Below are 144,179 nucleotides of genomic sequence, written 5' to 3'. Positions count from 1 at the left end.
AAAAAAAATTAAACAGAACACTTCTCTCAGTCTGAAAATAAGAAAAAAAGGTATCCTTTTTTCCCAGATGATTTGATATAAATAAATGTTTTCTACTCTATTCTTGTTAAATAGGAAATCAGAACATGGTTAATACATTACTTTTTAAAAAATAAGTTACACAGATGAATAAAAATAATTTCTTCATAACTAGACTTTCTTTTTAACTGATCTACTCAATGGCAATAAAAGTAGCAGAAACTGGCTGATGATTCTTCAGTAGTCCTGGGAATTCTGCATTTCATATTTCAGCTGACAGGACAGAAGACAATAACTTCATGTGTTATCTCTCTATTAGATATCAAAAATTTTAACAATAATTTTATGACAAATTAGTTCTCAGAACCATTAGCTTTATAATTACAAATGGGGTAGGTGTATGGCTTAGTGATTATTTTAGACAAAGCATCAGCCTGTATTTCAGATATTTATAAGCTTTGTAATGAACATTTTCTGAAGAACTTTTTAATGAACTTTAATGCATTTGAAGAGCAGGGGCTTCACTGCATTTCACGGCATGTGGTGAAATCCCTGTAGTTCCTAGGATAAACAGACAAATACATGAACAGAATTCAATTGTTTAACTGTACAATCCCTCGTACCTCTGAATTTCCAAGGGCTGGTCCATACTTCTGTCATTGTCTGTAGCTGGGTGTGACTTGGGTGGGATTCCCAGAGTGAAATGAGGAATTGCTCCTAAAAGATTATTTCCACAAGTTTTTTTAGAATATATCTACTACCAATTTCCACCGTTATTTTCAGTGCCTTTATGGAGGAAAATCTGAGTTTATTCCTCACGTTGCTCTCCGCAGGTTCCTTCCCGCTATTTCCAACCCTTTGGGTTCGGCCCCCGGAGCTGCGTGGGGAAGTTCATCGCCATGGTCATGATGAAGGCAATCCTAGTGACTCTTCTGAGGCGCTGCAGAGTGCAGACTATGAAAGGAAGAGGCCTGAACAACATCCAGAAAAACAATGACTTATCCATGCACCCCATAGAAAGGCAGCCTCTGCTGGAGATGGTTTTTACACCCAGAAGAAATGCAAACGAGAATCAGGGTGATAGAATGGATCAGCACTAAAGTTACAGGATTTTCTCAACCACTAAGAAATATTCATCATTCCTAGTTAAATACAGAAACTAAAACGTTTTGTTGCCCCTAAATGACCTCAGGTGACACCTTGTTCTGCCTGTGCAGCAGAACCAGAGGCCACAATTGGAAAGACTGAAAGTACTGTGAAAGTACTGAATAATTTTGTGTAGATGATGGCATGCTCTACAATTCCTGATTACTTTTTAAACCCATAGAGTTTAGACAAATTTATGCCTTCCCTTTCAAACACTGCCAGTTCAGAGGTTTGAGGGTCAACAAATGAACATACCTGATGTGTGTTTAATTCCCTTTTCCTCTGCCTCCCTGAAGATGGACCTAGCAATATTTGACCACAGCAAAAGCTCTAATTATCTGTTTTCAAGACAGCTGAATTAATAATATTAGCTCATTTCAAGACCAAGAAACAGTTTAAAGTATTTAAAATGCCTATAATTTGTAAAGAAATGTTTGAACAAGAAGTCATTCAAACACTTTTCTTTACCATGTTTTCCTGTCCTGTTAAACAGATACCAAATATTTACAGTGTCACATAGATTTTACCAATAGCAGCAATTTGCAGAGTACTAGGTAATAATGGTAGTTGAGATAACTGTTCAAGGTTTTTAAAACCCAGTCTCTTGCCGCAGGGGATCTGTAAATAACTTAATAAAAGCCATGTGAGAATGAGGGAATGAGCACCAAACATTGCCACCAGCATTTCATGGGTGGGGTGACTTTCAGCCCCACCTCCTCACCTGTCTGACTATAGAAATTTCCCACTCCCCTCAGCCTGAATGAAGAAGGTCAAATTCCCTCTAAGCTGCTTAAGATGTGCCGAGTCCTTTTTTTGACCTGGTTTTAGTTGCTCAGTTCTACTTCAGAGAGTAAAAGCCCAGGTTCCCACAGCACAGCAGGAGACAGTGTCCCTCCCTAATGATCCAAATAACTCCTGGTGCTCTTGTAAAAGAGCTCTGGGCTGTGTCCTGCCCTCCAGCATCTTGCTCCATGCCCACTGATGTAGAGAGGTTCTGAGCTCTCACAAGAGGCAGATATAAGGAACTCTGGGTAAGTGCCCAGAGTTTAGTAGTGACAAAGGAGAGAAGTTCTGAACTAACAAGCAGATTGCTAGAAAATGCTTTTCAAGATGTTTTGCATTCACAGGTTTTTATTTTAACTATGAACCAGGCTGGGGTTTATACTTAATCCTTAACAGGAAAAAGGGAAAACTACTCAACCTTTTTGTTCAGAATTGACCCATCTTGAAATTTGTACAGTCTGGACATTGATATCTTTACTAGCCTAATGAGGAGTTGCCAACTTGGTCAAGAAGAAAAAGATCTTCCTGGCTAAATGACAACATTCCTTTTTCCATTTTTATTAAGCTTGAGTTTTTCATACTGTGTAACACAAAGAAAGGGATTTTCCATATGAAGTGCCTTGATTAAGACAACCCAACCAATGTACAATAGGCTTTATATTAACCTTTTCCTTCCAAGTAATTTAAACCATAATAGAAGACAAGAAAAAAAAAAAAAAGACAAAAAGGAGAAAAACTGTCTTTACTTTGAAAATATAATTAAAATTGATTAATTTATCTATTCTTCCGACCAATGATCTCAGGCACAAGTCCAGCAGGAAAAGATCTAACCAGTAGCACAGAAAAACTGCAAAAACCCAACAAATAATCATGTGCCCCACCCAAAGGTAATGAATTAGACGGGGAATGGTGACAAAGAAGAGGAGCTGCATATTTAGGGTAATTCTCAAAACAACATACAAATTTTGTACAGTAATTTTAAAAAAATCAAACTTGAGAGCATTCATTAAAGAATTTATTGCAGCTAGGTTACTTTTAAAACTTTCTCCATAACATTTGCATTATACCAAAAATTACAACAGTGAAGTGCAATCCTGTACCACCTGTACATACAGACAAAACTGGGCAGTTGGAGACACAAAGAAATAGGATTTAATGGTAAGACTCAATGGTCTTTTCCAAATTAAAAGGTTCTATGTTTTCTAGGACTTCTGGTTTTTAGCTCATGAAGTGACACAGTGGTATGAATCTGTGGAATATCTAATGTAACTTCTGTCTACATTCTTTGTACCCTTTAAACCAGGAAATGGATAAGCAGAAGAAAAAACAACAATCAAATGCAATGATGTTTAAAACCATTTTACTCATTCTGTATCATAAAATATTTCAGGGTACTTCAGTGGGCATGTATTTCTTATTTGCATAAGAAGTCTGAATAGAAATCCACTGAAGGCTTTTTTCTTGGGAATAAACTACTATTTTATACACAGGATACATATCTTTGCTTATTTCACACAAAAAACCAATTTTGTAGTGATAATTTACTGTCTGATTTTCCCACTTAATAATTATAGGCCTCGTCCAAGTAAAATTTTTCACAAGCTTGAAATTAATAAATTATCATTCAAATTTTGAAGTAATTTTATGAAATCAAATAGATGAAAAATGCATGCTGCTCTGATTTCTTGAATGTATTCTATATTGTTGAATTTGTAGGCTGGAACTTCAGAAACATGATTACTATAATTATTCTATGGACAAAATAAAGCAGTATAGTTTTTTACTTTTTGTCAGCAAGGCAACAGAGTTATTTCCCACTGTGTTTGAAGTACAATCTTTCTGGTATGTTTTGAACATTGCATTTCTGGTCCTCTGGTTCCTACAGTATTTTGTTTGGTCCACATTTGGACAGCAGAGCTGTAATTAAGATGAGCTCTCAGCTCATCTGAGTCCTGTTCTCCCTGACTTTATTATGGCTGTTCCTCAGTGGTCTATTTGCATGAATATTTGCACTTCAAGGTCCATTTCCCCATCCCATAATCTCACACGTGCTTGAGAGCTGCACTGGGGAGGCAGAGTTTCAGAACTTGCCGTGTGGGTATGAACAGATTCAGCCTTTCACTGTAAGGACAGAGCTCTGATTTTAAACAGTTTTCTCACCAGGTACTGTACAAATTCAAGTGGATTTTTAAACCACATCAAGTCCACAGTCATCAGGTGACCGTTCCATGAATGTTCAGTGCATTGACACACAACAAACCTAGCTGTGTTTTGGACTTCACTGTGATTATGGGCTGCTCACAGCACATGGATGTGGATGTTGTCAGCAAATAAAACAAACATCAAATAAAAGTTGTATACAAAAGAGTTTAAAGTCATGTTTCATCATGTTTTCCCAATCTGAGAGTCACAAGATAGTATTAAAATGTATGAGTGTGTCTGCATGCATGAACAGATCAATGTACCAGATACAAAGATGAAATCTACAATGTTCTAAAAATCAAAACTCCCCCTGATTTTAGACACTATATTATTGCCAAGATATTTTTCATGATAGTAAGAAAACATAATTAAGATAATTTAAATTGATACAAGACTACTTTCCTAGGAATGCACTTTATCAAAGCTTTAAAAGAAGGGAGAAGAGGTAGGCTTTGGTGGTTCTTAAGATAACAGATATTTGTTAATAAAACCAAAAAAGTTGGCTTAATGATACAAATAATGGACTCAGCTATCAGTGAGAAAAGTATCCAAAGTAATAAAAAAATGTAACAAATAAGATAATTAAACTGACTATACAGTTCAAAGTAAAAATTTCATCCCATTTTCTACTCATAAAAAGACAGCATGACAAACTCAATTTGTATCCAATGCCTAATTTCTTTCACTGTCAAATTAAAAGCTTTCAGAATGATAAACATCTGGCTGAGTGACAGGGAACTGGAAGGTAGTAAATGGCACACTAAAAAAACAAAACTCTTTAACATTGCTAAGCAACTAGATTTTTCAGACAGTGACCTGATCTTGAGATGAAAATATTTATCCTAGAATAAAAATATCTAGGATATTTTATTTGAATTTATAATATTTACCTAGGATAAATAAAAATATTTATCCTAGTTTCACAAGCTGTATTAGTAATTTTTAAACATTAATAAACAATTCTCATTTTATAGCTTGTTCACTTTCTGTATTCCCCAATACAATCCAATGTTAGAGCCTCAGAATTGAATCTAATATTCCATTAAATTCAATTCTAACCTCAGAAGAAAATTCCACTTGACAGTTTCCAGTAGAAAGGGATACAGTGCTGTTTGATAGAGGAAAATAGTTCAGAATTTAAACCAAATCTGCTGGAAATAAATTTGTAATTTAAAACTGGAATTTGCTCCTGACATAGAATTTTAAACAGGCTGTTACCCAGGACTTAAGGGGTTAAGACAACAATCTGAATAGCTGATGTGTCGAGTCCTACCTACAGTTACTGTAAGCCTTAAAATTTAGGATATCTATTTATGAAAGTGCTGGCTTTGCATGCTGTTATAATTGTGCCTTTTTCAAACACAGATTTTTAATTTTACAGTTTAGGCAAGCAGTGGATTCCCACAGCCACTCTCCTGCAGCACTCCTGTAAAGCCCTGCTGCTGCCATGGGCTGAGATGATGTTACCCCTGCAGGTTTTGCTGCTGCCTCTTTATGTGCAGGGAGCTTTGCTCAGGTGCAAGCCCAGCCGAGGAGCTCGCAGGAGCCTCTCGGGGCCCAGCAGATGGCGAATTTCTCCTGCCACAAGCACAGCCCAAGCTTGGCCAAGTCCCTGCTGATGGACCAGAGCTGAGAGCCAAGAGACTCCCAGCCTCACTCAGTTATTAAACACTGCTTGAGGAAAACGTGCAATCATTCAAAGTGTGAGCACGGAGAGAAAACCAGCCCAGGAACAGAATTTATTAGCAATAAATCACTCTGCTTATTTCTTATTCCAATTACCACTGGCATAGAACATTTTCCAGTATCACCTTTTGCTAAAAGAATTCCCCCATTCTAGTCGAATCTTTATGTATCATTTGGCATCAAGATCAGCAGAACCTTAGTTGGTAGGGCTTAAAATTACTTCTGATAAGCTGTAAAGCTCTGCTGGCATTTTAAGTAGAATTAAATAATTAATTTGATGTATAGATAGCAATCTGATGTATAGATACCAACACATTCTCTCAATACAATATCTTAATACAATATTTTCCCAGTTGCTGGCTTAATTTAATGTAGTGCCTCTATGGCATTATTCCATAGTAGAACAGCAATCACAGAAAACATTCTGGTCTTTGAAGTTAGATTTTTATGAGTAATGCAGGGCCCAACACTTCATGGAGCCTCACCACACTTATACAGAAGGTACCGACTTATCAGCCCAAGAATTGAGCAGGTTTTCATAATAAGTCTTTATTCTTTAATTAATTGCTGGTCCAAATCAGGTCAGATGCAAAAGAGGGTGTACTTGGCACAATGTGCACAACTCTATTAAACAACCTGATTAGAGCTCAAACACCTCCCACTGGATTTCAATCATTTAATTCTTCTTTAATTTCAGGAGGACTGATTACCACTTCACTCAATGCCTTATAAACTTACCCTTACTTTGTAATGATATGTAGATGGAGTTGAATTTCATTCTCCATTTAACAATCATTGAAATATTCTTGGCAAGTAATTATAGATCAAAATAACTATATTCAGAAACTGCCTCTTCTTATACCTATATGCTTATTTGTATTTATATTCATCCTTTTTTAATTCCAACAAATATTGGAAGATATTTTTCCGTGTTAAACAATAGTTCAAGCGAGACATGAGAAGAGTATAAATCAATATTATTATAATATTAAGTATAGTGCTAACTGCATTAAGAAAATTGCCACTTACTGCCATTTCAGAAAGCACATAATTAAATTTGCAAAAGAACTCAGTCCAGCTACTGAATGAATTCTGAGGCAGCTGCAAATGGATCCTTTTCTGTTTCAAATGTTTTCAAATGGAATAGCACCAGCCCAGATGTATACAAATGAAACTGTATGCATGGTCTTTCTTCTAATGTTAACAACAATGCAAAGATAAATTCATTCTATGGAAGTGCATTGTATTATTTCACCTAAAGACCTGAAAGCATGTTATGAGTATCAATTAAATATTCACAATGATGCTGATTTGATAAACTCCTGCCTCAAGGAGAGGTTACATTAAAAAAACAATGTAACTGTGTAGCTCTGTACCTAATTACTTGTGGCCCCTTCACTCAGACAAGGTTTGGTCAAAACCCCAAGACATGGGGACATGGATTCACTTTGTGCCACAATCTGGTTTTGTGCATGCAAAACGTGTTCATATTCTGAATTGCCTTGGAGAAAAAAAAGCACTCATATCTGAATTGTTTTCAAATCCAATTCCAGTAGATAGAACAAAAACCTTTTTAACTCTTGGATATTTAACTCCAGGTTACATTCAGTAACAAATGCTCACAGGTTCTTACAGTAGCCAGACATTTGTATTAACTTCTGTATAAAAGTTAAAACACATATCTAGGAAAATTAAAGATTTAATTAACACCTCTTGAGAGCCATTTCTAAAAGTACCATTTGACCGCAAGTATTTTGTAACCCTTCAGTATAATTTGGGGTTTTGCTGTTACAGAATATGCAGAAATGGATGTGCCTTAACTATGCAAGAGTGTAAAGCATATGGTTTCCTGATTACTTTAACATGAGGAGAAATAATTGCCTTCCCCTTCTGCTGGGTTATTAAAAGACCTTTTACACACCACATCTTTTTTGTGTAACCTGGTATGGAAATGGAGGAACAAGGGTTATTTCGCCTACTACATGCACAGATACATGTAGAAATCAAAGAATAACCTGTACCTTGCTAATCCTATTTACTCAAAAATAAGGATTTTGTGTGCTCTCATCCCAAAAGTTTTTGTACTTAATATACTAAAAAGAGGAAGGGAAGAAAAATTTTAAACTATTTTCAGTCCCAGTTTTCTAAAACATGCAGCAATATAAAATCACTGTATCTGAGGAAAAAAAACGCATGCTCCCAATTTATTAGATGTGATGGAGCTTTCTTACAAAGACACAAATTTTGTGCTCACAGCACATAAACAAAAGTAAGCTCAAGAAATAAATTGGACTTTCCTAATCCTGGTTGCACAGAACTCTCTTCCTATTCACCAAACAAAACCTTTTTGTCTTCCTCCCAGCCCTTGGGGAATCGTGTACCAGGGAGAGAAATGCCTTTGTAAACCACAAACCACAAAGATTGAAATAGGATCACTGGATCTAAACCACACAAGCTCTTGAGCAAAAGCCATTGCTCCTATTGAGAACAAGCTGGATGAACACTTGAACTCTGAAGATGACAGAGCACCATGTGGATGAAATATAGACATCAAGAGTCATGCTTAGACAATACACTTGCCAAAAAATTTCCAGTTTAATTAACTCTCGGGAGTAAAAATATCAGTTAATAAATCTGGACTGTGAAGTCAAGTCTATTGTGCTTTCAAAATTAAATGTACAAAAGAAGCTACATCCAGACTTTTTAAAATTATTTAGGGAATAAATTGCCCCCAATACCTCTTTAGAATTAAATATCTTTTGAATACAAACAACAAGAATGAAAGATTCATTACAAACTGGCTTAAATTCTTTTCCAGGTGTTATACATTAATAGCAATATATTTTTGCCAAGAGGGCATATAATTTTTGGGCCTAGAGCAATGACTCACAGAAATAATTATCTTTTATTAGACTGTTGCTTGTGTACAAGATAAAGAATGGTAAGCAACAGAGCTGTCCATCACAACTATTCTGTCAGGCTGTTATTAAAGAATGTCAAAGGACTGATGGTTATGGGGGTGATTATATCAAGTACATGCATGCATATAAAAAGTTGAGCACTTTAAATTGATCCATTGGCAAAACCCCATCGCTGGTCAGAATGCCCAACAAAAACTTTTTTTAAAAAAAAACCCATTCAATTTTGCATAAAAACATTAGTAAAGAAATTAAAAAGTCTCATAACATGTATTAAAAGATGCAATATTTTTGCCTCACATAAGGCAGATTATCTAAGACATCTTGGCTGTATCTAATTCTTAAAAAAAGTAAAAGGCAACACAAAAGCCTAAACAGACTTTATCCTGTTCCCATTTTAACCAAAGAGATTTTGTCAGTACCTTTATTAAGGATATGCTACATTTACTCTTTTGCAGCAAGGCCTTTTGTTCTCAGTCAACTCTGCTGCAATATTTTCTCCCCATATCCATGACAGAGAAGGACACCATTCTACAGACCTCTTCTTCACACCAGTGAAGTGCCTTTTTGATATTTTTATGGAATTCAAGTCAAATGCAGCTCTCTACTCATTTCCTCTAATTCTGCAGTTTTCAGTCTTCAAAAGAAGATACTGAAAAAACTATAACTGTACCTGAACCAAGGAAGGCCTTACTCATGCAAACCCCAAAACTTTAATTCAAGCACTTAATCATAACTAATCATGTGGTTTATTCATCACCATTTTTCTAACTTTAAAATTTTGACTTGATATCCAGAGTTGTGTAAATAAGAAAGGTCCCCCTCACAAGCCAGCCCAATCTCAATAAAGCTTTAATAATATGCTTTGGAAAGAATATTGTTTTATTCTAAAATTTTAACACCTTCACCATGCCTGTCAATAGTATAAAACAAAGCAGAAATGCTGTCTTAAACAAATGAGACTGATTCTTCAGCAGTCCAATGTGATGGAACCAAGCAGTGGCATAAATTTTTTGCTATGAAAAAGTCTTATAGGAGTGTCCTTGCCTTTCTACATGAAAGTGTGAAGTTCTCTGTCTTCCATACCTCCAATCTCAGAAACCAGGACCTTTGCCTATTTAACACATATGGACACACACAAATCTGAGATCTCTAGCTGGACATGATGTATTATTTAGCTTTGTTCAGGTCAGGCAGACAGGCCTGGCTTTCAGCAGCACTAGGAAATCTTGTGTTCTCTCTCTCTCCTCTTATCCAAGTTCTCCCTTTTGCTGCTCAGACATTCCAGTTCTTAGGTATTCTATGGGATAAGTACAGATCTCATTGTCATCAGGCACTCACACACATTGTATCACCACAACAACTGGGAAAGGCTATTTTATCAAATTAAAGACAGATTTTATTAATCCTACTGAAGTTATGTCCAAGAAAAAACACCCTTCTGACTGCCTGGTTCTGGTCTGCCTCTTCATGAGTTTTCACAAACTACTCCTTCCTCCTGCTTTTTAACAAACCTGATGTTTGACAGCTCAAAAGTCTTCTGTCTCACATCAAACCTCAGATAATTGTCCCACCACTGCAGCATGTGAGATAAATTATATTTTGCATAGATCTCAGGTGGGGTTTGCTCAAACTGGATGTAAAATTCTATACAAACCAGTCAAATAGACCAGTTAAATGCACAAAACTGATTGATTAGACTACAGGAAATCTCCCTGAAACTCTCTCCAAGAGTTTCTATCACCTGTCCACGTATTTCTGTTGTGACATTGAAGTGTTTTGCCCTGCAGTCAAAGAAAGTTTCAATAATGGGGAATGTGTTTCTCCCAGGGAAATTTGCTAAAGTGCTGAAAAGGTAAAATTTGAAACTTCCTTGAGACAATGCTGACATAGCTCCACAATTTCTGCATGACTGTAGTAAATTGTCAAACTGAAAGCACTGAAGTACTCAGGATGATTACATGCTGGAGAAAGTCTAATTAATACAACTGCTGTAAAAGAGTATTTCATCTTTTGATAACTGAACTTTATCAGAAATGGAAAAACAGGCATAGAATTAAATTGATTGATTAAATTGATCTATTGCTTTCTGGAAGAAAACTAACAATAGCTAATTCTTGGCACTCACAGAAAGAATCAATTTTTGTCAGACTGCAGAGTAAAACTCTAAAAAACCTTGCTAAAAGACAAATATTTCTAAAATATATTAAAAATTATAATAAATTAAAAATTTATCTCCACCTTAAGTTTGACAAGTCGAACCTGAAATCATTTATCTAAACACCTTAAATTTCCAAGCTTTTTGAATTCAAACAACCTCATATGACATGATGGTTCAGGAAAAGACCAAAGTAACAATGTTCTAGAACTGGGATAAAATTTCATGCCTTTTATAGACAGAATTTATGCAATTAAGAGTTAAGCTTCAGAGATTAAAAGTGAGTTTAATTCATTGGTATTTATGCAAAGAAAACAGATAAACAAATTAAATTCTGCTACAGGATAAAAATGAATGCACTGACTGAGCTTTCTTTATCAGTTTCTATTTTTATTGTGTTCCTATTTTCCTCTTTGTTCAATAATGAAGGGGAGGAGTTGTAAGTATCCAAGCTTGAGCCCCTATATGCAGAACAAAGTTTCCATTGCTGCGCATTATCAAGCTGGGTGTTAATTTCTTCCAATTTTATTTCAACTTTGCCATGGGACATCTGTTCTTGTGTGCTGCGTTATATTATTAACACTTTCTACACCCTGTAACAAGAGCTTGGACAACAATTTTGAAAGGATGATCCTGCTTTAACTTAAGAATTCTCAAATGTGCCTTTTAAAAATTAAAATGCCAGCACAGCTCTCTCATTATGGTAACAGCTGAGCATCTATTTCCAAGTTGAGGATGTAAGGAGAAACCAGATGTGGTGTGATATGTACTGCATGACAAACTTATTACTTAAAGTTCCGTGCCATATCGTGCAAAGAAGAGATATTTTCTACTGCTAAGTCCAGAATTTGTGAACAATTAAGATCCAAATCACTCCAGTTTCTTTTTAAGAGTGAAAACCCAACTGCAGCACACTTTTCTACAGCAGAATCAGACCCATTTGTTATCAATTTTTAGTGGAAGGAAGATTTCCCAAGGGGGAAAAAAATCATCCAGGTTCCTTTTCCACTCCATCCTAAATGAATTTCAGTTTATATACGCAAGACTAAGCTCAAATTTGTCTGAATCTTCAAAATTAACAGTGTAAAGACATTATGATAAAAAGGATAAAAAAAGTTTTAATCCATCATACAGCATTAGGTTAGAGTTGGATGTCAATTTTTAATAAAGTCACTTTTTATCAAAATGTCATTTGCCTAAACTGAGCAACCTCAGGACTGCAGCATTACTTGAGAAAAGGGAAACAGAAATCCCAAAACACTGTTTATTTAAAGCTGTTCTCTCTGTTGGCAAAGGTTTGTCTTCAGCCTAATGAGTATTGCTATGTAGGTTTCATAGCTGAAAAAAGAACAGTGTGAAGATATTTCCAGACCAACATGGGATCTAAGACTTAAATCTGGGATAAAAAAAAAAAAAAAAAACAAAAAAAAAAAAAAAAAAAAAAAAAACTTGGAAGATTTGGACCAGATTCCTAAATTTAATGGTAAAATTATCAATTATTTTCAATAATGAGATCTGGAATAATTGCATGGCAGCTGAAACCCAAAGCTGTATGCCACTTCAAATAGGTTTACGGTTTATTATTAATGCATCACTTGAACCATGGTTAATGGACATGGGCAGGATAGAAAATAAAGGTCCTGGCTTCCAAACCAGCTTTCTTTGGATTACTCAGATGCACAGCTTCTGTGTCAGCTTGCTTGTGCAGTGAAAGAAAGAATATATGCACCAAAAACCCATCCATATGCTTTGTCCATGTTACAGGAATCAGTATCTGGATTTCTGCAGGAAAGGATGTACAATGCCTGACACACGAGCCAAGGTTGGCTTGGTTATTGCTCAAAATAAATCACTACCTAATTACACTTTGCCAAACAGCACACACAGCTTTCTTGTGGCACACACCCAGCAAGCATTCCTTACTGTAATACTTACAATATTGACAACACGACAAGAGTCTAACTATTTAATTAACTTTATCAGTGAACATTTCTGTGTTGTTTCTTAGTGAAGGAGTTTGGTTTTAGTGTTTTCCACTTAAAAGTTTGGGAAGTTTTAGAAGACTTTTTAATGCTAAAAACAAAACCAAAAAAATCCCTACTGCTGCAAGATAAATACACCTTGCAAAGAGTTAACATTTCCACTCAGAGACCCTCAGCCTGACAAGAAACTTCTCAGATAGATATGCCTTTAACCCTGCTAGCCTGCCAATAATCCAGCTGGGTTATAATGGCAGACACAATGGTAGGGGAGTGACATCCCCACCATAATAAGCAGCTAAAACAGAGACAATTTCATCACAAACCAAAACGAACATTTTGTCAGCTGTTACTCTAATACACAACTGCTGAAAATAGGGTGTCACAAATAATGATAAATATTCATTAGGACATCATTGCAAGGCTGTGAGACACATGGCTCAAGCAGAGCTGCCCTTGCTGGCTTTACAAGTCACTATCCCTTCTCTCGAGATGCTAAACTCTCTTCACTGATGGCCAGCAATGATTTTTCCTAAACATCAGCAGGAAAGACAACTGTTTAGGATTTCATGGCAGACTTTCAGTGCCTCGCAGGAGTGAGCTTCTAAAAGGAAACAAAAGGAGAAGAGAGTCTACAGGCAGATGGCAGGCAGCCGGGGAAAAGTCCTGCTGCGTTGGCTGACCAGCTAAAAAGAAACAGAGGGAGATGGTCCAGCAAACCCATTGTGGAAGAGAAAAGGGGAAAACTTGGGGGGATCACAAACAGCTTGCTTCTGTTACTGGTGCCCCTATTCCCTGAAGTGCAGGGGATCAGAATGAAGGAGAATTTGGCAGAGAATATGTGATACCATACCAACATCCCCTGGCGCAACTTCTTCTTTCCTTTCTGCTCTTGGGACTCCCTAGGCTGCCACAGCTTCCATCAGGTTTTGTATTGAAATGGCTTTAGCCATCCAACAAGTAAGCAGGTAACAAAATAGAGGCATGAGAGAAAGTCTGAGGTTGAACCTGCCCTAAACAAAGGGATTACTGTATCAACAATATTGCATCCATTTGACCAGATGCAACAAGGCTTTTGAGAAGTTCCAGAACAACATCTGCACTCAACATTCATAGGAGAACTGCAACTTCCTTGTATATTTATGTACTTACAGTGCTCCTGGAGCCTCAAAACCTATCCTTAACACATCATTGCATTACATTGAGACTGGCAGGCCTATTTCTATTATGGAACTTTGAGTTTTCATGATGCTAAAAAGAAATGCATTCAACCCCTCCACCCCTTTTCCCCCACTCCTACATATATGTATTTATGCCCTGGCTTTGTAATGATCACCTGATTTCTACATGTCACCACCATCCATAAAGGCTTAAAAGTCACAAATTGAGCAAACCATCGATGTGAAGAGAAGATAGCTGAAATAATTATAACAGGGTCCATCTTTTGAACACAGGTTCTTGCTGTGTAAGAAACACGAAGCATGGAAAGTGCAAGAGCAGTTTTGTGGTGGGAGTGCAGGGTCAGGCTCCCAGCCCAGCTCTGCATTGGCTCCTGGGCACCGCCACCAGCCCCGCTGGCTGAACAAAACCAGTCACCTTTCCCACACCTTATTCAAGGAGATTTTATCACCCAATGGATGACACAAATTACAGGACATAACACTTCTAATGATACAAATTCTCATTTTAAACCAAAACAAACAAAAAAAACCCCAGCACAGTGGAAAGTTGAACAGCTTATTTCATCTCTTTACCAACCATGACCTAAATCACCACCAAAACTTTTTTTCCCTAATTTTTTGCATAAACATTCTTCATTGTATACTAATTGACCACTGCTTATCAAATAGTCTGGCAAGATAACAAAATGAGAATCTGAAATTCATAAAAGGCATATTTATCTTAAAAATCTTTACCCATGAAATCACTTTAGCAGTAACATATAGAGTCCAACAGAGAAGGGGTAGGTGAAATTTCTCCATTAACTCAAGGGGATGACAAAGAAAGGGAGCAAAGAAATGAGGTCAAAAAAAAATCTACATTGCTGCCTGGAATTTTTAATAGTCAAATATCTGAGACATAAAAATCTCAGGATTGTTCCAGGAAATGAACATATTACATTCTTCACTGAGCCCTTGAACCTCACTCATCTAAGTGCACAGGAAAGAGGAGAATTTCTTCATAAATCAGAAATAAGAGAAACAGTGTATAAAGGCTGAGTCATCACAACTAAAACTTCAGCTTCCACCTACATCTCTTACACATGCAGACACACAGAAGATGAACAGCATTGTTTATGAACACTGACACATCTTAATATCAGATGAGTCATAATACAAGGTATTTCAGGATTCATTTTATCATAGCACATTAGAGAGATACAAAAAATGGACTGCTTAAATCCAACCCACATTCACTTTGTCCAGTACTGTGTAAGATTGCCTTTTCATACAGCATTGTTCAATATCAACAGCATCTCATTTTAAACAATTAAAGTCCATTTCTGAAATTGAGGCAGTTATCCCAAAGCAGGTTTGGCTAGTGGTCAGTATGATCCTGGATGCTTTGTAGTGATAACTGTAGATATCCTTGTAGTACTTATATTTATTTTCATTTCTACCCCTTAAATCTATGCATAACTTTAAAAATTTTACAAGTTACATAACCAGTTAACTAAGGATTTCCTCTCCTAACAGTTCCAGTACTTCATACCAAGACTTAACTGCAACTGTACCCCAGGCTGTGGATATTTTACTCAGTCCTCATTTCTATTGTATGATGCTCTGAGATGACAGCAACAGCACAGGATCCTTGCCTCCTTCAGTGCTAAACTTTGCTTATCAGAACTCTTAGACCCCTATAACTCATTAGAACAAAGAATGCTGTCCTTGAGTAAAACCATGAGTAGCCAGGCTGAGTTTTACACCAAGTAAAATATTTTTTTCTCCAGAATGATATCAGCTACTACTATAAGATCCTTCTCTCCAAGTTCTCAGTAGACTTATAACTTCATAGCACCTGGTTGGCTCTAATGAGGCTCTGAATGTTCTCTTTAGGGTTATGTTGTTTCATTTAGTCAGCCTGGTGTTCGCTAGGTGTGATTTATTGTCATTTATTGGGTTCAATCAGGGTTCAAAATGGTGGGAAACTTTCTTCAATCTAAGGAAGGAGCACACTTACTTCAGTACTCTGATGATCCCCTGCAGCATTTCAGTTCACTGACTTTGGGATGATTTTCTGTTCTTCTTCAGGCTCTTTTCTTATAACACCTGCTGCAGCCACTGCTCTGCCCTTGGGCTCTCACAATGAGTCTGCAGTGACTCAGCTGCTCCCTGGGACTCCTGATGGGGAGCTGAGTGGTGTTACACAACCCACCTATGGACACCATCACAAACCTGTTCCTTCACTTGGGCTCTCAGGAGGGAACTGGGCCTTTCAGCCATGCACAGAGAGGGTTTGGAATCTCACATTCCAAAACACCTAGTGCTGTCTCCTCCTCAGGTTTTGCACTATGTGCTGCTCATCTGATCATCCCTCTCCAGCACCCTTCTCACCAACACTCAGTTTCCCTGTCAATCTCCAATCCCTTGTGGTGCTCAGTGCTTCCTGGGAGATGCTGAGCCTCCACTTCCACCTATTTTTCTGAAAATGGGAAATGCCCAGCCTCCCTCATGATTCAATCTTTACTTGGCCTTCTTTTCAAATACCCAGACATCATAATTTTAATATGACAAAAGCCTTGGTAGAAACAGTTGTTATAGTAATGGCTGGGTTATCTTCTTTGGCTCTAAACTGCTTTGAATTCAAGTTCTTCATATATTGTATTTATGGGTACTCTGAGGCCCTCCATGTGTGCAAGAGAAATAATTCACCTGAAAGTGGCCTGGACAGCAAGTTTCTAAGTAATTTCATTCCCTTTAGTGGAACAGTTGTAGGACTACATGTAATCTAATTGCCTATGTTGCATGTTCCCAAGACTACCCATAAAATGCAATTTTATTCCTGGGTTGATGATATTTAGTTATTTATAGATAGGTGGGCAGCAGAGTGCTTTTTGCCATGCTAATAGAGATGGTCATGAAGTAATGCCCACACAGTCAGATGAAGATGATGTTTCCATGCTGTTCCAAAAATCGCATCAAGCTCTACAGAAACCACAAATGAGGATATTAACATTCTGCCATTTGAGCATTCTGATCCATTCGTGGATGTTAGTGAATTGCTCCACAAAATATTGATTCCTGCTTCTCAGAGACCATAATTCCCTTTAGTTCAAAGGGTGCTACACTTCTTAGCAGAAACTCTACCCCAAGACCAATCCAAGCTGCTGCATCACCCTTTCAGTCACAGCTGTAGCACTCCTGGGCCGAAATCCACATGATGGGTTCTGTCATCTTGCCAGTGTGCAGGTACCACTTATGGCTGTAGAGTCACAGTATCAAATGTAAAGAAACATCCAGACCCAGCATGCAGTCAGCTGCAAAACACTGAATGCTTTAACACTTGTCTTGACAATATCCAATTTATTGAAGTTCTACACAAAATGTGCAGCTCTGTGGATTTCAGCATTTGTCTTTTGTGGGAAAGTATGACCTACCTGTACTGATAAATCAGGATGCATAGGCATCATTATTATGTGAATAAATAACAGCTTTCCAAACACAACCTAATTTAAAATGCTAGTGAAGTTGGGTTTTGTAGGTTAAATAAAGCTATACAGAAATAACCACAGCAAGAAAGCATTTTCTAGGATACAGAATCATGTAACAAACAGTATGACTATAAAAAGTGGATGCTAGCATAAAGAACAGGATTAGAGAATTTAATTAAAATAACCGATGCTACCTATAAACATTCTGGAGACAGTACAGTATAGGTCCTCCATGGTTTCCTAGCAACAAAATTTTCTCTTCTTTCTCAGAGTATGGTGAAGTTGTGGAATCCTCCTACACACAATTTGAAATCAGGGATGAAAACAAGGATGACCTATCTTCCAGGCTAGAAGCACAAAACTGCCTCAAAGCATCCTGAAACACAGCTCAGTAAAAGGCACTGCTGGCTCAAGTGTGTTTAATTTGCATATTAGGCAAGGTCAAAGGCTTAAATGTGGCCATAGGGTAATGAGCCCTTCTACTGGAGGGCATAACTCAACAACATGTGAAAACTAAGGAATATGACATATTTTAAAATAACTTCAGTGACCACCAGAAGAATTAAAAATAATTCCCAAAGAAAATGGCAGAAAGGAAAAAGGGTTAGACTGGCAGCTGTCCCCTTGCTTTCCCTAGACAGCATCAGAATAGGAATTAAACAGAAAAAAATCCCCTGGTTTATCCTATATTTCACAGTGATTCCCTTGAGAAAAATTCTTTAACATTTATCTCCCCACTCCCAGAATAGAGAAAGCAAAAATTTATTTCAGCTGATCAGTTTTAGCCTTTCCTATTATTATATCTTACCTGTAATGAAATTGAAAATAGCAAGTAAAATTATTTTAAAGCCCTGATAGTTACTTATAATGCCTAAATTCCTCCTCATAAAAAAAAGAGTGTTACCATTTACACAATAAAATTTCCATGCAGAGATTCCTCAAAAGCAATTTCCCACCAACAGAATTAACAGGTGGGTTTTCAATTTGGAAAGTAGCTTTCATTTATTTAATCACTTAGAAAGCAAGGTTATGAATTCAAGAGTTTGCCAATATACAGGTAATTGCATCTATAATTCAGAGGTATATCTTAAGAGTAATTTAAGACTTATATCTTTCTAAGCACAGGATAAATTTCCATGTCACACAAAGAAATGGTCAACTATCTGTAAGAAAATAAAACCCAATACCACTAAAGTAGTAGAAAACAATGAATTGCACAGCAATCCAATTTAGAGTTTAATACAGAAAGCCTTCTTCTACAGGCAGAATCTTCTAAAACTGAACAGAAAAGTAACAACATCCTCATGGCCAAAAGTGTACATGAACATTTTTGCTGTTCAACTCCCATGGGAGACTTTTTTCTACAAGCTAAGAGGAAACGGGACAAGTTATTACTTTGCTTTTTCACTTTATTTCACTTGGAATTAAAATCTCCTGAGCAGCTTACAAGGCATTGAGATGATAGGAGTGAAACTCGGCCTCAATCTTTAAATGTGGTATTCCAAACATCACAGCATAGGTTCACAGCAGTACCAGGCTGCAGTCTCAGCCTGTGACTGTTCCTCAGCTCTGCTTTAAGAAGTCAGCACCAGAGGCAGAACATAATTCAGCAAGATCAATGGCTAAAAATATGTCATGCTATGGTAGGTATCCAGAACTGATGCTCCCCATCTCTTACAGTTACTTAAAAAGGGAGGGAACAGAAAATACTGAACTCTTCCATATTTATCTTCTCAACACAGGATGTACAAGCCACTACCTACATCATGCGTTACAAAAATCTCAATCTTTGAATGTCTACTGGCCCATGAGAAAGAATTAAAGTAACACTGACATCTCGTTCATCATTTGAACTCTAAATCAAATCAGACTGTTTGCAGATTACAATAGATGTATGATTGCAATGAAAATCTCCTAGCAGTGCACACCAAATGTATATCTGCAATGCATGCTGATTGGCTTCCAAGCTCCAGCAAGAGTCTAAGTTGCCAACATGACAAAATTGTTGACAGAGAATCTACTGACACACATTACTCATGTTCTGGCAATAATGGCACAGGGTAGCTTTCTTCATTAAGTATATACAGATACACCAGAAAGAAATTGGGAAAAAAAGTCTAAAACCTGCTACAGCACATTTCAAGAGTCTGTCAGCCTGTGGGAGATGCTGCTCTGTTTAATGCATTCAGTACAATGGTGCTTGGCATTGTTAGGCTAGAGTGTGAATGCCAGAGGGTCTCATAAACGGTCAGACTGGAAAGGCTCCTTAACAACTACAAAGGATAATAAAAGAAATAATGTAACAAAATATCAAGCAACAAATTTAGAAGTGGTATAACCTAGGGGACAAATTTAAATAAAGATGTAACTTGTGAGGCAAAAATATAACCTTACATTTTTACATTTAGAACTGAGAGGAAGATACAATCCTACACACCTGCCTGGACAGTGTAAAGGAGACAAGTCAAACAAAGATGGTAGAGGAGGTTCTGTCAGATATAACAATGGAGAGAAAATAGACTGTTTTCTATCATAGGTTTAAAGGCTCAGTTTCAAGGAGGAAAGCTTGAGTAGTAAACCAAAGGGAGCTCACCAGCTTTTTATTCAGCAGATATGGATAACTGGATAGTTCAGGTACAGCTCATGGGATTCAGGTGAAAGTCTATGTTTTACATTTGACTTTAAAACACAGCTTCTCAGTACCTCATTTCCCTCTAAAAAAGAAAAATACTACTATCTTGATTCCACAGCAGGCCTTTAAGGATAAATGTAAGACATTGAGGAATGGTAGCTGGGCTACCTAAGCATTTAGAATACAATGAACTTGTATTTGTGTGAACATGCAAGTGTGATTTGCCAATAGAACACTGCAAAAGCATGAGTCCTAAAAGCTGTCATAGGCACATCTCCAGCACTCACACAATGAGTGGGCAGAGGAGAGTTTCAGCTAAGTTCCATATGGAATGAAGATCAAGACCAGATGCAGCTGAAATGTGAATGGAGGAGCTACACAGAGATGAAGCATCATATAACTGGGATTACACAGGCAGCTCCAATGTTACTGGCTCCCTTGCTACATCCTATTGGTAGAGATTTATAGACAAATATATTAACTAACCCTTGAGAAAAAACATTCCAGATTCTAAACAGACCAATCTTTAGGAAGGAATAAACGAAGCAGTTGCAGAGATACAGTCACAGAAATTCAGTTTATAACAATGAATACGTGATTGCACTATTTGTACCAAATGCAAAAAATAAATCACAAAATGCCAGCTTTCTCCGTGTGGAGTTTCATCTAACAGGCATCTAGATAAGTGCATATTTTGCTGTTAATAAACTTTTTGTGCTTTTCTCTGCACCAGTATTGTAAGGGGTGGAAACTATGAAGTTCAGAGCTCTAAGCATATGGAATTTTCCAGGTCACATGTTAGACCAAGTGCGGGACTGCGCTGGGCAGAGAACATTGAGAGGAAAAAAAGCCTGAATTCTAACCATATGCTTTGAAATGAAACAATATGCTCATTCTGTTACAGCTGAAAACTTTTCTAACTGCTTTATGGTTAGCAGCAATAAAAAGAGAAAGTAATCTTGAGGCAGAATTTACTGTGAAGTAGCAAGTAATTACAGCAGAGTAATGAGAATACCCAATGCATATTTGGCAAGCATGACACAATACAATATCAATTGAGTTATACCATTTCCATCTTTATATTTATTAGTGTGGTAATACAAGGATAAAAAACTGTCAGGAATTAAAATAAGTGGGGCTTGGGCCTTTCTTTTAAGTATTCCATGCTAAGACTTCCACCTTTCAGAGGATCATGAAAAAGAACTTTTCCTTCTACTAACTGAACTATGATCAGTAGCAGAGAAGTATAACTATTTAAGACCTTAACATTTAATTCCAATTATAGCTAGGGCTATACACTCAGAAAATAAAAAATCCCACACAGAAAATAGGGTAAGGCAGTGTCTGGAACACACCTTGGAAAGGCATCCACAGCTGCCTTGTATCAGCCCCATACATGGCCCAAAATTCACAGTATAGGCAGCCCCCTTTGCCACTGACAGAGCTGGAAGTGTTCTGCTGGACACATCCCTTCAAAAAACCACCATGTCCCTCTGCTTACCTGATTACAGCCATTGCCATTAAATAGTCAGAATTCATCCAGGTTAGAAATTATTATTAGGTTCTAGAAATTGAAGAGGTCCACAAAATTAATTAAATGTACAAAGTTGCTCTTCCTACTAAACTATGCTCTTATCAGTGAGGTGATTTAGGTTGCTTTTGACAATCATAAATGCAAACAAGAACAATAACAAAAAGAGAATAAGAGATTAAAATCCTTTTAGCTCTCAGATTCTATGCTTGGTGTGGCATCTGGGATTATTTCTGTAATATAATATTGGGACTTTTCTGTTGTTACGTTGTTTCTGTTGCTGTGTTGTTTATATCACGACTGTAGATTCCCCTTCAGTCAAATTTTTCATTGGCTTTTCACAACAGAATCCTAGAATCACTTTGGGTTAGATTTTTCTCCTTACATGATACTAATTTATGAAACTATATTCAGCAGTATTTGGAATGCCATTTTATATTTAATGAAAACATCTACAAACAAAAGTCAGAATTTGTTTTAATGGAATAAAACCCATAAGTATCTTAACAGTATGGGCTTAGGTTATGACAGCAATGTCCCAGATTACTTGAGAACTAACTTGTCACTCCAGAGGCTGAAGGTTTTTATGTCTAAACTGACCATAGCAATGTGTGTATTCCAGGGTCAGAAAGTTTGAGGTCTTTTCTCTCTTCAGGCTCAACCTGATTTGAAGGCAGGGAAGCAACTTTAGAACATAAGCCAAAAGGGGCTTCATTTTTAGTATTGTAGCACTGCACAAGATAAGCCATCACTGGAAAGAATTTGACAGAGCCCTTTGAGTTAAAATAAATACCTTTTTTTTTAATCTGATGTTCTATGTTAAGAAAAAGTCTTCACACTTGTCATGAGTGTCAAACTTGATCCGATGCAATAGATAATTTTCTATATGCAGCCTGAATGCAGCATCCAGACATGCTTTTTTCCAGCAACAAGGGTGTATGGTTTTGGGGAGAGAATTCCAGACGAAAGCTGTGGTCTACAGCTGCAGGCACAAACTGGCTGGAGGCTGCAGTATGCTGCAGGTAAGTGTTGAAGGCCCCAGGTAGCTTTTAGGACGTGACATATCCATAGATCTGTTAGAGCTCCAAGGCCTGTTTTAGGATGGATTTTGGTTCCCAGTTAGAAAAGTAGTTTTTGCTACTACTTTCCTGACATCTTTGTGCTAGAATTCAAATCACATTTGGTCTGTAACAGCAAGAAAAACTAGAAACTAATAAAAGCAAAGATCTGTCTAACCTCAGAGCTGAATAAGTGACTTCAACCCTCTGAATTAAGGGAAGGCTCATGACTGTAGTAGCTTGTAGGACAGAAGTAAAGCTTGCAGAATTTAAGTTACACAATTTTTCACTTCAAAATAATCTAATGACGTGGCCATTTACCAGATATCGCACTGTCTCCCTCAGAAAAACATAATCAGAAAGCAACAGAATTCAGACCTTCATTACTCTTCTGGGCACTAATACCCAACAAGAGCTGGCACTTGCCCATTGGATTCCTCTCTTCTAATTTTTGAGGACGCTTATCATTAAGGAGACAGAACCAGTGAAAAGAGACAAGGCGACTGAAGCTCAGGGGAGATGCTCACAAGAAGAGCGATGGAAAAGACAGGCGGGAGGTGCGACGGCAATGTACAGGACGGTCATTTCGGTATTCTTGCGCTGGGCAGCGCTGTCCCGGGAGCTGCCCGGGGCGGTGCGGGCGGAGGGGCCGCGCATCCCAACTCGTGTAGGACGCGGGGCAGCGCCGCTCCCGGCGCGCCCCCGCAGCGCCCGCCCCCGGCGCGCCCGCCCGCCCCGCCCGCGGCCAATGGCGCTCGGGAGGCGGCGGCGGGACCGGCGCGGCGGCGAGCGCGGGGAAGGCAGCGGGCAGCGCTCCGCCGCTCCGGGCGCTCCTCCTGCCAGCGCCGAGCTGCCCCGGCCCGGCCGGCGCCTGCAGCATGGACTCGGACTCCGCGGAGCTCAGCGAAGGCGAGCTGGTCTCGCCCGCAGGTAAGCGCCGGCTGCGGGGACGGGCGCTGGGTCCGGGGAAGGGGTCGGGTCCCTTCCCGTGCCCTGCTCTCGGCTGCCCGTGAGCTCCGGCAGCGCTGCCGGGCTGAGGGCACAAGCAGCGCCATCCCCGCTCCGCGGCCCCGGCGGGCACCGGCAGAGCCCGGCCCCGGTCCCGCCGCTCCCGCGGGCTCGGGGCTGCGGCCCCGCTCCGCTGCTGCCCGGGGCCGGGAGAGCTGCCCCAAGGCTGTGACGTGACAGCGAGTCAATAGCAGTGCTGGCGCCAGCTGATGCTTCATGCCCAGAGGCTGCGAAGTTTTCGGGGGTTCGCTCGCGGCTATTCCGCTGTCGCGCCGGGACCCCCGCGCCTGCCGCGCGTACAGAAGGGGAGACGCCCCCCGTCCGGGGCGGCCACCCTGAGCCCCCGGGCTGCTGGCCTTTCGTTTTCAAGCCTCAACTTGTCACCAGGAACCGTGCTGTCTGCTTGCTGCATCCCACAGAGTTCTCGGATGAGACAGAACGGGGAAAAAAATTAAAACCCCTCCTGCCCTTTCCAAATCATCGCGTTCTTGTGTTTTACGCGAAACAAATGATGGTAGATGCGCCGTAGTCAAAGGCTATCCTGCGCACATGGTAGAAACGGGGACAACAAACTTGTGTGAAACACACAGAGGTAGGTTCGCTCTACCAGCACAGCACGTGGCCCAGGATGCGCTGTCACCTCACGGCCACACCTCTGGGTGCCCGACCCTTGGGACAGATGTGGTGTCACACTGCCCGCAGCAGAGCGGGCAGCACGGGGATCGCACACAGGTCAGGGGTGTCTCACACTCACTCACACACACACACACACACACACAGAGGACTGACCTGCAGGGGTGTCACACACACGGCTAGCACACGACAGATGCTGGGCTGTCACTGACACCAGGTGCAGAAAGAACCTGTTTGACCTCCAGCTTCCCACAGTGAAAGTCATAGACATCCTTCTCTGAAACCATTTAACTGGCATCAGATGCAAGTGCAATTGGAATGATGCCTGAAATGGTCTCAGTGATCATAATAAATCCAAATAGAAAGTTGCCATGTTATGTTATTAAATCTTTGAGAAAAATCTTTTCACCATTACCAGTCCAGGATTATGTACTTCATGCCAGCTAACACCCCCTGCATCCCCAAAAAGGATTTGAACACCAATGTTCTAACTACAAAGGCAGAAAAGCATATTTTTTGAAATAGTTCATCTGTCCTATTAAGACAGCAGTGATAAACAACAGTAGGAAGTCATAAGATAAATGTGTTTTCTAGTGTCCCAGCAGAACATTTCATAGCATAATCTGAAATCTAATTCAATTTTAAATACTAGTGGTATTTACTCCTGATATTTTGCTTTGTATTTTCTTACTTGAGATCTAGAGAATTAAAGAATACCAGCAACAGGTCACAGAGCTCCTTATATTCACAGAGCTCTGTTCGGCTGAGCTTACTTGCAAAGACCACCAACGGCTATAATTTTTCATCTAAACAAATCATCCAAGCTATGCATGAAGAACAAGTTGCAAACATTACATTTATAGACAAATTCATAAAATAGAGCTCCTGCCAAAAATTTACTCCTGTTCTGGAATGGAATTTCTTTTAAATAAATTTAAAATAGCTATGCTCAAGGATTGCCATAAGTGGTTTTCATGTCATCACTTGCTAGCTGCCAAGAGTTGATGTTCATCAGTCTCCTTTCCTCTTTTCTGTTCCTTCTTTGTTCTATTTAAGTGAAGAAAAATCTGTATTTTGACCATACATGGCAGATGCCTATGCAGTAGAAAAAAATTGGACTAGACAGAAAACTTGGATGTTTTGTCTTACGCAGCTGCATTTTTTTTTCCTGCACTAAAGAATTACATGCTCTTTGTTATGCCCCATCATCTTCTGAAAAAGAGATGTTTTTGCTAGATTTCCTTTGGTCTGGTTTCTGTACTGTGCCATATGCACGGTGCAGCCTCTCTCTGTACGTGGGTGTTCAGTCAGGCTGTCAGTCACTGCTGCAGGCACAGCAGCCGAGGGGCTGCACTCTGGCCTTCAGCCACCACCTCGCTCAGGGACGTGCATACCCCACAGCTCACAGGGCAAGCACAGGGTCTGGGAGGAAAATTTGGGATGGAGTCCTGGTGATGGTTTGACTTTGGACACTCATTTTAGTACAGCTAGAATTTTGCACTGAAATGGACAGCCAGCCCGTGTTTAGCTTGCTCTCCTCGTTACCAGTCTCATACTTCCCTGGCTTCAGCTGGCACAGCTCAGGCTGCCCGCAGCCCCTGCCCAGGCTGCCCAATTGCCTGAGCCCCTGGGATGCAGCTTGCTTTATCTCCAGGCCCCACCACGCTGATGCAGCACAGATGTTGAAAGCACAGCCCATTTCAGGGATTGCATTACTCGTGCAATGCTTTCCCAGCCCTTTGTTCTGTCCCAGTGAGTGGCACCCTTGCCATTCCTGGACTCACACGGGGGTGCAGGAGGCTGCCTAGTGCACCCCCACCATCTGCCATACACACGTGGCTTCCAAGAAGCAGCTGGAATCATGCTCCAAGATCCCAGCAGCCTCATTTGCTTTAATAGCCCACTTAAAACTTGAGTCTCGAAGGAGGCAGAAATATTTTTTCTGTATTTATGCTGAACATGTTGTCACAATAGCATCTTCATAGTTCTTAGGTGGAAACAAAAAGCTCCTTGTATTTGAGCAGCGCAAGATGTTAGCTGTACTTTAAAGCAAACAAACAGCAAAAAAAAAAAACACCACACCTCTAACAACATTCAGCTCTACAGCCTTGGCTCCCACAAGTCTCCCACACCCATCTATTACTGCTTTGCACTTGAGGTGTCTATAGGGTCAAAAAGCTTTGGTTTTCAAAAATGGTTACTCATGAGACAGACTCCTATTAAGAACATTAAACAGGTCTTCATGATTCTGAAAAAAATATGTATTGTGGTGCAAAAGAAGAAAAGTTACATGCTTACTAGCTAGTGAAATTTCTAGTTTTACTGCAGAGGTGATTAGTAATTTTCTTTTTTGTCCTACAGAAGAGCTTTTGAGAACTGAACAGGTAATCTTAAAATAGAACATGGTTCTCATTTTTGAATGTCCACCTATTGAGAGGTTGAGTTTTAAAAAAGCCTTTTCAATAGAGTAATGGTTTCCTTTCCCTCAGCTCTTTCAAAGCCATCCTGCCACATGAAAGAATGATCCTCCATGTCATCTTTCAGAGTAACATTTCACAAAAATTCAGGTCATCACCAACAGAAATGATTTCGCAGTGGGTTTGGAAATTCTGCATACAGGAGAAAAAAGGGCATGAGACCTTCATTTGGTGTGCCTTGTCCTAGGTTCCCTGGCTGAAACAGGCAGGAATTTGGCCATGTAACTTTTATGTGTACTGATTCAAGCCTTTATACAAGCCACCAAGTCACAGCATGGATTTTCATGTTTGTTTTAGTGGAACTGTTACATTACAGTAGTAACATAAGATAACCAGAGGCTAAATTGCCTGTATGGTCTTTGAAGCAATACAGATTATCCTCATGAAGTTTAACATGCTGTGGAGAACAAACTGTTGCTGGTCCCTTCTCTGGGTGTCCTTCCACAGAAGTTGAAAGATGTTTGGCCTAGGAAAGAGCAGCTTGTACTCCAAGTAGAGCTCTAAATTGGTGGTAGGGGTTTTGGTTTTTGGGGTTTTTTTAAGACTTAACAGTGTGAAGCTTTCAACTTTGTATAATGGCAATGATAACAAGATGGTGACCTAATCACCAGGCTTGTATCCATAAGGGCAGTGGGAGCTGATTATGACTTCAGTACCTTTTCAACAGAGCCAAGATCTTACCCTGGAACCCTTAGCACAAAAAATGTTAATGCATTTAAAATTATTTGATAAATTATCTGAGCTTTTCCCTGGGCAATAAATATATACTTGGTAAAAAATCCAACTGATTTAAACATTATTTACTGGTGTAAAACAACCTCTACAGACATGAATCATTTTTCTAGAGTTGTACCATTATTTGATTTGCAATGCTTAGCAAGTAATTTATTCTGCAAATTATTTATCTTGTTATGTGAACTGTCTGTAGTTCTGTGCTATTAATCTTTGAAGCCTGTTACATATTCTAATCACTGTTTTACAGAGTTAAATGCCATTCAAGAGTTAATATATTCTTGTAAATACAAAATGAATTAGAAAGGGTAACAAAGACATTTAGAGAATTATTATTTGAGGCATCAGTAACATGCTTATGTGATGTATAGTGCTAGTAGGCATTGTTTAACCTGTTGCAGTATCATACCATTTGAAAAATATAGCCTTTGCCCCAAGGAATATTTGCATGAAGAAGGAGGGCTTTGGTTTACCAAAGCCTTGTTTTGATTTTATGTAGAATGTTCCAAATCAGATAAACAATAATATTTATTAGATGTCAGACAAGCCAGAAGAAATAGTAGATAACACATTCTAGGCATGAAAACTAGAAAAATAATTTAAAAGCAAATAATTTTTATGAAGTTCTTTCTAGCAACTATCTAATAAAGACTCTCCTTTTGCTTTCTGCTGGACAACAAAGGAAAACAAAGCCAATTAAAAAAAAGATGGACAGACAATAGACATGAGCTAACATGCCTTGGGACTCGTGCACCAAACTGTTACAGGGCATTCTGGATCACACTGCAAACTGAGGCAGCACAGGTCCAGGTCTCTCTGCCAAGAGATGCTTTGGGATGAGCAGGCAGCAGCAGCAGGGGCAAGGATGTAAGCCAAGAGCCTGGTTGGGTGAATTTTTTATTTTAGTGTTCCCTCCAGGAATTACCTGGGCTCCTGATTTGCATACAGACTCCTCATTAGTACAGCAGCTGCCAGTTAGGAAGTCTTGTCCAGCAGGGAAAAAAAAAACAAAGAGTAAAAATTTTAAAGGGAAAAAAATTCTAACCACACTATCAGGATAGTAAAGGCCATAAATAATCCCACTTTTGTCAAATTGACTAGACACCTTGGACAAACAAATATTCACTTGAACAGGTCAATTTGTTCAGGGTTCTGTTCTTAAAATCAAGTGGAAATATGATCTTCATAAAGCACTGGATGGAAGCCCAAGCTCACCTGCTTGTGCAAGATCATGACCAAGCTGTCCCCACACCTGAAATTTTGATGCTGCTAGCAGTCAGTGAGTAGGAAGCCTCCACCCTTTCTAATGTGTAGATATGGACAAGGAATATATGATGGCATGTTAAATTCATAAGTAGGACTATGAAGCAATTGCTGCCACACAGGAATTATTGGCCATTCCTGTCTGCCTTGCCAAAGGTCTGGGATGAGACTGAGTTCTATTTAAAGTGATATTTTGGCAGTAAGGAGTGACCTGTACAAAGCAATGAGCACACTGCCTCGAAAAACTCACATTTCCCCTTTGAAGAAATAAATCTTTTAGCCTTTTCATCTCTTCTACAGCAAAGACTAAAAAGTCATGGTAGGAAGAGTATGTCACCTTATTTGCTGGTAACTGAGCAATCAATCTATAAATCCCAGGTAAAAAGAACAACAGGACAGACAGATGAGAGAGTTTTCCTGAAGACCTGGCCTGTCTGAGAAACCTTTGGTATTTGCATTCTACCTACAGCATCAGCCTTAGGGTGACAAACCCTCCCAGGAAGGCAGGAGAACCCTGTAACTTTCTGAGACCTCACTGCTTTATCTGGTAAACTAAGCAGTACCTGGCTGTGAGCCCAAGCAGTGGTACACAATCCTCTAAACTGTTTATCTATTAATACTCTTCCTGGCTGTTTCAGCCCATGCTAGATAGCTTCCCACTAAATGTCCTGGCATGAGACAGAGGATAACAGTGGCCAGTATGAATTAAACAACATTTGGAGTGTGGGAAAGAATTCAGCCTGTATCCAGATGGCAGCACAATGCATGGACAAAAGGTTCTGTGCTGGTGTATTTACAGACAGGGACCCTGAGGTCGGAGCAGGGTGCAGAGGTTCTTCACTCTTACTGTGGCCCCTAATGCCTGCTCAAGGCTGTCCAGGCTGCTCAAGGACCCTGCTCAGGGCAGCTTCTCTGTGCTGAGACCTGGGTTTGGAGCCTTGCCCAATTAAAAGTGTGTTATTTGCTGTTTGCCTGCAGAAATCTCTTTGCCACTTACGTTACGGGAGGTCATTTCATGGGCTGACAAGTGCAGCTGGAGGAGATTCATGGGAGGTTGAGACTTGCTGCAATAACTACAACTTTATAGCCAAGCCTCAAACATTATCTTGAGAAGCCAAGCTGAGACATGGGCTAGTAGCCAGTGAGTTTTTCTGCTCTTTAAGGCAGACATGTTTAACAAAATAGGCTGAGAAAGAGCAAGAGTCACTTTGATGTCTTTTCAGTGGTCACTAATTCCTCCTTGGTACAGATGCTGGATTATGTCAAGTTTGAGCAGTTGGCTCTGTTCAGCCTTTCTGCAGAGGAACAGACTGACCAGTCCCTCTGTACAGGTGTAGATTTTGGCTGATATCTGTTGATATAACAACACAAAATAGGGCAGGAAGATTATGCCATCTATGAAACACTTCACCATGGAGACATTCTCCTAGGTCTTCTTACTAGTGCTAGTTTAACATGAAAGGCAATCTTCTGAAACACTAAAAGTTAGCATAATACCTCACTTATCACCATCTCATTCCTGGCATTAACTTTGTTTATCCAAGCAGTTTGTGTTGCAGGAAAAACTAAATTCTTTCTCTTTGAAAGAATGTATTAACACTAGCATTGTGCTAGTGCTTCCTTTCCAAATAATTTTCCACTTACTTTTAGAGCCTATAGTTTACATGGTCAAATCACTGACAGATGCAGATCAAATAAATACAAGCTTCTTAGACTTTTTAGACTTTTCAAAGTCAGGGTGTCTTGGGGTTTTTTTTTAAATTAAGATAACCATCTTTCAGATTGTTTTTTCAACAAAAGCTCTGTGCAATACAGTGTTATGCCAGGTGAATATCTGTAGCTTTTGTTTACTTGCATGTAATTTTAGCTTTGTGTTTTTGTGCATCATTTCCCTCTAACTCCCAAAAGTGAGAAGGAAGTAGGATAAAGGTATCAAGAATGACCTTCACGTTCACTTCAAAGCAAGTTATAGTTGGTGCCTCACTATTTTTATACATTAATCATCTCCACTGTTAGGAAGAATGTTTACAAGTAGATACAAAAGTAATCAGTACAGTCATTGTGATGCACAGCTACTTGATTAATTAGAAAGCGATAAAAATTGGTGAGGAAAAATATTGACTGGAATTACAGGTTTAAGAATGGGATAAAAAGTTTAAGGCTAAGTATACGTAAAAATCACTTGCACAAACTTTCTGCAGTGCCAGTGTGTCCCCTTCTTACCCCCTTGGACTAACTAGTGCTCTTTAAATACACCAGGGTCTATATAACGAGAGGAGGCTTCTGTTCAGTGGTTAAAACCTCACCTGTATCAGGAACTAGTTTCTGGTGTATGAATTTAGCCTGACCTCAGCTGAGGTTTCTCTGGCTTCTCTCTTACCTGCATTTGTTTTTAAGAGTCTATTTCTGTACCAGTTCTTAAAGGTCAGATTATCCTGCATAAGAAGGATGTAACACTTTGCATCCTTGGGTCAGATATAGCCCCGAGAGCTCTTGCCTGCACTCCTGTCCATTCCTCTCCCAAAAAACAAAAACCCACAGCCAAACACAAAAGCAACAACAAGAAATGAAAACAACCACCAAAAATCCCCCAGACCTGTACACTCATCCAAAACAGTCACCACTGGCATTTCTCTGTGGAGCACTTCGCCTTACAGAAATCATACAAAACTGATGGAAAGCCAAGAACAGATTGTCTCAGGGACAGATGAATACCAGTGTTTTCCACAACTCCATGATTTAACTTCATCATTTGGATTAAATCAGATGCTGTAGGGCTTAAAGCAGTCCCAGCACTTAGAAGTTAATCAGCTGGCATCTGCTTATCCTCCAGACCTGGATATCTCCTGGAGTTCTGAAGCCAAACTGTGAGCTAGGGCTCATAACTAGTTGCTGTTGTTCACTTCTGCACAACTTTCTCTTTAACTTGTTGATTTTACTGTGTGCTAGGTGCTTGAAAGCCTAGCTGGGGACAGATAGAAAAGAGCCATTTCAGTGTTATGTTGCCACATACTTGTGCTGGTATAAATGGATGTTTCCACTCCCTCAGGAGCAGTGAGGGAGGACAGGCAGGAACTCCTCCTGCTTTGAAAAAAGGCACACGCAGAGGGCAAGGAAGGTCTAAAGTCTCCTTGCACCCTTGCTTTGACTGCCCCTGCACCAAAGAGGCTGAGGCCCTTGCAGGCAGGCAGATTTTGGTTATATTCTCCATCTTCTAACCTCTAGAATACTTTTAAATTCTCTTTTCCTATCTGTCCTCATATCTTAGACTAACAATTTGTGCTCATTCTCCAAATACCCACATCTTTCTAGCACTTAACTGATCTCTCACTACCCTCTGCCCCAGCCAATATGCTGTCCTCCTCAAGCCTCAATTCTTCCAGTATTGATCTGATTTTTCTTCCTTAACTCATATCTTCTCAAATGCTCTTGGGTTTATGATTTCTACAACTGAAAGAAGGGAGTAAATGCTGTTAGGATATATTTCAAGAAAGGGGAAATTGATGGAAGTAAGATACTGACTTGGCATTGTAATTAAAGGTTCTAGAAACAGGAGCTAACCTGCCTCCTCTGGCAAACAAAAAATACAGACAGTGGGCTTGCAAGTGGGATCAGGAAAGTTAATTTGATTTTTAAATACCGAAACACGTCAATGCAATATTTGCCAGAAAGTATCTTCACAGATAACAAGGGCTTCCCAGCTATTTCCGGACTATTTCCATTCCTGAAGAAGCAACTCCTTGAAGAAACAGTATATCCTCATCCCTATAAGTTCAAATCATTGGGCTTGAATAGCAGATCCAGGGGAGAATTTCATCTGTGACCAGACCCAGCAGCTGTGACTGTCACTGATCAAACGAGATCAGAGGAGGACACTGTTTTCTAGTGATATAACTTAACTACAAGGAATAAAGGATACCAGAGGCTTGCTATTTTGCAGAGTATCGTGTTCAGTATTGTGTTGAATCACAGCATGCAGATCTCCCTCACATGAGGTAAGAAATATATATTATTAAAAAGTGAGAATCTACTTTCATTTAAAAAAATATTAGAAGAGAATTCACAGAAATTGCCTCTAGGAAGCAATCAGAAGATTTAAACAGCTGTGAAAAGGCAGTGAAAGCAAAAGATGCTTCCGTAAACTAGACTCATCTTCACCTGGGACAAGAATGTCTGTTTCAATTTTCTTCTGTCAATAAGACAAGGATGAGAGCACAGAAATGCACTGAGGGAGGCTTCAGGGCAAGGGCTGAAGCACAGGAATTGCCAAGTAGGTACAGACCCACCAGAACACCAGCACAGTGCCTACATCCACCCTTCCACTCTGCTACTGACTGGCCTGAGCCAAATCAAACTAAAACTGGATCCATTCTGCCCTTTGGAAGGTCAGCAGCCACCCTGACACTCAGGTTTCATCTTCCATCACTGGGGAAGAGAAACAAGGTTCCCACAAACAGGGTCCCCATTTTCCACCACGGCATCTCTCCCTGGATTGCTGACTGTGTCCCACCCACCTGGCATGTCCTTGGTCAGCAGCAGCTCGTGAGAGAGCAGGAGGGGACACAGCCCTGCCCGGCTGGGAGGGCTCAGCTCTGCCCTGTTGGCCTGGCACAGGGCAGCAGGACAGACCCCACTACAGCATTCTGCAGCCAGAACACCTTGGAGGCTCCCCAGAGCTGTGTGTGCCCTTGCCCACCCATGCCTGCATGATGAGTATCAGCTGCTCCTGCCCTGCTTGGAGCCCTGTGTATTCACCTGGCAGAACCCAGTGAGGGGAGCAGTGCCTTAGCAACAGCCAAGTACTATTAAAGAAGAGACAGGTGACATGTAGGAAGAGAATTTAGGGCAGCGGTGGGGGAGAGATTATTCAGTGTTTTCCATATTTTGGTATAACAGAATTTAATTTCCTTGAAGTTACTGCAGTCAATGACAAGAAGTGTGCACATGAAATACCTCTGGCTGAGCACCGAAATAAAGCATGACTAGACATACAAAATAACCCATGCAGACTGCAAGGGATTTTTTAAAAAATAGTTATATACTTGTCACTGAAGAAGCTTTTCTATATTTATAATTCCTTTTTCCTCATAGCCTCATCCCTCATCTGATGGAATTCAGATAGCATGCATGCCATTATGTTAAACAACCAATTCTGGAATACTTCACTTCTTTCCTCTCTTTTACAGGCATTAAGGCAGTAGTTACACTTCCTAATGGGCATTATTTTAGGGACAGTTAAGGCCTATGCTTAGTCACTTCATCACTGACTAAAATACAAACTCTGCTAGTGCACCACTGAAGATATTGAAAACAAATCTTTAAATAAGTACTTAGCTTGCTTTTAAAGCAATGTGGTTTCTTTACTATGATGAAGTGATAAAAATACATATGAGATCATAAAGCTCACAGTAATTTCGTTGCTGAAGAAGTTTTACATCTATCTACTTGAATTCATTTCGTTTGAAACTTGCCTTGGTCTAGCATTTTTTTGAGTTGAAAATATTTTTTTTTATACAAACAGCATATAACTAAGTTTTTTTATACATATATAAAGTGGACAAAAAAGATTTTCCCTAAGTAAGGAAATGCTATATATAGAAGGAAATCTGAAGACTTTCAAGTCAGACTTCAGGAGGTTTGTTAACACCATCCCCAGGGAGACAGAAAGACAAACAATAAAAAAGCAATTTCCTGCACAGGAACATCCAGAACATCAGAAACACCTAGTAAAGAGAACAGTTTTGTGCAGAGTGGAAGTCATTTATCCTGCTGGTTCATGTTTTTCACTCTACTAATCATCATTCCCTGTTACCATCAATGGGAGGTGCACACATATCAGTAGGTAACACTGAGTTTTAAACATTTTTAATAAATGTCACAACCTGAATAAGCCAGAGAAGGTATAGCCTCCACAACTCCTGAGATGTCTAATGTGGAATAACAGCTCTGGGAAAGAAAGAATGCTACAGGGCATGATTGTGCCATCAGAATTTCAGAGCCACAGAGGACAGAGCAGTCTCTGCTCTCCAGAGCTGCCCCAGGCAGCACCATGGCCAGGAAACTGCATCCCATGGGGACATCGTGCTGCTGCTGAGGGAAAAATCCTGCATGCAGACCTCCTGCAGCTTCTCAGACCTTGAGGGTGGCAGACCTGGATTGTGGTAGGAGTTGGACCAGATGCTCTTACTTGATTTTTTTCCTTCTCTTTTTTCTTTTTAGCAGACACGCCACAAAGGAGTTAATATGATCACAAAAACACAAAATTGGTATTTAAAGTTACTTCTGCTTGGGCTCACAGACACACAGCTTTCACAATGACAAAGGGAACCAGAAGCTTGTCCATAGCAAATAAAAATTAATCTTGGGACAGTGCTGCCTGAGCCGTTGAAAGCGGGGCACTGATTCTGCTGTAGCAGTTATTTAGGTAGAGCAGGCATCACAGAAGAAATGTTAGATGGCTGCACTGAAAGGGTTTAGGAAGTGCAGGATGTGCATGGATGTGTCAGATTTCAACAGATGGATTGCTGATTTGGGGTTTATGTAATGCAGAGCTGTTCTAACAGTACTGAGGGACAGACATGCAGAGTAACAGAGAATGTCAGTATTTAAGAAGCTTTGCCATGTTTTCACATGCTTATTTCTAAAAAAACATGGAAAGAAAATATCCAAATTAGTTTTTCCTTCATAAAAAGAACCTCAAACACATACACAAAAAAAAAAACCAAAACAAGACAAAACAAAACAAAAAAAAACCACAAAAAAAAACCAAAACCAAAATGAAAAGAATCCTTTGTGTGATATCCCAGTTAGGTTTGTGCACTAGTAACACTGTATTCATATTAAACCAATTTAGTATATTGTAAAAGGCATCTGTAATCTGTATAGCTTTCAAAATACACTTTGCAGCTTTAGATTTCTGTTAAATAATATCTTCCTGAATTTCAAAGCAAATAAAATTGGAAATTTAAGGACACTGTAAAGATACTGGGTTAATGTCTTTGTGCAACCTCCCATATGATAACTTTTCAAAATCTGGTGATAAAGTACTGGGCTGTCAGCAGGATCTTAATGACAGCCTTAAGCAAGTTTTTCAGTTGTATCTATTCCTCCTCCCATTCCTGGTCTTGTCTGTTTTTACCTTCACTATTTTTAGGTGAGGAATGTCTTTCATTACACTAGTGCAGTAAGAACCCCAAGATGTTTTATGAAAAGCATGTAATAAATACTAATATTAAAGCAGGGCATGGTCCCTCAGGGTACTTTTATAGGTATATTATCAAAGGGCTTCCTTCCCTACCAGAGGAAAAAAATCTACACTTCTGCAGTTCACACATCTTAAATGTGAAAGATACATAAGCATTCAATAAAGACTTCCAGAAGTTTTTTATGAAAAAGACTGCAGTTTGTACACTACTTTATCTTAACCAGACTTGACGTTTTGTCACATTAAACAGATGACTGAAATTATTTTTTTCAATAAGCAGTGCCACTGCATATCATAAGATAAAGGAATTGCAAGTAAAAGTAGAAAATTCATATTTTTAGCAATTGAGCTAAAGAGAACACATATTTCTCTCCTCCATTTATCCATTTGTTTCTGATTCCAATTCTTTTGCTTTCTGGCATTGAAAGTATGTTTGGAATCAAACTAGATCCCACAATTTGAAGTAAACCTGTGTTACTCTGTTTTGCTTTTCCCTTTAATACATTCTTAGTAAAATGAGGAAAGCCATTCACCCAGAGAGAATTTACCAGGAAGAGTTTGGCAGCATTAACCTGCTGATGACTGCTGGTATAATCTTTGATTCAAGTCTTTGCAGGGAGGGACCAAACACAAAAAAAAAGATCCTGACCAAGTGATTGGACACAGGCTTTCCTGCATGGCCTGCATGCACACACAATGTGCAACACCACATCATCCATGAGAAGCCTGCTGTAAGCCACAGGGACAGGCATTCCCACCTCACACAGAGCCACTACTTCTTTACAGCCCAAGTTTCAGTTCTTGCACATAAAGGGGTTTGTGTGGACTTCACATATATAACCCATCTACACAATAATCTCAGGAGGTGCTTGCTGCCAAGCTCCCTTGTGTGCAGGCCAAGGAATATGGACATTTTCCAGTCCTGTCTGTTAAGACTTCCCTGCAGGAAGCTGGCTTCCTAGGGTGTGAATTTGTGCTTTAAAACCATCTGCCCTACACTGCTTCATCTTGGGCAGTGCCTTAGTGGAAGAAACAATAAGTTCTGCTCAAAGGTCACAGGGTCTGGTAACCTGGCACTAACCCTCAAATTCTACAAAGCCAGATGAAACCTGGCCTGAAATACAACAAACTGCAAAGTCAGCTCCAGCCAAAACACAGCTTTTCATTAATAGAGCTCTGAGAGTCACCTTGGCTGTAGAAACACAGGTTGAAGACTTCCTAGTAAACAGCTATAGTGAATAAGGTTATTTTCATTCTCTCACTTCTCAAGATCAGTTTATTTATCTGGAAATGAAATCATGGCAAGACAACGTTTTCCACAGTCACACATACTGAAAGAATGCTGAAGCCTATTAATACACAGAAGGATCAATGTCTGCTGGAGAGACAAGAGGCACTCAGCAAGTTTGCAGCCAGGGAGATTCAGCCTGACATTAGGAAATCAGAGTTAAAACCACCGAGAAGGAGCATGTGTCTTTAGGAACAGATCAGACAACTATCTCTTCTAGCCTGTTAGCCTTATCTCAGAGAAAGGAATGGATTAGATGATTAATGTAAAGGGTTTTTTATTCAACTCCAGGTTTCTATTGCACTGAAACAATACACAGCAGTTCAAAGCTTTAGCTCAATGATATAAACCATTTTTTATACCAAACCTGACTCACTTTCCACATGAGCAGACAGAATAACCTTTGCCAAAACTCAGTCCTTAACTCCATCTCCTTTTAACACTGATAGTCTTTCAGATAAAGCCTCCAATTGTTCTGGAGGGTATAATTCCTTCACTTAATAGCTGTGTAGATTACCCCATCCTAACATCAGCCAAACAGCCCTTGCCAGCTGTACCTCGTTCAGTGATCAGTTACCTAATGACATTGCAGGTGATTTTTAACACAAACATTGCTTTCCAAGGTGTAAATGCAGACAGTTCAGTTGCAGAGGCTCATAAAGACAGTGGAAAAAACAATTTAAAAAACATACTTGAATGTTCTTATCCTCCAATCTGCAGCAAGCCAAAAAACCATAGTGGCATTAAGCAATGAGATCAGGTGCACTCCTTGTGTGTACCCCATGCTCTCAGATCACTTTCACAATCCATTCTCATCTGCCTGGATTCACCTCAGATTGATTCCTCCCAGCATCACCTCGGGTAGTGCTGACCCTTAATTGCTACAGCAGGCACTGCCCTGGGGGCTGGATTGGCCTCACCTGTCTGGAAGCCAGTGTTCTTGCAGGAGCCAGGTGCAGCCACCTTCTGTGCCAGCTGGCTTTGAAAGCAGAAAGAGCCAGTCCAAATCATCAGCAGATTATACCTGGTGCTCTGTCAGTAACATTTATACTCCCATACCCTATAGCCACTATTGACACCTCATGGCAAACTTCCCTCTCTTAATTAATAGTTAAATGTGTCATCCATAGGTAGATGGAACTTGACTAATGCCTACTAGAAGCACTTTGTGGCTATAAGTTACACCTGGAAATAGAGGAACGTGGATTTTAATTAGAAATACACCATCTACTCCCCGTCTGCAAACTGATTATACATTGGTTTAGAGCTCAACAGTGCAGCGAGGCCAGGAGACAAATGAATACCAAGTTTAGGTGCTGAGGAGCAGACACACTTTCTGTCAAACCAGACAATGTAATTTTATACCTTAAACATCTGGGTTTTTTTATTTTAATCTTGTTATAACACAGCTATATATGGCAGGAAAAAAGGGTCTTACTAAAGTAGACCTGTTCATGCAGTGACCTGAGTTAGACTAAACAGACCATCTGTCTTTGGAATCTGATTTCTAACCAGAAATAAAAAGGAATGTTAGAACCTATGAGTTATAGTTAACCTTAGTTCTTATTTCATAGTGCTCTAACTTTCCCCTGGAAAAATGTAAACAAACTGAAAGAGTGGGGGGAAATAAAATGTTTTCTAAAGTTTTATGGCCTAGAGGGAAGACAATGGGGAAAGTAATTTTTCCTCTCAGGGAGAGGACTGCAAAGGCTCTCTGAGCTGTACAAGAAAAGCACATCAGAGCAAAATCACTAAAGTGCAATGCACAAACAAGACTACTATAACAAAGTGATTTGCATCACGTTCAGCTATGCTGTTGCCAGAAATAAACTTATTAATCCTTGATGATATTAATTTGAATATTAAAGGAGATATACATTCATTGCTCTTCTAGATGAAAATCAAATACCTCAACAGAAAGAAGCTAAAATGTTAATAAAGCCATATTCCCAAGGACCATGTAAACTTACATTACAAGAAAATACCCTTTCTGTGGACTCCTCTTGAGCATGGAGAATGTACTTATTTATACTGATTAATCCAATAGTTTCCTCTTTTTGTTTCAGACCACTGGTTAATATCTCTGCTTTAAAAAAGCAACAAACCAACCAAAAACAAAACACAAAGAAAAACCACACAACCTGAACAAGCAAAAATCCAAACACCGCCAATCTAGCTTTACTTTTAAAGTCAGAGAGTGAAGAGGTGTCCTTTAAACCTGTAGTCAGACAGGCTAGTGGAGGTGTTCCCACACAGAGTGCCAGGGAAATCGACTCCTTGGGTCTTGTAGAACTTTGCCAAATGCCCTGCCAGACCTCACTACGATTGTATGACTAAAGAACGAATGTCAGATTTTTACATTTAGCTTCTTTCAGCAAAAACAATGAAAAACTTACGGAAGTAGTTGAACCCATTCTCAGTTCTGTGAGATAATGAAACAAAATTACAGCAGCCGTGCAGACAACCCCAGGTTCCACCTGTACCTGCTGCCAGAGCAGCAGAAAGGCCCAGACCCCCAGACCCGCCCTGTGTGGAGCTGGGGCTGTGACAAAGCCGCCATCCCTCGCGGAGGGTTTGGCTGCAGGGCCAAGCGCTGTCGGACAGAGCAGCCCTCAGGTGGGACCGGGCTCCTCCACCCAGCGCTCCACGTCCCACGGCACCAAAGCCCAGCCAAACAGCTCCTGGGAACGCTGTGGTACCTGCAAAGCAGCCCCTCACAACAAACAGCCTGGGCAGGCAGACAAGGAGCCAGCAGCACTCAGGAGCTGCACGCTCACCTCGCAAGCTGCGTGTCCCGTGCTCCAGCCTTCCACGGCCACCTTCTCCCGAGGCTTCCCTGCAGGAGTAACCCCGCCCTGCCTGTCCCAGGTGCAGCTGGTCAGTGCATGTGGGAACCCTGGCCTTGCTCTGGGCTCCCATGTGGTGGTGAAATTCCTCCTCCAACCCGTGATTCCAAAGAAAAACTGTGCAGGCTCTTGCTGTTCAGTCTCAAGGCACTTTATTGTTAGTTATCTAAAATATTGTCTTCTCAGGCTGCGGCTGCTTGGTCAGCGGCCCAGGCAGAGGCACACACACACCCTGACATCCTCCCTGTCTGCTGTCTTCTTCTTCTCCCCCTGCCCAGGGCTGCTGCTATCTTTTATATGATATATTACGTATTACATGTTTATAGTTTTCCCCCAATACCTACTACCTATATTACCAAGTGCTTTTCTACTCTAAACCAATCTGTGAGTGGCAACATCACCAAGAACATGGAGGCAAGGAAGAAGAAGGAGGAAGAACAGGATCAGCCCACTTTCCTCCATCTTAGAACTTCTGACCCCCATGTACAAAGTAAAAACCCCCCTGTACAAGTGTTAAAACCCCGCTGTACAATACTAAAAAAATTTCCCCTCTGTTTTGTAACTGCTTTTACTATGCTATCTAACCTTTTGTGACTGCTTGTTCCACCTCCAAAGTTGGTAACTCATTCCATGGCTCAAACTCAAAATCACTGTTTCCAGCTGCCTGCCAGGGTCTAAAATGCTTCTGACCAAGGCCTGGAACCTCTCAAAATGTCTGAGAGACATTTTGAGTTCCAACAAGTGCAGCCCCGCGCTGCTGGTGGGAGCCCCTGGTGCCAGGGGGACAGCACAGACAGAGCTGTGCTCCTCAGGGCTCTGTCCCAGGAGGTGCCACTGCAGAAGGGCTGGCAGGTGCCCCGTGCCCCCTGTCCTGCCCCCGGAGCCAGGGGAGTTTGCCAGCGCAGGCTGCAGCGCTGCCTGGCTCCGTGGTGGTGCAAACACTGAAGTTGTGCACTCTGCAGGGTTGTGCCCCTCAGGTGACCCACGGTGGTGCAAACACTGTAGTTCTGCACTCTTCAGGGGTTGTGCCTCTCAGGTGACCCACGGTGGTGCAAACACTGTAGTTCTGCACTCTTCAGGGGTTGTGCCCCTCAGGTGACCCACGGTGGTGCAAACACTGAAGTTCTGCACTCTGCAGGGTTGTGCCCCTTGGGTGACCCATGGTGGTGCAAACACTGAAGTTCTGCACTCTGCAGGGGTTGTGCCCCTCAGGTGACCCGTGAGACCCCAGATCTGGCACGAAGCTCCAAGCTCATCCCTCCCAGCTCCCAGGAGAGGCAAGGTTACCACGTGTGTCTCCCGTGGCTGCATGTTCTGTGTGCCTCGGACACACAACCCAAAATGTGGGTACCTGCCTCATATGATTTTGAGCCATCAATTTTTGTCCTACTTCGGTACTTCAAAGTCTGCTTTTTGGTTTTCTGCTTCAGTCATCCCTGTATTCAAAAGCAGAATATAAATAGGATCACAGAAACCAATCTTCCATTTCTTCCAGAATAAAAATTAAATCTGCACTATTGACATCATCATATGCAAGTAGCAATCACAGAGTAGAACTACATAGCAAGTCATAAAAGGATTCATCAAATATTAAAGAATTTGATTTTTAATTGAACTTTCAGTGGTCAGACTTTTTTTAATTCTGTCTACATTTTTGAAAAGCATTGACAGAATTGTCTTAATACGTAAAATAAGTATCTTCAGATCAGAGTAAGGCAATTTAAATGGTCAGAATACCTTATTAGGATTATGAGGAAAAACGTAATTGCCAATTTGCTACTAATAAAATAGATTTTTTTTTTTATTATTGTTTAACACTGAAACAAGACCTAACCTTGCAGCTTTAGTTTGGTAAAATTCCCATCAAGTGAGGAATTAGTGCTAGACATAAGTCATCACATGGGAATAATGCAGAAAATATTTTTCTTACTAAGCCTTACAAGTTTTTCTTGGAGTAGCTAGCAGGTATCCTCAGCTCTGAGGAAGTTAAAGGCTTACATGTCATCATGGACTGTGGAAATCACACTGTCAAGAGCATAAAAGGGACATAGCACTGAAGTAGGGAAATAGAAATTTAAAATTAATTTATTGTCCCACTCTTAGGTTAGTCTAAGTGGAAGTTCTCAATCTGGAAATGATGTTATTTGGGTCTCTGTCTCACATCCTTTACCATGTCTTTCATGGTTGCTAAGAAACAGAAGCATTACAGCAGAGTAATCATTCATACTTCAGTCTAAATTGTGGTTAATTAGCAGATGTGTGAAGTGGGATCCCTACCACGAGCAGAAAGAGATACCATTTATGTTAAAAGCACAAACCAACAAAACTGACAAGCTGAGGATTCGTTCTCAATCAAAATGTTCAAATGCTAAAAAAGCTTTGGAAAGTTTGCATTCCCTGGAGTGGTTTGTAATACATGGGAAGGATAAAGGAATCATGATTAGCTGTGTCCCAAAATCTGTCCTTTTCCAGGCCTTAATGAAAATTCTCAGCTTGAGTGTGAAATCCGATGGGTACAAAACCAAAGGTGATGTGATTGGATAAATTAAAACAAAAGGAATTTGTTTTCTGACATGGATAATGTATACAGCAGCACAAGGTTTACAGCTTAGGAGAAGGTGGGAAGTAAAAGATGATACTGGGTTTTTTTAGAAGCTTTGAAGGTATAATTTTATGTGGAAATTATTTGTGGTATAATTTTATGTGAAAATTACTAGGATATGCAAAATAACTGATTATCCTTGTCTTCTGTTTACCCAAACAAGGGTAAACATCATAGTCCTGAACAGAAATCAGTCTTGGCTGTGTCATTTGCCAGGGAATTTTCTAATTAGTGCCTTTGTTGTAGTCAAACAATCTTGTCATTTGATTTCCAAACAGGAGTGAAAATTTGATATTTCATTAGGAAAGAACAATGAACAAGTGCCTGATATTTGAATGACAGATCTTTCCAGCAAATTTGAGATAGCACTGATACTATTTTTTAACTAAGTCAAGTAAGAGAATTTTAAATACTCAGAAACTGATTGCTGTGAAAGCTTTTTTCTTTTTTTTTTTTTTTTGGTACAATTTTTTATAATATAATACAATTTTCTTCTGCTTGGAAAGGAAAAAAATATTGCTGCAGTGTCTTCCTATTTCTCTTCCAAATATGGATGTCATGGAGAGACATTTCTAAGACAAGTGCAATGAACTTCTCAGTTCTTACTGAGCAGAGACTCTGACAGACTATCTAGATGCCAAGTGTTAGCATTAATAACCATCTCAATCTATGCTCTGTTAGCCTCCATTTTAGTAGTTATTTTTAAGAATCAAAATGCTTTGCGTGATGGTTTATTAAGCAGGATATACACTGCAAACAAAAAGATATTTGTGTTCATTATTCTTTCAGAGCTTTCAAAATATAGAAAATATGTTTTAGATCTTTATATGTTAAAAATATGTCTATTTTTGTGTGTGTTTCTATTTCCAGACTAGGATTCAAAAGTTATTTCTCTGATTGTTTCTAAAGCTTCTATTTTCCTTCCTCTCCCTGATGGCAGAAAAATTCATACATCTTGTAACAAATCAATGTTTATTTCATTTTGCTACTGATTAGGATGTCAGAGGGCTTTTAAGATGTATTGTAAATAAATAGTTTGATTGAGGCCACATTGGCTATGCCCCAGAGGAGAAGCTATGGTAATTTTTGGAGCAGCCCAGTGCTATTTTGGACATGAGCTGAACAACCAGCTGTTGTCACTGGGGCAGAAAGAGCTTAAAGCAGGGGTGGATGCAGGCTGGCCCAGGAGAGGAGGATACACTGTGCAGCCAGGAGCACATGATGAAATGAATGAACTGAGCAGAACTGGGGCTGGCAGTGGGCTATAACTTCCCTTTCTCCCACTCCTTCATCTGTTGATCCCAGCTCAGATTGTGGAATTCATATGGGTAAAAAAGATACACTTAAATAAGGACCTAAAAAATGTATATTGCTAAGGGCTTGTGTTGGTCTTCAGCAATTTGGAGAGCTCTGCAGGGATTTTTTATATATCCTGTTGCCCTCAGATAACACAGTATTAAGAAAATCTTCAATTCTAGCAGTGAAAGATTGTCTGTGGTGGATCATGGCTGGTAAGAGTTTCACAGAAGCTTGCTGGCTTGTGAGAATACAGTTTTCAGAAGCACAGTGGACATTCCACAGAAATCTGTTGAGGGCCACTGTGTTGGAAGTACATAAGCATTTTTGGAAGTACATACTCTTTGAATGTCATTGTGAAAACTTTTGTTGCCGATTCCCAAATCTAATGCATCATTTGATTGTAAGGGATGTTACTTGAGGGACTGACAGCCCTACCTGGGCCTAGCAGAGTGGCTTTACATTTTTTTAATGGCACTAGTCTGTGAGTAAAACTAACCATGATTTGGAGTAGCTCAGCTTAGTAGGGACAAGCTCATCCACAGTCTTGTAAGGGCTCTTTGGCTGATGCCTCTTCTGGCTTGCTCCTCAGGACTGCATTGCCCTGGAGTCCCTGGTGTTCTGGCTGTGCAATGTAAAAGAAAAGCAGAGATATCCTGCACATGGTCAGGAACCCTACCCAGGGCACATCACTCACTGAATTCTGTCAGTGGAAGGCATTCTCAGCAAGAGCTGCCACTGAATGTCTCTCACACAGAGATGGTTGCAGCATCAATATAGGTGGTGCTTCTGTGCCCAGAAAACTTGGGGTCCTGAAACCAACCCAAAGAAATATTTTTTGAAAACAGGAGACAGGTCTGCTGTTGCTGTTGAGTCAGGGAAGGAAAAAAAGACTCCAGTCTTCAGAAGGTGAACAGAAAATGTTTAATAGAAAGTAGCATGTCTTTTATAACTCGACTCGTAAGCTGAGACTTGATTGGTCTCAAAGTGAAAACCTCTCACACTCTTGGTGAAGTATGAATAGCACACTCTGGAAAATCATATCTATAAACAACCTGTGCAGAAAGAGAGATAATAATTGTTTTAATTCTTTCTCTGAGCTTTCCCACAGCTTCTCACAGCTTCCCAGGATTATCCTGGGAGAGCTATGTCTCTCTCCATTCAGAGGATATGTGATTACCACAGTCTGTAAGTGCCAGTCCCTTAAGGGATGGGCAGCATGGCTGGGCAATTCCACTCTGTAGGGAGGAGAGTGTGTGTCAAGCCCTCTTCTACCTGCAGGACTGCTGCACGTTGTTCCTGGGATGCTCTTGGAAAGGCTGGTGGAGATGCAGACATGTGACAAATGGATTTGGCTTCCCAAATCCTCTGGCTGGAAGTCCTGAGCACAGCATGGGCAGCAATAGCCACTGTTGCAGCATCTGAATTGTCCCAGCAGAAAGGGAGGAGCTGGCAAGACCTACAGCCACTGGGCAAGGGCTGCATTCCTGCATTCCCAGTGGCAGGCTCTGGCAGATCAATGTGCTCCAGTGTTTCGGCTTTCAAAGGAAGCTTTTGGAAAAAGGCTATGGAACAGCCACTCAGTTTCCACTTGATAGAAAGCAGCACTTCAGTCCTACTAACTGTAGATTCTTTTTAGAGAACAACCCTAGAAATGAATCAGTAAAAGGCACAGCACAAAATAGGCTGCTGTTTCAACTGGCAACTGCACTTGTGTTGGGCTATTTCTGTCTTCCTCGTACAGGAATAATTTCCATCATTTTAAATAATTTTTCCAAGTTACACAAGCTGGTTTCATTTTCCAGCACTAATCGAGGAGAAACCTTTATTTAAATCTTGTAAACGATCATGGGTGAGTAGATGAACCTGTAACAGAGCTAAATGAATATGCCAGATACCCAAATGAGTTTATCTGTGCCAGAGCGGTGAAAAAAATAAACAATTATGATTAAATCTTTGAGTGGCAAACTTCCAATCCCAGCAATAAAGGAAGGCCCTATGTACTCTGAAGCTGACATATTTCTTCAGCATAGAACACAGTGAACTCTGCAGCAACGATGACTACAGCCAGCTATAGGAAGGAATAAGCACTCCCAAGGAATAAGAACTCAATAGTCTACTGCAGTGTTTTCAGTGTTCTATTTAATTTTGCAGATTATGTAACATTTTTTTCAGTTCAGAATGCTTACAGTAAATTTAGACTTATAAAGACTTGACTAGGTTTGCATAATTACCTTTTTCTTAGACATCTTGGAAAAAGTTCATGGGCTGCTGTGGTCTGTATATCCTCCAGGTCTGCAGTCTAGGACTCAGCCTAGATATAAAGATGTAACTTTCTATAATATGCTTTACCCAGGAAATAAACCAGTGGAGAATTGTGGAGTTTTTTGTCTATCAAGACCTGGTACCAGTGTGATACCACACATGAGTAGTGGTGCATGACCTTCCTGTAAATATCTGAGCTTCATCCAGTACAAGGAAGAAAGGGAATACTTGAGGGCTTAGTGATTTTTTTTTTTTTTTTTTGTCCAGCATTTTTCTTTTTAATTAAATTGTTCTTTATTTCCCCTCTAATAAATTAGACATCATGGGCTTTCATCTGTCTCTCTGTATAACCTGAACTGCACAGGCACAGCTGTGGAAGTCCATGCTTTCAGCTCTGCACTCTTACTCAGGTTTTTTAACACAGTCATTATCAAAGATTGAACATTACAAATATAAATAAGCTATCTGAAGTTAAAAGCTTTGAAGCTTTGTATAACAACTGGTTCTAAATAAAAGCAAGGACTGAAGCACCAGCAGCAGCACTTATATGGACAAGAAAGACACCTTTCATGTAGGGAGTACCTACAGAGACTCCTACTGCTCAGCAGCACATGAAAGGAGACCAAAGAGGAGACGTGTGAGACTTCACTTGCACGAGGTTAATACATTGTCTGCTTGAATCATGAAAAAACAGAAGCAAGAACACAGGACACTGAGAAGTTAAAAAAGAAAAACAACCAAACAACTCAGCCTGATTTAATTGGAAAACATCACTTGGCTGGCTTCTTCAGTAATTGTTGGAAGCCATCCCAACTCTTTATATATTTAGAAGTGATACAATTCAACTCGTAAATAATTTTTTAATAAGCGACAGTGCTCCCAAAATATGTGACTTAACCCTTCAATGTGCATGAGAAATAGGGTTGTTCCTTTCATGATTCATACACTTAGAACATTTTATGACAACAATAATTTTTCTGTTGTATATTTTAGAAATTGGATATCATAATAAATGCATTTGCTGTCTTCTGAAATAACAAAGGCTTTGGACAGTAGATAACAATAACAACTGATACAATAATATCATGCTGCAACAATTAGTATTACCAGTCATATGGTGTCACAGAGATGAAATTATCAGTAAGGAGATCTACATAAGTGTATGCAAGATTAGATTTGATTAAAAGGCAGTCTTTGCACTGCAAAATCTAGTGGTGCTGTGTTGTCACTGAGAATGAAAAATTTCCTGAAAAAAAATATATTTGTGTAACATATCTATGCATAATTTTTTTTTCTGGGGTATTTGGTTTGTTTTCATGGTTTTGTTTGGGATTTTTTTCCAAAAAGACACAAAGCCTACATGACCAAGGTGAGTATCAGCTCTGTTAGTCTGAAGAGGAGGACTGAGCTGGATTCCCTATTGTATGGAAGAATAATTCACTTTTTCAGCCAAAATTGGTGCAGCAAAGCTAAGGTGCAGCAAGGCTAACTCAAATGGCAGGCCCAAGAAGAAAGGGCTGAAAACCTGGGAGATTGACAGGAAATCACTAGGAATTTTAGAAAAAATACATGCACTTCCAGCAATATTTCAGCCAGCCAACATTTTCTGTCAAAATAGCTTAAGAATTCCAGCTTATATGAATGGTAGAGACAGTCTGTAACTTGTGACTTTCCCTGTTCTCAACTGCATAAGTAGACAAAGCCGTAGTTAAGTCTCATTAGGTGCAGAGTGGGCATTGTCCTTCAGCCAACCTATTAAAAATAAGTCAGGTGAGGAGAGTACTCCTTCTCTGGGTGTAAAACTGGACCAGTGTGCCAGCACAGGTGGAACTGTGGTGGTGTAATTTTAAAGAAAAGTGAACCTCTTCAGAGGCTGATTCTGTACCGAGGGACAAAGGATATAGGAAAGACCACAAATTATTTTTGATTCAGGGGTTATGTTTTTCTATGACTTCAGTGCAAATTTCAGCCATGCTCTGACTCATCTTTGAGATATTATTCAATATAGCTATTAAACATTAGATTGCATGAACAGGGTCACCTTAGAACTTGCAAAAATTTAGGACATATTTGGAAAGATATGAACTGGGGGGGGAAATCAATATTTTTTAATTCAATTTCCCAGCACAGTCTGCTCATTTAACTCAGAACATACCCTATAAAATGACAAAGCTATTTACATTAGAATGTTTAAGCAGCGCTTGGCTGTGAAGTCCCTGGCTGTTAAGGAAGTGTGTTTTCATTAGTTTCAACTGGCTTTGGGTTTAAAAAAAGTAACAAATAGTGCTGAAAATCAGCAAGGTGCCAAGGCTGGCAACAGGGAGTCCCCAGAGCCTGCAGCCATTTTAATCAGGGTACTGCTGAAAGCTCTGCTCTGGGAGCTGTTCTCTGGCAATGGAGAACGAAACATCTTTTCATTCACTTCTTCCCACTTCAGTGCCCCAGTCAGCACTGACTGAGGAGAAAAGGCTCCTTAGGCAGCTGCTCGTGGGATAAGGATTTTATATTTTTGCTTGGGGGTGGCTTTGCCTCGCAGTCTGTCATAGGACCTCAAAAGGGTTACTTCGTTCCACTTAGAGTGTTCAGTTCATTCCTGCACAAATAGCCCCAGCAGCTTTACTCTGGAGCTCATTCATGGGAATGCTGCAATGGGACACTGCAAACTCTGCAAGAAATCACAGGAAACTTTTTTCATGGCATCTTTTAAAGGTCCCACATAAACCTTTGAAGATGAAAGTGCATTTTCCTTGTACGACAAAGAAAGATTGCACAAGCAGGACTGGAAGAACAGAGTGTGATTATAGTTGCCCATGTTTAACCAAAATACAGTAATTAGCCTATGTTATAAAAATGAGAGCTAGAAATGACATAGAACTAAGAGTTTCAGAGATCTTACAAATCATTAGAGTTTGGTAGAATTAGCCTATTATATTTCAAAACTCCAGGGGCTCTAAAGCATCCACTGCACACATTTCCCCATTCCTGTCTCTGAAGCTGTTTTTTTCCTTTACTGCTTTTTTTACTGACCTATGCCTATACCTCTTCATTTCTGAAGCAAAGATAATGCCATTAAAAGTCACTCCTAAATGTAGCTATTGACAGAAATCATTTATATCCCCATATACCAGATGATTTCTATTATTTTGTGGTGAGGAAAAAAAAAAGGAATGAGGAAAGAGCAGACACAGTAAGATTTCAGCTTGTTCTCTGAGGAGTTGTCTTGGTGAAAAATAAACATGACTAAAAGAAACCAGAAAATAGTCCTTCTCTTCATTTGCTGATTCAGTCCCCAGTGAGGAGGGCGAGAGCCCGAGTATGAGACAGACATACTTTTTAAATTCAAGACATTAATTCAGACTGGAGCCACTGTGCAATGCAGGGTTATGCTCTGATAGCTGTGGGAAAGCAGAACAAAAACACCAAATATCTTGTACCAAAACACAGTCTGAGAAAGGTGGTGAAGTGCACCCAAAAATATACAATGGTTCATTGGGATAAGTCCCCTTTAAATAGTGAGTTCCCTCTAAAAGAATTAGGAAAGAGGACCTGATGGAGATTAAGTCAATTCTGGATGAGAAGTGGTTGAGTCAAACCTAAGTGCATCATGGAAAAAGAAAGCTCTGTGTCATCAGAACTTTACCTGGCCACTTTAGGCCATTATCACTTATTTCAGTAAAGATTTTATTACAAGGAACTCTGAATACAACAAAATAATTCTTATCAATGTAAAAGGAAGCAGAATGGAGCCTTAAATCTTGTTCATATGCAAAATTTGGGATCCCCAGCTATTTCAGAGGCAAGTCCCCATACAGCAAATGCTCCTCCACAAGGCAGTATTTTCTTCACCTTTGTGAAGAAAGTAATGCAAGTATTTTCTTTAAACATTTTGTTTTCTGTAGCTTATCCGAGCAGATAACTTTTTTCTTGCTACAACATCTTGGTCATATATTTCAATTTTTGTAAATTACTCCTTGGAAAGAAAATGAAATGGAAAATCTGCCTCCAAATGCATATAGTTTCATTGATTATAAAATAAATAATTTTTATGGGTAAACGTAGAATAAGAAAGCAATTAAATTGTATTAGAAAAAGTCATTACAGGAATGCCCAAACTAAGACATCCAAGTAAACACTTTTAAAATATTGAAATATGCTACATTCTTTTTATAGTGTTGGACCAAGTTTTATTCCACAGCAAGGCAGACTGCTGTTCAATTTTCAAGCATCTCTAGAATTTTACAAACCATACCTATCAGATTGTTAATGAGATTTATCAGGTTCCATTTGACCAGTTTACAAAGCAGTATCATTATTATAACCATCTTGATTAAGAAACTCAGAGCTGCCCTGAATAAACCGTGGCAAATCATCACATTTATGGATTTGTGTTCAGAGCATTAATGGTCTCAACCAAAAGTCACTGGATACAAACCCCTCTCCAGTTGCTGTCTTAGATTGGAGCCTTTGTGTGAGTTCCAAGAAGAAATTGCATCAGCCAGACATGAGTGTGAGCATGGGACCAGAACACACACAATGGCAGCTGACTTTCTTTTTACCCCACTCTTTCTATTTGTCAGAAATCTTGCAATCTCCTACATGCTGCTTGGCTTTATAGGCTGTCTCTCACTAGATAAGAGACGGAGTTCTGATATCTGGAGTTTTACTTCTTTGATAAAAGCTTTCCACAAAGAATTTAGTGTATATTAAAGTCAAATAAATGTCCACTGAAGCAACATTACACTACCACCAGCGGGCTGCAATTAATGAGAGCTCAGAGTGGGGAGTCTGAGAGGCTCACCAGGGAGCCCATTTGCCATAAGAAAATGCAGTTTTATCACAGACATTTTGCATTGGTTGTTAACTAAGCCAAAAAGCTAAAGCTTCTGCATGTGCTTTCTCTGTAAGCATGAGAGTATTTGGGGAGAAAATACTGAAAGGTGGCAGGTGGCAAAGCACCTCCTGGCTTTAGGCTTGGAGAAAGGACAGACAGCTGAGTGATGGGGAGGTGCTGCTCCTGAAACAGCCCTTGAGAGACCCGTGGGCAGAGAGGGACCAACGCTGCCAGAATGATGAGCAAAGGCAGGCCTGAAGAGCTCCATGACAAGGGGAGCTCAGCAACAACATCAGGCCCAGAGGAGAACAGATTGCTGCAAAAGAAACTACTTGAATAGATTTGGGTGGAGAAAAGGGGGAAAAAACCTAAAAAAGAAAAGCAGGCCAACTCTCTTTGGCAGCAAACCCAGCTCACTAAGGTGAGGCCCACTGGGTTAAATTGCTGCTCAGTTATTTGCCAAGGGAAGCTTCAGCTATACTGAAGTGTAGGGCTTGACAGCATGAGACTAGGAGCTCAGATTAGCATTGGTTAAAAGGAAATAAGAATAAACAAAAGGGCTCCTCTCCCAGACCTTTCCTGTTGAATATGTAAAGTGTGATGTCTCTATGCAAAGGACTGCAAACATTCTCTCTTTTGGTTTAAAGCATCCTGGGAAACTTCATTTAATTAATAATGACTGTTAGTAAAAGTTAAACAATTATTTTAAAGTATCATTCATCTTGATGATAGAGTTTATTGAAGTGTTCCTGCCAGCAGTTTATTCCCTCTGAGCAATACGTATATTCAGAGCTCAAACACTGGATTATCACTCTCTAGGCTTTTTGGTGCAAACCCATAGATATCTCAAAATTATTGTGATTTATGAAATAATAGTAATGAATTACACATACGCAGTCATTCCTTTGTAAGGTTCCTATCTCAATTTAAAAGCATATAAATGTCTCATTTAATCAAAGGCTCTCTGCTCATTGCTTGTGTACTTAGATGTGAATGTCCCTGGGTTATGGTATGGCAACAGCTGGAGCACAGGCAGGAACTACAGATAGACCTTTTTGCAGGAAAATCCAAATCCTACAAAAGCAGGACCATGGGACTTATTTCTGTAGACAAGTGTGTGCTAGACCCCCTCACTAAAGGGAGTTGGGCCAGTTATGAGAACTGGGCTCCAAGCAATCTGGCCCATCCCTGCCTAACAAAGTCCTCTCTGGGGATTGCCCATCTGCAGCAGGACGTGCCAGAACTGCTCAAATCCCCCCTCACAAAAGGAATTAACACTTTCCTTTGTTGCATAAGAAGTTGAATGGGGAACATAGGATCAGGCAAAATCCGATTTTTTCATATTGAACTGATGAAAGTGGAGCAAGAAGTGGATTTTGCTACATTTCTTCAGGCAGAAAGAGCACTAGGCCCAGTGTCTGTTGTAGCACAGCATCCCCAGCTAGGTAATAATTAGCATTGATTCCATGATTCTCGGAAGACTGATCAATCACTTTATTATAATATACTTATTAAGAAGCCCATTGTCCTTACAGACAGTCTGATACTAACTGATGTACCTAATTGGTCCTTGAATCCAACACCATCACCATTGGTTCACTGCTCCTCTAGCATCAGCGTGGGGCTGAGCTGCATTGCTCCTCTAGCATCAGCCTGGGGCTGAGCTGCATTGCTCCTCTAGCATCAGCCTGGGGCTGATGCAGCTCCTGGGGAGCCTCTCTGCAGTGTCACTGCTGCACTCAGAGGTTCCTCTGCGCTGCCCAGCCAGACACGTGCAGGCATCACCACAAATCAGCCCAGTGTCTGTGTCCTCGGAGATTTCACAGAACTGAAGCCATGAGGGATGGCACGTTCTGTTTGTCTGTGCTTGTTGCTGAGGCTTGTCCTGGCAGGCTTTTCTGTAGGTATTGCAAAGCAGTGATTTATGGTTTTTTCCTATGCAAATTCAATCCTGACTCCTTGGAGCTGCAGTGTTATATAATGAGGATACATGTGCATACATACATATATATATATAAACCCCTACACAACACATTGCTGTCACTCACATGCCTCAGAATAATGAAACAGACCTTCTAAGAACTGTCTTAACCATTTCAGTACTTTTCCAGCATCTTTCCCATTTCTGCATTCCTGGAATAGAATTGTATTCTGAGTGAACTTCAGCACCATGGGTGGTTACAGCCACTGCTGTTGCAGTGTTATTAGAGACTGATGACAGCAAAAGCATCCCTGTTATCAGTATTTCCCTCCTGGCATGATGTATGTATACACACAATGAACAAGGTAAAAGCAGAAAACCAGATTATCTTTATTAGTGTTTATCCTCTGCAGGAGCCCTGACTGTCAGGTGTTATTTATGCTGCATGGGTCGGTTACCTCAAGTGAAGATACTGATGCATAGCAGTTTACTTTAAATCCATAACAAGGAAACCATCACCAGTTGTCAGGTTTCTCCTCATTTATTTTTTTTTTCCCAGTATAAATTCAGTTTTTTTTCTTTCATTGGTGTACAACACTAAGACACAGTAAGTTTTGGCAGATAATGTTCATGCAGATTTTGAACCAAGAGGAACAGAATTGACCTTCAATTCTGCCTTCCCAGGTTTTCCTTCCTTACAAAGGAAATAATCTTTTGCTTGTACTGTAAGGCTCAGCTTTCATTAGCCTAGACTAAGTTTTCCACAGTGGTCATTCCTTGTGGCAGGATTGCAGAGGACAAGTGTGGAGAATACAGCAGGTGGTCTGGTTCATGTAAAATAGATAGATATATTAATCTGTGTCCTTTTTTCCACAGGGATGGAATTCATCACATATTCATTCCTGGTGTTTTGTGCATCTTGATCAGATGCTTGACCTGACACTGTAGACAAGCAGTGTGGAGCAGATCACACAAAGGATACATTAAAAATCAGACTTCATTTTAAAGGAAAACAAGGTTATAGATCACATCTGAGGCATAAGGCAATGTGTTCCTACCAATAAATCCCCATTCAGATGCAAAAAACTTGTAAGAGATGGAGAGTGTGATGAATCCCAGCTGCATTGACCAGCATTAATTTTTCCTTTGTTCACAAGTTTTCCATTCAGAATCTAGGTTGGCCATCTCCCCAGCAGCTAATCTTTCTCTAGGGACAGGGGGAAAAGAAACAAAAAAAAAAAAAAAAAAGAAAAAGAAAAAAGAAAAAGAAAAAAAAAAAAAAAAAGAAAAATAAAGTTACTCAAGGATTCTGCACAGCCTAATGTTCTGCAACCATAAAAATGCCTTTCCTTCTCTTTTGAATAACCAGGCAAACAGTAAAGCATTGTTCAAAATAATAAGTAAACGGAGACTCTTCTAGTTTTGTTCTCCTCTTTGGGGAACAACACTAAACAGCAAACTTTTCTTCTAAGTAGTCACATCTTCTGTCCTTTCAGTTTCAGCTTCGCTGTTGCTAAAAAATACTTTACTAGCACTTTCAGACAGGAAACAAAACATTAACATTGGTTTCACCCTGCATCGAGGATATTGACACATTGAGGTCAGATTTTCTTGTAAAGGTGTGCAGAGCTCCAGTGCTCATATGTGGGCAGCTCTTTCAATATAGCACAGGCTTAATCTCCTCTCTGTTGAGGAAGGGGGAAAATACCTAAACTACAAGGAAAAGGAAGGAAATTATTCATTTGCTTGTCAGCAAGGAGAAGCCAGTGACATTTAAGAGTAAATTTTCTCTTTTAAACTTGTAACACCACTAGCTCATTTATAACTACGCATTGAACTAACTCACTGTGGGTGGATTCTGCAATATCAGTGCTGGCTGATATAATCAAACAGCAAACAGGGCTTGTTTCAGCAAGGCCACAGGGGGGTTGTCTGTTAGAAATCTGAAAGGAAATTGTTAAAAAACCTCAAAAACTTCACATGAGTTAAAAGAAACCAGAGCAGGCATCATTCAGAAACTGATATTATCAGCAGCTCTTGCTCAGAAAGGAAGGGTACCCTTAGGTCTTTTATGAACTTACATAAGCAACATTCCCATCTGGTTTTGTGCTGGGCTCATAAAACTGCAGCACAATCAACAACCAATTGGGGCTGGAGGGAACAAAACTGCTTCAAGCATCAGTGAAACCCTCCCTCCCACGTTGGAGCTCAGGTCTGCACCTGAAACCTGCTCTAAGTGCAACAGTTCAACACCTGGCTCAGAAGTGCTGGTGCTCTCCACCCTGCAGTGGGACACAGCACTGGGGCAGAGGGAGCAGGGGATGCTCTGAAAGGCATGAGGAGAGTCCTTGCAGGGGGAGCCATGAATTAATCCAGAGCATCTTCTTTACCCCGAAAGACTTCACAATTTGCATCAACTCTTCCAAATCTGTTTAAGTCCTTTTTTACCTCCTGCACAATCTCAGAATAGGAGATAAAATTTTGGACTGCAGTCAGTGATAAATTAGATGTATTTACAACTCCAGGCCTTTGCATTCATAGAGGGAGTGAAAACTGTTATAAATACAGAGACAAGTGCACCCACATACCTCGTAAGTAATGATTCTGTGACATAGACAATATCACTAAGGGGAGGGGTCAGAAAACTATTTCTTTAGTAATAGACACATCTGCAGAGCCACTTCTAGCAATAGTTTTGGGTTGGTGTTCTGAGTGAGATTTTCTGTTTGGTTAAAGGGTTGTGTTTGTTTTGTTGAGGGGGAGGGTTGGGTTTTTTTTTTTGTTGTTGTTTAATCTGTTAAGGAACATGAGTCCATCATAGGATAAGCCTCACTTGAAGCTCCCTTATGCCCACACCAGGCTCTCCTGTTGGAGCAGGTTTGACATCCTTTGCTTAGTGACACTCACATCACAGTCCTGCCCTTCCAGCTGTCAGATAGCCACAGCTGTGCCTCTCTGTGCACTGTCAAACAGCAGCTCCAAATGGGACCCTCATCTTCCAGAGCTGTGAGAACTAATCAACAGCTTCAAAAAAAAATTTTTGTAATTGACTCCCCCAAAACACATACACAGAGAATAAAAATTAGACAATAAATAGCCTATGCAAAAGGTTAAGGAAACCTTCTTTCCTTAATAGTTTTAAATGTGTTGTGATCAGTCTACAGTGTCTGCTCCTGACTTAGGAAAGTGAACTGCTGTCAGACATTTCTTGCTATTATTGTCCTCTTCACCTTCCCCTCATTTGATTTTGTTATAAACAGAGTTTGGAAGCATGGCTGGAATTAAATGTGCAAATTAACAACTCCTCTGGCCTTTTCATTTAGGGACCAACACTATGTTTTTCCAGCTGCCCTTGATATCTGGCATTAGTTTATTCCCCTTCCATCCATCACCTTCTTAATTCAAAACCAAGTATCAAGCAACCAAATACCAAATTAGGAAAACAATAGCACACAGTGTCCATAAAAAAGTATCTCCCTCTCTTGCCAGATACACAGATGCCATTAACTCATGCCAAGCTTTAGCAGCCCTTGGCCTCTTGCATCTCCACACTCCCTGTCAGGTGTGACCCAGCCCAGCCAGCTCGCACTGGCTCAGTGCTTGAAGCACTGCAAGCTGAGAAGACACAGTGCTCTTGTCAGGGGTTTTGCCTGTTTTTAAAAACCAAGGCAAAGGCACACAGGCAGAGTGAATTGTAGCTGTGTTTCTCACACCCCAAAGAGCTGCCCGTCCCACAGAGGGGAGCAGAGGAGCAGCGTGTCTGGGATAGCCCTGCAGGGATGGAGCTGCTGCCCCATCCTCTCCCTCTGCACATGGCAGAGCCCAGCTCACACTGCCACTTGGTGCTGCAGCTGCATCCTGGTGGGGGTTCTTTGGAGTTTATTCACCTTGACCTGGTTTAGCAGAAATACTTCCCCCTTCCCATGTTCTTTCAGCCTCACATTAAGCTACACAGAAATTCCATCTCGGTTGCACAGCATCTTCAGACCAGCTACCCTTAGGTTCCCAATTGCTTGCTTTCTCATGGAATTTTGTACATCCCTAGAGCATAGGCGTGGTTATTTTTCATGCCATTCTTAATATATTAGAGTCAAAAATAGAATTATTCTATGTAAAAGGCAAGGACGTTTTATCTCCGGAGAAAGAGCAGTGTAGTGCAACAGCAAGCAATTTGAAGGCACAAAAATAAACCCTCAACATTTTCTTCCTGAGAGGATGAGAAATGGGTGGGGGAAAAAATAGCAATTGGTAAGCAGTACCCAGTAGCTTGTTTCATAGCTGCACTTTAACTATTTAAAGCACACAGATTGCACAGAGGCCTTGTTTAATATTTAGGGCTGATATTGATGGGCCTTGCTCTACTAACAGCATATTATTTTGTTCCTACTGGGAACAACCAGCTCCTGCATGCTAAAGAGACTTCTTTGGAAGGGATAGAAAGCATTTGAGCTGCAGAAGCACAGGGAAATCTGACCCTGCCCTTAACCAGGAGTGGTGCCTGTGGTAACTGCCAAGCACCAAGCCCACAAAAGCACAGATGCCTCCACAGCCTTCCTCTCTCCCTCACCCTGCCAGAGGAGAGCATAAAAGAATACATGAAAGCCATGCACACCCTCATCCAGAATTCAAGTCATTCATGAGACTGGACCAAAAGCCCCCAAGACCTGTGCAAGTGTCACAATGTTCAAACAGCTTTTCAAGTTTTTGTTCAGAACAAATCTGCCAGTTTGGAACCACTGCAAGCAAGTTCTACAGATCATTGACAAAGAGAAGCTGCTACAAAAATTGCATCTGGATAAAACAAGACAGCTGCAAGACCTTCAAAGGTTTCACATGGCTTTTAAGCCTCTGTGACAAACAATGCTTTGGCAAGAAAATCCTTTATTTCATGGATAATTGTTACCTTAGTGTGGAAGAACATGATGGTTGAATCCTTTCAAAGAAGTCTACAAGCCTTCATTCCTTAACAAGATAATTGTTTATCATTCATTATATGCCTGATATTCCCCAAGAGCCTCTGTCCCTCCTAAGCAATAAACAACCCCTTAGCACATATCAAAGAACTCATTACAATCCTGTTGTGAAAATTACATGGCCAGACATTGAAACAAGCATAATTTTCCTATAGAGATAATAATTATTTGATTAATTGGGTATTTTTGCCACACAGTCCCCATGATAGCTTCTTTTTTCCCTGCTGTGTCTTCTAGAAAGGACAGTGTAATAAATGTGGTAATCGTGGGAAAGGCAAAGGACACGAAACAGAAAATGTTTCAGAGAAAGTTAAATTCTACAATAGTTCCTACCCAAGATTTTCTGAAGAGCTTATATTGGGGGAAAAAAACTTCACAGATAGTTCGAAGGCCAAAAATTCCTGGTCAATTAAGGATGTCCCTGAGGCTGCTGGGGTTGGTGAGCTATCCATGCTTGAATGAGATCTGGCTGTAGTGTTTTGGGTATGCCACCATGTCTCTTTGGTCAGAGGAAGTCTTTTGGAGTAAAGCTAGCATTTTAAAAAGCCCCACATTAATATAGTCAGAAACACCTGTCTCAAAACAAGAACAGGATCACTTGTTGCAAGGGGTAGTAACAAATCTTCCCTTGTCAAAACTCTGCTGTCAGTGGGGAACCTTTTTGTCTGGCAGTGTCAGGCAGAGCTAAACAAGCTTTTTCTGGGACAGGAGTGTTCACTCTTTGCACTGTATTTGGACATGAACGTAAACTGACATCAAAAGAATTTAAACCTGTTTATAAAATACAGTGGTCAGTTTATCAAAACCTCTTTTAGTTGTATAGCAATGCTTAGAAACCCAAACACCCTGGTATTTTACTATCACTCCTGGCAGACAGACTTTAACTCCTGAGCAGTTCATTTAAGAGCAAAGCCTTGCTCACACTCTGGGTGTACCTCAGGGTGCTCTGCAAGCTCTGCATCACTCACACTCATTGCCAGCTGCAGGACCTAACCAGGTGTGTTTGCTGCCATGGCAGAGCTTCCTCCTGTGCTGCAAAATACAAGGTGCAAAATTGAAAATGAACTCTTGAAAGTGACCCTACAAAGATACTATTCACAGCCTGGTTTAGGCTTTTGTTCTGATTTACTTTAGCAGGTTAATAAAATTAAAAGCTTTAGTGGCTGCTTTCAGAGAGGTGTCTGCTGCTTGCATGTGCCCAGCTGGTACCTGGCAGGCTGGAGCAGGGCTGGGCCCTGACCAAAGCAGCTGCTGCCTGGTCCTGCCCACTGGTTTGTGGGGCACAGTGGCAGAGATGATCCCCAGTGAGCCCCTTTGGCAGGGAGTGGTTTCCTCTCCACAAGCTGGATGTGCGTTTGCAGGATATGACCAAGTACAATGTAATTTGTAATGCCAGACAGCAGCCATACAAAATCCCAGCGTGGTGTCAGCTTGGCCATATATTCAAGGGAGTGCCTGGGAGGGTTTCCACCCCGTGAGCCAGGCTCAGCTCTGGGACAGTGCTGTCACCCACATGCCACTTGCCAGCTACTGCTTTCAGACCCAGGAGAGGAGCACAGCAGTGCAGTTCAGTTCCCAGCCAGACCATTTTTTGGCAACTCCACAGAGCTGATGGAAAATGCAGCTGAGCTCCTCTCCCCTGGACAGGCTCCTGGAGACAGGGCCCAGAGGACAGCAATCTATCTGCTCCCTCTGCACTGCTCTTCTCTTTAGAGAAGGGGCCCCCCAGCCTTGCACCATCTCCTCCAGGTATTGAAAGGCAGCTCCAGTATGTAGCAACAATAGAGTACTAGAAAAGTAAATGCCAGATGAAAATCAGCAGCAGAAGTAAGACTGTCCGTTGGAATCTCCAGTCCCCAGGTTCCCAGACAGAGCTGTTTTTGTGGCAGAGTTACTGTTCATCTAAAGTGCTGAAAGGAAAAAATGGTCTTTTTTTTCCATTCAGTCATATTTCCTCTGTACAGGGCTGTTGCTGCCATTTCCAGCATGTCTGAGTTCTGCTTTCAGTCGTTTGGGTACTGGTACATTCTCCCAGGATCATATAATTATCAGTCTGTAATCTCCTGTTCCATTGCGGATATGAGCAACCCTTTTATGCTCACAGTAACAATTTAGAAGTGTTAAAGTTTGAGCACTGGGCCCCTGGTGCTTACACGTGTTTAAATTGGCCCTCCCTGAAAGCTGATGTATTCCATCTGCTCTATTGGATTTCTTGGCTTAAAGTTACTGGAAACACTGAATGTTTCTTCTGCAGTGATCCTGTAGCTGTCCAAGAGTAATACACACACTCAGAGCTCGTGCCTGGGCTGCTCAGGACTAAAACACTTCACTACAAGTGGCTTTAGTGGACTTTTTTTCCTGTCTGCTTTTAGAGCTACATTGAAATCCTAAGTCCTGCAGTTCACATTTCTAATCAATCCTATAACATGGAAGTGAGACTTGATGGATAAATAAAACACACATTTGCAGCTCATTTCCTCTAATATTTTTCCTGAATGATGGAAATTAAGCAACTAGATTTTTTTGTATTTATGTCAAGAAAAGGAGCCATTACAGGAAAATCTTTAGGTTATAAAGAAACAGTAAATTATCAACACCAGCAGCAGCACTGGATTAACCATTCAGATATCCACTGCAAGAGTTTTACAATCCAACTGCCTCATTGGCATTCCCAGACTTCCAGGCTCAGGGTCAGGTATATCACTAAGTTAAAGTACACAGATGCATTCAAACTAGGTCACACAAGTCATCAAAACAGCACATTTCTACAACATCTTTCACAACCTAGCTACCTCACACTGAGCAGACTGAGAGTGTGCCTGACCCTTGGCTTGGTCCATCTCCCACAAGGCTGAGCAAATGCAAGCAGCTGGAGGGATGCCCACATTTCCAGCAGCACTGCTGACTCCTTGAAGCCTGTCTTTTGCTGCAGAAAATGCATTTTAAAAGTGAAGATGCAGGAGTATTAAAAATATTTCAGCCTCTTCATCATCTTTACTTTCTTATGCATTTCTATCTTGTTCAATTAAGATTCAGCCCTTTGCTTACTTCCAGTACAGCTGGAGCACAGATGCAGGGAACCTTTTCTGGTTCCCATCACCTCCCATTCCTGCCAAGCTGCAGGAACCCTCTTCAGACATGCAGCCTCTTCATGATTTCAGCTCAGACCTTTAATTTAAAACAGCTCAACTCACCTCTCCAGGATGCTCTCAAGCCTACTCAGTTGCTCCACCACGTGCAGTTCTTGGCTGGAAAACACAACCACCCTGACTGCTTTGAGCTGGGGTTACACCCAGTGTAGTGGAAAATCAGGCAGAGCTCCATGTGTGTCTCACTTTGGAGCAGGTGAAGCCGTGGCTCAGGTAAGTGATTACCCAGGACGAGCTGCACTGGGTAACAGCTCTCAGTGTCAGGTGAAATTCCAGCCAGCCTGCTGATACAATTAAAAATGCACGGGACAACCTCCACAGAAACCCATTAGATCAACTCCTCCTCTCTCTATTTTTGTGGTGGAGCCACACTCTCTCCAGAGTTCACTTCAACTCAGCTTCCAGCCATTAACCAGGGGAGAAAATATCCTGGCTGCAAAATGGTATCATGGTTTTGACTAAGTGGCTAACTGGGGGGGAAATGGATTCATTGTTCAGGAGGCTGGTTTCCATATCCTCATAATTGCTTCCAGCAAATGTTGACCATTCTCCCTCCTCACCATAGTGGAAACATCTTCTGGTTGACTGCATTTGCCGTGTGTTTTGTACAGAGCAGCTGAATGCAGATTTACATAAAAATAGTATTGCTGAGCATTTAGTTCTGACCATTTTGTACTTGGTATAGCCATCTGCAATCAAAATGTTTGGAGAGTATTACAGATGTTCTTGCATGTCAGTCTCAAAAACTCCTAAAATATAAAACTCTTACATCCATTCTCTAGAGTTGCCAAACTTTTTCTGCACTTCTGTTATTAAGCAACTCTGTTATTAAGCAATCGTGTTATTAAGTTCAGTGGATGTGAGACATCTTTGTCATGTTCAGCTCTGAGTGCCAGGAGCTGGGTGGTCACTGGTGTCCTGTCCTGGGCACAGGGAGCCTCTCCCCATCCTCCTGCCCACCGCTGGGCACTCGCCACCCCTCCATGGGCACCACGGCGGGGGAAACAGGGCTGGAGAGCTGCACTTGCAGAAGGATGGAAGATTGCTGTAGGATCAATCCCCCCACAAGGAGCTTTCTAAACAGCTTTTATCATACACAGCTCTCTAGATGACAGGGAGAAGGTGAGAGGAGATCTGAAGCAGAACTGGCCCTTTCTTTACTAAAAACTAAGACGTCAGATTTTCTATAATGGAAGCTAATCATTACCCAACAAAGCAGTGTGCTTGGAGGTTGGTTTTTCATTTTTAGCCTTGGTGAAATGTTCCTGAAAGCTAATAGCATCTATAATGTCCTTGCTGATTTGTTTTGCTGTATGAAAGAAAGCAGAAAATAGAATTGCTGTATGTAGGAGGTGAAGATGTATTTTGTGTAGTGAGCAATGTGCTGCAGTAAGAAAAGGCTGCCACGGTAAACATGCTGTCCCCACGAAAGCCTGAATGTAATCATGTGGCTAAGCACTTGTGATCTTTGAAAGGCAAGGCGTCACCTGCGTGTCTGAGCACAGTGTGATTTTGGAGGCAGGAATCCAAACAATCAATCCCAACAGCTTCTCTCCCTCTCCAGCAGATGCTCTGCAAAGCTGCGCCCCGAGCCAAAGCGGAGCCAGCCCAGCCTGGAGTGGCTGCACAGGGGCTGTGGCTGCACAGGGGCTGTGGCTGCACAGGAGCTATGCCTGCACAGGGGCTGTGGCTGCACAGGGGCTGTGGCTGCACAGGAGCTATGCCTGCACAGGGGCTGTGGCTGCACAGGAGCTATGCCTGCACAGGGGCTGTGGCTGCACAGGGGCTGTGGCTGCACAGGGGCTGTGGCTGCACAGGAGCTATGCCTGCACAGGGGCTGTGGCTGCTGTGCCCTGGCCATGGCACACACATCTCCGGGTCCAGCAGCGCTGCAGGCCGCGCCAGGGCCCGGGCAGCAGCTCCCTGGGGCAGGGGATGCTGCCCTTCAGCTCCCCGAGCCTGGCAGTGGCACTTTGTGCAGCAGGCAGGGCAGCGCACAGCACCCCGTGTGCCAGGCAGTGCTGCCCCCGGCTCTGCCTGCGCCCACTGGAGCGCTCTGCCTGCTGCGGCTGAGTGGGATAAAGCACAGGCAGCCAAAGCCCATCAGCAGCTCCCAGAGACTGTGCAGCACAGAGCAGCACCCTGCCCAGGGGAAAGGAGCTGCCCAAGGGATTTGGGCCTGCCTGGTGCCTGAGGGCACGGCTGGAGGGCTGCAGGTGCCATGGAAGGATAGGATGGAGAGGCAGGAGAACAAGGCGGGGAGGAAGCTACAGCAGCAATAATGCATTTCTTTATTTTACTTTTAGAAAGATGAGGAGGAGCTCAGTCTCATGCTAATAAATAGTAGATCCTACGCTTGGGACTCACTGTGGAAAAGCATTCCAGCCTTAATATTGAGTTAAACTTGGCCTGATGGTTTCCAGCTGTGCTGCCTTTTCACAGCCTGCACCTTTCACTAGGAGCTGTGGTATCAGTGTCTGAGCTACCAAACCCAGGGGTGTCCCAGGAAAGAGTCCCATGTTTGAAGGTCAACTGCCCAGTTTTGTGGATAAGAGACAGAATTTTGAATACACGAACATATATCACACTTTATTTTCTGTGCCAGACAGCTCTCCCTTCTGAAAAGTTCATTAGAAGTTTTTATGTGCTAATTTAAAATCCAGCTTTGTCTCACAAATCACATCGGTGGGAGGGAAGCTGCACGTGTCTGTATTTAAGGTGCTGGTGGCTCTGCCGGTCCCCAGGGTGTAGGATGGGGATGGGATGTTTCACTCACCCCAACTGCTGGCTTTGCTTTGAGCCACAGAATTGCAGAGCCAGGCACAAAAGATTCTGCTGGGCTCTCACCTGGGCAAAGGGACACAAGGCTGAAGTGTCGTGAACTTCAGTAAAATTAATATCCTAAAAATCAACTGCAATTATATTCAGGTTTTGATCAAACCAGGTGCTGATCAACTACATCCACTTGATTAATAGCAAGCACTCACTACAGAAACAGACACTAACAATCTACCATTTCAGTGTGTCAAATGCACATAATTACTCATCACGGATACTATTTATATGCCCACGTACTGCTAAGTGAAAGAATGCTTTCATCCTGCTTTTATCATTTCTAGATTAAATCACAGTTTTTCCTATTTCCTCCAGACAGCAGCTCAGCCCCACAATTTTCTCTCCAAATGACAGGCAATTCTTTTAAGCACATTGAATTATTTTTTCCAGGTGGTGGTTCAGTTGAAATTAAATGTTACTCTTTAACATTGCTCGGCAGTACAGCTGTGACACACAAAGATGACAACTTTAATATTCCAGCCAACTTGAAAATGAGAATTAAAAAGAGGACTTTAAATTCAATGTTACTTACTCCAAGTGAGCACTGGCAGCCAGCACCCCTTTTTCCTGGCGTGAAGCTGTAAGGAGCAGAGGGGAAGTGAAGCTCGTGTGCTGAAGGCTGGAAAGGGCGTTGGAACTCACCCCACCAGCTTAAAGTCTCACTCAGGCCCCACAATCGAATAAGTACTGGAAGATTTGATTTTTATTGTCATTTTTAATCTCTTAGTGGTTTGATTTCCCAGCAGCTGGTGAAGGACATGGTTGCCTCCATCCCCCTGGAGCAGGCTCTGGTGGGCAGAGCGAGGTCCCCAGCTGGCAGGGACACACGGGCACCTCCTCTGCAGCAGCACTGAGGGAGGGGTGGGGGAAAGGCAAGGAAGGGGTCTGGGAACAAAGAGGCCACTCTGCCACCACTCAGAGCTCACTGGCTGTCCCCCCCAGATACACACCCTCTTCATCACCTGGCTACAGTGATAAAATGCCCTTTGATGCAAGAGAGGCTTTGCTGCCCCAGTATTAACCTGGACAGTTATTTCATATCCATATTTCCTTTGCTTTGTCCACAGAAGATCAGTTACAAACCAACATTAATGTGAAGAACAGAGGAAGGTCAAATTAATCTCGACCAAGAATTACAGAAATTCATGAGATAAAGCCCAGGAGTAGCCATGTGTTCGGGTGCTCTGCTGAGTGAAATGGGCAGATACAAGTAACACACCAAAAATACAAAATATTTGTTTGATATAGAGTAAATAGCTCAGGTATTTTTGTCTGTGAAGATCTGCGTACACTGGGGCACCAACATTTTATAAAAGTCATATTCTATAATTTTGCAAATAGATAACAAAAGGGCAAGGCATTGATACTACAGATTAAGGCAAAATAAATTCATTCTTGTGAATCTGCTTAGCCTTACCATGGAACAACAGTGCCTCCCAATGACCAGAGTGTAACTCTGAAGGTTCATATATTGCTTGTCACTATATCTTTTTGCTTGTCTCTGATACTTCATGTATTATTTCAACCACAACATCTCAGCAGATCTCTCTGCCAAGAAAGCTTTCATACTGAACTACAAAATTAAATTACTATCACAGAACCAGCATATATATCCCCTGCCAGAATATTCTGTCCTTTATTTGCAAGCAAAAGCCCTCAGTGGCTGCAGGACCTGGGGTGTGTGGAACCCCAAGAATAGCTGGCAATAGTGTGTTGGGAGTGTTTCTGCAGGTGTGACTGTCCTGGTCAGTGACACATCAGACACAAGTTCTCAGTTAAGTATGCAGGTACTATTTTTTTTAAGTGATTGCAAAAATAATTCACCAAATAAAATTAACATTTCCCCTTTTTTCCTTCCCCAAATCAGGTCCCGATTATTTCAGCTCCAAGAATCTTGCACTGCAAGCCCAGAAAAAGATCCTGAGTAAAATGGCAACCAAAACCATGGCTAACATGCTAATTGATGACACAAGCAGTGAAATCTTCGACGAGCTGTACAAAGTAACAAAGGAACACACCAGAAACAAAAAGGAAGCCCATAAAATCATGAAAGACTTGATCAAAGTGGCCATAAAAATCGGGATCCTCTATCGAAACAATCAGTTCAACCAGGAAGAGCTGGAGATCGTCGACAAGTTCAGGAAGAAGCTGAACCAAACGGCCATGACGATCGTCAGCTTCTACGAGGTGGAGTACACCTTTGACAGAAACGTGCTGGCAGAACTGCTGAACGAGTGCAAAGAGCTCGTGCACGAACTCGTGGCGCGGCACCTGACGGCGCGGTCCCACGGCCGCATCAACCACGTCTTCAACCACTTTGCGGACGTGGAGTTTCTGTCTGCCCTGTACAGCCTGGACGGGGATTGCCGGCCGTACCTCAAAAAGATCTGCAACGGCATCAACAAACTGCTGGATGAGAAGGTTCTTTGAAACTGCGCTCAAAGGCAAGAAACCAACCAAAAACTTCTCTAGAACTGGCCACCCTTCCTAAGCCATGGTAGGCAAGCAAGCTTCCTTCCCATCAGTCTTACTACAGTCCCCTGCAGGGCCCAGAAGGTGCTCACCAGGCTCACGATGAAGTGGGAAACTTCCATCAGAAAGCTATATCAGTTTTACTGTTTTGTTCAGATAATTCAGTCTTTTCCAAGGAGCAGAGTGAACAAGGCTGCTGATATATATTGTTCAGACACAGATTGCTATTCACCATGATCTCGCTGGCTTTGTGTTCAAGGCTGAACATGTGAACAGAAAGTAAACTCAGATGCATGGCCATGTAAAAATAGACAGATGAAGGCAAGAGCAATACATGGAATTTACCCCCAAGGCCCTTGGTGCATATATTTTTATTATTTCCAGGCGAACTGAAAAGGCTTTGACAGAAAGTAGGGCTGTAATGGATTAAGTTCACTCCTTGAAAAAGGATCAGGAATCAACATGAGAAAACATCTCTGATTTTACATGGTATATAAATCTAATAAGAGGGTAACAAATCATACAAACTGAAGCAGGAGAAAATCTGAAGAACTGCTCTGTGAAGCAACAGTTTCATCAGTTAAGTTTTATACCTGCTAACAACAGAGAGGAGGTTTCATTTTAATTTGAAAAGCAGCTCAGTGGTTCAAGCTCAAAGGCAGATAAAGTAGTACAGCAGTTCCCCTGCTCTCAGGGCTTGTCTATTGGCTAACAGCAGGTGAGTTCAGACTGAAGGTTGTGCTGCTCTTACTGTTCTGCCTGACAGAACAAAGTACTCTTTGTGAAGATTTTGAAATTGCCCTTGTGAGGAGCAGCACGCCTGAGACACCAATATTTACATCCCTGATCCTCAAAATATTCAGCCCAGATAATGCTCTTGGTTTAATGTACCCGTGACATTTGTGCCTACAGTAAATCAGAGGTGGGATACAAAGGAACCCCATCCACAATTCGTGCAGTGCCTCCAAGTGTAGCATATCCACAGTTGTCAAAACAGAACAGCCTTAGTGACTCTGGTGAGTTTCTGGAGTGAGTTTTTGTTCAGAAGGTTTTCAGTGAATTTTCCATGGTTTTTTTGAAACAAGATATAGCAATGTCTTCAAACTGAAAACATTTTGCCAAGAAAGAGTGGGTTTTGTACAGTCGTGGTTGGACACAGGGGGTGTGGGAGCAGAGTGGATGCTCTGGCTGCCACTTGCAGAACCTGGGTAGGTGGAGACTGATCCAGAGTGAAAAACACATGTTCAGAAATCTCTCTTCTCCTTGTCCTCTCCATTTATCCTCCAGACTCATCTCTATCTCCTGACACTGCAGTATCAGGAACCCTCTCCTTTCAGCTGACACAGAGAGCAGACAGTGTCATCATCTGAGGGTAATACCTTCCATATCATATATAGTATAATAGAGAGATGCATGTATCTGAAAGTTGACAAAGACAAGAAAATATATTTGAAAGCCATTCCTCTCTAAGAGAAGCTTACAGATTGATCACTCATTACTTTAGGGTAAGAAAAAACCTCATGTTTCTCATTTAAATAAATTCTTGAATACTATGGCATTGAGAAAGGTGTTCAAAATTCTCATTATCCTGGCTTTCCTCACCCCAAAATAACTATATTTTATCTCTTGTAAAAACAGTTTTGACTGTCATACCTTCATACAGTTGAGAATACACACACCCAGGTCCTATTCTCTCTTGGGTTGTCCTAGATGGATTTTTACCTGTTCCTAGGAGAACTCATTTGAAGCACAGTAAAAGTGAAAGACATTGGTAGAACAGTTTTTAATGGTGTAAATTTCCCCCCCATATTTCCTTTAACCATTAAAAGTAGATTTAGTTGTAATGAAGATGGACAACTCCTTTGCAACACAGAAATGAAACAGCGACATTTGGGGTTGCAAGTTCAGCCATTGCAGAGCCATATTTACATGCATCATTACCTGCATTTCTTCCAGGCATGTACTTGTCAACTGATGCTTTTGAACTGTATTTCTTGTATCCAATGCTCCTGTCCCAGTGCACATGTCAGATTTTGTGTGTTTCATTTGTGGCAAACAAATTTAGGTTCTTCTTTCAAGGCCAGAAAAAGATTATTCAACATTCAAGATGTCTAAAGGAAAGGGATATCCTGTATTTGTGACTTTTTGTGTGTTTCAAGTATCAATATTCAGATTCTGGTATTTTAAACACACCAGCTGAACATCTGTTGTTTTATTTAAAAATAATCTGAGTAGCCTTAAGGAAAGATATGTTTTCAAGTATTTCTCATACTTGCATATCCTGTATATTCATTGTTTACTTTTGTACTTGTAGCTTGGTATGAACATTGCTAAAATATGGGCAATGTTCAGGTCACCTTAAATATATTATATATTATCACATTTGTGGATTAAAAATGTGTGATTACTGCCTTTTTGTTTCCTTTTGATTTCTTTATCCTACCACCTCTATTGTATCACAAGCACACGTCAGTAGAAAAGAGCAGGTACCACAAAATCTCACTCTTCCAAGGACCTTCTTGCAAGTTTTCCATTATATATTCAGCCCAGTTTAACTTGGATGTGATTTAAGGTAGATAGAAGACATATTCCTGACAGATTTCACAACCCTGTCCTAAACATGGGGATGCTGGAACCTACCAGAATGTTTTAACAGGAAACATTTAGTCTCCTGTCCTTATTCCCAGAAAAGGCAAACTGTTTCAGCTGAAAGAGCTCAGGATTTGCAAACAACTCACATGGCAATTATACTGAAAGCAGTGAAATATTGGCACAAAGAGAAAACTGACAACTACCTTAAAATCAAAGTTTAAAGCAATCTCTTTAAGTGGTGCTTTGAGCCTTCCTGCTGGTAAAACATTTCTGTCAGGTTAATTTTATTAATCATATCATGGCAGGACACAATATTCTTTGCTTCATCACTGCCAACTTTATTATATAAAGACGAGAATGCTAATGTTTAAGAAACTCTCATGGGAGTGACCACTTCTGACATGTTAATGAAATGGTGCCTGTGCCACAGAGCTGCACATTATACTGAACATGTGATCTGATTTGTGCTAGAGAAATATTTTCAGACAGGCAGATAAATAGCTGGCCCTGAAGAGAACCAGGCAATAAAGCACAATTAAGTTTCACCACAGCAACAGAAATGCAAAAAGCAAGCTTTAACTGGATGAGTTAAGCAGGTCTATTTTCATTTTTACATAAATCAATGCCAGAAAAAGACCACACACAGTCTTACTGACACAGAAAAAGATAATACAGTTTTTTATGATGAGATACTACAGCAGATAAACACTTTTCCAATACTTAGAAACCATCAATGTCATTTATGAGCTACTTGCAAGTATAGGAAAACCTCAAGATGCTGCCATCCATTACACAAATTTACTCTTTTGGGTCCTTACAGAATGAGGATTTGGGAATACTTAGCAGAAAGTAATACAATCCAACAGATCTAGTCTGTATCTAAGAAAACATCCTGCCTCATACTGCCATGTTGCACTTCCTCCAGTTTTCCTGCTAAAGTGTTTGTTTCAGTAAAAAGCCTGAAAATACTTGGGGTAAGGAGGCAGAAGCTGACAAAATAGTTGAAATATGGATCCAGTACAATCACTTTCCTGCTGACTCCCAAAGGTGCAGAACTCACAGAGCAGTGGGACACGAGGCCTCCTGGTACCTACGGGTGTGGTGCAGTCCCTGTTCCCTGCCAGCCCTGCAGGGTCAGTACAGACTGGCTGGCCCCTGGCTGCCTCTTCAATCAGCTCCTGCATGCAAACTGCTCATGTGCTCTTCCTCCCAGCCTGCTTCCCTGCACCGTAGCTCCATTCCTGGAAAACAGGTGCATCCTTCAAGATCAACCAAGTCACAAAGAAAAGTAATTTTAACGCTATGGATGGATACTCACAGAACTAGATGGAATAATACTCCTTTGCAGAGTTACCTCTGCAGTTCTGTTTCTGAGACAACTGGATGCTCAAGATCAGGACTGCCAGCACTGCAATGCTGACGTGTTAACCCTGGAGGTTCTCCAGGGCCCGAGCTCCCAGCTCAGGCAGGACTCCTGGCACACAGCAGCAGCTCTGTTACACCTGCAGCCACCTTCAGTTCAGCCAATGTCACACTGCCCAAGCTCCACAGCACTGGTTTGTGCTTGCACTGAACTTAACTATACTATTTCTGTATTTCACTATTTCAGAAATACTGAAATCTCCTGTGATGCCTAAAAACAAAATCACACTCTGGTACTCCAAAAAAGGACTGGATAATGTGAGCTAGCACACAATGCTGCTTAAAAAGTGTAGTCCTTCAATGTTTTGGTATCTCCAACTGAGAAACAAGACATTTAAATTATTAATGGGTTCAAGATTTCTGTGATGTTCACTATTCAGATGCAAAGAGAAACAGTTAACAGAGAAACTAGTTCTTAATATACAGAAACACTACTACATGTGATGGAAAAGAACATTTAACAAGTATCAAACTTTTTTTTCCATAAAACTGAATTTTATTAAACTGCAAGAAATGCAAATATGGTGACAGATTCAGACCAGTATTTGCTGGGCAATCCAAAAATAATGACTAACACAGGTACAATTCCCTGCACACTCCATTAAGTGATGATACCATAAAGCAATTAGAATCAGAATACTGACACCTTAACATACACTATTCATACAGTGAGAAAAGTTACAGAGAACATTACATTAATGACAGAAGGCATTGTTGTCTTTGCAATTCTTTAAACACCAGTACATCGAACATCTCCTTGCTGAAATGGTTTAAATGCATAGGCCACAAACATATTTGTATCAGAGTTCCTATAATTACAGAAGTCCAATTGCATAACACAAGTCTGATTTACCAGCACAGAAACCATCTGCTGGAAATTATTCCACTATAAACCAGTTTTCATTTATATAAACTGTCTTGAAGTGCCAAGTAAACATTTAAGTATGCAGAACATTAAATATATTTACACATTCAGTGCACTTTAAATTCCCCAGAAAGAGGGTACTGAAACAACAATAAAAAAGGAATTTTGCTTGGATGGTTACACTTGTGATAACACAAGTAGCTTGACTGAAAAGAAAAATTGCTATCAGCACATTAACATTCTTACAACAGTTTCATGAATTTACCAAAACATCGAAGTAAAATACTTTATTTTCCTTTACAACCAGTGCTTATCAGGTGAGAATCAGTAATGCTGACATGAGAGTTTCCTTGTTACTATTAAACACACAAAGTAGAGAACTCCATCACAGAATCCCTTTGTACCTGTCTGAACTGTGTGTACAATCTTGGATGCTTAAATAGAAAACATAACCAGCTATAAATAATATTAACCAGTACTATTTTTCATTTAGCATCTAAATAAATTAAGATTGCTGGATTTTCAAGATTGTGAGGTTACTTCAGGAAGAGGAGACAATCTGCTCAGACACATTTCCCATATTTGCAGCTCTGATTTGATCCCTCATGCCTTGCTGCAGTTCCCAGACATGCACACACAAGTCAGCCACATCTCTGCAAGTCGGACATTTGATGAGTCATAACGAGGCTAAAAATAATTAGAAATAAAAATAAATGGAAGCTTTCCCCTTGTGAATTTTCAGGGATCTTGGCCAGATTCAATTCATAGGGTCGACTGGAAGGCATGAACATGTTCACTACCCAGCAATCAAGGAGTGAACATGTCCCCAGCCAAGTGCCCCTGGCTCAGGCATCTCAGAGCTGACACACATGAACTTCATCTTAGACAGGCACAAATACTCAGGGACTGTCACAGACCCCTGTGGAAAGGGAATGAGACTGAACGTTGAGGCAGAAAGAACTGCAGACAGGAACTAACCTGAAGGGCTTTAGCTAATCCCCCAGGAGGTGCTTCCAAACAATTTCACATGCCTGACTCCTATCAAAAACCTATTTAGATGTTATTCCTTTCATGATAAATATCAAAGATCATGGGAAGTGTTTTGCTCCCTAGAATCTTTTAACTGTTTTAAAACTATACATTTTTTGCTACATTTTATATAACTACTAATGTGGGTCTTGTTGCCAGCAGTGCTTAATAATAGCTTTAGAAAAATTATCAAAATAAAATTAAATAACTGATCAAGTCAGACCTCATAATGGAAATATGTTTTCTTCAAAATCATATTTAAGTAGTTGCCATGAAGAATAAGTGTTGGCATCTATAAAAGCTGTGTAATAAAAATAAATACTTTCAGTCATTTACAACAAAATTAATATACATTTCACTTACACAGGTAACAATACTTTAATGTACTGTACAGTCCTGAGCATGTTTCTGCAGGGGTCATTTAGGTCACCATTTTCCCCCCACAAGTCCACTTGGACATTGCCAGCTGGAAGAAAACTTTTAATACTTGAAGAAGCAGTATCTTAGTTTAGCTTTGGTAATTATCTGTGCAACTGTATGAATCTTTGACTTGCTTTCACACACCAAACAGATTAAGGCAGGCACTATTGTTCTGAGGATTCCTCCATCACCTTCTGACACTGATAGAGCAATCCATCTGGAAGAGCAGCACTAGGGGATCTGAACCACAGGGCCAGCATCCCTGAGTGAGTACGGCAGTGCAGCAGGCAGGGCACAGATGGAAGGAGCTGGCAGGCCAGGATTCCCTCATTCCCTGAGAGACCACAGGAAAAAATGAAATAACAAGCAGCAAGCAACAACTGCTACAGCATAGCTGATAGAAAATGCATCTGTCACACTCCAAGTCTGCTCTTTTCCCCTACTCTTACCTCTAACTCATGGAACACATCACCACAAATCATGCCAAAATCCCAGCTTTGTATCTGTCATACAGCTTCATTCCCTTTCTGTCCTACCCAAAACTCTTTCACAGTGAAGTTTCCTCCTTTGCAAAATCCAGTTTGCTGAAACTTGTACCTTTACATCACCTTCCCACAGACCCCTGAGTGAGGCAAATGAAGTCCATGGGACACCAATCCCTTGTTTTCCATGCTCCCAAACATGCCCTCCCTTAACCTGTAAGAGACTCTCCTCCAGGTTTTCCTGGGGCAAATTATCCTGTCAGCAACCCTACAGTGTGCTTTCACTTACCTATAACATCAACTCTGTGCAATTTCAGCTTCTGTTGCAGTGCATCCAGGGCTGCTGGAAAGGAATCTTGGCAAGATGACATTTTTATATTTTGTTTCACATCATTGGAAAGAGACAACCACAGCTTCCCAAAGTCTTCTGTAGTCATTTCCATTGGCCTAAAAGGAAGTTCAGCACATTTCTTAGCCAAATGATATATATATAAATCTGAATATCTTTGGTCTCAAAATAATCCTGTAAATCGAAGTAGCTGGACAATAGACACACAATAAGTAAATATGCATTAGTCTAATCAAAACTCTCCTCTTTCCAGCTTAACATTTAAAAAATGTTTCCATACCTTGCTTTAGATTTCTAAATTTTAAAAAATTAATCTTCAAATTTCACTTCAAAAGAAAAGTCTATTGGACAAAGGACACTTGTTTTTTCCTACTCCTAAAATAAATGCAGTGCTCAAAAATTAAACAAATGAGCTTTCTTCTTCCTCTGCAAGTTGTCAGCCTTTTCATACAATGTTCTGGTTTCTGCATTCAAACTACTTGTTTCCCCTTGACATGCTTACATTATGCCATATTTTAAAGCATAATGTCCTTCTGTTCTCTGTTCTGTTAGCCTCCTCCAAAACAGTTACAGTCAATATTCTCCCTGCATTTGTACTTGCTGGAACTTTACCCCTTTTTTGCAAGTGTTAAACAATCCTTTATTATCTTTATCAGCCATCTCAGATTTGAACTAGCTGCTCAAGGTGAAGCCTTATGTTTTCATAGTCAATACCCAAATCATCCTACCCTTGTCTAATACTGAGCTGTATACAAGTGTTTTTGAAAACTGCAGCTTATTTTATTTACCTGATGAAGTCCATCAATGATAAAGTTACTGAAAATTCAAGGTGAGTTTCCATCTCTGACTGGTAACTAACAGAGCCAGGAAGAATTGCCTTTGTACAGACTTTGTTCATCTTCACACATTTCTGGCAATGTTCCACACTTTGAGCTTCAATTACAGGAAACTGGAGGGTGGCACTCTCCAAAATCTATATAATGTCGTAAAAGGAATCAAGAATGTAAGTCTTGCTGTCAAGTTGTGCAAGTGATTCAGATATAACTATAAAACTGTGCAAGTGCCTCTTACTTCTGTTGATGTTTCTTGGAGTACTTGAGAAGTGAACAGAGCTACCATATCTCAGCCCTCATGGATAAATCAATCATTAACACCTACAGACATTCTACAGCACCAGTGAAACTGATCTCTGACAATTGGCTTCTCCCAGCTCCAAAGAACTGCACCAAGAAAATGAATTCTGTAGCTCAGTCCCAACATAAACTAATATACAAGCAAGCAGCATCACATCAAGCTATACACCAAAAGCAAGAAGTTGAGAAAACATCCCTAATAAAAAGAAGGATTTTTAGATTACTCAACAGTCCCTGGATCTTCAAACAAACTGGTAACAGAAATTCTGTGGTGGTGGTCTGGATGGGAATTTAAGTGAATTAAAATAAAAATCTAGACAAGAGATGCCCACACTCTATCAATGCCAAGACAAGTTTGATTCAAGTCAGAAATGGAAAGGGACTCCATAGCCAATTAGCAGTTCCTTGATTAAGTCAATTCTAAAAGAAACAATCCACTTAATTATTTTCATCCTGTTACCACTTGGTGAGTTGTTTACTAATTCTGTGCTTCTTTTAAGCAAAATCTGTGGATAGATCAATCAATTGGCAATTCCTAAATATCTTTCCAAATATTTAAATACAAATGAACGCATAAGCACAATAGCCAACACCCAGAGAAAACAGAGCTACACAGGGAGGTGTACTCAAGTCATACCACTCCATGCAGGAGCAGTGAGGTTTGCATTTGGTTTAGTCTTTGCATTCAGAATGGAAAAAACACACATATTCATTACACAGAGGCAAACAGAATCAAGGTGAATTGAAGAAGTGAGAGGCTAACTTTTATAGCCTGTAACAGTAAGTTTATAGTGAGATTTCTTTCACCTCCTTTTAAAGCTATGTGTAACAAGTGCACCACAGGTTTTAAGGAAATACTTTGGAAAAAGGCGTGGCTATCACATTAAACCAAACACAGTTAAAAGCAAGCAAAAAGCAAGAAGTTCCAAGTGAATTTAAAATACAATGGAAACAAAGTTTCTTACTTGAACGTGTTCTGTTTCTTCAAACACTAAGTTCACAGCATGAAGTGCAGAACTGGTTTCATTTGAAACAAAAGCAATGAGCAACAGAGAGTCATCTGTCCACACCTTACATAAATACAGAGCTAAGGCATCACTCTGACAAAGTCTCACTACTTCAGAGTGAGGAAGCTCTTCAAGTTCTTCTGGTAAGGAAGGGACCAATGCTGTTTCACTGGCACTTTCACATTGAGCACTTGGAGAAGGCTGAAAAATTTCAATATTGCTATCAGCAAACAAAGATGACTGTGACAACCTGTTAGCTGAAATTCTGTCATCCAGCACAGATTTTCTGAGGGACTGAGGTGTTTCAAATGCTAAATTGTCTTCTACAATATCTGAAGAACAAGGGGAGACTTTCCTTAACCTTGTGTGCATACTTCCCTCAGAGTCTTCCACATTAATAGGTACTGTATCAAGTAAGGGACCAAAATCTGAAGCAGCACTGTTTTGGAAGTCTAATGCCTCCTCATTCAACTGTTGAGTTTCGTTTATCTTTGATTTCCTTTTGAACTTCTGAGTAGCTGTGTCTGCTTTGCCCATCTGAAAAGGAAAGAGAAAAAACATGGGTGGAAAAGTTCCTAGCAACCAGCTGTGTTACTGCTAAATAGCATGCAGTGAGGAGGTGAGGAAGGACCAAGGAATCAAAACAGATTACAAATACAAACAGATTCCAAACATTTTAATGGATCCAGGGGTTTGCTGTATCTCTTATAGAGTACTGAATTAGCTTATAATGCAAGAATGACTCAAGATTCTCTTAACAAACTAAAAGCTCTAATTAAAGACTAAACAAAGGTAGTATCTGGTTAACCAGTGCTAGGTGGCAAGATTTGAGCTGGCTAATATGTCTTAAAATATTACCTAATATTGAATTAATATTCACTACCTAATAGTGAATTCTTTTATGTTCCACATACTACCATATATAAATTAAAAATGGTCTTGACATAGAGCGTCAAATTCTAGCCTTACATCCAAATGAATGATGACAGTTCTACAAGGCTGGGTCAAGGAACAGTTGATCAGGAAAGCCAACACTAAAACTTGGAGCACAACATGAAAACAGAGGAAAGTTCCAGTTACCAAATCAGATCTGCCTCAGAGGTTGCTTCATCAAGCTGTTTCAGGTTTCAATAAAATATCACACTGCAAAAACCATGCTAAATAGTTTTTCAATGACTTTTGGGGGTGGGGTTGTCTTATCACTAATTTGATCTCCATTTGTATACAAGTATCTATATTTTCAAATAAGATCATATGTAAACTTTAAACTGTTAAGTCTCAAAAGAATCACTTACCAGGCTAACACCAGCACTTGATCCCAGCCCAATGAACAAAGTTGATGCTAACTGCTGCTTCTCTTTGTCCTCCTCAGACAGGCTGGCACCTTGATCAGGCTGCAATGCAGGAGGCTCCCCCACTTGCCCTGCTAATAAGCTCTCACAAGGCACTGTTTGTTGCTCGTTTTCTTTCCCTATTTTATTTTCTTTCTTTGGAAGATAACCTTCTTTTCCCCACAGCTTGCGTACTCCCTCAAGTTTCAGAGTATTTGTCCTAAAAAGGCAAAACAAAGCAGGATCAGCCATATGAAGATGTTCATAAAAACTGCCAACACTCAAACACCATCCACTACTTTGGTGCTTTGACAGAGAAGAGTGAGCAGTGAAATACAAAGATTGTGGAAAGGTTTCCTGCTTCCTAGTTTAGCAGAGTATAAATGAAGTTATTAATTTGTATGAAACTATGGATATGGAATTACTGTGTAGTGCACGAAAAATAAAAGGAGCATCTTACGCTGGAAACCTTAGCCTCACTTTTATCTTTAGGAAAAAAAAGACAGCAGAAAAAATAGTAAACAATGTAATCATCAGGCAATCCTGCCCCAATACTGCACCATCACCTCAACTGCAGTCTGTGAAGAAAGTGGCAGAAGAGTCTGACCACATCAGCTGCTTTTCCCACTTATTACACAGATGCCCCACCTGATTTTTTTCTTATGTGATAGTTTTCCAAATTCAACTGCACTCCTCCTAGCTCCATGCAAAGAAGCAACAAAGACCCGTGATAATGACAAGAGCAGAAGCTTAAATGTACTTCACTTCAAACACAAATTAACTCACTCTTTGTGCCCTGTCTCAGCACTATTCCCAGATATATCAGAGCCAAAAGATAAACCAGTGGGGGACTGTCTGCCAGTGACTCCAGATGAGGACACACTTGAAGCAAAGGACAATCCATAAGGTTCAAAATTCAGAGCTGCAAGACAAACAAAAAGGAGGCATAAAAAAGTAAGAATTTAGTCTATTTTCTGAAAACAGATATCCCTGTACTGCTGGTCTTGTCAGGCTTTCACTTTAATAACACCCATCAATTTCAAATCCTCTAGATCAGCAAGGATTACAATAAGACTTTCTCACCTACAGAACAACAATCTATATACATCAGCTAGATAAAGGTGGAACTAAAATCTAAGCTGAACTTAGCTCTTGTCTGTAGACATGAGGTTGAGATACTATTATTTTAAGAAGATAAATTAACTGTACACTTTAATTGTTAATACTTCTCAGGTAATTTACCAGTATTAAATAAATACAGTTAACTGTCACCTTTTTCCTGAGAAAGTTTCTCCTCTTGTCTCTGGTGATGAGGCTTATACGGTGCTGCACCATGACCAAGTCCCTCAGCCACAAACCCATCCAGAAAAGATAAGGAAGCATCTACCTATGCAAAGTTTATAGGAATGAAAAGGAAATTAAAATATTTGCTCTACATGAGCCAGATGTTACCAGAAGAATATGGTGTTTTATCAGCAAATCAGGATCTTCATGTCACATCTCCCGTATCTACCAGTTACTATGTTATATAGACAGAATCTTTTCCATCATTTACTGTGGAAATTTCATGGTCAAAATCAGTAGTTTTTAAATAGGAGGCAAACCCTTTGAATTCAAAAGCAGTACTGTATAATTAAAGCAGGCCTACCTCATCTTTGAAAAAAACAAAAGACAGCTTAAACCAGTGTATGAAATGATAATTTTCCTAAAAGCTACTCCAGCTTACTTAACTAGAACACCATGGTTCTTTATCTTTCAGTACAGAACACTATGATTCATCCCATATGCCTGAAAAAGTGTGTCTGAAAACTCACTTTAAGCAGACTTGCACCCAGTGAGAACTGCAAATATCATTCACTTTGGAAATACCTTTTCACCAAAATATTCTTTCCCCTGGACTCCAAAGAGGTTCATGAAAAAGAACGTGGAATGTGTCTTACCACCAGGTCACTGCAGCTAGCATCAAAAGGAAGCAAGCTTTTCATCAGGGCTTTGTCTTCACACAGATGCTTCAATTCAAAGGCATACTGTCTCAGGCATGTATCCAGAGAGCTGCTGAGTTCTTGGATTAGTTCATCCACTGTTTTTGAGCAGGAAGTGTGTGATGCTATCTTGGTGACTGCAGCCATTATCCACGCTTTAGTTTCAGAAGTAACAAAAGTCTTCTTCAGCAGGTTGTGCAGCTTTGTCAAAATAACTTCTGGCTCAACATCTGTAACAAGACTGAAATATTCTCCCACCACCTATTCACAAAGAACAGACAAAATATGCATTTAGAGCAGTGCTCTCAGTTTTGAAACTGGAATATAGTATTAAATAAATAAATCCAATAAAACAATAAATCCACCTCACATTCAAAAAACTATTATTTAAACATGTTCCAAGTTATTTCATTACCATGTTGTGTTTCACATGTCAAAGGGTTGAAGTGACCTTTGTGCTCACCTCAACAGACTCCAACTTTTAGCTTTTTAATAATCAAACAACTGTCTTGAAAAGAAAGCTAAACATAACAAGGCCGTGACAAGCTACCATCTGCTCAAACTGCAGCCTCTCTCTTGGATGAGAGCTGAAGCTTCCCCAGGTATCAGGTAACACCAGCACAGCACTTGGCCAGTCATTTGTAGGGCTACAAGAGCTTTTCACAACCACATCTGGCTAATTTGGATGAAGACAGAAAGACTCAGTATGCAGTCAGATTCAGGGCTGCTAAGCCATTCCAACAGTCACCTGCATAAAAGGGAGCAAGTCAGCTTTTCCACAAACCACAAGTTAATAGTGCTCAGTCAGCAAAGAAGTCACTAGAATAGATTTCAGCATGTTAGCTTGACTTTTAGTAAAAGCGACTGAAAACTAAAGTTTAATAAATATTTATTAAAAACATTATCACCTTAGACAGCTTTCTCAAATCTGTGTATAGCATTCTCACCGTGTCTCTACCTTACCCAGCTCATAACTTGAAGGAATTTCTGTGGATACAATTTATCTTCCTCCTCAAGTAATGCCAAATAAGACTGTACTGCATACATCCGTAGCTGATGATCTTCCTTTTCATCATCAAATCCTAGATAGAAAACAGCAGTTTCTGTGAAACACAAATAACATATCCTACCTAATATTTCAAAGTACATTTTAAGAAAAGAGGACAAGCCCAGATTATCAAGGAACGTGTCTAATTCTTCAAAGCATGTGGGGAGTTACCTTCAGCCAACAGCCTCAGGAAGTTGTTTGGGATATCAGAATGCACGACATCACCTCCAACTGAGAACACAGCATTCATTGTCTGGATGAACCACTCATTGTTAGGGGCATATGTGTCCAGATGTTAAGGAATGCAATGCTAAGGCATAACTTTTTCTTTCTTTTTTAGTGTATCTCCAGAGGAATGCTCAGCAGGATCTCCCCAGGAAGTTGGGGATCTGATGGGCAAATATCAACTCCACTAAACTGAAGAGGAAATTTTCCTGTATCTGTTGGGAAGTGTTTCTTGTAAACATCATGGAAACTGGTGATCAGTTAAAAAGTCGGAAGTTACTCTTTTAGAAAAATTGAGTTTATGCGGGCCTCACACATTAGGAACAGATATGTTCACATTTGTTCTACTCTATTTTAAGCTCCACTTGTCCTGTGCTAGGCTTCCAGATAATCTTTTGTTTTACCCAGCATTCTTGATCAATGACAAGAAAACAGTTCTTTTCAGCAGTGCTTTGCTGTTGATTTATCAACTTTACAAAGACATTTTGAAGCACTCCACATAAATCCTCACTGGTTTTTTTTAATATATTTAACTTTTGATCAACCTTTGCTAACTTTGAAAGTTGGCTTGTGCCTTCTCTCAGACAAGTCCTGAAAACACACAGTTAATGAATGGAAATTTTTAACAGCACAGAAATTTCAGTTATTGCATTAATTTTTGCATGCTGCAGGACAACAGAGCTTTTTTTGGTACAGTACTCCATGCCAAGCACTGCACAAACAGGATAAGGCAGCTCTCTGTTATCAAAAGCTTATAACTCAAGATATCAGACAAAAACACACACAGAAATCAGGCAGTGGCAGGTCTAATAGTAATGCCCATCATAAACCAAATCCCTAATCATTACTTTCATCTTTTACAGCATTTTTAAAGAAATCTTTTCTTTAGTTCTATGAAAGTGTGCTGTTCTGACAATTCATACACCAAGAGTTCTATCAGGAGAGATCAGTCCCACAATTACAGAACAGCACTTCAGCAGCACTGAGACATCTCTATGCAGTGGCATAGGGCTTCAAAGTTTAAATTTAAAACACAAGGTTTTATTGCTAAACTCCAAAGCCAAAATTTGTGTGCAATTAGTTCCTCTCAGTGAAACATAAGAAACGCTGTAGTCATTTTTTATGTGCTTTCTTTTGCATACTTCCTTTGCATTTGAAAGGATGGGAAGCACAGCTCTAACATTTCCTACTTCACAAGATCATGAGAGATACTTTGATAGGTTTCAATGCTACAGGTGCCTGAGCTCTGACTTCAAAGTTTCAGAAAAATAAAAGGATATTTCTCAGCTAGTTCTGCTATTTTTCCAACTAAGCTGATGATAGCATATTCTTCTTGGCATTCTTTTAAGTAGTCAAGCATCTTCTGGACTATGACAGTTACATTCTGTCCATTTGTAATCCTGTAAAGAAGCTCTAAAGTCTGAAAGAGAAAGCACAAAAAAAAATTAATTAGTTCTGATGACTCAAAAAAAGCAGCAAAACAGCAGCTTTAGTACACCAAATTGAGCAACTATTCTTAACTGAAATACACTGCTTCTGTACACAGCTTGTCACATTAACACTGTTTGTAACTGCTCCCTCACAATTATGGAAACGTAACATTTTTACACTACTCGTTTTACAAAACTGATCTCCCACCTTAATAATCACCTTAATTTTTAACATTTAGAAATTCACTGACCTCCCTCTTAATAATGGGATCTGGATGGTCCAGACATTCAATTATTGTCATCTGGTGCTGAAGTGCCAGGTTTGGATCCTGCTGGATAACATAGGTCAGAACCTTTAAACCTGGAATGTAAGTGATTGCAAGTGATACAAGGCAATGCTACCACTATGGCCAAATTAAAGACAGCATAATGAAATCAGGTATCCTTACCTAAGTATTTCAAATTAATTTTGGGTGACAAAACAAATTTTCCAATGCACTTGGCAGCTTTTTCAAGTAATTCCGATTTGGGATAAATGGTATAAATTGTTTGGACACATTCAAACAAGATGGCTGCAGGAGGAGAAGATGCATAATTAATGTGTATTGAATACTTCTATAACCCAAAATTTTTAACAAACAAACAAGCTCAGTGCTCCTCAAGGACTGGCAGTGCTATCCCACTCCCACTGAATCTAACCAGAGAGTACCATCTGACATAAGGAAAAGCAGGTAAAATCTAGCTCCTTTAGTACACATGTTTTAATTAGCCCCTGCATACAACTTTCTGTCCTTAAAGTTCTTCCAACCTTGAAGTCTCCTACAGCTGCTCAAGGCATTGGACTGGGACAGTCTTCAGAAAGCAAACAAGCAACTATAAAAGATTTGAGACAAATTATTTTTGGTAACTTATACCATTTCTTAGCTACTACCAACAGCCAAAATCATCCCAAAAACATTTCTGAGAAAAAAAAAGAACCAATGAAAAATCAAAACCAGAAAAAAACCCAACAGCTTTGTAGAGTTGTTTGAGAAAAATCTAGAAGTAAACTGAACAATACACAAAAAATAATCACTCCTTTATGGCATCAATTTGGGCAAAGATTCAGACCAAGTTAGTCTCCCAAGTTAATTAGGGCTTAAAATCATAATGTGTTCTTGTAATTCAGTGACTAACTGAACTGTCCAACAGATAACCCCCTCTCTTCCATGGCCATTACAGACTAAATCTCAGAAAGACTAGCAGACAAATCTGCCTGTAAAACGTGCCATAACCAATGACTTTTTATAAGAAAATACAATCACTAAGAATTGTATTTTTCTTTTGTCTGGAATTATCAACTACAGTTTTGTAAAATGCTTGCCATAGGTGAACAAAAACTGCATAGGTAAATTCTGTGTCCTTGTACAAATCATAATGAACTGCCCACTTTGTCTCCTTAAGTGCTCAAAACAAATTTAACTCTTGGCAAGTGCAAATAGTCCGTATTAAAAGTCAACACACCTCCCAATAACTTGTATTATGTTCTTGCCTAAAAAGAACAGAAGCAATCAGCTGAATACTCTAAACATCTGACAGATGCTTCCTCATTTATTATTTACTAAAAGAGAATACTTCCCCAAAGCTCCCCTTTTTATGGAAGTGAGGCTTACACAATTTACAACATATGTATGATGTAGGTGTTAGACATCCACAGCTTTGAGCCATGTTCCTTTTCTGTTTCACCCCTCACTGTTGTTTTAAGAAAGTATCAATTTTCTTTCCGTTCCATTAGCACAGCCACTTTGGCACATATGCAGGACTCTATCTACAATTTTAAAAAATGGGGTGGTAGGTTTTTTTACTAGTGAAACAGCTTTTAAAGTAGGGTTCTAGAGCATCAGAACTGGGATTTTGGGGCGGTATTCAGACCTGGGGAGGAGAAGACAACAAAAAAAGACAAACCACTCAACTTTTTAGTAGGAAAAAGGTAAACAGTGCAACTATTCCTTCTGCTTTATAGCAGCAACAAAACCAGCTTTCTCTAATGAGAAGACAATGAACTTCCACCAAAATGAACCTTCTGCTACGTTTTAGAAATTTGCAATTGAGATATGTGCCAAAGACTCCTTTCACAGGCAGCACAGTCACTGAACTCTGGAGGTGCAATGTTTATTAACTGTGCCCAGAGCTGCAAAGCACTGACTCTCTCCTTCCACACTATTGCCTTTCTCAGGGCAGTGAAATCGAAGCATTTCTACCACACAGAGATGTATCAGCAGGATTTTCTCTTATTGCTTATTTCAACTTAAGCAATGTCCAATAAAAGCTCTCAGGAAGCAGCTGACTGTGTGTGTTTAAGGGCAGGGTCAATGCAAACACAGGATAAAGGCTTTTGAGCCAAACAGAATTACCCATATATAGATGTGTTTTACTTCAATGATAAAAAAACTAATGCTGTGCAGCAATGCATAATTTATGCTGCTATTTACTAGTTGGACACTTGAGAATACAATTAATGTTAAGACTATAACCAGATTTTTCAAAAGTACTGTGTTAGTAATTTTAGCATAATTAACTACTCATTTTCTATCCTTTCAAATATTGATAATTACATAAAATAACCTTACCCACCATATGTAATATTATGATTAATCTCTGCTCTTCTTAAAGATTCATCTAGAACATCATACATCAATTCACTTGTCCTATTTAAGAAAATATTTACAATTAATTGCACCACTAAAAAGCATGTAGTCTCATTTTGCCAAACAGTTCAAAGCTATTATTGAAACCTGTAACAAATTATTCATAATCACAAGTTTGCTATAACACAGCAGAGCTCTATAACATGATCCTAAATGGCATTTAACAGGATGCTTGAAGCTTTCAAAAGAAACATTTACCATATTATAAGAATAAAAACACCTCCCTTACTGTTTGCATAAATAAACAGGTCAATAGGAAAAGGACCACAGACAACTAGGTCCTCACAAAACAAAATGGCAGCACTTTTTAAAAATAGCTTTACTCCAGCCCTTCACTGTTATTTGGTAACATTGTAATAGAAGTACCAGTAAAATTACATTTTAATCATACTCCACAACAATCAATTGTTTAGACAATCCAGAAGCTAAGAAGCTACTTTTACAGAAATTAATCTGCTCGCTGTCTTGGTTAAAAACAAATGTGCAAGAATTTCGACACTGAAAGCCTCTTACAGTCTATGAGGTGCAGGCTGTTACTGCACTTCAAATTATTAATTACAGAGAAAAATCCAGTTACCTTGGATCATCTTTTCCCAACAGCCCCAAAATTCTTAAAAGCTGGATTTGTAACCATGGTGCTGGCACACTGTGATAGTTGAAGTCAGCAGAGAGCTTTCCTCCCACCACCTGCTTCAGGATGGTTACAAAACTCCCAGTCAAGTCCTTGTATCCAGATGAGTTTTCCTACATAATGAAAATTAAATTAAACTCAAATATTTCAATACAACAACTAAAAAGTAAAAATCATCCACAACTTGAGTAAGATCAAAATACTTACTGATGCCATAATTTCTTTAAATCACCCTCTCAACCCTCAGCACCCACACGCTCTTCACTTTAGTCTATGCTCTTTTCTCACACATTTGCAAAGGGAGCAGGTGTAACACATTTACAAGGAAATTTCCCTTTAACCAACTGTAGGACTCAGATCCACTGGCTAAGGACCCAACAACACTGAGCATTCAGACCCTGGAAGAAGTGGATCTGCCCAGCTAAATGAAGGATTGGCAGAACCAAATGTAACACACGACTAAATAAATTAACTTTTCTAACTACTACAAGTGAGTTTTTTTTCTGCAAAACCTTTGTAGAACACGCTGTGTATTTAAAATTTAAAAAAATAAAAATATCTCTCCAATTCAGTTATGCTTCTAATTCTTTGTTTACCTTAATCATTTGCAGATAAATATGCAAGGAAGCAGCCATGACTCCAGCATCTCTGTCACATAAAGCCTTCCGGAACTTGTCATGGATGTGCTGAACTTGATTAGGAGCAATGAGATAGAATTTGTATAAAGCTTGAACAGCTTTTCTTCGGATAATTTCCCTGAAATGAGATTTACACTTAACAAAACAAGTGTATTTAAAGTACTTGATTTCACAAAAAAACTTGCCAGACCCCAGATCACGATTTGTAAAGATGAGAACCCGTGTTTTATATATTGGTAACAAATTACTTTGCAAATACTACCTAAGCAAGAAAGTGACAAAGCCAACTTTAAAGCCTAGTAGGGATGGATGTCAGACTGATGATTTAAAACAACATCCACCAAATAAACAATGAAATAGGCCATGACTCAACTGCAGTGGTCATACATGCAGCTCCAAAAAATACATGTCTAGAAGGTACTGAATTAATTCATTCTGCAATTCCCTTTTGAATCACTAATTACAGCATTTTCCTCTATTTACTGGATATAGTAAACTACAACTCAAACAAATAAAGGGTATCCACAGATACATCTTTATCAGTTTCTCTAAAGAGTTTTATGAAAGAAGTAACAGTGGAGTTCAAGGATCTGGATCTGTCTCCCCACCTACTCAACAAACACTTCTTCATGTATATTAGTTAAAAGGACTCCAGCAAATAAATTCAATTATATTTACCTATCCACACTGGCTATGAAAAAATATGCTATCAATTCAATACCCAGTCAAGCTGTACATGAATGAGACAAGAATCCAAGAAAAAACACAAGGAGAGGATTCATTTCGAAAGGTGATGACTAGAAAAGACCAGATGAGAAGAAACACCAGTTTACTAAAAGTACCCACAAAATTATGTTATTCAGCTGTACAAGGCCATTTGAAATTGTTTAATGAATACATACTTAGAATGCTGAAGCTTGTCTTCTATTAGGGGCAGAACAGCTGGAATCATCTCCCGTGGAAAGATCTGGCTGACAACAGTTAATGCCATGCACACCTCTACAAGATTAGTGCTCTGCAAGTCCTGTTACATAAAAGACAGTAAATTTTTCCTTAGACTTTTAAATTCTGCACAGACATCCCCCAAATCTTTCACAAGCAGGCTGGACCCTGGACCCCCAGAGCCCACCCACAGCCAGCATCCTGCTCACATTCGAGAGGAGCCAGCTATCACTGAGCTCATCAGGCTCTTCTCCTCCACAAGAAGAGAGAACAGGCAGCTCTTCACACTCGTCTTACAGAACCACATTCTTATTTTAAATGTGTGCAACATCAACATATAAGAGCTACAATCAATTTTTATTTACTGAAACGACTGCAAAGATATGTTCAGTCTCTATCTGGATCAGGGCAATCAGTCACTTCCCAAAGAATTCAATAATACTCTGTCTACTGCTTTTGATTTAGCCAAAAGAATTTTTGAAAATGAGCAAGCTCAATAATACTGCCAATTACCGACCTGTACACTAAAATATTACCTACTTCCTAAGAAGCAAATGCAAATTACAAGTAACATTCTACAAAACTAATAATCTCAGTCTATCCTAAATACAAACAAAGATAGTAGGTATGGCTCACTGTGACCTTAAATAATAAAAAAAAAACCACCAAAAACAAAAAAACAATGGATGAACTTATGACGGCTACAATTACTTTTCAAAACAAATTAAATGTGCGAGATTCCTAGATGATATAACTTGAATGATTCATCTCTCCCAGATAAGTTTCAATCCTTATTTCGGTGTAATTCTTTGTGAGTTTCAAGCTATATTTTTAAATATTATGAAAACCTTTCAATCACAGCAACAAAACAACCATCACTTTCAATCTGTAATTTCTGGGACTTTGGCCTACGGCAGTAAAAAAGTAAACATTAGAAAGAGTTATAATAAGTCATAACTGCTACTTGCAAGGGACATCAGTAATAGATTTTTAGTGGTACTCCAAAATGTATTTCCATTTCCAAAGTCATCAGATGAGCTCAGAGAAGGCAACAGACACTTGCCATCAGCTAAAAGCCAAAGCTAACATTGTAATATGCATGCATGGCTCCTCCTGGAGTTGAGAATGTATATAATTGGTACATTTATAAAGTAAAGTTTATGTCATACCTCCTCTGAAATTTAAAGTATGGCTTCAAGAGCAAGAAAATCAAGATCAGATTAAAAAGACAGGAAAAGCCATTTCAGACTGTCTTTGCTAATCAAAGTAATTAGATGTTGCATGACAAAAAGGGAAGAATTGGTTCAAGCTTTTCACCCCACAGCCCGCGCCCCCCTCCCCGCCCCGCAAAGCTCTCTGTTCAACCAGGTGCTCTCCCCACGGGCTCATCTCCTGGCACATGGAAACAGCCTCTCCTGTGCCTGTAAGACTTTCTTTTTACTTTTTTTTACAAATGCACTATACCTTCACAACTGTGTTCACAAGCAGAAGCAGCAGTTCATGATTTTCATGTAGAAATAGAGAAACTGCCAAGTAACCTATAAAAGAAAGCAGACTTCATTACTATTTTGAAGCAATAAGCAACTTTATGACAGAAAAAGACTATCTGTAATACAAGAAGAGTTAACTCAAACTGTTAAAAAAACCCAACAAAAAATCCCTGTTGGATAACAGTTGCTCCTGTTTTAAATATCAAGACTCTCTTTTTCCAGGCAAATCAATTACATTTAAGTTGCAGTAAAGCTCAACAAACAACAGCTAAGAATTCATAAGTTGTGAGAAATAAGACAAATTACAATAGTTTTACAGCCAAAGAACAGTCAAAAGCAGCATTCTATTATAAATCACTTTCTGGAAAACTAATGTCTTCTCTGCACAGGGAGAAGTCCATTACTTTTGGACTACACAACACGAGTGTACTTCCTTATAGCTGTTATTCTTTTTCCAAATAATAAAATTACTCTTCAAAGGAATTTTATACTCAGCTTGGAATATACAAAAGTAAATCCAGCATCCTATGCCAAGAACGCCTACATTACTTTTAACAATGAGGAAACCATACCAGAAACCAGGAAAATAAATGTGTCAGCAACTTTTTTTTCTCCAAGGCCCCTCTCTGCTTTTAAACTAAGGGACTTAAGTGGGGGGTAGGGATAGTATGCTAAAATTTATAGCAAAAATTGTACTTCAGAGAGAGATTTTAGAGAATTCTTGGTTCATACAGGGCTTGGGGATCAAAATGAACAACTTGAGAACAAATAACTGTACTGGCTGGGCTATCAGCTGGCTCTATCTGCTTGTGATGATGGCCATGATCAGCTCAGCACATACACAAAGGGAGAGCTCACTCTCCTGAATCAAGGCTCACACTGGGTAAAGGGGTCACTGATCCTGACCAGTTCAACTGACAATTCCTCAATACAAACCCTGGTATACTGATCAAGAACTGAAAAAATTACCCTCGTATATTACATATAATTGCAAAACAACAAAAAAAAAATAAACCAAAACACACACACATACTCTCTTGATAGCATCCTTTTATCAGATCAAAGCTTAAGGGCACTTTGTGTCCAGGGAACTTTAAGCAATTTACATTAAAAAGAAAATCAAAAAAAGTGCTGCTTCACCAAACCTTTCTCAAAAAGAGCCCTAGTAAGGAAAGGTCTCAATCTAATTAATAACAAGATACACTGGCTCTCAACACTCAACACTTACAGAAGTCACACAGTTTTATTCAAAACAGCTTATCACTTGCCTTCCCAGGTTTGGTGAAGACAAAATTTCGTAATCCCTATCACAGCATCTGCACACTGACTTCCATTACTCAGGGAAAAGCAACTTTAATTCATCACTTGTAATGGATTCTCTCAGAAACACCAATACTTGAGTGGATGATCCAGATGAAATTCAAACAAAGGATATCAAACAAGCATATCCCACAAGACACTGCCTTCCTTCTGTGCATGCAGACATGGTATTGCTTGTTTTCTCTGCAAACAAGAAGAAATGTCTTCACTAGGCAGCTGAATCAGCAACTGCAAGGATATTCTCTGGATAGTAGAGGCTGACAGATACTTCAAACTACACCTATTGGAAACAAGTTTATAGCCACGATGGCAGGAAAGGATATCAATCCCATGAAATCTCAAATCTCAACCAGCCTTCAAGATTTCTTTGGGAACTTCTGCCTCTATGCTGTAAGGGCCTCCCTATTTGCCTCATTCCCTACAACTCTTTCTAAAATAAAGAAAAAAAATCGTACAAGCACCAAAACATAAAATATTTGTCTGACAGAACCATCTTCATCTAACCTTGCACTAGTACTTGGAAAACAAACCAGATCCTGACAGAAATTCATTTTCTGCTTGATGTGTTTAACAAATATTCTCTTAAATTATTTGTTAACTGGTGTCACAATTCAAAACACAGGAAGAACTGATGATTCAAAAAAAATTCATTTCCCTGCCTTCTGTGCTGCAAGCACACACAGAGCACCTCACAAGTGAAGAATATAGATAATTTCAAAAAGTAACAGACCATGAAACAAGACCAAGAAAATAGAGGAACATTTTAAGTAGGTTGTATTTTACATTAATTATAAATCCTGAAAAACTTTAAAACTGAGAGTTTGAGAACATTATAAAGGCTACAGTTCCATGCACATACCAACTCTCTTCTCCAGAAGATTCCCTTGCTGTGCAAGTTTGATTGCATGGATGTATCCAAAAGAAGACTCGTATCCCAACATTTCACAATAGATGAGTCTCACCATGCATTCTTTCATCAGTCTCTGAAATACCAGAAACAACTTATTGAAAATTTCAAATCCAACATGTTTTATGTTCTTCTTCATTGCTCCACTGAAACAGAGAACCTTATGTCATAGAAACACATTAATTCACACGTTTTCTAACATCTCGGTAGTCACAATTCTTTCTTTGCCATGCATTTCTTCTGCAAAGCAGTGTTAAACTTCTGCTAAAAAGGCAGAACTCCCTCTATTTTACCCCTAAAAAGTTCTTGTTTTGATTAGTATGCATGTCATCAACAGATTAACTATGATGACATAAAAAATATTAATCATCTGAAGCATTATGATGATCACACTGTTAACACAAATTATTTTTTACCTTTTACTGCCCTGACTTAGGATGGTTTCTGCTACACGTGCAAGATAAAATTTTATTTTTTCTTTCAAAAATCCTCACTCACGGGACTGATATAAGTATTAACTAATTCAAACTAGAATACATCATCTCCTGAAATTCAGACATGACAACAGTGCATACAACAAAGCACAGCTTCTTAAAAAGCACATACTAATTGTAAGAATGTCAGCCTGCAAAGAGCATTATTTGATGGAAGCAGCTCATCACCTAGCTTTGCTGTCTGCATTACTTCAGAAACTACAGAATGACAGTAAGGTCATATTGTTAGAGTTTATTCACATCCATCAGAATCACAGTATTCTCAACATTTTAACCATGCTGCAAAACCATATGTATTGGTACTTTTTAATGCTGATGATTAAATATCTCTAATGCAGACAACCTGCACATCCACCTGTCTTATAATGAGTGAGAACACTCCATCCTTCACCTTCGGCGTGCTGTTCCACAGCCTGCAGCTACTAACAAAACTTACAAGTGTTGTGGTGGGGGCTGAAACTGTTGCTTTCAAACTGCTTAGTTCCTGCTGGATTAATTTTTCTTCTTCCTAGAAAAATGAAACTTGTTTTAACCTCGCGTAGATTTCACAGGCAAAATGTGCCAGAAGAAGAGTAACTCAGCGCTGCCGCTCACTCTCTCCAGGCAGCGTGCGCCTCTCCAGGGCCGCTCGCCTCCAGCACAGCGGCCGTGCTTGCCCGGCCCGCGCCCCAGAGCGGCAGAACGCGGCCACCCGCAAGCACGGGGAGGTCACCGGGGCTCCATCGTGGGCTCCCGAGCTCAGCCCCGCGGCCCAGGGGGGACGCCCGGGGCCCGGCCCAGCCCCGCGCCGGCTCCCCCGGGCGGGAAGGGAGAGCAGCCCGGCCCCGCAGCCCGTACGTGCTTGGAGGTGAGCGCCGTGATGCTCCGGATGAGGCTCCCGAGCCGGGACGAGGCCGACACCCTGCCGGGGCCGCCGGCGCCGCCCGGGCCGGCGCCAGGCTCGTGCTGCCCCAGCAGCCCGGGCAGGGCGCTCAGCGTCCGCTCCACCACGTCGCTCATGCCGGACCCACGGCCCCGGAAGAGCCGGGCCCGGGCGGCCCCTTCCGGGGCGGGAGGCGGTGCCGGCACGGGGAAGGCAGAGCCGGGCCGGGCCGGGAGGTGGAGCTGGAGCCGCGCGGTCGGAGCAGGCAGCCCCCGCGGGATGGCGGGCGCGGAGCCCCCGGAGAAGTGGCGGGCACGGAGCCCCCGCGGGATGGGATGGCGGGCGCGGAGCCCCCGCGGGATGGTGGGCGCGGAGCCCCCGCGGGATGGCGGGCACGGATCCCGTGCGGGATGAAGGGCACGGAGCCCCCGGAGAAGTGGCGGGCACGGAGCCCGTGCGGGATGGCGGGCACGGAGCCCCCGGAGAAGTGGCGGGCGCGGAGCCCGTGCGGGATGAAGGGCACGGAGCCCGTGCGGGATGGCGGGCACGGAGCCCGTGCGGGATGGCGGGCACGGAGCCCGTGCGGGATGGCGGGCACGGAGCCCGTGCGGGATGGCGGGCGCGGAGCCCGTGCGGGATGGCGGGCACGGAGCCCCCGGAGAAGTGGCGGGCGCGGAGCCCCCGCCCCGGCGCTGCCCTGAGGGAGCGCGGCCCGGGCCCGGCTGCCCGCGGGGCTCCCGGTGTCAGCATCACGGAACAAAGGCATTTCAGCGGGGGTTCCGGTGAGCAGCGTGCGGCAGCTTTTCACAGCATCCCTGCAGTTCAGACCTCAGAGACCGCTGACCCACCAAACGCCACCGTGTCAGCTCGACCGTGGGTGGCACCGAGTGCCATCCAATTTTCCTTAAACCCTTCCAGGGACCGTGACTTCACCACCTCCCTGGACAGCCCATTCTAATATCTAATCACCCTTTCTGCGAAGAAATTATTCCAAATGTCCCATCTAAACCTCCCAATTATGAAAAATTCTATTCTTAAAGAGCGAGTGGGAACATCAGGAGCTCTGTCGTGGCTGAGAGGCTTCAGAGGGGCTGATCGAAGGTGATTCCCGCAACCCTGGCAGCGTTTTGTCCTCTTGGGAAGGTTTTCACTAGGAAGCTTGTATATCAGTTCAAAGGTAGTTTCTGGGGTTTTTTCTAGAAAGGGAAAGAAACTGAAATAATCCCTTCCAAGCTATGTGTTTCCAATGAAAAGGTATCCATCCCTCTGTCTCCTACATACATCTGGACAGAAAACCATGCTGAAATTCAAAACTATAAATTGATTTATTTCTCTTTTTCTGATAATAATTATCAGAAAAAGAGAAAAACCCAACAGGAACAAACTGAGATCACTATTTTTAAAGGTATTAAAAGTGGGCATTTCCTTGAAGCTAAGATGAAAGATACGGACTGGTAGTTTTTAAAGTTAACTTTACAAAATGAGTTGGTTAAGAATATTTCAGTTAAGAACTGCTCATGTAAAAACATCACATTATGTTGTAGAAGCGTGAAAAACTCATAAGCTTTGCAGACCAAAAATGTACATTTAATAAGCATAGGAGAAGCTGCTGGTGAAGTTGATGGAACTTGGATAAATGCTCAAAATGCACTAGCTTTGACTTTTTTATTTTTCATGGTTCTAGAGTCTTAAATACTTCTCTTTGCCTTAGGTGGCGTATAAATAAATGCTGTGTGTAAAATGATTCAAAGAGCACAACCCCTCAGGTATGTGCATGGTTAATTGATGATTGCATTGAAATCAAGAGGACTATTCATAGTGCACACATATGTGCAAAATACATGACTTATAATCAGATGATTATAGGTACACCTAATGCCTTGCATAAAGATCACCAGTAACTCTTCCAATACTTTTTTCCCTTTTAAGCACTGTGTTATTTAGCATATCATTTGCATTATATGAGATAAAGTAGGGAAAGCAAATCCACAGAAGTAAGGAATGTCTACCATCTAGGCATAAATTTGGCAAGGTGGCTTGTTGTGCCTTTTTCCTGCTTTCATCTGCCTTCTTTTTTCATCAGCTAGAGGAAAAACTTTGAAGTATGGTTATAAAACAACTGCAAAAGTAACACTGAAAAGCTGCATTTCAGTTATTTCTCTACACTTCACATCAAAGAAACATTCTAATTTTCATTCCTCTGAGTTCTCCTTGGCATCTGATAGGCAAGTGATATTCTTTCTGGCTCATTTCACATCGCTGGAAATAAGGAGTTCCAGAATAGAAAATGGGTTGATTGTGTATGAAATAGAAATAGAATCCAAAATAGAAGAGTTTGTGCTCTTCACCATGTTGCTCTGCACTGGGCAGAGGAGTGTGTAGTAGTAGATGATGCAAATGATGCCAAATGAAACAGGTGTAATGAGAAACAAATACAGCACTCTTACCCAGTCATTTTTCTGTGACCTACTTTGTCATAATTAGCAGAGATTATGTATTATCTGTCACATGTCACACAGGCTCACCGGGGCACCACCAAGGAGCAGGGGGAGCAGTGTGCCGAAGCAGAGGGGGCAGTGCCAGTGTGCTCTGTGCTCACAACTGCAGTGCAGGCTGGCAGTGCCCGTGAACAGGAAAAGGATTTGTGTCTGAAGCTTTAGTGATGGCAGGTCTTGAATTCTCCTCTCCCCTGCCCTGTCCTTCTCATCATTCCTTGTTAGAGAGGCTTGCCAAAACAGGGGACACTTCAGCACTAAGGAAATAAACCATATGGATCTGGGAAATAACATAGAAAAGATTTCACAGAAATTGAAATGTTTATCACATAAATAGAAGGATATCCTGTGAAATAAACACATTTGAACACAATTAGATGTATCTTTATACCCAAAAAGCCATATGTAGATATATCACATAAACAGGCATGGTTTTGACCAGCATCTTCTTCATACTGTTGTCTCTAATTAGAGCTTCTTTTCCAGTCTCAGTGCTTGACAGACACCTTCCTTTCAGCAAGTTTAAAATATTCACTGCTTTTGTATTGTTCAGTACTTTTGACTGAACGAGAAATGTGTAGAGTCTTAGCAATGGATGCACGTTTACAATGCTTTGTGAGAAATGTTTGAGTGCAATGGAAGTAAACATCAGGAAGGGTACCTGGAGAGAAAGTCCACGTTTTTGTAACATTGAGAACATTACACAGGCAATGAGCTGTTGAATTAATACCAGAATGGGACTGAATATAAAATTACATTGACGTAAGAATTGAGTTTTTCATTTTTCTTTATTAGCACTATTCTGTAGTTCTGAGGTTCCTGTTGCTGTACATACACATCTGCTGAAGATGGCAGGGGAGGAGGTTACTCTACGCTTCCTTGTGGAAGCTGCTTGTCTTCTGTGCTTCTAAAATGAAGGAAGTATCTGTTTATTATAATAGTTTTCCTTGTAGGTCACCAAGCAATGTGTAAATAAGGCTGTTTTCTTCTTACATGCAACCATGCTTAAAAGGTTTTTATCCAAAATAGCCTATAATTCCTAACTCTGGCTCAGCTCCAAGAATTACCAAGCCTGGTAATAAGTGAGGATTCTGGGCTATCACTACATTTCTGGAATTTCTTTTCATTGCTCTGGATGTGGAAGACTAATTTATAAAGTGAATCTGATGTAAACTAGAGCATCATTTTTTCCAAATTTTATGCAAAGGCTTGACTATAAATATACAGTGGCTGCTAAGGGAAAAAATTGCAATTCTTTTTAGTGCTTGTGGTTCAATTAATTATCATTCTCTTACTTTTTTTTTTGTGCATTCTTCACAGTTTATGCTATAGTACGATGTATATATTCGTTGGTAAAGGAATGAACAGTTTGGCTGTGTTCCTGCTTTTCACTTGGGAAAGCAGTGGTCCTCTTCATCTCTTCAAGTAAGAGTTTTTAGCCATTTTTAGCAGTCGGCATATACTGACATTTCTAATGTTTAAATATTTTCGTTGTGCATTTATGCACAACATATCTCGTGCGCATTTGTGCCTACGGAATGATGAGGTCTTTTCTGAAGAAAGAACACCGTGATTTGTTTCGGAAGCAGCTTCTGTAGTTCTGAAAAGAGCTACCGCTGCAATCCTTTGTTCTGCCGCGAACGGGTGAAAATGTCTTCCTCCGATCCCTAGGGATTTCTTGGTGTTCTGCGTCTACAAGGACTAAACTTTAATATTGAAAACGTTCGGAAACAGCTTACATGCCTTATTGTCATTTGTGCGACTGTTTTTTTAAATCCTAAATTTTAAAGAGCGGGATGCGCTATAATTAAACTGTCCTCTTTTTGTCGTAAGAAGAGTCACTGCCGACTGTGCCGTGTAATTCAGCCCCGCGGAGCGGGTTGGAGCAGACGCCCGGCAGTGATTCACGAGGCCCGGTGCGGGGCCGCCGTTCCCCCGCTCTCGGCCGGGTGTGAGCGTACTGGGACCGCCGTTCCCCCGCTCCCGGCCCGCTGTGGGCGCACTGGGGCCGCCGTTCCCCCGCTCCCGGCCCGCTATGAGCGCACTGGGGCCGCCGTTCCCCCGCTCCCGGCCCGTTATGAGCGCACTGGGGCCGCCGTTCCCCCGCTCCCGGCCCGCTGTGGGCGCACTGGGGCCGCCGTTCCCCCGCTCCCGGCCCGCTATGAGCGCACTGGGGCCGCCGTTCCCCCGCTCCCGGCCCGCTGTGGGCGCAGCCAGGACCGCCGTTCCCCCGCTCCCGGCCCGTTATGAGCGCACTGGGGCCGCCGTTCTCCCGCTCCCGGCCCGCTATGAGCGCACTGGGGCCGCCGTTCTCCCGCTCCCGGCCCGCTGTGGGCGCACTGGGGCCGGCATTCCCCCGCTCCCGGCCCGTTATGAGCGCACTGGGGCCGGCATTCCCCCGCTCCCGGCCCGTTATGAGCGCACTGGGGCCGGCATTCCCCCGCTCCCGGCCCGCTGTGGGCGCAGCCAGGACCGCCGTTCCCCCGCTCCCGGCCCGCTATGAGCGCACTGGGGCCGGCATTCCCCCCGCTCCCGGCCCGCTGTGGGCGCACTGGGGCCGCCGTTCCCCCGCTCCCGGCCCGCTATGAGCGCACTGGGGCCGCCGTTCCCCCGCTCCCGGCCCGTTATGAGCGCACTGGGGCCGCCGTTCCCCCGCTCCCGGCCCGCTGTGGGCACAGCCAGGACCGCCGTTCCCCCGCTCCCGGCCCGCTGTGGGCGCAGCCAGGACCGCCGTTCTCCCGCTCCCGGCCCGCTGTGGGCGCACTGGGGCCGGCATTCCCCCCGCTCCCGGCCCGCCGTGACCCCAGCGGGGCCGGCGGGCGCCGCCAGGCCCGGGCGCTGCCCGCACCGCGGAGCCGCGCATGCTCCGCGCCCGGCCCGCCCCCCGCTCCTCCCCGTGCCCGGGGCCGCCGGCGGGGCCGGGCTCGACCATTTCTGCGGCGCGGGGACGAGAGGCCGAGCCCCGGGCAGCCTTCCCCGAGCTTCAGCACCGCGGGCCGGACAGCGCCCGCCGGGCCGGGCCGAGCGGGCGGCGGTGCGGCGGCGGCGCGGCCATGGGGCTGGCGCTGGCGGTCGCGCTGCAGGTGCTGGCGCTGCTGGCGAGCCGCGGGCACGGCTTCCCCAAACCCGCGGGCACAGGTAAGCGCCCGCCCCGGAGCCCCCTCGCCCTCTGCCGCGGCTGGGGAAAGTTCTGCGGGATAGGGATAGGGGACGGTAAAAACTTTCCTTCCACTTGTCTCAAAGCAATGAGATCCTAAAGCAACAATATTCCAGGTGCAAGACGGCGATCACTGAAGCTGCAATCTAGTATTAAAGTGCAGGGATAGGTGCTGCTAGAGCTCTGAATTTTTTTCCGTCTTTTCCAAGCAATGTTTCCATCCATCCTACAGCAGCGTCTGCACAAGTCTTTGCTTCTCCCAGTCTCCCGCCGTATTCTGGATGGAAGAGATTTTTAATCTCTTGGTTGTGCCAATCCGATTACTGCTATTTTAGTCAATCTCCTCTGGCACTTTTTTGCCAATTCGTGAGTTTTCTGGCTAGAAAGAGGTTGCTGAGTCTATATCTGTATTTCTGTCTTCTGCAAAATCTCTCCCTCTGCCCCAATCATGTTTTGTTTAAAGGTTTGACTTTTTTTATTGTGTTCCCATTTTTCTAGGAATGCAGAAAATTTTTTTGCAAGGAAAAAAATAAAGGATGCAGTTGGCATCCTATTAAAGATCTCATGTTCTACTGGAGAAAATTATAAATTAAAGAAAAATGTCCTGTCTCTTTGTAGTTGCATGTATCATATAACTGAGTATATACGTGTGTGTGTCTTTATTCTAGACAAAGCTATACACAACAGACAATTAAGTGTGGAAAGACCTTTGGAAGAACAGGTGAGTGAAATAAAAAATATTTACTTTTTTTTTTTTTTTGTGGAATTCCTATAAATATTTTTAGCCTTTTAGGTACTGGATCCAGGAATATCATGAATAGCTAATGAATGGGTAAACAATAAATTTGCCAGTAAAGTGATTATTGATGGGGTTAGATACAAAATAGGGTTTCAATAATTTTTAAGAACTGGCATATAGACTTTCACTCTCCAGCATTCTAAAAGCAGGTTGTTAGCTCCAACAGCTCACAGATATGCCATGCCTTTATACTGACATCCTATGGGAATATAGCATGAGCTTGGAATAAAGAAGGAAAATGTAACTTGCATTTATCTGAAAATGCATCTTCTTGTAATATCTGGTTCTGATCAGAGGATGGGTGGTACTGATGAAAGTGTCCAGTGCTTATTCCTGTTCTACTTATTCAGGCAAACTTCTTATTAAGAGTGAGAATCATTAAACCCTCTGCTAATACTGATAAATTAAGAGTTCACATATTTTATTCCTTCAACCTGTTTGCTGTTTTGTTTGCTTTATTTTTGTATATTAGATTGCTGAAGCTGAGGCAGACAAGAATAGGAAAATAGCTCCCACAGGTAAAGTATCTTTCCTGGTTTTATAACAATACTCATAATGGTATTCAAAGAGGTATAAGATTTTACGTTGATATTGATATATTTTCCAGAAAATAAGCCAGAGTTCAGGAATTATTCCTTTGTTGATGACCTGAACCTGCTGAAATCAGTAGCAGAAAGAGAAAGGAATGAGAAGGAGAGGGAGTCAATTAGAAGCTCTTTGTATGAACAGCAAGTGGCCATTGATGATGCAGACTCCACCAAGAACCGCAGGCTCGTGGATGACTATGACTCCACTAAAAGCGGGCTGGACTATAAATTCCAAGGTATTCCATAATCTTTCAGTGACTCTTGCAACCAATTGCTTTCATGAATGTCGCATTCGCCACTAAATATGAGTTCTATTTGTTACTGGAGTGCAGTTTCAATTATTTCCAGTTGTGGAAGCTTGTTGTATTACAGTTGGGTTTTTGAAACACAGTACAAAAGAACTGCTCTTGATTTTAACAGACTTCCATGGAGGAAAGTCTAACTGTGTAATTTGTAATGTCTTTTAGCAATTTAGATTTGATGGAAGGAAATGGGACCTATTTTTGGATTAAAATATATTTATTCTGGTTTGTGAGGAAGAAGCACTTCTATATGCAGCTAAATCACATATATTTATTTCAAATATTATGTGCAGTTTAAGGTAATTCTCATAATCACAAACCTAGAAAAAATTACCAAATGCCAAAGAATATTTGCCTTTGCTAAGGAGTAGTTAATTGACTTGTAGTTTAAGTGAGTCTTCCGAGAATTTTAAGCAGCATTTAGCTCAGGATATTTTTAATTATATCAAAGTATGCTGATCACAGATCAAAGCTCATTGTATTCCCTTTCCCATTGTCATGATGATATTATTTGCCATAGGTAACAATTACATAATTAAAAGCTAATTTGCTGAAATTCAAACAAGATTATGTGCCATTGTCATGAGCTGTTTTGCCATACAATGAAAATAGATACCAGCAAGACACAAATAAATGGATATGGAAATTCTACCAATATTTTCTATAAATGGGAAAGTAAGCTCCTAAAGTTCATCCCTGCTCTTTCAGAAGAGCCACTCAGAAAGAGATATTTCAGATGCCGAAAATTGACACAAAGAACTTTTCCCTGTGACTGATTTAATGGCTTGCAAAATGTGTATCAAAGTATATTCCTAATGTATCTAAAAATACAGTTTTGTTCTGAAGAGAAAAAGACGTGAGAAAACGATTTTTTATGAGATGTTTAAATGAGTTAGGATGGTCAGCACACAGTAAAACTGTAATCCTTTCAGATGACCCAGATGGCCTCCATCAATTAGATGGCACTCCTTTAACTGCTGAAGACATTGTTCAAAAAATTGCTGCAAGAATTTATGAGGAAAATGACAGAGGAGTGTTTGACAAGATTGTTTCAAAACTTCTAAATCTGGGGCTAGTAAGTATCCCGGTAATCATCATTTAACTGTGTTTTGGACTGAATTAATGCTCTTTCTAAAAGCAATTCAGATGCACACTTTCTCTGAAGCGAGTGGGACTCAGAGTCTAAGCAATTTTCTAGAGCTATTTGGGCTTGCTGGTTAAGCTCTGCAATAACATTGTTGTTTCTGTGATGTCTTTGCAACAAAATGGGCCAAACTGCAGAATGTTTCTGATGTTGAAAAAGCATTCACTGATTGTACTCCTCCCATCTCTGTCCTCATTTTTCCTTTAATTTGTCTACTGATTTTCACTGAGTGCTTTTCTATTATTAATTTCTTTTCTGTACTTAAGGGGGAAAGGTCTGAGCTCATTCCTATCCACCTAATGCTGATTAGTGTAATCAGTAAACACATCATGTTGCTGGCTAGTTGAGGATATTTTATGCTACTGATTTTTAGGAAGAGTGGATTTGTCTCTGACCTCTGAATGTCTCAATGGCTTTAGCCATTGCCATTTGGGATCTTTATATTTTAAAATACTCACCTTATCTTTTGAGCACCAGATTTTGCAGCTGAGTATTGCACCCCGCTGATTACAGAGGGAGCTGTGGAACAGCTGCATGGGAGAGTTTTGTTCAAATGACAGCTGTTATGGAGCAAAGAGAAAACATTTTAATGATATCATAGAAAGCTGTTTGCTTTTTTCCCATTCTGTATTACTGAAATTTGTTGTAATTATTCAACTGCCCATAGATGTGTTGCAGAGCATATGTATTTCAATATACACACACACAGGGAGGTGCCACACTTGCAGCTCCATCTTTCAAGCTGCACTCCACTGTGTTAAGTCCTAAAGAGGTTTGGTTTGAAGGCTGTATGTGTGAATGGGTGGGATTTATGTGTACACACAGATTAGATGTGTATTTCTATGTATATATGTTAGGAGTGTTATAAATGTACACACGTTTACATGTCTATATGTACACACAGCTATTACACCTAATTGGCTGTGCTCAGCTTTGAAGCAAACATACAGCAACCTGTTTTCATATTGATATCAGGTTTCATATTGATGTTAGATCTAGAAAAAGCACAGTATCTACCTTATAAGTACTCTGCACAAATATTTTAACAGATCACAGAGAGTCAGGCCTATACCCTGGAAGATGAAGTGGCAGAGGTTTTACAACAGCTAATTGCAAATGATGCAAAGGATCGTGAGAAGGAGTCTGAAGACTTTGATTACGCTGCTAGCAGAGCAGATAGTGATACAAAAGAAAAGCAACAGGAAAGAATGGTAATTTCTTAGCTAATAATTTTGTCTTGCTTGCCAAATGGTACAAGTACTGCTCTCTTTAGGGAATTGTTAGTTCAATCTGGAAACAAGAGGTGTTCTTAAAGAAATTCTGTCATATAGAAAAAAGAATCATGAATTACTTTAAAATTTAAGCCAGATGTCAATTGAAATAATTTTGAGAAAATACTATAGTCTTCACCTGCAATTAGGACAATGTTGACATGAGGTTGTGTTTTGCTCTATTAACTCTATCATGAAAAACAATGTGCTTAAAGATTTTTTTTTTAATTATATCTTATGTGGAGACACCAAGCAAATCTGATCAGGATAGTTTCATTAATGGAGAAGTTGATGATACACTGGATAACACATGGTCATCATCTAATGTGTTGGAAAGAAGAAATGAGCTGCCTTCTGAAGATAATTTCGAAGACCTCCAATATTTTCCAAATTTTTATGCATTATTAAAAAGTCTTAACTCAGGTGAGCTTCTCATGTGGTTACAGAAATATTAGGAAAAAACTTTAAAAATTAAGATTCTCTGTTTTCTCCTCTTGTCTCTTCCCCACAGCTTCCCTAGTTGCAAGAGACCATGTGCTTTGAAAATATTCTGCAAGATATTAAACTAGTTGATTAGATATTAAACTAATTTGATTAGTGATTTTGATGTCAAAATACTGGTAGGAACAATTCTCAGAACTGCAAAGAGTGTGACCTAGACAGCCCTTCCCATCTTGTGCTGTGTGATTCAGGAGTCCTGAATTCTTTTAATTCCTGTAAGGACATGACAAAAAGCTGGCAAATAGTTTTCCCTGGAGATCTTTCCAGTAATTTCCATGTCTTCTAAGCCAACAGAGATACAAGTAAGCCACAGTAGAGTCCTCACAGTGATGGTACCAGTAAATGAGTGTGAGCCTCCCAGCCTTTCCATAAACCACAGGTTTGCTGTTTATTGCAGTGAAAGCCCTGCATGTCTCTTCCTATTCCGGTGCTGGACATCACTGTCTTCCAGTTATTGCAGGCAAGATTGTGGCTTCTTGCCACTGCCCACACTATCCTCTGCAGCCACACACACTCTCTAACTTCTGGAGGGATGTGTGGGTGGTATTTTGAAGATCTCTTGTTCTGCAGCAGCATTAATAATTGCTTCAAGTTGTCCCCATGTGCACCTGAGTGGAGAGCTAAAATGAAAAACCTGAGGGCATATTTTGCTCAAGTCCTATTGACAAACTTTAAATTCTTCTTTCTGTTCTTTTTAATTTTCCCATGGCATTTCTGCACGCTAGTTCTTCTTTTTCTACTCACAACACAGACAGGCATGTTGGGTTTAACAGGTTATTAAGCCAACAGAACCAGGTCCACTGGCTGCACATCTCCTGCTTTATGTGTTCACCTGTCAAGTTCTATCGAGCTGGAGGAGAGGGATTCATTTGCATCCTAGAGCTGTGTGTTAAATTGCAGGCAGCAATAAAAAGTCTGTTCAGCAGCTCTCCAGAGCGACTGGCCCTCTGCCAAGGCTGGGAGTATGTTTCTGACTGTCCCTGACTGACAGTGTCCCTGGCTCTGTTGGGTCCTTCAGTGACAGCCTGGGCAGTGGGGAAAGCTTTTGTGGCTGTGATGGGGGAGTTTCACACTGCTAATGCAGAGAGAGCAGTAATATTGTTCAGCACATAAACACAGTGGGAACAGAAAAGCTAAGAAGCAGGTAAGTGTGGGCAAAACCTGATTATTTGTATAAATTTATTTTTTTTTGGTATCCTATTCTAAAGTCATGATTCTCCCAGCTGTGTAATGCTTTGTTGTCCTAGTATACAAGTCATGGAATTGTCCAACTAACAGTCTCAGTTGGGAAACTTTATATTTTTGTCATTGAACCCATGAATCTTATAGGAGAAAAGATCTCTTTCATACACAGCCAGACTTAATCTATTTGACAAACAAATAAAAGAAAAATTACATACTGTAGAAAACTCTACCTATATCTGTTCTCTGACCATCAGTTTGAACTGTCAGATCACTCCATCATTGTGTGCTTAGTGTTCTTAGCTGTAAAATGGAATTAACACCCTTGGCCTTCCAAGCCAGTGGTATTATGACATGGCCCCTCAAGACAAAAAGCTATAAGGAAGAACCTACTCCTGATGTTTTAAAGTATATTCAGCTGTACTTTGCAGGAACAGTTTAAAGAGAAACATGTATGTAAATTCTCATTCTAATCCAGCACAGCATTTGCTCTTTTAATGAGTAGGTCATTCTTGATGCATGGATTTTATACAGTTGAAGGTTGACTAGTTTTGCCTTATCCCCTCATACAGAGACAGAGACAAAAGAGAAAGAGACCTTGATAACTATCATGAAAACCCTGATTGATTTTGTGAAGATGATGGTTAAATATGGAACAATCACACCAGAAGAAGGAGTTTCCTATCTTGGTGAGAGTACATACTTTATACAACTGTTATTAATGGTGTGTTTGTCCTCTACCAACAGTGATAATTATCTTCTCATCTTCCTTGCTCTTATGAAACCTGTTTCAGATTTGTTCATTGAAAATACTAAAGCTTTTAAATGATTGATCATTTCCTACAGCATTGTTCAGTTCCATACTGCTTTAATATTTCCATCTAATGAAGGAAAGGTAATATATCAGGTATGCATTTAGAGTATTATTACACTTCCATATCTGTGAAGCACAATTTATTTCAATGACTTTATGTCAGGGGATTATTAGGGTTTTCTCTGTTCTATTCAACTGGATTGGGTACCTGCATTTCTCAGAAATAATCCAGCACTACAACTCCTTTAATCTCCCACTGTAGGTAGCAGGACTAGATGGAACCTAATGCTAAGTTTTTCCATCAAGTAAAACTCCTTCCATCTATGAAGAGTATTATATCTTGGCACAGGAGTAGATTTTGAAGCACTCTTTCCTGGATCCATTTTAAAGTCTGTGGTTATGTAGGTTGTGTAAAATTGTTACCATTTCCTGAAGAGGGAATTTGGAATGGCCTGGTTTGTGTCTCACACACCTTTCCTGGCTTTGACAAACTCTCTTCTATTCACTGTAGGCAGCCTGTCTAGTTAAACAAGTTGACCCACAGAAGAAGGGCTCATCTGTACAAACTCTGCACAACTCTATCATTTTTCTGAAGTATTTCTGGTCTGGATTAGTCTAAAAAGTTTTTGTTTGCATCAGGGCAATTTCTCAGCTTCATAAATCAGCCTGTCACAGACAGAGGGCTGGCAATGGTCTTTCTACATTGCAGATTGATGAAATTGTAACTGTATGGATTGATTATTGATTAGTGGCCTACAAAAGATCCAGTGAATCATGACTCACATTCATTCATGATTGCACCTCTTCTCTAAAGAATTCATATCTGACCAAGAAATCTCCTTGAATTTTGGAATATTTGGACAACTTAAGCCTCAGTCCAGCTCTTTATTTCTCTGTCTGCCAGTACATCTAAAGAAAGACGCACAAAAAGAAATGGTTGATTTTAAGTACAGTAGTTTTCAGTGTCATTCTAGAAATGAAGATACTATGGCTTGATCAGATATTACCAAAACTTAATAGACTAAATTCATCCCTGATGCAAGACCATGCAGATAATGGAATTACACTAAGAATGCCTTTTTCCTGCTAAAATTCAGGGCAGTCGTTCACATTGGCTTTTGTTTGAGCAAATAGATACTGTAACCCTGGAAACAAATTGCCTCGATGACATAGTACAGGAGGCAAGGATTGGGTTAAGAGTTTGAGAGGTCTGATTTAGTCTGGATTTAAAGTAAGACTATCAACTGATGTATCCAGACTCTGCCTTGCAAATGAGTGATTTATGCAGAGATGGATTTTGTGCTCCATCAAAGCAACTTACTGTAGTGGAAAAGCTTTCTCATAGATTCTCAGATTGCTTCTGTGGTATTCTTTTCTTAGACCTGCTGCTGAGAAATTGCTTTAAAGCTGACCTTCATTTATTGAGCTAATACTCTCAAATAATGAGGAAGAGCATCCACAGGAGTGTGTTAGCTTCTTGCATTACCCTTAAGCAGGGCAGCAGTTTTATTGCCACTCTTACTGAACTAGAAGTTCTATAGTCTGTAATAGCTGGATAGGTACTGTGTATCTTGGTGCAGTTTGGATTAGGGATTAATACACATCTGTACTTATTATAGCAGATAAAGAAATTAGTATGAATATATATCAGAATAAAATTTGTAAAATCAGTGTAAAATTTGGCAGCTTTTTGTTGCTTCCTCAGTCTATAATCAGTGAGCAGATTCTGTGCTACTTGGTGGAAAATACCTACTGGATCTGTGCAGATGGATTACATCCTCTCTCCATTTTATTACAGTAAGAAAGTGCCTAAATTAATTTTCCCCGCTCTGTGACTGAAGCCATGCATAAACTAAGCCTCTGAATTATACATTCAAAATAATAAATTATTTACTGAATCAAGTCACAAGGTGCAGCTTTTTTGCCTGTCACAAGGGTGCAGAGACAGTGAATTTGAATGCATATACCAGTAACAGCTGGCTTGGGATATGGAGGCCACAGCATTATGTTATCATCATTGCATATTACTCTAGGGGAAAGTATTTTGCTGCAGCAGTGACTGATGTTATTTGGTTTAGCTTTAAGTTACAAAGGGTCTAGCTGCAGTGTGGTGCAAGAAAAATACAAGATGCACATACACGGAAACAAAAGGAATAAGTTTATTTTTTTCAAACATATATTCAATATTGTGTAATACATATTTAAAAGCTTTCCATATGCTAAATGTAACCTGTAACAGAATACAGAAAGCCCAGACCAGCATATTCATATATATGAGTGAGGAGAAAAAGTAATGCCTACCTTTCACAGTATGTGTTCACAAAGTATAGCTCTGGAAGCATTAAAGAGAGCCTGTAACAAACTGAGAGAAAATGCGTGTTCAGCTGAGGTGCAACTTATTTGATAATTATCCTGCTGTAGCAAAATTCCATCATTCTGCTTTCTTAGCTGTGAATGCTGTTAGAGAAAGCAAATTCTTCTGTGGAGTGAAAACCTCATTATATGTTTCTAGCCTGTTCAAAGGCTTTCAAAAATCTTTCTAGAAAGACCATCTGCCCTCTCAATATTGAAAGCTGCCTTTAAAATAGTTTTTTTCAGTTAAAAGAATGGACAAACATGGTTTGGTACAGAAAGCATAATGTAGTAAATTATGACATGGGATCTCAGGAGCACAAATGGCTTGTGAATTAGATCCAACTGTGGTATTAATTTAGCACCTTTGGGTTTGTTGGCAGCATCCAGCAAGTGCCTCCTGAAGAGCTGAACTCCTCTTGCTTGCAGCCAGAGGCACAGGCTGCTCTCCCTGAACAAGCTGAGTTTTGGGAAGGGCTTGGGACTGAAATGATGTTGCTGTTGGCAAGGGTGCAGTGGCAGAGGGGAATGGAAGTGTTGGAACACTCCCACATAGTGACCAGGGGAAAGCAGCAAGAGGCTTTCAGATAAGTTATGACTGATTCAGCATAAAATATTTCATTATTCATGGCATTCACAATATTGATATTGCACAAATAGCTGATACTGATGCATAAATATCTGATACTCTATGCACAACTGAAAGGACAATATCCTTCACAGTGCTGAGTGCTTCTAGAGAAAAAGAACTGTCTGAGCCAAGAGCAAAACTCACTTTGATTTCAGCAGAGCACAACAAGGCATGCATTGCACAGATACTTGTACTGTTTAAATATTAGTTTGTGACTTAGATCACATTTTCCTTCTGTCTGTTGAGTAACGTGATGGAGATTCACTCTGATAGCTTTTCCATCAAAGCCATCTATCACAGACCAGATAAATATTAAAGAAAAGCTTCATCTACACCACACAAAGGATTTTTTGTATGACAAGTGACTTTCCCTGTCTATGCCAGGCTATCTAACTAGTTTTAAAATGAAAGCATATCAGTCCACTATGATCTTGATAAAAGCTCTATTTATAGTAATTACGTAAACTGTAGTTTTGTAAGAGATTTATTTTAATAATATTGTTGTCAGCTTAGAAACAGGAACAAATGGTTTCAGCCAGTTTGTTCAGATACTGTTGTAAATCATCTCCCCCTAATAACACCAAAATAATGAGTGATTTTTAGAACCATTCTAGGAAATATTTGCAATTAGAGGCTTGAGAGCATAAAAATACAGCTTTCAGAGATGATAGACTTAAAGAGACACCAGTGTGTTTATATGAATCCTTTTTATACAGTAGATTAATTATATTCTCCTGCTGTGTGCTGATTACAAGAGTAGATTTGTAGCAAATGTATTCATTGCCACCCCAACCAAGTGAAAAGTATGCTACTCAATAAAATATTACCCTAAAAATGCAGATTAGTTATGTGCATATTGTAGCCCTGTGTGGAGTTCTCATTTATTGATTAGTACATGTAGCATGAAGTTTTGCCATTAGCTGTGTCACGGATACATTTGTGAGATAGATAAATACTGTATCTTCCACAGCTGGAGAAAAGAAGGGGGCAAAGGACTGAGAAGAAAATTAAGAACTCTGTAGCTTTGCTCTGTCTGAAGGGGATCCCACTTTTTACCTCCTTGTGGTCAATTATTTAGCAACAGGGTAGAACACACAGCCCACAGCAGACTGGTTGAGGAGCAAACCCCCATTTATTTAGGAGGGAAATAGAGAAATCATTCCAGCTGATCAGAGTGCAGTTTCAGTCACAGCTGCCTCCTTCACTAGACCAAAGCAAAGCCACCTCTCACACCTTCTCCCTTTGGCTCTGACTCACTGTCAGAATCCACCCTGTCCCTGTGACTGAGTAGGAGGTTGTGTTACTTGGAAATGGGCACAAACAGATGTCTCTGTTTACCTTTTCCACCCTCACATCATTTGTTCTTTGTGGACAGCAGGGGAGAAGACCAAGCTGCAGGACACATGAGCAGTGGGAGAGGGACTGTTCATGGGGAGCTATTGCTGAGGAGTATCAGCACTCATTTGTTTGGTCCTTTCCTAAAGACCAGTTGGGATATTGTTTTATTGTAACACTGTGTTTTAGGCAGACTGAGGCTGTGTGAAAGGGGAAGGAGAAGAGGCAGAAAGTCTCCTATGTTGATTTTTGACATGTCCCTGCCTCTCCATGCTAAGGAATATGAAATAGTTGTTGAGCCTTTTGCATTCATTCTTGGTACCTCCCACAGCTCCACTTCTGAATGAAGGCAAAGCCCCATTGTATGCCAGTGCACAGTAGCCACAATCTGGCCTTTTTTTGGGAGAGGAGAACTTGTTTGAATAATGTAATGCCTGAAGTTCTCTTCAGCACAGATGCTGCAGGCCAAAGATCTGATCCTGATATTTATTTCGTTAGCCAAGAACAGGCAGAGAGCCAAGAGTGTGAGGCAAAGAGCAGATCACAGCCCACACTGGCATCATCTTTCCTCTCCTCACTGTGACCATAAGCTGATGCTCCCTGATGCAGACTGTGATTTCAGAGGGTGAGGGAAGGTGTGGCTAAAGCAGAGCCAGAGGCTACAAGTGGAATATGGACAGTGTCATGTGGACCTTTTGTTCATTTTGACCTGGTCCATGAAGGGCACTGACAGTATTTCATGCAGGGAACCATTCATGCATAATACCATCTTTTTATTTTTAAAAATCCTTTTTTACCAAAGGTCTCTTTGTTGCTACTGTAAGTTTTCTTAATAAACATTAAATTATTTAACAAATTTCTTCCTACCTTAATTTTCCTTTTGATGATTTTCCTTACCCAGTATTTATCATGTGAACGATGCATACAGCTGCCAGTGGGAGTTATTTAATTTCAGGCAGCTCTTTTCTCTGCTATTTATTTTTTATCTGATGAACTAAGGTCACACAGATGCCAGTATAATATACTCTATCTGAAAAGTAGAAATCAGAGATACCTCAGATGGTGAGAGTGGGCTAAATACGGAGGAGCAGCAGTGATTCTGTAAAGTACATACAAATAGTTAAATCCAAGTTGAATTTGCATGGAGATAAGCTAAAATGATGGAGGGACAAAGAGTGTGCAAAGATCCCAGGCAAGACTGGAATCTAGGAAGTTTATTGATTGCAGATCTCACTGCGCCTTTATAGCTGTTCTTTCTGTAACCTCCTCCATGTCTGTCCCCTGCTACTTCTGCATTTAAATAAACACATGAATGTGTTTTTTTCTCCACTACTTAGATCTTATCTCCTATTTTTCCCCATTCAGACTCAGTGCATAATAAAACAAATGCATGTGGAAAGTCTGTGACCTCACAGTTCTCGAGAACCAGGACCACTGCACGATACAGGAAATTGGGCATCACCTGAGGGTGACATTGTGTGTGAGGGCATAGTATTTTTCAGTATCCATAGGTTCTAAATCTTCTCAGATATGTTTTGGGAGAGATCCAGGAGTTTTAGTCTCACTAATTGCTTTTCCCACCACATTACATGACTATCAAATCATGTGTTCAAGAATCCAAATAAATCTTTTACAGTTCATTCCTTTGCTTATCACTGTCTGCTGTTTAAATTTCCAGTAATTTCTTGCAAATATATTCCTCTTCTTCCATTTCCCTTCTTCTGTGCTTTCCCAGCTGGATGGAAATCTCCATCTTCTTATAGTATCTTATTTGACAAATATATTGCTTGGTTCCTGAAAATCTAGGTTTTGCACCCTCCCAGGTGGTTTGTGTTTCTAAAGGAGGGCAAAGCTTTTCTTTTTTCTCACTGTATTTAATAGCTCCATAAACCCCTCCCTACTCTCTGAATTCAGAGCTACTCTGTTGACAGTTGAGCACTGAGACCGTAAGTTTGAGATGATTATGTGGGTGTGGGGTAAAGAAAGTGTCACTGAACGTTTAAAACTCCATCCCACTCCTGCAGGAGAGGCAGCTCTGTGCTGCTTCAGTCCCAAGCCATCATGCTTGTTAAGGGCATGCTGTGAAAACACATAAAATATGTGCACAGGCCACAGAGCAGCTCCAGGATGGGAAAGGATTAGCAAAGGACTGCACCACACAGTTCTAAGAGACCTGCAGTAATGCAAAAGAAATGCCTGTAGAATATTAAAAGGATAAATCTGAGAAATAGCCTGTGAGGTAGGGAATTTAATATTTAAGAATGATAAAGGAGACTTGGTCAGAGCTATGTTTACCTCAAAGCACATCTATTTAATTGTGTTTTGCTTTTGGAGTTGCTTTTAACCTGATTGCCAAGTGATACTGTTGCTGTCCTAATTTCAGATCACTCTGACCATCTCACTGTAATCCCTTTACAAGTGATGCCATGACCTGGGACTTGCCACCTGATGTGTCACTCCTCGTGGCAGCATTAGGCTTCAGACACTCTATCACAACAAATCAGTCAAATAGGAATATTCAGAAAGAAAATTCCCTGTCTTGACATGTAAGGCAGGGAGTTAGAGAGCAGCAGGAGATTTGCAATGCTGAGACCCATCTGTAATTCCACAATGGAGGAATTGATCTTGTTGGTCACAGTTTTAGTAGTTTATGTGACATATTCTTGATACAGCTATAGCTGACCAAAGGTCAAACTCTGCTTTTAGCTACAGTGGGGAAAATCCAATTGATATTGACAGTTCTTGGACATGCACTTGTTCAAAGAATTAATCAGATATACTCTTCCCATAGAATAGTCCCAAGCAAATGTTGAAATGTCTAGGGATTTTTTTACAGATGGAAAATGGCCTTGCAAACTCTTAAGGATTGTCTACTGCAGGAGACAGAAAAGCCCTAGGAGAACTGTGGTTTCTTAATGCCTGAATGTCACACAAGCAGTCATCAGCACAAAGCTTTCCAGCTGAAGCAGTTGGAGTGTATGAACTCATTAAGTAAACTAATTTTTAGCTAGTGTTAAAAGTGATCTTAGGTACCTTGATGATCCCTTTTCTCCTTTAATAATCACAGTCTTTTTATGCTGTATGAAAACAGAACAGCAAAGCAGGTCTTTCTGTGGAGATTTAATGACACAGAATCTCAGCTTCAGTCAATTTGGTGAGGATAGAATGTGAAACTGCCTCCCAGGTACAGGATAATTAGGCACTAGAAAAAGCCCTTTGCAGGAAAATTTGCAAGAGTCTGGAAAACACCATGAATCTGTCTATTGAGAAAGGTCCATGTCAGTCTTCCATTAAATACTCAGATGGATATGTTAGTTTCTGCTGCTCTAATAAGAGCAAAGTAATTTAATTTGTAATAGTTATCACGTAGTATCTTTTCCCATGGATTTGGAGGGTGCTACCACAGTACATTCTCCCAGAGTAAAGATAAAACATTCTGGGTTTATGCAGTTCAGATTTTGGATGCCCAACTTGAAGAACTTTAGAGTTTCAAAACTGCTGGGAATTTGCATTTTCAGGTGGAAACAAAAGCATCTTTCAGTGTGTAGGAACTGGGCCTAGGATGTCTCAGAAAGCCCAAAACAGAACCCTCCTGCAGCATCAATGCTTCAGTGAGTCATTCCAGATCAAAGAGCAGTTAGAAAGTGAGGAAGGCAGAAAGCAGATCCTGCGACTCGGGTATTGCTGGGATGATGAGATTATCCTGCTCTGCGGAAAGCTGCCGCCAGAGCACTGACCTATTTACCAGCGCAGGTCACTTCCATTAGCTCGGTAGTTATTGTCCCGTTGTTTTAATTAGTGCCATTTCAAATAAGTGGCCGGCTGTGTGGAAAGGTCAGTACCTTTCTAAGCTCTTCCTCCGTGCAAATTAGGTTGCTAAGGAGATGACAGCAGAAAAGTAATCAATCCTTGTTCGACCTGCTCCAGGACAGCGGTTGCTTAGTGCTGGCCGGGCACAGCTCACTCGGGAGGATGATTCACTCCATCGGTGTAACCCAGAGCAAACACTGCTCAGCCCTGGCCTCGCACACATGGCAAGGACAAACATGTTTTGAAACAATACCAGCTGTTAAAGCACTGCTTTAACAGGGGCAAGAGCAATAAATCCTGTTCAGGAAGAACTGGGATTATCTGGCAATATTCTCTCAAGGGTACACATGTAGGCACATCAAACAAGCCCTTCAAACATGGACTCTATCACTCAGGAAATACAGCTGATTATAAATGTTCACATCCATGCTGATGTGCCATCCAGCTGGCAGGGTAACATCACTTCTCTTGTCAAATGTAGTGCCTGTTAGAAGGCCTGTCTTGAAAGTTTGTCTACATCCTTTCTGACAAAACAAAGCTTTGAAAATGGAAATGGTGATTATGGTATTCAGTCTGGCTTTAGTGGCAAAGCTCAGGTCATTGGCATTGCCTTAATACACTTCATGGGGCTGGAAAGCAATTCTGTGCTCACAAAGGAGTGATGGTGAATTCACATGAAATTGTTACCCAAATCAAGGAACTCAGAGAAACTGTACAATTCCTGAAGCTATTTATAGAAGTGAATAAATGATGGAAGAGTATGAATCCTATTGCCTGCTGTAGCACATGCTGTATGTGGATATATGCACAACTTTTAAACACTACAATCTACTGACAGAACAAAAACTTTCAGAAATATTAGTATCAGATATTTAAATCAGAATATGTCTTGTCAGGTTATGAATCTATCTTGTGGTGGAGTCTTTATTTCCTGCTAATAGAAACTTACTGCCTAAATGCAGACACTTTAAAGGAAGAACATGAAAGGAACTTATGAATCAATGCACTTACATACATGTAATATTTTAATTTTCTAAATACTTTTCTAAAATACCATGTTTATACTTAAAATTAAGCCTAATTGAATAGAACATGCTGGATTAAGCTCCAAAATCAGTGACATTTTTGCATTTGCATGAATTAGTGAAGGAGAATAATCTATTCGTTTGAGTTTACAAAGGGTCTTAAAATAAACTGAAAGGGATGTTTATGGTCCTTTCAATAAGCTTCGGATCAAGTGATTAGTGAGGCATCAACACCACCACTGTAATTCTAGTTTGGTTTTTATTTCACCAGGGTGTCTGATCCAGCTTGTAACACAGCCCAGACCTGTTTTGGTTAAGGCATATAGGGCAAGGTCAGAAATCACATTCTCACCAAATGAGAATAATCACAAAACCCCCATGATGTGATGTAGAATTGGGAGGGTGCAATCAGGCATTCGATGCCATGGTTCAGTTGAGGTGGTAGGGCATGGGTTGGACTCGATGATCTTTAAGGTGTCTTCCAACCTAGTCATTCTGTGAATTCTGTGAAAATATTATTAGCCTTATTATATCTATTCTGCCACAGTTCCCACATCACATACTGAATATTTCAGCTGTTTATGTAAAAGGAATTTTGATAAATTTCAAAACTAAGTCTCTCAAAAATACACACTAACAAGATATTATGTATGCAATTTTGAATCCATGTTTAACTGAACCTTTAAAAGATAGTAAAAGGAAGGAAAATTCTACATCATATCCATAATATGACTGAGGAAACATGGCAGATTGTAGGTGATCTGTATTTTGAATATCTACTAAATGTGGTACCAAAAGGAATTTTTTCCCACATAACCATACAATGTTTATATCTGAAACATCCATCTTTATAAAGAGATGCTTTTACTTTCAAATTAGATTAATTCAGACCTGAAATTTGCATGGAAATACATTTTCTAGTCTTCTACAGCTGTATACATAGCCACAGCTGTCTAGTTGGTTTTCAGGTAAATGCTTGACTTCAGCAACTCTAGAAACTATTTGTTTTCATCTCTTCAATTTACATGTTTATTTCATTTAAATACAATTTAAAACCTTTTGCTAGACTTTTTTCCTAATGAAATCATATAAAATTGAGACACATAGGCAGTTTGGGGTAGTGTTTTCCCACCAAGATGAAGCACATATTTCATAGTCTTGTCTTTTTTGTGAAGTTAATTAAAGCCTTTCATTGTTTTCATCAGAATAAATTGCTACAGACAGTCATTGGTATTTTGTGACTTACATGACTGAAATATGGAATATGATACACACTTTTACTGACTTTATGCATGTTGGCACTATTTGGTACTCATATTGTCATGATTCAGTTGTTAATATTTTAAATAAGATTGATCAATATTCCATATAGCTATTTGTTTGTTCTTTTAGCATTGTCTCTGCATTAATTGTTCAGGGGCAAGGATGAAGGCTGTTCTTTTAGATTTCTATTTACCATTCACACTGGTGTTGGGGAGAATGTAGTATGGATTCTGCATGTTATCCGTTGGAGAATAACTGGGGTTTGATTTTGTTTTGCCTTGATTTCTAGAGAACTTAGATACAATGATAGCTGAGCAGACAAAGAAGAAGCTTGAGAACCCTTCCACTAAAACCAGGACAAAACTAACAGCAGGTACTTGGTCTACAATTTTCTTTTTCTGGAATAACACTTTTTGAAACCTATTCAGTTAAAAGTATTTAATTGCTTTGGCAGCCAGACTACTTGTTAAAACCACAGTTTCTCAAAGACCTGTATCAAGCCGTAGCTTGTTTGTCTAAGCACACAACTAGAGAGAAATTTTCATTTAATTACCCAGTCTTTGAGAAGCATATTCACTCTCTTTTTCCTCACTGGAGTCCAGTTGTTACACATATACAGAAGCAATTTGTATCAGTGCTTTTTAATACTAAAATAATAATGAAGAAGCATTATTTGTCAACTTTGAACGTTGCAAATGCAAATTTCATAGAATTTTTTCTCTGCACAAAGAAATGTGCCTTTGCATTGCAGTCACCTGTATTCAGCTATTGGTTTGTGAGAGCAGAAACAAACATTTCTCTTTCCAGAGGTTTGGAGGAGAGATGACCTTTAGGAACCACTTTGAGACAGGCTCCAATGAGGCTCTTCCTCAACCAGCAGTCAAAATTCTTTACTTGCCAAGATTGTATTGATGTGATTGAGAAATGCTCCTGGACATTTGACACGACATTGTTTGCTTTTGTTATTTCTTTAGACAAGAGTAGTGAAGAAGCAGACAGTACAAAGGAAGAAGCAGCTAAAATGGAAAAGGAATATGAATTTTCAAAGGATTCTACAAAAAATGAAGGACAAAATGCAGCAGGAAGCAGTGAAGAATCCAGAGGTACAGAATATTGCTTTTCCTCCAAGTGATTGGAGTATTTTCCTCTTCTTGATATTGATTTTCCATGGTGTTAGCATAAACATCTTCAGCCTATAGTCACTGGGAGTCAGCACACAAGAGCTTCATTCGGAAGTGTACTTATCTGCCAAGTTTTAAACATATGACACTACATCCCTTGCTGAGCAGACATTCACAGAATTCATAGACCCTTTTAGAGCAACATGAAATGCAGTTTGATGCAGTAATGCAAAGAAATTTTGCTTCTTTGCATCTGTGGCTTTTCAGGATGGCCAGAATATTCAATGTCTGAGAGGGCCCATTGATTTCTATAGTTTGTGTTAGAGCAAGCTGGTACTCAAAGGCAGTGAAGAGATCTGCAGTGATACAATTTACATTTCCCACTGTCAGAGGTTAAAGGTTGTCAGTAATCAACCTATTTTATGTAACACTGAAAACATTACAGTAAGTTAGTGTCTCCCTAAGCAAGGGTAGCACAGTAGTACAGTTATTTTTGTCATGCCTCAGCATGACAAATAATGCCACGTGCTGAATTACACTGTACTGGCTGAAGTCTCCTGGGTGCAAATCAGCTCCTCTAGCTGAAAACAAATCTGCAGGGGACATTGTGCCTCCTTATTGTGCTGAACTCTTGAAGGAGAATGTTTGTGCAGAAACCTTCCAGCGAGTTCTTATTGCAGAGGGTCCAGCATAAGTATCTGCGTTTTGTAATCAGTTGGTTAAACAAAAATGTTTCTTTTGCAACGCTTTCTGCAAAGCTAAGAATTCAAAATCCATTAGCTGGAATATTTTCTTAGGGGCCCTACTAGGTAATCCTTGTACTAATTGTGTCCTGTGTGCTTTCTGGTCCAAAAATAGCCATCACTTTAAATTTCAGCTATAACAAGGAGTTATCATTGTAATTTTAACACATCCTTTTTTCAGTAAATACAGTAACTATATTTCAAGTTGTCGTTCCAAAATATCACAATTTTAGGTTTGCTGTATGCTGCTAGTAGTACTGTATGGAGGAGTTTTGATACTGAAAGCTCTCAGCTCTAATTAAGTCATTCCTTGCTATCTCAACAGCTTTTTCTTTGCTGAACAATTATGATGATTAAGAAGCTACAGACTGTTTTTAATCCACATATGTAGTTTCTGTGGATGTCACCAAAAGTTATGTATAAAGATCAAAAAAACATGATCCTAGGTTTGTGTATGACTAATCTTGCACAGGCAACACCTGCTAACCATCTGTGGGAATTTTGCCTGACTGAGTTTGACAGGACTCAGGCTTTAAACAGAAGCTAAGAATAGTTTTAATCTGCCTTTGCTGTGACCAACTTCACCCAGTTAAGCAAGCTGCATCAATCATTGATTTCTCTCTCATCCTTTCCTCCAGGGAAATCTGAGGCGTATTTGGAGGCAATCAGGAAGAACATAGAATGGCTGAAAAAACACAATAAACAAGGTAACAAAGAAGGTATGAAGTAAAAGGTCTTGACATTGGGGTGGGCACCATATGCATTAAAAAGCAAGTAATTTGTATTGTATTGTATAACTTGTGTTATACCTTAAACAATAGTAATGTTAAACTGGGCTTGTCTAGATTATAGTGATCATTAGTGGTGTTAGAGTTAAATAATGCAGTCACATAAAAGTTAAGCCAATGAACATAAATAGTGAGCTAAGGTAGATTAATGTAAACTGGGTGGAATGGTCACTGGCCACAAAAGCCACAGAGACTGACCAGCAGGGAGTTAGTCATGTGCTGTCCACGCTGCCATGGTGGGCTGCCTGCCACCAGGTAGCTGTGTCGGCTTTGTCTGGTGCTTCATTTCTTAGCTCATCATGTTGTAATTACGACTTTGTAGGTGAGATAGATGCACTGAAATGTCTGGACGCGTCTAGAGAAGCTCGGAGCACCTGGCTAGCATGCCTGTCCCAATAGGAACAAGCCTTGTTCCATAACCAGGAACAGCTGAGATCCAAACTCGTGTAATACACTGTAATACATTGGATTACTGCCCAGATCAACTCGAATGACTTGCAGCTCTCGCATGCAAAGCTGCGGAGAAGGGAGCAGCGGCTGAAGCAGCCGCACGGGTTTGCTCACCAGCTGTCCCGCCTCTTCCTCGGGGGCAGGGCTGTGTGAGAGCTGCCGGCAGGGACAGAGCAGAGGCACAGTCCCCTCTTTATTTTTCACGGATCTTTATTCATCCATACCGCCTTTTTCCTCAAGTTCTTACATAAAACCAGCCTCCCATCCCTATTCTCTGCCATGGCCTGCTCTGGAAGTGAAGGTTCCTAGCCAGGGGATCTATCCCTGGGCTATGACTGGCGCCTGGTGAGAAGGATCCTTCTTGCACCAGCCAAGCAGAGGGTGATCCGAGATGAGATTAGCCCTGGGTAATCCATCCATCCTCTCTGTGAGTTGAAGTGTGTATGAATTCCATTTCAGAGATGAGTGGATGCCTACAGCCCAACACATTCATTTTTCTGTACAGAAACTGTAATAGGAAAGACTATAAAAAAACCCATTCCCATTTCTCAAATTGCTTCCACACAATGGCAGCAATGGTAGTTAGCAGCAGGGCTACATATTTGCTCGAGAGTTTTCCTGCCAATTTTAATTAATGGTTCTGTTTAGCAATGTACTCATTGGTGTAATTAGATCTCCATCACGTGTGATTATATCTCTGTATCACACATAGTGCCCGAGCAGCCCCTCGCTCCTCTTTGTAGTAATCTTTCTTCTGCACTGCTGCAGTCTGAAAATGGCTGTGACTGCAGATCAATAGCATTTTATCTGCCTGTGAATGCATTAAGATATATATATCTGTGTAGATGGATTTTCATTTGCACTAAAATATCTTTATTGTCCTCTGGCAATGGAAAGAGGCCTTAAAGTGAGTGTAAGTTATGACAAAATTAGAATAGTACTCCTACTCTTCTGATACATCATCTTTATTGTGCCTTTTCATACTCTTTATTTTTGTAATATGCTAATTTAGATCTCCATGGATGATGTTAAAAAAAGTACAGTCAGGGTAAGCTTATCTAACCATGAATGCATTGTGGTGTTTCTTCAGTGCAAGATTAGGTGGTGTTGCTGTGCTCATCAATCATTTCTCCACTTCCAGCTGGCACCTGGGGGCTGTGAGAAAAGTGATTCTCAGAGTAATTAATGTATTAAAATGGCCAGACTTTCCCAGCCTTACTCATGGATTGGGTTACTCACCAAATACTCTTGAAGAGGTTTAGGTTTTCTTCAGGCAAATGTTTGTGGGTCCTTCATTTTGTGTGAATTTCAGTAGATATTATTCATTCAATGACTAATAACCCTGGAAATGCTGATTTGCATTTCTGCAGTTTGGAAGTATCAATTGCCTATTAAGGAGGCTGGTAAGCTTGAGTGGCTGGGATGATTTAACATGCCAAAAGCCTGGATTTTGGACTCACTGCCATTTGTGTCCAGTTTGTTTTGCCTGTTTACAACCTACAGACTCCATGGGCCTGTCCTTGATATCTCCCAGACCTGGCTTGATGCTTGAAACCATTGCAAAATAAGCATTTAACCAATACAGGCAAAGAGCATGAGTGCATTGTTCAACAAATACTTAGGGACTTCAGAGCTTCACAACACTAACAGCAGCCATTTAGAAATGAAAGTGAATCCTGTCATTAATGTAAATGGCAAATGGCTTGATCTGAATATGCAAATAAGAGCTCACTTCATGTAATGCTGCAGCTGTTGCAGGGAATCAGCATCCAAAGCTGATTTTTCTAATTACAATAGATTCGAAATAAGTATTAGAATTTGGCAGCTATCAATTTCTAGGAAAAAAAAACAATTTAAATTGGTATATACAATTATATACAAATTAGCCTGAATTGTATAATATCATAATGGTTGTACTTCCATACAGGATGTTTAGTAATTAAACCTTCACATCTCCACTTAATAATATTAGAGTTAGAAAAAGTATTCTAGAAGTAAAATAAACATAGATATTTTAATTTGAAAAATGTGGATATTCAATTAATTTAGTATTTGTTCTTCATTCGTTTCCATTCCTTGGTATCTGTCAATGGAGACCCTCATTATTTCAAGGTGAATGAAATCTCTCATCCCAGTTACAAAATTGCTCAGTACTGTTTGTCCCTATTACTCATACAGGATGGAGACACAAGCAGGTTACGTTCTTGTAAGTAATTACAGTAACAGAGCAGACAAGAAATCCTCACCTCAGTACAGCAAATGGCAAAATTCCTGCTAACACAGATATGGAGAGGGCACCTCGGCAGGAGTGAGGAATGTTGAATATAAATTTTCTGTATTACTCATTTGAAATTGACTTATGCTTTTACAAAAATGATCACAAGCATCAATTTGCTTCTTAGTATCTTTCTATTTCTATCCTGTTTTGATCAATTTTTGAAACCTAAAAATCCACAAATTCATTATTATTTCTATTTTGTTAAGAATGCACAGTTTGAAAAAATGTTCTTCCACATACTGCTGTATGATATTATACATTGGACATTGCAAAATCAGTTTTAATGTACTCTGAAGGCTCCATCTGTGGAATAAGTAATTTAGAATGAAAAATTCAGAATGTATTCATTCTTGTGAAAGATACTAATTCATTTAACTTATAATGGACCTTTAAAACATTGATGTTCTTCTTCTGATTCTAACAAATTAAGCTTTACTTTATCCAGTTAATTATGTCACTGAAACTTTATTGTGTTTGTATGTGAATATACTGAATGTGCTGCCGGAGTCACGACTACACAATAGGTTTCCTTTCTATGTTATTTGAAAAATTGCTCTGCAGTAGAATTCTTTTCATGGAAATAGTGATGTTCTCCAGCATAGGAAAAATTTATTTAATGCATATGGTGTTAATCAGACTGCATAGATGCACTCTATTGGAAAAGGAGGAAGGGTCTTTCAGCACTCTGTTGCAGATTGACAGAGGAAGATTGTCAAAAACTGACACTAACACTGTCACAAAGGCTGCTCGCTGCAGTAGTTTGCAAACCAGAATATCATGTTCTGTATAAAGGTAAATAATTGTATTATTTTGATCTATTTTCAGGGAGTTGCTTTCATGAATTGCCACTACAATGGTAGTAAGTTGGAATTTTACTGGGATTTCAACTGGAAATAGTCTATTTAATACTTTCTTTTGATTCCATAACAGCTGTGAAAATAATAGAGCACAACAGCTTTTGCTGTGCGGACTAGAACATCAAATCCCTGGACTGGAAAATGTTCTTGCTTTAGCATTTGATAGCAATCAATCAAGACCAAGAGATGATTATTTCTCTTGTATAATAAAAGCACCATGGTGTGAAAAAAGACTTTGTGCAGATGCTTTAGGTTTTTTTATATTTTCACAAGCTGCACTTAGAGAGAATTCTCTTCATGTTTGATAAAGTGCATTGGTTGGATAAACCTTAGAATGACATTGATTCTTAGGTGAAGCAGTATAATGGCAATGACTCATTGTGCAAATGAATTCTTGTTTTTCAGACTATGATCTTTCAAAGCTGAGAGATTTCATTGATCAGCAAGCTGATGCTTATGTGGACAAGGGCATCCTGGACAAGGAAGAGGCTGATGTAATTAAACGCATCTACGGCAGCCTGTAAAACGTTAGTGACTGCCAAACCTGTAGAAATCTAGTCTAGTTTCCCCCACTCCTGGCTCACTGACTTATGATCTGTTAATTTGAGGATATCATTAGAAATGCTCTGTTTACATTGTACTGACAACTTTAGACAGAAATTAAGAGCTGTAGTGCTCCGTTCACTTTCTGCATAATGTATTTTCCTACATTTACAAATCAACCCTAAACACCAAATTCTGACACTGAATTTCTATTTGATAAGGAAAATATTTCTGTAATGCTCTCTTTGATTTATTGTTCGTGTATGGTTTACTTTTGTAGCTAAACCAATCATTTCTGATGGAAATTTCTTTTAATGCTACATTTTTTTGCTTTCACTCAACAAGCTTTCTATAGATGCAACTATGTAAAGGGCATTATTAGAAAATAGTTCATAGTTCTCTAAATAAAGTATTTGAAAATAATTTCCCTATTAAAGTTTTCATTAATCTTAATATTATTTTATATTCATTTATTTTTGTTTTAAATATTTTTTAAATCCTTTTTTATTTCTATATATAGTATTCTGTAATGTGGACTGTAGTGTCCTACAGCTAATTGGTAAATCTTTGACATTACAATTGCCTTCCATATTAGAATATTCTCTTCTTCAGCATGTGTGAACATTCTCTTTGCACCATTTGATGATTGTGCATGCATAATTAGTTGAATTCCTGATGTGAATATCCTGATAGCAAGTGTAAATAGCCATTGCTTTCTCTAAAGAAAAAAAAAAAAGAAAGAAAGCAATTCAAGTAATTTTGTATGAAAAGGGAAGTTTGCAACTAGAGATGTTTTTTTAGGAACAGGGGCCTTGCTTTTCAGAAAGACTTAAAGAATCTATTGTATCTCAGTATCTCTGAATATCAAGGCTGTGTTCTAATTACTGACCTCTGTTCTGTGCTGAGCAGTATTATCCTGGAGAAATCTTTTTTTTTTGGCCTATATATGCTAGCATTAGCCAAGAATTTGGTACTTCCCAAAGAATCAATAAGAAAAACAAAAATGTCATTCTCATTCTTCTTCCTTAACTAACAGAGTTTTGGAAGAATGGTTTATGACGTCTTTTACCTTAAAATGAGTGGATAACTTTATGTATGAAGAACTGACAAAGCAAGATCAGAGGTAAAGAAGCATTTAGAAAGGTAAATTTCAAACAGAGTCCCATAAGATACAAGGCCTTAGAGTCAACTGATTAGAGGAACTCCAGGAAAGCCCTGTACTCTTTACTTACAGATTCTTCATTCATAGTTGAGGTTATGCCTTCTCTGTTTTTTTTTTTTTTAATCCTATGATATCTCTAAGATTGATACAGTTAAAAAATGTTATCTGATGCAGAGGTTGAAATTTGCCTGCCAGTGAATGGAGATACTGACTCAGAGCACTGCCTGCACAGCAGAGTTCTGTAAGTGTTAAGTCACTCCTTGGGTCATTTTCTTCCTCACAGATGGAGACTAAAGAGGAGGAGCTTTGAGCAGTGTTTCTCAGGCAAATGAAGTAAACTCTGGAATCCCTGCAAAACATAAATTGTCAACTGTGTATTACTGATAAATCAGTATTAAGTGAATGTGATAGCACTGAGGTGTAAAGGCATAACTCCTTTCAAACTGATGAAACATAAACGAGTGAATGTTTTCTAGCATCCACAAAATACACCATCACCGCCTGCTCATACACATCCTGATGTGAATCACTGAACTGCACTACCAGTCACTAATGGTAGAAACTGTATTCAAAAATGTAATCAATGTAAGCTTCCTCTGACAAATAGTCCCTTAGAAACTCTATAAAAAAAAAAAAAGGAGAAAATAATTAATGTTATTTTAAATCAGTGCATTTGTTCTCATCAAAACCCTCTTGTTTGTTTATTACTATTTGCTATTTTTCCCAAAGATCCAAATTCCTTTATGCCTCTAGAGATCTCAGTTGCATTCTGCAACAGCTTCTGACTTCCTTTCTTATGTGACCATCACATGAGAAAAGCAAACTGTTTCCCCAATTTGGATTTATGACAGATATCAGGAGGACGGTAACTAACCACAGACCTCTACAGATAGGGAAGTGGCATGACCTAGGATCTGCACTTGAAAAAACAATAAAGGACAAACTGTCCTTCTCCAATGACTACTTTTTAAAATATCTCAAATGTCCTTCTCATGTCAATATGATGAGTAGTGTAAGACTAATTGCAATTTTCACTGGAAGTTAGTTTCTTACTTCATCCTCTCATGAGTCTGGTACTAAAGAGCAGATGTCATCAGCTAATGACCAGTGATTATCAACAGTGTGTAGTGATATTTTGCAAATTTTATAGCTTGAACGAGGTATCAGTGACATAACTTAGGAAAACAAAAACCCAACAATGGGTATGCCCTGATTGTATTTCAGAGTATGCACATTCTTGGAGTTGTTCTGTACTTACCTTGCTGCTGTTCATCCCTGGGGGTACACATGGAGATAATTGGAGCAGCCTGATGAGTAGCTGAGAACAGAGCAAGCCTCTGACAGATAGACCAGAAATCACAGCTACGGTTCCTCAAACTAAATTCATTTTCCATCCTGCCCAAGCCCACTAAACTTGTTACTTGAATGTTTCAAATACTGGTTCCATTGCTGGTACGTGGAATGAACATCTCTCTGTACATCACACCTTTCAGAACCAGGCAGTGAAACACAGCCAGCCTGATGAATCACCCTGCATTCCTAAAGGCAATTACTCGAAATAAAATCAAACCAAGTGATGTAAGTTTCAGCCTGCAACACAGATCAGTACTTATTTTGCAGGGAACACTTGGAGCACATTAGGACTTGACATGCTCTGCCATGTGTTTAGCCATAATTAGTAAATCATAATGCTTGCTTTCTTCCTGGCAAGAAAGGTATTTTCAACAACTGCACATCTCTGTTTCAAAACAGACAAAAATCAAGTTTCTGTGTTGTTTCTATCTCTGCTGGATCCTTCAGAAATCCTTCACTTCTAAATTATGACTGAAAATGTAATAAGTACAATATATATGGTATTCACCTTCTGAGCTTTTCTAATAGACTATTGTTTCTGATACTGTACTTTATTAAACACTTTACTACAAGCTACATTAGTGTGCGGCTTTTGGCTGGGGTAAAGTTTATTTCTCCACAGTAGCCAATTCAGGGCTATGTTTTGGATCTGTGCTGGAAACAGCAATGTGTTGATAACACAGAGATGTTTTCATTTCTGCTGAGCAGAACTTGCACAGAGCCAAGGCCTTTCCTATTCCCCACCCCACCCGAGGAGGCTGGCAGTGCACAAGAAGCTGGGAGGGGACTATGCCAAACCCTATCCCCTAACCCTAAACCCTAACCCAAACCCTATCCCTAACCCTATCCCGAACCCTAGCCAGGGGATGTCCCAGACCATGTGGTGCCATGCTTGTTGTGTAAAGCTGGGGAAGGAGGAGGAAGGGAAAGGGGTGTTCAGAGTGGCAATGTTTGTTTTCCCAAATAACCATGGCCTGCAGTGGAGCCCTGCTTTCTTGGAGATGGCTGAACACCCCACCTGCCCATTGGAAGTGCTGAATGAATTCCTTTCCTTTGCTTTCATGCCCAGCTTTTGCATTATCTGTTAAACTGGCTTGATCTTATCTTGTGAGTTTTCTGCCTTTCACCCCTGTGGTGCTCTGCCTTGTCTGTCTGTGGGGGGAGTGAGTGGCTGTGAGGGGCTGAGCTGCCAGCTGAGGTTAAAGCACAAGAAGCAGTACAAGGCTGCTGTTGTGTATCAAAGAGAATGCATCTTTTCTACCCACTGCGCAGCTTTTTGAGGCTGTGGCAGTTGTCTGTCTGGGAAAACAGGTGCAAATGCTGAGTCCTGCAGGTCCTGCAGCCCACAGGCACAGGAAAGGCCAAATTGAATTGTGGCTTCTCAGAGGTTGGGCAGCCTGGTCTAGGAGGCAGGAGGTGCAGTGTTCCTCTGTCAGGGAGCTGTTCTGACCTGCTCAGCAAAGAATCTATGGCCTGGCTGTGCTGGAGCACTAGGGGGGTATCACTACAGCAGGTTTTCAGTAGAAAAGGATTACATTTTTCTGTGGAATAATAAAATATATCTGGGCTTGAAGCTAGGGCAGCCTTTGTAAAAGTAGTTTTTTCTGGCTTTGTAATGTTCTACTGAAATTAAATGACAACAAGTGAAGTTATAACCATGTAAGGAATAGATACGGTTCCAATTTAAGAAAGATACAAGACCTAAAAGTAATGCACCAATCTTGTCAAGAAAAATCAGAAATTCATTTTCTCAACTCTAAGCTTTCTCTGTTCTTGTTAATTTGTGTGCCACTGCAGAACTTCTTGATAGGACAAGCTAGAGTTGATTTGAATGAGCCTGCTGACCCTGAGCTCCTGCCAACTCTAGGGAAATCCCTCACCTAGGGCTAAGATTCTGCCTAGGGTTAGGGTTATGCCTAGGGTTAGGGTTCTAAAAACCACAAAGCCCAGAGCTCCAGGCACACTGCAGCTGCAAAAAGCCTGCCAAGGGGAACCCAGAACTGCCAAAACATGACTCCCTCCACAGCTTTCTGCTTGGCACCAGCTATAGCCCAAGGCTGATTTTACTGCTCTGCCTAGGATTTGGGTTACACCCAGGGTTAGGGTTGTGGAAAGCACAAAGCACAGTTTGGCAGCGTGTCTGCAAAAAGCCTCTATGAGCAACCTGCACTGCCAGAGCCCAGAGCAGGCCTGCTTAATCTGCTGCCCAGTGGAGCAAGAGAAGGGTCTGTGCATGGAACTCTAAATGCTGTTCGTTGCGGTGAAGAGTCTCCAGGGACACACAAAATGGGGCTGAGGACACAGGGTTTTATATGGGGGTAAAAGGGGCAGAGCACTGCAGTATGCCAGGACCAACAGGGGACAAGAGAGGGGAGAACATTCTAGAGGGAGGACATGTAAGGAAAAAAGGGCAGTTGAACTCAGTGAAGCCAACAAAACCTGCTGCATCAACAGGAGCCAGCAAATGCCCATGAGCGAGACCACTGCATTCAAAAGGGTGTCTCTCTTTTGCCATGGTCACCTTTGCCTGAGATATTAAGAGTTCCAATGATAGGACCCTGGGCCTCCACAAGAGCTTTGTGGTCTTTGGAACCCTAACCCCAGGTGTAACCCTAACCCTAGGTGGGAGACTAAAAGGTGCATGGGGGTGAGGCTGGTACCAAGCATAAAGCTGAGGATGAAGTCATGCTGTGGCAGTCCTGTGTTCCCCTTGGTATGCCTTTTGCAGCTGCAGTTCTCCTGGAGCTCTGGACTGTGTGCTTTCCAGAATCCTAACCCTAGGCAGAGCAGTAAAAGAAGCAAATTCCTGCTGAGGTTTGAATTTTTACTTCTGGTTTTAGTAAATTAATGAAACTTTCCATATTGCTTCCCTCTTATCATACTGCAGAATGGTTTTGCTTCAAGGGAGTGATCTGATGAACTAAAAGATAGGAAACTGCATCTGTTGCAGTGGGGATCCAGCAAATCTTTAATGACAAGAGTTTTGTGAATTTTATGGAATGCTTGAGGAGAAAAAATAGGATATTTAACAAGAAGTTGCTAATACCCTAACTTCAGGGCAACAGTGGTTGCAGGGTGCACTCTTCCTCCCTTAGCTGCAGATGGGGTCCACTTGCAGACCTGAATACTGGCACGTCTTCTCAGAACAGGGAAGGCTTGCCAATGTGCCTCTTATTCATCTTAACTGCACAACCAGGGCAGATAGTTCTTGCAGGTCCCACTTACGAGGGTGAGTTATATGGACAGGGTAAAGACATTAGTTACCCTGAAATTAAAACCTAATAATAGCTTGTGAAACTAGACAAACCATTCTTCCCAAAAAACAGGCTAGAACCAAGCTGACTTCATTATGAACACACACACCAGTATTTTTTGTATTTTATTAAATTAAAACCACACAAAATTTAACTGCACACAAGAACACACATCTGATATTCCAAAGTCATATCTCACAAAAAAGCCTCTTTTGTAACTCATCCCTTTTATGAATAGAAATCCAATATACAAACAGTTCTTTAACCAAAAAGGCTTTAGCTCATCAACACAAGCTGAATTCCCCCTTCTAGGAATACATCATAACCACACACAGACACACACAAGGTTCACAGAAAAGTTCTGCAGCCCTGAAGTAGACAAAACTTTCACAGCAAACTTGCCTATGTTTGCAGAATAAGTAAATTCCTATTACTTCCATCCTTTGTCATTTACAAGCAAACTTATTTAATATTTTTAAATACTTAAAACAAATTCCACTTTAACAAGTATTTACAAAATCTTTACTAAAGATCAACATCCTGCATAAAGGTGACCTCAGGGACATATAATTGCTACCATGCTACAGTTTGCACAGAAGGGGTAAAAAGGCCATTGCTAGTTTTGGAAGGCTTAAACCTTTTATTGATATAGCATAAGGACATTAACCTATGGAAGGCAGAAGAGGTCATAATTTCAGTGCAATTACCCATTCATGACTTCTTTTAAGTACATCAAGAGGATGAGTCCAAAAGACATGGGTTTTGAATTATTGAATGCTTAGTTCTGTAAGAACTGATTTCATGGAAAAGTTTTCAGGCCATCACATCTGTCTTCTACTGGTGATACGAAGAAGTTGCATAGGGACCTTCCTCATTCTCCTCATCTCTAGAAAGAAAATGATCATCAGGTCAGGAGCATACCATTCTCAACAGTAAAAGTGTAATGAAAATGAAGGTGACCAGTTTCCCTAGTGGGTCACAATAGGTGATGCCAGCCTCACCTAACAGGAATATTTGCAGTATAATACTGTAATTAAACATCTCTGGAGTTCCTGAGATGTCGAGAACATAATGCTGAAAGCAAGGAAAGTTGTGTAAGTTCAAAAACATCAGAATGTATTTTTAAAAGTATTCTTAATCAAATCAATAAGAAAAACTTAAAGGATAACAAGGTGGAGAGCATGCTGGAGTTCTGTACTGTCGCTTTTCATTTTTTCTTTTAAAAAATAAAGCTTAGTTAGAGGTTTGTTTCAACATTTTGAATGGTAGGAGGGACAGAGAGATCAAATTAAGCAAGAACAGGAGCAGTCCATCACAGCTGTGGGTGGATCCGTGTCCTGATGCTGCAAGGCTGTTCCTGATATATACTTCCCTAATATCAATCCCCAGTGAGACTGACCACTTGGATTTTCTGAGGAAATAGCAATTTCTCCCAAGTGCTACTGTTAATGCAATAACTGGATAAAGCAAAGTAATGTTGCTTTTAAAACATCCTCATGAAAATCAGTCTGCCTGCTGCTCACTTGACAATATTGCCTTTAAAAAAAAGGAGTTATGTAAACCTATTGCAGTGCAGCATCAAGGGTGCCAAGTTCCCCAAAGGTCATTGCTTTGTACTACTGTAGCCTCAAGTTTTGTTCCTGAGAGTCCAACCTTAAAGATGCTGCCAAGTTCAGTGTTTTGGTAAGAACAGAAGGGCTTTACAGCTGCTACACTGTGAAAAGATTGTTTTTAATACTGTGTGTACCTTCATACAAAGGTACAGTTATCCAAAGAGTCTAATAATGGAATAAGGTAAAAAGTAAATATTTCAATATCAAAACCATGAAGACTTCTCTAATAAACATAATTATTTATCTACAATTTGAATTTCATATAATCCCCCAAAACAGAACCCTACAAACTAACCAAACAGCAGAGTAACTTGTCTTCCCAGCAAAATTATCATCTTAAGCCAAAGGCACAATATGTCCTTTGCCTTGAAATAATCTTGCCAAAAGCAGAAACCTCAAAAACACTAGGTTGGGATGAAACTGGTTGTTATTGCAGGGATGTGTGGTTACAGTAGTACTGAGAACAGATTTCTAGCCTTCCTTACAAATCTACATCTATTTATATTAGTGATGCTACCAAGCTAGTACCAAGGATGTGAATATCTCTATACATTTAAATAGTGTCCTTCATGATATCCAGTTCTGCATCCAAAACTGCCATGGAATACTATAATTTTAATAATGTATCCTTTGCAGAAGCTTTCCATGATACATGGCGTGACAGGAAAGTAAGAAAGCAAATAACTCATGTTTAGTCGAAAAAGCATTAAGCCACTTTTACTTATAAATTTTCTCAAGACATTTTAAAGCTTTTTCCAGAATTGAAACTATCAACACATCAAGCTTGTAAGACTGGACTGCAGGAGTGTAAAATTCAACCATAACAACTTGGCCAAAGGTAAGTATTTCAAAAAGTACATTCTGAAGCTCCAGCATATGCCCTTCTGGAGCAATGGGTGTCCAGCCACATGTGCAGAACTTAGTTGCAAATAGCAATCTCCTGCTAGCTTGTGTGAGGATGAAGGAGAACTTTTTTATTTTCAGAGCTTAGAATCTAGTATGGAAGAAATTTACTTTCGATGCTCTACACTTGGTACTACTTAGTTTTGTTATGTTTCCTGTTTTAGGAGAATAAAATGTGGCAGAAATACAGCAAAAAGACCTTCCTTCTAATAAAAGGCTGCTAAGAGTCAGATTTTCAGACATTCTTCTTGAATGCCTTATAGGAATACCATCCATCCTAACCTGGCAACAGCCAAACACTGGACTGAAATTAGTTAATTATGGGTGAATACAGACAACTGAAGAGCTGAAATAGTGATGTTGTATCAGCAGCTCTTCGGACATCCAAGCACCAAAACCATTGTCTAGGCTCTTAGTCTCCACCTCCGTTGTGCAAGGTGCACTCGGATACAGGTGGCAGGTGCCAGCAGAGAGCAGAAGGCCAGCACTGGGGTTATGGGAGCTTTGAGGGGCTTCTCCACAGGGCAAGGACTTAAGAACTATAAAGCAGCATGTTATGCTGGAACTGAAGCAAAGCAGTGACCAGTGTAATGTGCAAAGTACACTTCTGACCAAGGCTCAGAACTGCTCAGCAAGAACAGCTTCTGCTCTTCTGTTCCAGACTGCAGTGCCAGGCTCTGCAACACTACCCCAAACCAGGGTCCAGGAAATAACACTCATATGGATCTTAGAACCATACATAGCAAGGACGAGTCTCTTCTGATGGCTTAAAAAGAAGGTGAGCTTTACATGAAATAAAATTACATAGTAGTATCTCTCATCTGTGACCCACAAGCACCACCATGGCAGTGTGTATATGTTTAACGACCAAACAATTCACTTCACTTTTAAGATGCTTAAAATAGCAAAGTGCTAAGTCATAGCAACATTGTCCTTCAGGGGATGGAAAAGGAACAGCACAGCATTACAGCACTCTGTAGTGCTGTCTCTTCCCGTTTGCTGTTGCCGCTTTGCCCAGTGGGTTACAGGAACTGAAAGAAGTCTCCTGCAAGCTACAGTGTGCATCAGGCCATAAATAACTACTTCTGTAAGAGCAAGGACACCTGACTGTGAGTACACTCAAATGCTTGGATGCTTCTAGAATGCAGAATTAAATAATTGTTCAGCAATCTGAGTTGTTAGTTTTGGGATGTCTGAAAGGATTCTCCAAAGACAGCCTCACTTGTTGAGGCATCTCTTTTTTCAGCTGATAGCAAACAAGGGTGAAAAATTATTGGGCAAATGATGTCAGTTATGAGTTTTGAAGACTTCAAGACCATACTCTTTCCTAGGCTCAGGTCAAGGTAAGTAAGCAGATGACAGTACAAGGTTCTGTTCCTATGCTGATACCAGTTATGTTGGCTTGAATCACCATCACTGATTAGAGAGGCTCTGCTCAGTTACAAGGTTTTCAAAATTAGACATTCCAAGGGAAATACAGAAAGATGTGACCTGTTCCAGAAGCACCGTATATGGTTTATGTCTATCTTAAGGACTCTATAAACAGCTTGGGTGAATATGCATGATTCATGACTCATTAACTCATGCTTTCTTGCACAATGAACCTCTAGTAAAGGTACTATTACATGTAGATCTAGCCATGTGCTTATATAAACTCTAATAGTGAAAGGCAGCTGGCACAAACTGAGTGGATCACATTCTATAACCTTTTACACTCATCTGCTTGCACAGCTATTATTGTTCAATATCTAGTCTAAATCTGCAACTATCTGATCCCCAATTTTCCTACCTAAACTTTATTCCTTTAAGAGCACTTAAGGGAGTGACTCCAATATGATTCACTCCAAGCTGCCTTTGTAGCACAGGGCAGTTTCTGACCATGAAACTTCCAGGTGTGGTTTAATCCAAATCAGTGTACGTGTGCACATGCATTCTTGGCAACTTAAAGGAGTCTAAAGGAATGAGCAATTAAGTAGATGTGGTTCTCACCATCTGTCAAATCAGGCTCATGGTATAGTGAGAAGTTATGGCTCTTTAAGTTCATGAGCTGATAGTCTGCTTCTGCTTGCAGTTTTGTGAGCTCCAATGCCCCCTTTGGTGGTAGTGGATGAGCTCCAGGTGCTCCTTTGGTACTCTCAAGCAGGCACAGAAGAAAGTATTCAGCAGTGTTGGCACACCAGGTTCTAAACAGTCCTAGACAAAACAACCTGAATACAGGCCAGAGCAGCTGGAAACAGCACTCTAATTTCATAAATGGTTTTCACTCTAAGAATAGAAAACTTGCATATTCATGAGGCTGGTTTATTAACATGGCTGTCCAATTTCCAAAAGGTTCCTGCACCAAGCAAGGGACACTAAAGCACTGGGCAGGAAGGAGAACAGGTGCCTTCTGGGGAGCTGCTGGAGCAGAGAAAGGAACGTTGCCACCTTCCAGTCTGGACCCAGATATACCACTGATGGTACACAGCTGAAAACTATCTCTGAAGTTTTTGGCAACAGTCTCTCTCTACTCCTGTTCTCTGACTTTGGTCCTTTGTCCCTTCCTGCCAGACTATAAAGGGGGCTGATCTTTCCAACTGTGTTGGAGAGAACAAGTCAAGGATGGTTTTTGTGAGCCATAAATGAAAGCCAGGGGCAGTGATGTAGAAGGGAATATTATGAAGACTATCAGATGCACAGGAAGCTATTTCTCTTCAGAAACTTTGGGCAACATCCTGCTCAGCAGACCGCCTGCACCTCTGTACTTCATGCTTCCTGTAACATCCTGACCAATAAAAATCTGTTACATCCATTTAACAGGATTATCTGTTAAATCTGAACAGGAGGTGGGAAAATAACTCATCCTCCTGTATACATTATTTCTTGGAGGTGACTTGGTACCAGGTCCACATTTCCCAATTTGTAACTGAAGCAGTATCAGAAATGGGTATTAGTAGCAGCAGTGTACTATTTGTGCAGTGTCACTTCCACTACATTGGCTCTGCTCTTAGTGCAGCAACACCTAAGTGGATTTTCTTCTTCAAATCAACATGTTATTTTGTTGAAGGGATGTTAAAATAATTGCCTTCCTCTGGAAGGGACTGTGGTTTCCTGTTATGTAGTTTAACTGCTGGTTTAACTACTCTGATCTGTGGTAGGTACATATATCTAACGATCTGAAAGTCAGCAGCAGCAGCATATTTTGATTGGTGCTCTATGTTGCTTCAAATATAACACTGGAAGTGGATGAGTTTGCACAGAGAAGGTTGAGTTCCAACAGCTATTTTTCCTTTAATGCAACCAATTCAAAAGAAAGTAACTGACAAATGTGAGAAAATGTGAAAGCATTCCAGCCTTCCCTGAGACTCTAAACCAGTGTTCCAGCAATGGATAGTTGTATGTGGGGATACTTCTCCAAAGGATGCTTGTCCAATAGCTAAATACAATATACTGTTCTCCTTCAAACTTTTGTCAGCTGAACAAAATTTTAACATTACTAAAATAATTTCTTAGTTTAAGGAAATATACAGTTCTATACTCAATAAATTTGGTCCTGAAAGGTTACCTTCTGCTTGCCCTCAAAATCAGAGTATAGAAGTGAACCAAGAAGGTGGATGAAGTATTGCATTGAACAAATTTATAAAAGCAAAGTATGTATCTGCAGGTGTAACTTCTCTGCAGCTCCCTGGTAAGAGAAGCAGTACCAGTCCCTTGCAGTCATACCTTTTATTGTGAAAAGGACAACCTCAGTATCCCCCATGGAGGGGATTTCTGCAGGGACTAACAGACACACTGCCAGCCCAAGAGACTGATTGTGAACAAGCTGAGGAAGCTTGTCCCAAGGACATGGAAAACAAACACTACTGAAATCCACTCTTGTTCTGAGTCTTTCTGTACTCTCCATAGGATACCTACATATGTGAGGGGATATGTGCCACTATTGTGGCACAGAGGTCAGAAAGTACTGCTTTTTCTATGAGTAAATATTTGAGAGCTACTGGCGGTGGAAATACTGAAAAAAAGAAGTCTGCATAGGTGGATGCACAAAGTGGGGTGAACTGCATAGGGAAAGGAGATAGGAAAGCGTAACTGAAACTGCGTCATGGAGAATATTTACACAATGAGGCAATTTGGGACAGAAAAAAACCAGAATCATGCCTTGCTGTACCAAATCAGCTTTCTCATAGGCCTTTGCTTAGCACTCTATCAAAAACTATGTTTTTGCTTAAATAATTGCCTACTTACGCAGCAAGACTCTTGGAGAATCCTGGCCTTCCAAATTTTATGAAATAGTATTTGTATTCTCCAAATAATCTGTTGTGAGGCAGCCTTTCTAGCTGCCATGGCAAGGCACCTGCAAATGCTTTGCTCTGAATGTACCTGGTGCATGAGAATAGCAGGCACTTGCTGTTGACAAATAAAAGCCACAGATGCTGAGACCCCACAAAGAGGGGTCAGCTTAGACTGCAATGCCTTCAGGGTGAGAATACCATGTTTAACACCAAAAGTGGCATTTACCTGACATTGTCATCTTTTAGTTTTCTGGCTGCTTGTTTGGATAACTTAATCTGCAAGTCCAATCTCTGTAGGAAATCTTTGGCAGATAATTCTTCTGGTGCAGTGGGCTGATTGTCAGGCTCTGGAGGACTGGGAGAAGAACTACTTTCTTCCTGAACTGCCACTAGTCCTTCATCACAAGAAGGGGAGCTGTCAACAGTTTCATTCTCAGGAGACTCCAGTGAATTGAGTCCATTGAACAGTAATGGTTTCTCTGATATAACCGGAATACTCAGGGTTTTCCTCAGAAATATACAGTCATTAGTGAAAAGTTTATTTGCCCTCTTTATTTGTTCCATCTGAAAAAGATAGAAAAAAATATAAGCTATTAGGTTTTGGCAAAGTATAAAGTATTATCTTTCTGAAGCAGTATACAACCTTTACTTAAAATAAATCTATATTTTCTTTGCAACAGCAATTATTTCGGGAAAGAATTTGTTTGCATTCAAAGTTATTTCAGACTGCATGCTCTGTTTCAGCCTTGCTAACACCCTAGCTTTATGTGCACTTGACTCCACAATACTGCTTTTTTCAGAGTCTTACACTACCTAAAGATGCTGTCCTTGAACAGTCTTGCAGTCTCTATGACAGCTCACAGGAACAGCCTGCCAAAGAACAAAACTTCTATCACAAATGTACTTTTCATTTGGATTTATATTAGAATAAGGCTCAGAACTGCTAGCAGCTCCTGTAGGTGAACTCTCTGGTAAAAATGATGCAGAATCCAAACAAGGGGGATAAAGCTACCATGAGGGTTGATCCTGTTGATGCAGATGACTAAAATAGTGAAATGCATAGATTTAATAATCCCATTTAAAAACTGAATAGCTAATATCCAGTGTCACAAGCAAAAGAAGATCACTACTCTTCCAGCTCTAAAGCTTGGAAACCATTTTTAGTAAGGCTCAAAGAGTATAAGGGTGCAAGTTCTCTCCCAAGCTGAGCACCATTTGAAGGGTATAAAGGAAGTTTTACCTGACCCAGTAAGACTCTGGCCTTACTGAGACTTCTAATGGCTCTAGTGTAAATGTCAATTGTTAAAATCTCTATAAGTTGCCTGTCTTGATGGGTATAAAAAAAGTTTAAAATACTAGCTGGAGCTTTTCTGGAAAAATACAATACAGAAGCTGAAATCTGAGAGCCTGCTGCAGGGGAGTTGGAAGGTGATGCTTCAATAGCTGATAAATAATGTACTGCACAGCTATTCTCTCTCCTATTTCACTGTAACTCTACCTCTGGTTATTTCTTCCTAACATACCAGCTCAGAGCACTTAGAAGTCTGTACCTCTGCACTGAGCAATAATGAAAAGGAAGTACCTGGTTCTAAAAAGAACATCCCTCAGCCCTGAGCAGGTTATTTTGTAAGTGCAATACAATCCTACAACTCAGTGTGACTCTGTACATTCAGAAGTATATGGAGAGCAGGATTTACCATGAGTTTTCTTTTTTTAGTGCTAGAATTACTGAAGTAATGCCCATTAGCTACAATTCTATCATAGTGAAAGAGTAAAAGATTCAGCACATGCTTAATATTTTAATTGAAGCTGTAAAGTGGTGTTGAACTAATTAATCAAAACTACTTTTACTGACAATGAAATATAGTCCTTAACCTTCTCCCCTCAAAAGGGATACAGCACTTGCACTGAACCATAAACATGAATTCCCAGTGTTAATTTACTCAAAAGGAAAATACAACAAATACAAGCTCTAAAGATTAATAGACAGTATCCAGGGGAGGGGGTGAAGGGCAGAGGATGAGGCCAAACAAAGCACATTGATCCCTCTACCCCAGCATGGTATTTTTATCTATCTAGAACTGCCTATGCCAAGTCATGCAAAGGCAGCCACTGGACAGGATGTCTCTGGCTACAAATTAACCCCCAGTGAGGAAAACCACAGGGGAAACTCCTAAAACCAGCAATACTGGAGGCAATGGCAGCCAAAGATAATTCTGATGTTTCCATTACAACTCTCACTTCCAGCCAAGAATACATGATGCAGGAAGCAAACAGAAGGACTCTTTAGGGGAAATCTGTCTTTGTCATTGTGTGAACACACAACAGCCTGCATTTTGCTAAAAGCAAATGTGTTTGCCTTCGTTCCTACCCTGGGCTGAAACCCATGAAAACACAATGGCTGATTTTGCTGAACTTGTCATTACTCTGAGGGGCATTTCATGTCAGTTTAACCTCTCTCTACTGCAGTCTATAATGATGCACCTCTGGCTTCTTAAGCAGAACACTCATTAAAGCAAATTACCAATTAGATGTTGGGGAAAAGCCCCAACATATGTATTTTACATCATCAGCACAGCAAAAACTTATCAAACTCATATTATAAACAAAATTTATGGTTCACAACTTAGAGATGTTTGTACAGGTTTGATTCACAACTTCACTTTAGCTGAAAGGGAGTTGTAAATTGCTTAGAAATGCCTTTTTTCTAGAAAACTACTATTTTAGTGATCAGCTTGTATTTCTCACTCATTGCAGTGATCAAACACATGTCTGAAGAACAATATGGTTAAACATTTAGGCCAGAGACTTTGTCCATTATGGAAAGTCCTGCAAAAAAACAAGCAAAAAAATGTAACATACAACGAGCTGCTTTGCCCTCTTGGTGAGCAAAAATTTCCTTTAACATGGACCATTTCCATTAACCCTGCTGCCAACAAGAATCAGTCAAAAGTGGTGTACCCTTTGAAAAGAGAAGAGAAATAGACTTTCAACCCTTTTCACAGTGAAGGCTGAATGCTGTTGAAGGTGATAGAAGGCTTTAGCAGATCTTGCAGACCAAGAGAAGGAAAAGCCATTCCAGTCAGAACCTAACAGTTTGGGACTACACTGTAGCTCTTCTAGAAAGAGCCAAACTGGAAGGTGCTGTTTGCAGCTGATGTCAAAGCAGCACTGACCACACCAGTGCCATGCTCATCAGCTGCTCAGCCCTGAGCAATTTTCTGTCTTGGGACTACTGAAGCTTTACACTGGAATATGGGCCCCAAGCTGGAATATGGGCCCCACATAAGTGGCAATGAGGCAGGGTAGGTGATTTCTGCTCTGTCTGGCATGGTAGTAGAAGGGCTTGCTGGTAGACTTTATTGGACTCAGCATGTCCTAGGCTGGCGTGAGCCTTTCAACATTTTTCTCAGAAATGAACTTTCTTTCTCCCTAGAAAACGAGCAGAAAACCAGCAACACTTTCAAATCAGTGGTAGATGTGCCTCACCTCTGGTAGGCAGATCACAATGGAAGAATGTTTAGCCCTGAAGCTACTGGAAGAAATTCCCTCTGTTGTCACAGCCTGTGTCAAGCTCAAAATAATGCTTTTTTTTAAGGATAGGTTTAATTACACTGATTTTCCATTTTAACCTGCAGTGAGAGTGGTGGTGAACAGCTGTGTGAGGACAGGTTTCCTGGGTGGGAGCAGGTGTGTGCCTTTCCCCAGGCCCCTGCCCACCCGGGAACGGGGCTCTGTCAGCTCCAACCGTGTCAGCCCCGGGCACCAGCGCTGCGTGCTGACCCCTCCGGCAGGTAACTTCTGATGTCAGCATCTTAAATCCTGAAACTAAAACTAACACCGTTTCCTGCCCACTGTGTGTACGAAATGCTGCCCTTTGGGACAACTTCTTGCTGTCACCTCGCGGCTCTGGGCCCAGCTGTCGGGCCAGGCTATGGAGGAGAAGCCTGTCCAGGGAAGCTGCGGCTGCACCATCCCTGGTGCCCAAGGCAGGCTGGATGGAGCTCTGAGCAGCCTGGTCTAGAGGAAGGTGTCCCTGTCCGCGGCAGGAGTTTGGAACTGGATGATCTTTACGGTCTCTTCCAGCCCAGGCCACTCCGGGGCTCTAAGCGCCGCTCCCGGCCCCGCCGGCGGTGCTCCTTACCGTGACGCCGTACTTGAGGGCGATGCCCTGCAGCGTGTCCCCGGCGCTCAGCCGGTGCTCCACGTAGCGCTCGGCCAGCGGCGCGGCCACGCTCGCCGTGCTGCCGTACGAGCGGGCCTTGGTGCGGGCGAGCCGCTGCGACAGCTCGGCCTCCGACTCGGGCCCGCCCGCCGGCTCCTGGCGCAGCGCCTCGGCCATGCTGCCGCCGCTCAGCGCCCGCGGCCCCGCGCCGCCGCCCCGGCCATCGCCCGGCACCGGCACCGGCACCGCGCCGGACACGGGCCCGGCCCCGGCGGAAGCCCCGGCCCGGCCCGGCAGCCCCGCCCGGCGCGGAGAGGCCGCATGCGCGGGGAGCGCCCGCCCCGCCGCCCGCGGCTCTGAGGGACCGGGCCGGGCCGGGCCGGGCTGGGGCAGGGCAGAGCCGCCGCGGCTCTGAGGGACCGGGCCGGGCTGGGGTTAGGGCCGAGCCGCCACGGCTCTGAGGGACCGGGCAGGGCTGGGGTTAGGGCAGAGCCGCCGCGGCTCTGAGGGACCGGACCGGGCCGGGCCGGGCCGGGGCAGGGCCGAGCCGCCGCGGCTCTGAGGGACCGGGCCGGGCCGGGGCAGGGCCGAGCCGCCGCGGCTCTGAGGGACCGGGCCGGGCCGGGGCAGGGCAGAGCCGCCGCGGCTCTGAGGGACCGGGCCGGGCCGGGCCGGGGCAGGGCCGAGCCGGGCCGTCCGCAGCCCCGAGCGCTCCGCTCAGGCGCCCTGTGGCCGCTGCTCAGAGCCGGCTCTGAGCGCTCCTGGCTGGTCAGAGCCCGGCGCGTTTGCCAGCGGGAGGCTCGGCAGTGCGGTCCGTCAGAGAGTGTAAAAAGGAGTGACTTCGGGCATAAGTGCACAGATATGAAAGCCTAATTATGCCAGATTTATTGAAACAGTAAGACGTGGGAAAATTCTGTCGAGGAAAGTAACGTGTGACTTGGAATCATAGAATCTCTAATTTGGGTTGGAAGGGACCTTAAATCTAGTTCCAGCCTCTCACTTTCCACTAGACCACGTTGATCAAAGCCCCATCCAGCCTGGCCTTGAATACCTCCGGGGACTGAGCATCCATAACTTACCTAGGAATCTGTTCCAGTGCCACACTAGCATCACAGTAAAAAATTTTTTGCTAATATCTAACCTAAACCTACCTTCTTACAGTTCAAACCCATTGCCCATTGTCCTGTCACTACAGGCTCTTGGCAGATAGTCTTGCCTCATCTTACTTCTGTAATTTCCCGTCAGGTATTGGAGTACCATGTTATATTAAAATTAATTATAATGACAGTGTTCTTAAGTGAGTACTTCTTACCAAGAAATCTGGTAGTGGGCTTGGAAAGCTGATCCGTTATTGCTGAACTGGAGCTTTCTAACAAAACCTGTATGTCACAACTAGATGGTGCACATGTGTGCATCCTGTACAGACATTATATGTACCAAGATACCAGGAAGTCCCCTTAAAGGTCACTTCCAACCTCAGCCAGGCTGGGATTCTGGGAAGTGTGTGTGTATAACACCAGCATGATGTAGATTTTTTTTTTCTGTGAAGTCCAAGAAAGATCTCTAGCTTAAATCTAAGCAAAAAAAGTCATGCATGTCAAAATGTCAACATTCGTCCAGTATGCATTCACACAACGCATCAACTGACATAATACCTAGTAGTTTTCAGATTTTGTTCAGTGGTAGTCATGGAGTCCCTTTAAGGAATACAGTGTAAAAATCAAGACAGATCTCATAAACATTGTTAATCTGGCCATGAGTTTCCAGATGTAAGTTAGGAAAATACAAAAGTTGCCCTGCAAGACACACAAGTTGCTAATATGGATTGACACATCAACACCTCACCATCGCATGAGAAGCCAGTTTGGCAATCCTGAACAGAGCAACTGTAGGCAATGCATAGACAGACCAGAGCAGTACAAGAAACTATAAACTGATGGCAAGAAATTTTAATTTCTCTGCAGTCTACAACATATTTGGGAAGTTGAGGGCTCTCCTAGGCATGTTTAGTTTATACCAGCTATAGAAAGTGAGCACCAGATTGTGACATCTCGGTTCTTTCAAGTCCTTGTAAAACAACTTGATCTGCAGAACTGCATCAGCACTTCACCCATGACCCACCTAGCAAAGAGCTGAACTGCAGGTCAGCATTTATTAAAAATGTCTTCTGTGTGTGCAGTGTGGAGCCATAGATCAGCTTCAACCTCTTCAGGCTGATTAATGGAAGTTACAAACATCTGGATGCCTGCCTAGAGCTGGAATTATTCAGACTAGTTACTTCAGCTAAAACGGCTTCTAGTAAAGAGGAGCTGCAATTTGAGAAACTGGAAATGTTGTTTAACATTAGTGATACAATGAGCTGAACATGCAATATCAATTAGTTTGGAAATGTGCTTGACAGGTACACTAATATTAGACAATATTATTCCCTCTAATATTACCTTAAACTCTATTTATATGAAAGTGTGTGCAATACACTTTAAATCAGCTGTCATAATTCTGACAACAGCAGAAACATCCCTTGCAGTAGGATAAAGATACCACAGCTATTTTAATATTGAAATCTTTATTTTAGTAATAAACCTTTTCAAGGGTAGATGAGTTTGGTTTTTTTTTCTGGACTTGCTGCATTGTCCTTTTTTTGTGTCAGCAATGTGTGTAAATGTTTGTTGCTTATCTCAAAATTCATATTATAGCCAGAGGAACTTTTGTATCTGGGATGTTGCCAAGATACTTGATCTGATTAGCTGACTGCTTCTTTTTCTACATGAAGTGAATACCCTCTAAACCAAAAACTGAGTTAGAAATTTGAGCAAGATCTTCATTTAGGCAACCTATTTTTACCTGTATCTTCCAATTTGCATTCAAAGTTACAGAAGAAACTAGAAGTGTCTTGCTAATGACACTTCATTTTAAAAATTGTGTCTGACCCTAGACAAGTGGATATCCTCTAGCAGGCAGGAAGAGGGAAGGGTTACCTTCCCCTCAGGGTGTGCCCGTTCAGTGTCAGGACACCCAACTTATCACATTAGAAAGAGTCCCTGCTGTAGCCTTGGGATTCTCAGCTTTGCAGTTCCCCCTCCTGATATCTGAATCAGCAGCTTACCATTGCTATTTGCTGCTGGGCAGGGGCTACATGGCAATAAGTTTGAATTTACTGTCTGATCATGACCTTCTCTGTTCAGAGAGCCTCATGGCACTACTGACTCCACTTCCTTTCCCCTTGTTCTCTTCTGTCTTTGCTGTTTCCTTGTTGCTGCATCTGTGATCTCTCCCCACAGCAGCTCCCAGTTTCAAGGAGCTGTACTTGTCCAAGCCCATTCCCTGCTCACTGAAGTCACAAATCTGAGGATTGGACTCAGCACTCATCGGACTAACATGGGACAGAGGAGCTCACTCCTCAGAGTCATTGTCCCAAGGGTGGCTGCAGATATTGCTACATCTGCTACTCTTTTCACCTTTGGGAGGTTATTGCTGCAACTATAGCAGCTAGAAACACTTCTAGAAGTGAAAGGTTTATTTTCATAGAGTTCAGCCAAGATAAGTGGAATGTCTTCCAACCTAAGGCTTACTTAGAGCTGAGTCTGGAAAAGATTTAGTATCTCTCTGCAATTTGTTTTCCTCAGGGACATGTTCAGACCTAGATAATACCAATTTTGCATTATTACATAAAATCTTTGGACAGGAATTGGTTAAAGCCAGAAAAGATCTATTTCAATATTTACTCATGCAGTAGTAGTTAATGGTAGCTCTAGTGAATCATTAAGTCTAGGAACTTACTGCCTCTTCTGTCCTTCTGAATTTCTGAGGATGAGGATTTTCTTTTTAGCAATGCTTCATGATGAATCTTCTAAATAACCAACTGTATTTAAGTCTGTGTTATTTCCAGTGAGTATTGGATATCTAGCTGCCATTTCATTATTGAGAACCATTCATATCTAGATCAGTAAGTGCACAGTGATCATGATTTTTTTTAAAATATTATATGAGTCAGCAGACTGCAGTCAGCAATCTTCTAAAACAGAGATCAGTATCAGCTCAGTCTAGTTATGGTGGCCATATAATTCAATCGCAAAGTAAGTAGGGAAGAGAATGCCTTCTGGTAATTAATCACTCTGTTAGTGGCCAGCTATTCATCACCTACTTTGCCAATAAAGAAGCTCAAGCTTGCTTAGTAAAGGATAAATGGAAACTGAGCATTTCCTAGCTTTGATGTTTGTGATGATGCAAGCCAGGAACATTACCACTTATAATAGTTGCACTGATGTAGGACAAAGAACAATGAAAACCCCTATCCTTGTGGACTATTTGTGTGGGCAGATTCACACTAATTAGGACAGTATGGAGGAAAAGAAGGCTGCCCTCTGGTAATGAGCCGTGTATCAAGCTAAACCATCCACCTCTGCTTGTGTTGTAACCTCTGACAAAAAAAAAAAAAAAAAAAAAAAAAAAAAAAAAAAAGTAATGTAGGACAAAGATCAGAGACAAATCCTGCCTTTTAAGAATAATAGCCCTTGGTTCTTCAATTAATTGCAGCAAGGAGAGAGGGTCTTGCATGAATTTCAAAAGGAGGGTAGGATCATCTGGTCTTAAGATGTGCACATCTTCCTCACCAAAATAAGCCCATTATGTAGCAGCAGCTGGGAGCCATTATTAATATTTAATGCTCTTAGCAGAGATTACTGTGGGTTTCTGTATTAAGGTACAAGACAATGTTGCAATATCATATGCAATTGGTTTGCATTCTTTAAGCTTTTTTGGCTTTGTATAAAGTTCTAGTGAAGTTTTTTAATTCCCCTTCCCTACCATTTACAGAGCCTGAATATTTTTCTAAGCTGGACTGCGGTGCATGATTATTCATCCTTCATTGCCTCCAGCTTTACTAGTCCATCACCTGCTGCTTAGTAATGTGAGCATTGCAAATCCCATTCTGGTGGGAGCAATATTGCACAGGAAAGGATTAAACCTGTTTGGGTCCCATGGCTTCTGCTAGCACATATATATTCTGTTTCCTCCAGTGTCATTGCAGGGCATCCCCAAACTGGTAATAATTAGTATTGACTCCATGAGTCTCAAAGACTGAGCAATAATCTTCATTCTATTCTATAATTAAGAAACCCATTGCTTTTTATAGACAGTTATGATACACCTGGACCTTATTGGTCCTCCAATCCAAACTCCATCACCATTGGCTAATTAGGAAACCACCCTTTGGTAAACAAATCGCCATAACATGTTCCATATGTTCACAACAACAGGTGCAGCAAGTGAAGATAAGAATTGTTTCTCATTCTTTTCTCTGATCTCACAGACTTTTCTCCAGGACAATGCTTGGGAAAGTTGCTCCTCTCTGTGGCCAGAGAGCTGCTGCCACACTCCAGCTGTATGGTTTTTGGTGTGACCTCCTGAAAAATGATGATACCACTCAGCCTCTCCTTCTTAACTACATCTTTTGACTGATATTTGCTTTTTACCTGTGCGTGTTGAAAGGACAGGCAGTTCTTGGAAATTTCATAGTTGTTTTCACTGGAAATAGGTTGGCTGAATATGTAGGATGGAATCCCCATGTTCTGCACATCTCAGTCTAAGAGACACCACCCATGGCTGTACTAGCCCTTGGGACATGGGGCCAGCAGGCAGCTCTCAGTACAGCATGAGGGACTTGGCAGGCAGGGAGCTTCTGCTGACAGTGCTTTGGAGGAGTATGGAACAAGCTCTCCACTGGCTCTTCAGGGACAGTCTCCAGCCTTCAGTCTTTCTTTTTGCTCAGGTTTTGTTTATATCCTTTTTATGGTTTATCAACCTTTTCCTTGAAGTGATAAAATCCTTGAAATCAAATTGTTTACAGCTTTTTCTGGTTAATAAGTTATCAGGCAGTGAAACCAACAGTACAGAAGGGGAAACATTTGGAGCATCATCATCATCATATATATCCCTTAACATCATAAACTACATAAATCACTGTTCTACATTAAGAAGCAATTGTTAGGAAGGTACCCTAGGACAGTATCTGCTGTCCTTCAATGACTGCTGGATTAAATGTACTCAATTTAGAACTAAAATGTCAGGCTAGAGCCTTCTTTCCATTCATGCCTCGCTGATGACATGCAACCTGAGATTATGCGTAGCAGATGGCTTGATGTTGACTAACTTCACAATGCCTCGGT

General features: G+C 40.7%; 5 protein-coding genes across 9 annotated transcripts in view; 3 read left to right on the top strand and 2 right to left on the bottom strand.

Moving 5' to 3' along the window:
• The window catches only part of CYP19A1 (cytochrome P450 family 19 subfamily A member 1), a 22,751-nt gene extending 18,437 nt beyond the window's left edge, over positions 1-4,314 (top strand). For all 4 annotated transcript variants that reach the window (XM_021537458.2, XM_021537456.2, XM_021537457.2 and 1 more), the window contains one exon: positions 852-4,314. In XM_021537458.2, coding sequence (XP_021393133.2) covers positions 852-1,118 — 267 coding nt within the window. In that variant the 3' untranslated portion in view covers positions 1,119-4,314. The remainder of the gene's footprint in view (positions 1-851) is intronic.
• Positions 4,315-23,521: 19,207 nt separating this feature from the next.
• Positions 23,522-68,969, top strand: TNFAIP8L3 (TNF alpha induced protein 8 like 3). Its single transcript, XM_021537455.3, has 2 exons — positions 23,522-23,692; positions 65,953-68,969. Exons 1-2 carry the CDS (start codon positions 23,641-23,643, stop codon positions 66,513-66,515), a joined length of 615 nt encoding a protein of 204 aa, XP_021393130.3. The 5' UTR covers positions 23,522-23,640; the 3' UTR covers positions 66,516-68,969.
• A 2,088-nt stretch (positions 68,970-71,057) lies between these two features.
• AP4E1 (adaptor related protein complex 4 subunit epsilon 1) lies at positions 71,058-91,980 on the bottom strand. Its single transcript, XM_021537454.3, has 21 exons — positions 91,819-91,980; positions 91,418-91,489; positions 90,440-90,563; positions 88,235-88,308; positions 86,731-86,852; positions 85,787-85,946; positions 85,137-85,303; positions 84,486-84,559; positions 82,322-82,444; positions 82,124-82,233; positions 81,723-81,862; positions 80,389-80,501; positions 80,133-80,251; positions 79,128-79,430; positions 78,460-78,574; positions 77,974-78,109; positions 77,152-77,407; positions 75,815-76,393; positions 74,505-74,689; positions 73,657-73,814; positions 71,058-73,219 (listed from the first exon to the last, which is right to left on the bottom strand). The coding sequence occupies exons 1-21, from the start codon at positions 91,978-91,980 to the stop codon at positions 73,050-73,052; spliced, it is 3,462 nt and encodes a 1,153-aa protein (XP_021393129.2). The 3' UTR covers positions 71,058-73,049.
• A 5,276-nt stretch (positions 91,981-97,256) lies between these two features.
• On the top strand, positions 97,257-124,382 carry SCG3 (secretogranin III). Of its 2 annotated transcripts, none has more exons than XM_021537452.3 (12): positions 97,257-97,476; positions 98,164-98,216; positions 98,767-98,812; positions 98,902-99,117; positions 100,116-100,258; positions 101,377-101,538; positions 101,844-102,021; positions 103,854-103,970; positions 114,801-114,884; positions 115,486-115,614; positions 117,014-117,094; positions 121,154-124,382. In XM_021537452.3, exons 1-12 carry the CDS (start codon positions 97,392-97,394, stop codon positions 121,270-121,272), a joined length of 1,413 nt encoding a protein of 470 aa, XP_021393127.2. In that variant the 5' UTR covers positions 97,257-97,391; the 3' UTR covers positions 121,273-124,382. The 2 variants fall into 2 exon arrangements, with proteins under 2 accessions (XP_021393127.2, XP_021393128.2); XM_021537453.3 differs by having other exon boundaries at positions 97,258-97,476; positions 117,014-117,082.
• A 2,767-nt stretch (positions 124,383-127,149) lies between these two features.
• LYSMD2 (LysM domain containing 2) lies at positions 127,150-138,208 on the bottom strand. The gene is made up of 3 exons (XM_021537451.2): positions 137,992-138,208; positions 134,074-134,411; positions 127,150-127,946 (listed from the first exon to the last, which is right to left on the bottom strand). The coding sequence occupies exons 1-3, from the start codon at positions 138,187-138,189 to the stop codon at positions 127,895-127,897; spliced, it is 588 nt and encodes a 195-aa protein (XP_021393126.1). The 5' UTR covers positions 138,190-138,208; the 3' UTR covers positions 127,150-127,894.
• Between the last annotated feature and the right edge of the window lie 5,971 nt (positions 138,209-144,179).

The sequence above is a fragment of the Lonchura striata genome, chromosome 11, assembly GCF_046129695.1.
Source record: "Lonchura striata isolate bLonStr1 chromosome 11, bLonStr1.mat, whole genome shotgun sequence".
NCBI lineage: Eukaryota > Metazoa > Chordata > Aves > Passeriformes > Estrildidae > Lonchura > Lonchura striata.
The sequence above is the reverse complement of the archived record's forward strand: the minus strand, read 5'-3'. Positions and strand labels throughout refer to the sequence as shown.

Excerpts from the sequence above, each read along its gene's own strand:
- SCG3 (XM_021537452.3), top strand. The coding sequence starts at position 97,392 with ATGGGGCTGGCGCTGGCGGTCGCGCTGCAGGTGCTGGCGCTGCTGGCG. Across the intron at positions 97,477-98,163 it reads CCCCAAACCCGCGGGCACAG|ACAAAGCTATACACAACAGA; the intron begins GTAAGCGCCCGC and ends TCTTTATTCTAG. Across the intron at positions 100,259-101,376 it reads AACTTCTAAATCTGGGGCTA|ATCACAGAGAGTCAGGCCTA; the intron begins GTAAGTATCCCG and ends ATATTTTAACAG.
- AP4E1 (XM_021537454.3), bottom strand. The coding sequence starts at position 91,980 with ATGAGCGACGTGGTGGAGCGGACGCTGAGCGCCCTGCCCGGGCTGCTG. Across the intron at positions 82,445-84,485 it reads TAATCATAATATTACATATG|CCATCTTGTTTGAATGTGTC; the intron begins GTGGGTAAGGTT and ends CTCCTCCTGCAG. Across the intron at positions 73,815-74,504 it reads TCATTGATGGACTTCATCAG|GCCAATGGAAATGACTACAG; the intron begins GTAAATAAAATA and ends ACTTCCTTTTAG.
- LYSMD2 (XM_021537451.2), bottom strand. The coding sequence starts at position 138,189 with ATGGCCGAGGCGCTGCGCCAGGAGCCGGCGGGCGGGCCCGAGTCGGAG. Across the intron at positions 134,412-137,991 it reads CCCTCAAGTACGGCGTCACG|ATGGAACAAATAAAGAGGGC; the intron begins GTAAGGAGCACC and ends TATCTTTTTCAG. Across the intron at positions 127,947-134,073 it reads CTAAAAGATGACAATGTCAG|AGATGAGGAGAATGAGGAAG; the intron begins GTAAATGCCACT and ends TTTTCTTTCTAG.
- TNFAIP8L3 (XM_021537455.3), top strand. The coding sequence starts at position 23,641 with ATGGACTCGGACTCCGCGGAGCTCAGCGAAGGCGAGCTGGTCTCGCCC. Across the intron at positions 23,693-65,952 it reads CGAGCTGGTCTCGCCCGCAG|GTCCCGATTATTTCAGCTCC; the intron begins GTAAGCGCCGGC and ends TCCCCAAATCAG.